The sequence below is a fragment of the Macaca fascicularis genome, chromosome 10 (genome assembly GCF_037993035.2).
Source record: "Macaca fascicularis isolate 582-1 chromosome 10, T2T-MFA8v1.1".
Lineage (NCBI taxonomy): Eukaryota > Metazoa > Chordata > Mammalia > Primates > Cercopithecidae > Macaca > Macaca fascicularis.
In genome coordinates, this window is record NC_088384.1 from 86,815,051 (window position 1) to 86,931,951 (window position 116,901).

The 116,901-nt window shown below is 43.1% G+C and overlaps 1 protein-coding gene and 1 non-coding gene across 5 annotated transcripts; both read left to right on the forward strand.

The window, feature by feature from the left end:
- Positions 1-3,338: 3,338 nt before the first annotated feature.
- LOC123567345 (U7 small nuclear RNA) lies at positions 3,339-3,400 on the forward strand. Its single transcript, XR_006690261.1, has one exon. It is a non-coding gene; the product is annotated as a U7 small nuclear RNA (small nuclear RNA).
- Positions 3,401-36,687: 33,287 nt separating this feature from the next.
- On the forward strand, positions 36,688-112,964 carry CSNK2A1 (casein kinase 2 alpha 1). Of its 4 annotated transcripts, XM_005568590.3 has the most exons (14): positions 48,631-48,749; positions 65,378-65,494; positions 86,808-87,017; positions 89,593-89,704; positions 94,828-94,929; positions 95,456-95,506; positions 97,297-97,356; positions 99,257-99,340; positions 103,035-103,145; positions 105,314-105,415; positions 106,409-106,509; positions 107,666-107,814; positions 108,779-108,865; positions 111,571-112,964. In XM_005568590.3, the coding sequence occupies exons 3-14, from the start codon at positions 86,917-86,919 to the stop codon at positions 111,684-111,686; spliced, it is 1,176 nt and encodes a 391-aa protein (XP_005568647.1). In that variant the 5' UTR covers positions 48,631-48,749; positions 65,378-65,494; positions 86,808-86,916; the 3' UTR covers positions 111,687-112,964. The 4 variants fall into 4 exon arrangements, with proteins under 4 accessions (XP_045218621.1, XP_005568647.1, XP_005568646.1 ...); XM_045362686.2 differs by lacking the exons at positions 48,631-48,749; positions 65,378-65,494 and adding an exon at positions 36,688-37,055; XM_005568589.4 differs by lacking the exon at positions 65,378-65,494.
- Positions 112,965-116,901: the final 3,937 nt, after the last annotated feature.

The window sequence follows — 116,901 nt, forward strand, 5'->3', positions numbered from 1 at the left end:
TGAAAAACCATATATAATATGTGATAAAGTATACATCTGGGTTGATATCCAGAATATATAAAGAATTCCTAAAACTCTACAGCAAAAAACACCCCACCAACCCAATTCAAAAATGACTTGAGTAGATATTTCTCCAAAAAAGATGTACAAATGGCCACTAAGTATACGAAAAGATGTTCAACATCACTAATCATTAGGGAAATGCAGTCAAAACTATAATGAGATACCACCTCAAACCCATTAGGATGGCTACTATTAAGAAAAAAAAAAGAAAAGAATAAGGTTTGCAAGGATGTGGAGAAATTGGAGCCCTGTCCACTGTTGGTGAGAATGTAAAATGATACAGCCTCTTGGAAAAAAGTGTGGTGGTTCCTAAAAATAACTAAACATAAAACTACCCTATGAGCCAGCAGTTTTACTTCTGGGTATGTATCCAAAAGAAATGGAAACATTGTCTCAAAAAGATATTTGTATATCCATGTTCATATCACCATTACTCACAGTAGCTAAAACGTGGAAGCAAGGCCAGTGGCTGCGGTGGCTCCCGCCTGGAATCCTAGAACTTTGGGAGGCTGAAGCGGGCAGATCCCTTGAAGTCAGAAGTTCAAGACCAGCCTGGTCAACACAGTGAAACCCCGTCTCTACTAAAAATACAAAAATTAGTGTGGCGTGGTGGCGCACACCTGTCATCTCAGCTACTTGGGAGGCTGAGGCATGAGAATCGCTTGAACCCAAGAGGTAGAGGTTGCAGTGAGCCGAGATCATGCCGCTGCACTCCTGTCTGGGCAACAGAGCGAGACTCCATCTCAAAACAAATACAAAAACAAAAAATCAAGGCATAAGTAACCCAAGTGTCCATCAACAGATAAATGAAAAAGCAAAATGTGGTGTATACATGCACTGTCATATTATTCAGCCTTTAAAAAGAAATTCTAACACATACTACAACGTGGATGAACCATGAGAATGTTAAGTGAAATAAGCCAGTCACAAAAAGACAAATATTGTCCGATGTCACTTATATGAGGTACCTAGAATAGTCAAAGTTGAAGAGATAGAAAACAGAGGTACCTAGAATAGTCAAAGTTGTAGAGATAGAAAACAGAATGGTGGTTGCCAGGCACTGGGAGGAGAGAGGAATGCGGAGTTATTGACGAACGGGTATAGAGCTTCAATTGTACAAGAAGAAATGAGTTCTGAAAATGGATGGTAGCGATGATTGTACAACATTATGACTGTACTTAATACCACTGAACTTTACACTTTAAAATGGTTAAGATGGCGTTGGCACATGTCTGTAGTCCCAACTACTCAGGAGACTGAAGCAGGAGGATCACTTGATCCCGGGAGGTTGAGGTCGCCGTGAGCCATGACTGCGCCACTGCACTCCAGCCTGGGTGACATAGCAAGACCCTACCTCAAGAAAAAAAAAATCTAAAAAATAAAATAAAATGGTTTAGACGGTAAATTTTATGTTATGTGTATTTCACAATAACAAAAAATAGAAAAAAAATGAAAAAGGGAATGCAACTCTGACCCACTTTAAATATAAATGAGCTTTGAAGACATTATGCTAAGTGCAGTAAGCCAGTCACAAAAGGTCAAATACTGTGTGATTCCACTTATATGAGATACCTAGAGTGGTCAAGGTCACAAAGACAGAATGTAGAATGGTGGTTGCCAGGGGTGAAGGGGGAGGAATGGGGAGTTATTGTTTAATAGGTATGGAGTTTCAGAATGGGAGGATGGAAATTTCTGGAGATGAATGGTGCAATGGCTGTACAACAATGTGAATGCATGTATATTTTAGCACAATTTTTTTTTTTTTTTTTTTGACACAGGGTCTCACTCCCGTTGCCCAGGCTGGAGTGCAGGAGCATAATCATGGCTCACTGCAGTCTCTACCTCCTGGGCTCAAATGATCCTCCCACCTCAGTCTCCTAAGTAGCTGGGACCACAGGCACACCACCAAGTCTTGATATTTTTGTATTGTTTGTAGAAACAGGATCTCTCTATGTTGCTCAGGCTGATCTTGAACTCTCGGGCTCAAGCAATCCTCCCACCTCAGCCTCCCACAGTGCCAGGATTATGGGCCATGCAATGTCATGGTTTAAAGTGCCACATTTACGTTGATGAATCCCAAGTGTACTCCTCCAGTCTCAACCTCTCCCACTGAGCTCCAACTGCCTTGTTGACATTTGCACTTGGATATCTAATTGGCACCTCCAACTTGGCATGTGAGTAGAGTGATTCTGAGTTCACTCTCCCTCACTTTCACGTCTTGTCACTCACTCACTCTTTCTGTCTCAGTAAACAGCACCACCACTCACTCAGCTCCTGCCAGAAACCTTGGAGTCATCCTCGATCCTTCCTTTGACAACTGTGCTCAAACAATTGAAAGGTTCTATCAGTGGACCCTAAAAAATGCCTCTCAAGGCCAACCATGTCTCTCCATCTCCAGTGCCATCTTTCACAGTGACCATCATCTTTTGTGCAAATTACTACAATAACCTCATTACTATAACCCACATATTTTGTTCTCCTCAAAGTCACAGCAGCCATTTTAAAGTTAATACCTAATAAAGTCACTCCACAGTTTAAAATCCTACAGTAAGTTTCTGATGCTCTTAGAATAAAATCCAAACTCCTTACCGGGACCCACGAGATCTTGCATGACCCAGTTCCTGCCAACATTGCTGATCTCATACTCTCCTTGATTCGCTGTGCTTCAGCCACTGGCCCCCTTACTGTTTCTCAGATACACCAAACTCTTCTCTGATTCAGGGACTTTGACCAGCCTATCCTTTCTGCATGGAAAGCCAGCTTCTTTTCATTCTTCACGTTTTATCTTAAACATCATGTCCTCAGGAAGGCCTTGCTTGAGCTGGTGATATCAAGCAGGAATCAGCAAACAATGGCCCATGTTTCAAATCTGGCCCACCACCCGATTTTGTAAATAAAGTTTTACTGGGACATAGTCATACCCATTCGTTTACATATCGTCTATGGCCACTTTCCCACAACAGTGGCGGAACTGTGAGTTGTGACAGACAAGGGATGTCACACAGAGTTTAAAATATGTACTATCTGATCCTTTACAGAAGTTTGCTGACCCCTAATCTAAAGCAATTATTTCCTCTTCTTGAGTTGAACTCCATTGTATCACCACCCTTATTTCTTACACAGTGCTTACCACAATCTGTAATTATTTTGGTTGTTGTGTGTTTGTCATCACAAAAAAAGAAGAAAGAAAGGACAAAATAAGCATTTAAAAAACAAAAATTTACCAGGAAAGAAGTTTTTTCCTTTAGAATGATAAATCACCCAATGAAAAATACAAGTTTTATAGCTCTTTTAGAATTTGCCTAGCAGATTTTCCAGTTTTTATCAGAAAACCCTCATGGGAAAACAACAGATACTTCAAGGGAAAAAAATTACCAAGGAGTCAGTCTGTCCAAGGTAGAAAAAAACAGCAATTTTCTCATATGATCATTATAAAGGCAATCACATATTTTCAGACATAGTATATCACACAAGTAAGAAATAAAGTTGTTTTTGTTATGGAGTCTAACAGGAAAGGCTCCAATCTTCATTTATTTGCAGATTTGGAGTTCAACAGGTAGTGTTGTTTTTTCTGAGTACAAAGTGCTTTTATCATTTAATTATAGTCATGCATCCCATAAGGACATTTTGGTCAATGACCATCCATGTATATGACACTGGTCCCATAATATTATAATGAAGCTGAAAAATTCCTATCACCAAGTGACATTGCAGCTGTCCTAACATCATAGTGCAATGTATTATTCACATGTTTTGGGTGAGCCTGCTGTAGACAAACCTACTACACTGCAGTGGTATAAAAGTCTAGCACATACAATTATGTACATAGACAGGCACGGTGGCTCACGCCTGTAATCCCAGCACTTTGGGAAGCCGAGGCAAGTGGATCTCCAGAGGTCAGGAGTTCAAGACCAGCCTGGCCAACATGGCGAAACCCCATCTCTACTAAAAATACAAAAATCAGCTAGGCATGGTGACTCACGCCTGTAATACCAGCTACTCAGGAGGCTGAGGCAGGAGAATCACTTGAACACAGGAGGCAGAGGTTGCAGTGGGCCAAGACAGCGTCACTGCACTCCAGCCTGGGTGACAGAGCGAGATTCCATCTCAAAAAACAAACAACAACAACAACAACAACAACAAAAAAAACAGTTATGGGCCGAGCACGGTGGCTCACGCCTGTAACCCCAGCACTTTGGGAAACCGACTCGGGTGGATCACCTGAGGTCGGGGGTTCAAGACCAGCCTGACCAACGTGGAGAAACCCCATCTCGATTAAAAATACAAAATTAGTCTGGTGTGGTGGTGCATGCCTGTAATCCCAGCTACTCAGGAGGCTGAGGCAAGAGAATCGCTTGAACCCGGGAAACAGAAGTTGCAGTGAGCCAAGATTGTGCCATTGCATTCTAGCCTGGGCAACCAGAGCGAAACTCCATCTCAAAAAAAAAAAAAAAATATATGATACATAATGCTTGATAATGATAATAAACAACTTATTGATTTACATATTTACTATACTTTTTATTGTTATTTTAGAGTGTGCTCCTTCTACTTATTAACAAAAATAAGTTAACTGTAAAACAGCCTCAGATAGGTTTTCCAGGAGGTATTCAGAAGAAGGTATTGTTATCATAGGATATGATAGCCCCACATGTGTTATTGCCCTGAAAACCTTCCAGTGGAACAAGACATGGAGCTGGAAGACAGTGATATTGATGATCCTGACCTTCTGTAGGCTGAAGCTAATGTGTGTGTTTGTGTCTTAGTTTTTAACAACAAAAAAATTTAAGTAAAAAAAAAATAAATAAAAGTAGAAAAAAGCTTATAGAATAAGGATATAAAGACGGAAAATATTTTTACACAGCTGTACAACGTGTTCCTATTTTAAGCTAAGTGTTATTATGAAATAATACAAAAAAGTGTTTTTAAAATTTTTTTAAGTTTATAAAACAAAACAGTTACAGTAAGCTAAAGTTAACTATTGAAGAAAGAAACAAATTTTAAAAATAAATTTAGTATAGCCTAAGTGTATGGTGTTTATAAAGTCTACAGTACTGTACAGTAATGTCCTAGACTTTCACATCCACTCACCACTCCCTAACTCACCAAGAGTGACTTCCAGTCCTGCAAGATCCACTCACAGTAAAGACACAAGTGTGTCTTTTTTAAAAATAATCTTTTCTACATATTTTTTCTGTATCTTTTCTACATTTAGCTATGCTTAGATACAAAAATACTTACCATTGTGTTACGATTGCCTACAACGTTCAGTACAATAACATGAGGTACAAATTTGTAGCCCAGAAGAAATAGGTTATAGCATAGAGCCTAGGTGCATGGTAGGTTGTACCATCTAGAATTGTGCAAGTACATTCTATGATGTTTGCACAAGAATGAAATCACCTAATGACACATTTCTCAGAATGTATTCCTGTTGTTAATTAACATATGACTGTATAAAACAAAAATGGCAAAGACTCAGTTTGGCTTCCAAAAACTGTTCCCCAGCTCTCCACCCCAGTTAGAACATAAGGGAACACTGTGCTTGAGGGAGAAATTGTGTCTGTATGGTTTAGCTCTGTGTTATTAGTGTCTAGTACCGGTCTGACTCACATCAGGAAAAACTGTAAAATACTTTGAAGCTGAAAAAAAAAAAAAAAAGTCCACAAAGATTAATGGAAGTCCTCCAGAACGGTATGAATTGTCTTTACATCATTTCAGGTTAGCTGATTCTGTGGTGGCCGATGCATTTCGCATTTTTGAGCTAGTGTACACTTCCATACGTTGTAACAAGATTGATGATAATAAAAACAATTCTTGTCACAGAGATGCAGACACATTTCTTCTGCTCTAGATCCACTTGAGGCCAGATGTGGTGGCTCACCCCTGTAATCCCAGCACTTTGGGAGGCTGTGGCGGGACCACTTGAACCCAGGAGTTTGAGACCAGCCTGGGCAACATACAGAAACCCGTCTCTACAAAAAATTATTTAAAAATTAACTAGTGTGGTGTCACATATCACTCATCTACAGTCCCAGCTACTCAGGAGGCCGAGGTGGGAGGATCGCTTGAGCCCAGGAGGTTGAGGCTGCAGAGAGTCATGATCACACCACTGCAATCTAGCCCTTTGGCAACAGAGAGAGACCCTGTCTCAAAATAATAATTATTATTATTATAATTATAATAAGAAGATGTAATTCATTCCCCCAGTCCTCTTGGAAGAAAACAGTTTTGTATCTTCAGCAAATTAATGTAAGCATTCCTCATTACCTATATATGCCTCTTCTCTTTGGATTCTCCTTTGAAGTAGTTTTTAAGACCTTATTGGTTACCACATAAGTTAATGTGTTAAATAAATCTTTGACACATGTTCATTTTATATTTGAACAAGAGCATGATTTTATTCCTTTCTAAAAATTATCTCTAGCCTGGGCACAGTGGCTCATGTCTAAAATCCCAGCACTTTGGGAGGCCAAGATGGGTGGATCACGAGGTCAGGAGTTCAAGACCACCCTGGCCAAGATGCTGAAACTCTGTCTCTACTAAAAAAAACAAAAATTAGCCAGACATGGTGGCACACACCTGTAATCCCAGCTACTCGGGAGGTTGAGGCAGAAGAATCGCTTGAACCTGGGTGGCAGAGGTTGCAGTGAGCCGAGATCGTGCCATTGCACTCCAGCCTGGGTGACAGAGCAAGATTCCGTCTCAAAAAAAAAAAAAAAAGCAAATCTCTAATACATATAATTTGTTTTATTACATGTTTGTTTAATAAATACTGGAATACATAATGAGTGTGCTCTCACAGCATTCTGCACTTCTGCATAGCGCTAATCATTGGTCACATTTAACAGCTACATAGCTATTTGTGCATTTATTTGTGTAACTTCTGTCTCTCTTAAGCATAAGCTCCATGAGGGCAAGGATCTTGTCTGGTTTGCTCACCAGTGTGTTTCTCAGTAACTTTCAAAATACCTCCTGGCACATAGTAGGTGATTATACATATACACACACATATACATATATACACACATATATGTACATATACATATACACACATATACATACACACATATATACACTTCTTCTCTGGCCTTTCACCCACTCCAGTCTCCTTGCAAGTCACCTTCCTGCATCTCTCTCTACTGTTGCTGGCCGCCTCCCAGACACCTGGCCTCATCTTTTAGCCCTCTCCACTTTAGTCATCACATATGTGTATGTACATATACATACATGTATATGTATATGTGTATATCTGTACATACAGAGACATATATTCAGATATACATATATATGTATGTCTATGTGTGTATTTATGTTATATGTGTGTATATATGCACATACAGAGGAAGAAGAGGGAAATCAAGGAAGGAGGAAGGAAGGGAGAAAGGGAAGGAGAGAGGAAGGAACTGGAAAAGGAAGAAGGAAACCAGTGACAGTTCACTGGACAGGAATGGGCTGGTGGCACTCCAAAGCACCCTCCCACCTGCCACCTAACTTCAGGTACCGTCTATCCTCACCAGTGTGAAAACAGAGGCCAAGATGCTTTGTGAGCTCTTGAGCATTGTGTTGAGGGAAGAGCTGTGATTACTAAATTATCCCTTCCTTCCCCCAGCTCTGCTCGCCCTGCAACACTGCATCCTCCTTTCCAGACTCTTCTCTGACCTTTCATCCACTCCAGCCCCCTTGCAAGTCACTTTCCTGCGTCTCTCTCTACTGCTGCTGGCCGCCTCCCAGACGCCTGGCCTCTCCACTTTGGTCATCACCAGGCAAAAGGCCTCTAACCTACTTGCTCTGGTTCCATCAAATCATTAGACCTCTATCCGGGACTGAAAATGTCTTCTCCCTTAAGTCTGAGCTAGAAGCTTTCAGAGACACCAGGGTGGTTAATGTAGGCCCCTGCCCTCAGGGAGCCTGCTGTCTAATGGGAGAGATGATATGTGACCCTAGGAGTCTTCACATGATAGAGAATATTGGTGTCCATACATCTTCTTCTCATCTATGCCAGAGACCCCTACTTGCCCCTCATATCCATTTTCCACTTCTCCTATGGAAATAAAACCTCTCACTTTTACCTGAACACATAGCCTCTCAGAATAAAGACTACATTTCCCAGCCTCCCTTGCAGCTGATTATAGCCACACAACTAAATTCTGACCAGTGGTAGGTGAACAGAAGTGGAGAGAGCAATCTGCAAGTCATAGTTGCCCCATGCCTTTCCCACTGCCTACTGCCTGTGGTGTAGATATGTAGGTGACATCTGAGACCATGGGGACTAGGGCAACACCCTGGGGGTGGCAGAGCTACAAGACAGAAGAAGCCTGGAACCCAAACAACCTAGTCCTGGATTATTATAATTATTATTATTTTGAGATAGAATTTTCCTCTGTCATCCAGGCTAGAGTGCAGCAGCACAATCATAGCTCACTGCAACCTCAAACTCCTGAGCTCAAGCAATCCTCTCACCTCAGCCTCCTGTGTAGCTGAGACCACAGGCCTGAGCTACCATGCCCAGCCTACTCCCAGACCTGGGAGAAAAAAAAGTATATCTTTATGCTAGTAATACTTTGGATTTGGCCAGACACAGTGGCTCATATCTGTAATCCCAGCACTGTGGGAGGCCGAGGCAAGCAGATCACTTGAGATCAGAAGTTTGAGACCAGCCTGGCCAACATGGCGAAACCCCATCTCTACTAAAAATACAAAAAAAAAATAGCCGGCGTGGTGGCAGGCAGCTGTAATCCCAGCTACTTGGGAGGCTGAGGCAGGAGAATTGCTTGAACCTGGGAGGTAGAGGTTGCAGTGAGCCGAGATTGTGCCACTGCACTCCACACCTGGGAGAGTCTAGCTCAAAGCAAGACTCTATCTCAAAAAAAAAAAAAAAAAAAACAACTTTGGACTTGTGTCAGAAACCTGTATACCCTATATTCTAATTGGTCATCCATTTTCTTTGCAAGATAATGTAACAAGAAATAGAAGATATTTCTTTTTTTTTTTTTTTTTTTTTTGAGACAGAGTCTCGCTTTGTCGCCCAGGCTGGAGTGCAGTGGCCGGATCTCAGCTCACTGCAAGCTCCGCCTCCCAGGTTTACGCCATTCTCCTGCCTCAGCCTCCCGAGTAGCTGGGACTACAGGCGCCCGCCACCTCGCCCGGCTAGTTTTTTGTATTTTTTAGTAGAGACGGGGTTTCACTGGGTTAGCCAGGATGGTCTCGATCTGCTGACCTCGTGATCCACCTGTCTCAGCCTCCCAAAGTGCTGGGATTACAGGCTTGAGCCACCGCGCCCGGCCAGAAGATATTTCTTGATGGGTTGATGTTTGGCTTGTAAATGATAATTATGAAAATTCAACAAGTTTTTTCTTTCCTACTATGTCCACTGTTTCAGAGTCTGAAGATACAGAGAAAATCTCTAGTAAAATCATGCATATATCTTAGTAAATGCACATGTATGTCTGAGTCACCTATGATTCTCCTCTTCCTACTCCCCTCCTCCTTTCTCCTTGGTCCTCATGCCCAGTGACTAATGTAACCATATACCACACCCAAAGAATGATGAGAGAGGCAGCAGAGAGGAGTGGAAAGGACATGGAATTTGTAGTCACACAGACACATTTAAATCCTAGCTTAACTTCTCAGGAATTTACTTTCCTCATTCACAAAATGGGGACAAGAGGAGTAACTGCTCCTTGGGGCTGCTGAGGGTGAGGTATAAAATGGTACGACGCATGAAAAATTTATAGCACACTGTTCAGCACGTAGTCTGTGCTCAATAAAACACAGCTGCTAGAATAGTAACATTATTTTTTTTTTTTTTTTTGAGACGGAGTCTCGCTCTGTCGCCCAGGCTAGAGCACAATGGCACGATTTCGGCTCACTGCAACCTCTACCTCCCGGATTCAAGAGATTCTCCTGCCTCGCCTCCCAAGTAGCTGGGACTACAGGCATGTGCAACCGTGCCTGGCTAATTTGCAAAGTTTTATTTAGTAGAGACGGGGTTTCACCATGTTGGCCAGGCTGGTCTCAAACTCCTGACCTCAAATGATCCACCCACCTCGGCCTCCCAAAGTGCTGGGATTACAGGCATAAGCCACTGTGCCCAGCAGTAACAATATTATTATTAATTACCCGAGTAAAGGCCACAAGAAAATACTAGGTGGGGTTTTTAAAATTTTTTTTTTCCTTTTGAAGCAGGGGCTCGCTCTGTCACCCAGGCTGGAGTGCAGAGGCACAATCTTAGTTCACTGCAGCCAGCCTAAACTCCTGGGCTCAAGGGATCCTTCTGCCTCAGCTAGGACTACAGGCACATGCCACCACACCCGGTTAATCTTTTTTGGTAGAGATGGAGTTTCCCAGGCTGGTCTCCAAGTCGTGGCCTCAAGTGATCCTCCCACCTCGACCTCCCAAAGCACTGGGATTACAGGTGTGAACCCCACTGTGCCTGCCCTGTTTTTCTCCTCACCTCACTGTGCTCTGTCTCTCCTCCTCCTTCTTTCCTGCTCTTTGCCAAATCTTCCTGGGGCTTCTGCTGTTACCTCTCCCTGAATGAGAAGCTGAGGTCTAGGAAAATCCCCTTCTCCACCCCATCTACAACCAGATCCTAAAACAGCAGCCTTCTCCTGGTGCTTCGAGGCAGGTTTTCTTTGCTTACTGGTCTTCCCTTGAGTAACTTACTGTTTCCCACAAGAAGTGGAAACAGAACTAGTCTAGTAGGCTAGGGACTTGGTTACAGGTCTCTGTCCTGTTAATTAACTCTTACTATGAGTGTGCACAGTCACTTCCTCTCTTAGGACTCATTTCCCCCCATAAAAATACCAGGGGACCTTTGGGCTGGGCGCAGTGGCTCACTCATGCCTGTAATCCCAGCACTTTGGGAGGCCAAGTCGGGCAGATCACTTGAGGTCAGGAGCAGATCACTTAAGGTCAGGAGTTCAAGACCAGCCTGCCAACATGGTAAAACGCCGTCTCTACTAAAAATACAAAAAAATTAGCCAGGCATGGTGGCACGCACCTGTAGTCCTAGCTACTCAGGAGGCTGAGGCACGAGAATTGCTTGAATCTGGAAGGCAGAGGTTGCAGTGAGCCAAGATTGTGCCACTGCACTCCAGCCTGGGAGACAGAGTGAGACTCTGTCTCATTAAAAAAAATAAATAGGCTGGGCGTGGTGGCTCACGCCTGTAATCCCAGCACTTTGGGAGGCCGAGGCGGGCGGATCACAAGGTCAAGAGATTGAGACCATCCTGGCTAACACAGTGAAACCCCGGCTCTACTAAAAATACAAAAAATTAGCCGGGCACTGTGGCGGGCGCCTGTAGTCCCAGCTACTCAGGAGGCTGAGGCAGGAGAATGGCATGAACCCGGAAGGCAGAGCTTGCAGTGAGCCGAGATCATGCCACTGCACTCCAGCCTGGGCGACAGAGCGAGACTCCGTCTCAAATAAATAAATAAGTAAATAATTAAAAAATAAACCAGTGGACCTTCTAATCATTCTTCAAGACCCAGTTTAATGAACTGCCACCTCCTTTTTGAGTCCTTCCTCAGTTCCCTCAGAGTCTGTGGCTCTCTCCTGTGTGATCTCCCCTGGGGTGCTTGGTATAGTCATTCCTCTGGTACAGCAGCTATCTTGTGCTTATTTATCTTTCTCCACTAGACTCTGAACAACTTGAGGACAGGTTGTAGCTTATTTAGTCTGTATCTCTGGTGTATATTACCTGACAGGCAATATGGAAGATGAAACATAAATGAATGAATGACTGGATAAACATATACAGATGGATGATTAAATTATATAGATCATAGGTGGTTATGTTGATGGAAGATGCATAGATGATGATAGGCATGGCTAATAGATGACAGATATTTAGTGAAAGAGTGAATGAAGGATGGATGATGCATGAAAGAGGAATGGAGGAAGAGTAAATTGGTGGGTTGATGTTTGGCTTGTAAATGATAGCTATGAAGAAATGAATGAAGGATAGATTTTGGATGAATATTTCATGCATGAAAAATGGTGGATGGATAAATGATGAATAAAATAATAGAGGGATGGATCAGTGAGTGATAGATAGATGCATGAAGAATGGATAGTTGAGGAAAAAATAAATTCATGAGAGATGGCGATGGCTAATGAATGGCAGATGGATAGATGGATGATGGATAAATGATAAATGGATAGACAGATGGAAGAATGATGGCTGCTTGAGTAGTTGGCTGAATGGGTGTATGGCTACGAAATAGATTGATGAGGGATGAATATAAAATGGATGATAAGTAGACAGATGGTGGGTTGCTGATGAATGCATGATGATGGATAAGGATAGATGGTGAGTGAAGGATGAATGGACTTTTGGCTAGATGAATGAAGAATGGGTGATGAATGAATTGTTGGTGTTTGAATGGATATATGAAAAATGCTAAGTGATAGCTGTATAGATTGATGAATGATGTGTGAACAGCTCATGAATAAATGTGTATGTTACCATAGAAAGGCTCTGAGGGTCACTCTAGCCCTGATATTTTGTCTTTGTTCATTTATTTTTGTTTTGGGGGGATTTTTAAAAATATATATTTATTTTTTAATTTTGGGGGTACATATTAGGTGCATGTATTTATGGGGTACATGGATGTTCTGATGTAGGTATGCAATGTGACATAATCACATCATGGAGAATGAGGTATCCATTCCCTCAAATATTTATCCCTTGTGTTACTAGCCCTGACATTTTGTGAGTGCCCTCTCTTGGGAAAGGAATGAAACTAGTATTTGACAACTTACATGAGCCAGGCATCTTAATGGGAGCTTGACTTCTAACATCTCAATAATCACTCCAACAACATTGCAAGGCAGATATTGCTACACTCACTTTACAAAGTGAAAAATAAGGCTCAGGAAGAGGAAGCAATTTTCTCAAGCCTGGCTCTACTTCGCTTCTGTGTCTATTTTCCCCTTCTCCTAAAAGGGTGTTTCATCCCCTCTGGTCACGCTTTTACACATACCTGCACTGTTCATGTTCTGCCTTCTCCAAGAGCCTCCCCACACCCTGGCCTTCATGGATCTTCCTAGTCCATACTCAAGACCTCCCAGCTCTGTCCTTCTCCACCTTTCACTTGGTTCTCACCATGACTCACAATCCTCATCAAAATAACCACCATTTATTGAGTACCCATAATGTGCCTGGCATGATCTTGGAGCTGTACATAAATTATTTTTTTACATGAAAGCCCTAAATATAGGCATTATCATCCTCCTTTTAAATGGGAGAAACCCAAGACTCAGAGAAATAAAGTGACTTATCCAAGGTCACCAGCTAGTTAGTGATGAAGATGGGGTTGTTAACTCTGGTCTGTTTGACTTCAAAGCCTGTATTCTAAACCTTAATGCTACATATCTTCTTGGCTACCAGGATGTTTGGTTAATCACATTTGCGTGTGTGTGTATGTGTGTGTATACGTATGTGCCCATGTGACTGTGTCTTGTCCCTCTATGAACTGAAATAGAGTTTATCACACTTTTCCTGAACTCCCCTCAGTGCCAGACCCAGAGAAAAACCACAGGACATCAGTGCAAAAAGAGCCACCTTAAGCATCCTGGAGTTCAACCCCTTTATGTTCCCAGTGAGATCACCAAGGCTCAGAAAAGAGAAGTAACATGCTCAAGGCCACTCAGCAAGTAGGGAGCTGGACTGGGACCTGAGCCTGGGCCTTGGTGCTCAGCAAAAATTTATCGATAAACCAGCCTCCATTCAGGTTCCTGTTAATTGCTGGGCTGGGATCCAGAAATAATAATACAATAATAATAAAATGGGATGCAGATACAACTCTCAGCTCACACCCAAAATAAATAGCCTCTATTCCACTAGGTGGGAGAAACTTAATCTTGGTCGATTTTGGGTGTCTTCTTTTGCTTTTTCCCCTCAGTTCACCTCCATTCCCCCACTTCTGTGTGTTCAGAAGTGTCCTGCTCCAGGTGCCTGCACACACACTCAGGCAGTTAGGTTCATGGCTTCCTTGGGTTCTACCCAGAGTTGAGGCTCTGGGCCCAGATCTTAGACCCCTCAAGACCACACGAAGTTTCTATTCTTTTTTCAGGGTTACACCAGAGTCTATGCACACTAATTTTCTATACTTCTTTTCTCTCTCTCTCTCTTTTTTTTTTTTTTTTTTTTTTTTTGAGACAGAGCCTTGCTCTGTTCCCCATGCTGGAGTGCAGTGGCACGATCTCAGCTCACTGCAACCTCTGCCTCTGGGGTTCAAGCAATTGTCCAGCCTCAGCCTCCTGAGTAGCTGGGACTACAGGCACATGTGCTACCATGCCGCCGCTAGTTTTTGTATTTTTAGTACAGACGGGGTTTCACCAGGTTGGCCAGGCTGGTCTCGAAACCTGACCTCAAGTGATCTGCCCAACTCAGCCTCCCAAAGTGCTGGGATTACAGGCATGAGCCACAACAACAGGCTAATTTCCTATATTTCTGACCCTCTGTATTACTTGGGATGCTAACTCAGCTATTGATTTCTCTCTCACTAACCAGTAGGGGGCAAGCAGTCTAGGCTGCTATGAGTCCCATGACGTCAGACACCTGGGATCCTTCCATTTTGTTGTTCTGACATCCTCAACGTGTGGCTTCAGTCTTGTGGTCTAAGACGGCTGCTACTGCTCCTGCCACCATGCCAAATTCTAGTTGGCAGGAAGGGAAGAAGAGGTGTGGGAAGAGGATGCCCCTTTTTTTCTTTCAATGCATGACCCAGAATTTGCACACACCATTTGGTTCACATATCCTTTGCCAGAGCCTGGTCACGTGGCCATGCCTAACTGCAAGGGAGATGGCGAAATGTAGTGTAGATACATGGCCATCTGCAGCTATAGAAGAAGGGGAAGTCAGATAATTGCATGACAGCTGGACATCTCTGCTACACTTCCCTTCTCCCCACCTCCAGATAATCTTTATCTCGTTTCCTAAAGAGGAAAACCAATTTGACTCATCTATTCTTCTCAATCTATTATTTATGGCATAAATTGTACACTCTCAAATTACTCAGGGCTTTGACTAAATTTGCGTGACTCTTGTAAACCAAAAGCCTTGGCCTTTGAGACATGAATCTCTAAGGTGATGGAGGCCACTAATAAATAGGGGAAAGTAAAATGTATGAAAAAATGGAGGAGATGCCTTCAATATAACAAAATGTTTTACAGTTACCGGCTGAGCGTGGTGGCTCACACCTCTAATCCTAATGCTTTGGCAGGCCAAGGTGGGCATATCGCTTGAGCTCAGGAGTTCGAGACAGGCCCGGGCAACATGGTGAAACCCTATCTCTACAAAAAATGCAAAAAAGTTAACGGGGCATGGTGGCATGTGCCTAGAATCCCAGCTACTTGGGGGGCTGAGGAAGGAGATCGCTTGAGCCCCATAGGTTGAGGCTGCAGTGAGCCAAAATTGCCCCAGTGCCCTCTGGCCTGTGTGACAAAGTGAGACCCTGTCTCCAAAAAATAAAATAAAATAAAATAAAAAAAGAGAAAAAAGAAAATGTTTTACAGTTACAGATATAATCAGACATGTCTTTCTTGCTAAACCTTTCTGTGGCTTCCCCTGACTTTAGACTTTGGCTCCAATGACAACTCTTCCAAGAGGCTTTCTCTGCCCGCCCTGTTGGGTTCCTTCATAACGGACATCACAATATGGAAGTTGAAAATATTTATACATTATTTGGCTTGTAAATGACTTGAGGAAAGGAACCTGTCTTTTCATATTTTCATCTTTGTGGCCTCAGTGCCTGGCTCAATGCCAGCACGTGCTAGATACTCAGCAAATACATTTGATTGAATGATGAGTTTGTATACAGGGCCCTGTGAGGTGTAAAAAGTGACCACATCTTTTCAGATGACTGAATGGAGTGGACGCGACTCTTATAGTGTATGGCCCAGGAGGAGAAAGTTATGCTTCTTTGATCCTAGAAGTCAAAGCATCGACATGGGCGGGGCATTTCCAGTGAATGCCAAGGGGGCAGGAGCATGCCGGAGAGCCAGATGGGTTGGTATAGCTTGAGAAATACCAGTCACAGACCCGTTCTTCCCTCAACCAACGCCAAGATGCCCCCTCCCTTCCAGGACTTAAATCAATCCGGGAAAAAAGGGATGCCAGGGAAAGCTTGATTCACCCAACTGAGTTCAAATCTGAAATAACTGGTTTTTATCTAGATTTTTTTGAAGTTTGCATTTTCTGGCATCGGAAGAAAAATAGGAGCTCAAGAGGAGCAAAATTCAGTTGTACAAAATGGAGCATTCCAGTTCTGATAGGTGTATCTCAGCCACATTAGAATGACATCATTCTGAAATCACAGTTGGGTTTACTTATGAAAACTTATCATCACAGAGTTAAAGTCATCGGATATTAGAATCACCTAAGTTTAGAATCATAAGCTGTTTGGAAAGAATGTTAGAGATTGTTTTAGTTTGGGTTCCCCTGAAAGCGGAGCCTGAGACAAGGATTTGGGAGCCAGTAGCCCAGGAAGCCAGAGGGATCTATCTGGGAGAGTGAGAGTGAAGAGAGGAACGGTATAAAAAGTGAGTTATTGAGCCGGTTTCCAGTATGGGCAACCGGTGCCCCATCTCACTGCAAACCTTTGAGTGACCAGGGACCTCCAATGGATAAAAGGATAGGGCATTTACCCACTAACTCCCATTCCCCATTGACTGAGGGGTACCCCTACTGGCATCAACTCCTCCCAGGTCCCTGAGGGAGTTCCCAAGTCTTCAGAGAAGCCAAATGACTGCTGGGTGTTTGAAAAGGGATGCTGTCAGTGTGCTGGAAACTGACCACCACAGCTACAGCTAAAGCCATAGGGGCAGACACCAGTAACTATTGATCCAATTTCACCCCAGAACAAGAATTCCTTTCTAAAGGTCTAGGTTGGGGTTCCGCAGTCTACATCAGGCTGGAGGAGTCATTTGTTTGATTAGCAACATGTTAAAATAAAATTGGAATCTAAAAGCCTTCCTTCCTGGCTCAGGATAGTTTTCATTTAGCTATGTCCCCGAGCACTCAGCATTGCTAGCAGGCCTGCAGATTTCTGTCACCTGTCTGGCCCCCAAAGCATTTGACTTTGAGGCCCTGCCCAGCATCTCTTCTAGGCTACAGGGTCTTTAAGGACAAGACCCTTGTCTAGCATCTGTGCCTCCAGCTGCCTGACATGTAGCCTGGGCTGGGAGAGGGCCTAGTAAATAGGTGCTGTGAATGTAGCTTCTGCTTGCATATTTCCCGGTCAGAGAGCTCACTCACTTCAAGGCTGCCTGTTGTATTGTCTGCTACCTGCCCCCACTCCTCCTGCCCTCCCCACAGGCATTCCCTGGGTGGGGGCTGGGGGTGAAACTCCCTGCTTGGGGTGAGCAGCAGGTTAATTTCCTCCTGGAGCTTCCCTCAGCAAACAATGAGACAATGGCGAGCCGGAGGTGGCCTGCGTAAGACAGCCGAGGAGGGGAAGTTGTAATCTGTGCGTGAAGCCAGCGGGCAGGCAAAGGGGCGAGAAAAGCAGCCCAGCCAGACCAGGCCCTCCACCCAGCAGGCCCCTGGGACCCAGGAGGCCCCAACCTGAAGGTCACCTGAGTTGCCCTTGAAGAAAACAGCCACAAACCACTATTGGAGTGGAGAAAACAAGGATGGGTGGGGCTTGCCCCCACAACCCTCCCTTATCCAGATGGTCCTAGCTCTGCTCTGCATAACCCCATCTGCCCACCTTCTAAGCCTGGTTTGCAGGGAAACATTCCCAGACAGACACCATCTGATTCTGGCTGTGTGACCTTGGGGCATGTTACTTAATCTCTCTGTACCTTTGGTTCCTTATCTGGAAAAGGGGGGCACCTTCTTCTTCTGATTGTCAAAATGATTTCACCCCTCCATTTATCCAGAAAGCATTTATTAAGCATCTGCTATTTGCTGTTACTGGTGGGGACATGGCTGTGATCGAGAAAATGTCCCTGCCCTCCTGGAACACACAGTCCTAATGTGGGGATGGTCAGCAACCTAATGTGGGGAGAATCAACAACCGGCAATGTGGACAATTGCAGCAACACATGTGATATTACAACAGTGACAGGTGTTACCAGGAGAGGAGGCAGCACCGTTAAGATGCTGCAATGTGAGACTCAGCCTAGTCTACAGGACAGGGTGGGCTTCCTCCAGGAAGAGATAGTTAAACTGAGCTGAGCAGGGAGCGAGAGTTTACTAGGGCAAGAGGAAGGAATGCAGGGAGTAACAATGTCTCAGAGGCCAGAACAAGGTGGGCATTAAGGAGGGAGATTCAGGAGGCCTGTGAACCTGGATACAGAAAGCCAGGAGGATGCGAGTTGAGGTTTATAAGGTATGCAGAGTTAGCCCCCAGCTCCCACCTCCCATGGAACCTCTGTAGGAGAGCAAAGAGAAGCCACAGAAAGTTCCAGTGAAGTGATATCATCCTGTCCACTTTCACCTAATGCACAGAAGTTCAGCACAGTGCCTGGGTAGGTGGGCTCCCTCTTCCTTAAGGGCAGGGTCCTGTCCAACCACATCATGCATGACAAATCACTCCTTCCCCAAACTTTCTTATCACTGCCAGGATTAGGACTTCTCGTGCCCACCTCACAGATGAGAAAACCGAGACCGAGGGCAAGGGAGAGAGGGACGCGTCCAGCCCTCTCTAGGTATGGGAGAGTGGTTGACAGGGCATTCTGCAACCTCAGAGAACCTCTGAATCCCCGGCCACCTCCCATCTCACAGATCTCAGGGGCAGCACCTAGCCCTTCTTCCCTTGCCCGAGGGTTCCCTAAATCCAGCCATGTACCCATAATGGGAAAAGGGCTGCAGACAACTCAGGGATATCCCCTCCCCAGATCATGACGCTACATGTCCCCCAAATCTGAGCAGCCACTGCTCTACCCGGGCTCAGAACCAGCCTTTGGCTCTGTCCCCGAGCCTGCCCCTAAGCAAGTGGCTCCAATCCTCAAAGGCTCATAGAAAAAAACAGCTCCCACTTATGGAGAGCTGTAGCTTACACGCAAGGGTGTAGACACAGGCAAAGTGATGGCAAAGGGTCAGTGATGACCCTTCCTCTTAGTCATCAGAGCTCCGTGAGCCCACTCTACTGAGGAGGAAAATGAGGCTCAAGGAGAAGTATCCTGCCCACGCTCACAGAGCCAGGGAGGAGCTGCAGCCAGGACCCTAGCTGCTTGGCCTCCCAGCCACTGCTCCACGTGCACGCCTCCTATACAGCCCCTGTGGGTCCTTTACAGACTGTGTCACTGCAGGATCGAAGCCCTACGTAGCTTCTCATGTATCGAGCCAAAGTCCTTGCCTCACCCAGAAGTCCCCACAGCCCTCTCTGCTTTCTCCCCCACTCCACACAAACCTTGCCTTCTCTTCCCTTCCTTGCTTGCTTCCACCTCAGAGCCTTCAGCACCCTCTGGTCCCTCTGCCTGGACTCACGTGGTGCCCCAGCACAGTGGCCCTCTCCAGCACCCTGAGAAACTCTATCCCCGCATCCTGCTTCATTTTTTCTTAGAGCACTCACCTGCACCTGCCCCTACAGGAGGCATTTACTTGTCTCTTCATTGTGAACCCCGAGAGGCACAATGGTAACTGTCTGACACACATTTGTCTCATGAATGAATGAAGGAAAGAAGGATGGAAATTCTCTGGTTCCACCCCTGCTGCCCCAAATGCAGCCCCCAAACCTGCAACCCCAGATGCTCCCAACACCTCACTTATTGTTCTCTGTTTGGAAAGGGACCATGTACAGCCATCGCCTCACTGGACTGTCCCACCAGCTGTGGCAGATCCTGATCACATCCTCAGTTCTAAGGAGCAAGGAAACCCAAGCTCAGAGAGAGTGCCCAGCTTGCCCAAGATCACAGAGCCGCGGTTCCCTAGAGGCGTCTCACTATCCCCGAGGCAGCAGCCCACTCGCTGCAGCTGCAGGTGCCACTGCTCAAAGGGCGCAGTGCAAAGGGAATATTGAGGCTCCGCTCACCCTCTTTCTCCAGGGAGGCCCAGTTATGTTGGGGGGATGCCCTGCTGCCAACAGCTTCCCTCCTCCCAGCGCTGATACTCCAGCTCCACGTGTTCCAGGAAATCCAGGCCACATTTCCCTCCCGGAGCCGCCAAGAGGGACCCTCTGGGGAAAGACACAGCATTTTTGAGGAAAAGGAGTGGGAGGGGTGTGGGAGAAAAAGTCACCGCCAAAAACAAAAAAAAAGAAGAAGAAGAAGAGGAAAACAGTGGCTGGGCCAGGAATGTGCCGGAGTGAGCCAGAGCCAAGCCTCCTGTCACATCCACAGCTGGCCGGCCAGGGTGGGGCGAGGGCGGGGCGGGGCTGGGTCACTCTCAGGACAGGACGCCAGCTGCTCCTGGCGAGCAGGGAGGTGGGGCCGAGGGGGGTCCCTGCCACCCGCCTGGTATGGGAGGAGCTGGAAAATAACCTGGGCCACGAATCAGGACGCTGGATTCTGCTATCCCCACAGGGCAGAATGACCCAAGTTTGTTCTCCAGCCTGGGCCTCAGTTTACCCAACTGTGTAAGGATGAGATTTGAAGAAATGCTGAGATGGGGTGACTTTTCAATAACAGACTGATTGAATCAAGTGAGGGACAGCCACACTTTTTAGCAGGGGTTCTTAACCTGGTCTAGAACTCAGAAACTTCATGAACTTGGGTGGGAAAATATAACTTTATATTCACTAACCTCTAATTGAAATGCAGCATTTCCTTCAAGTATGAATGTGGATCAAGAAGCATGGTAGGGTTAGCAGTGACTGTTACAACAGAAGTCAAAGGTACTTTCATTTGGTATCACAGTGGTTGCAGATAACATTACATATTGTTTACACTCATGGTGACCTGCAACCTGCTTCCCCATCTTGTTTTTTAACGTACTAATAAAGAAGTTTACCTCATCACTGCATCACAAATGCTTGTTGATATTGCAGTAACATCATTTCAGTATAATTGGTTTCCTTTGTAATATCATGCATTTTATTTTATGCATTTATAAAACATTAAAAAAAAAAAAAAGCCAGGTGCAGTAGCTCATGCCTGTAATCCCTGCTCTCTGGGAGGCCAAGGCAGGAGGATCACTTGAGCCCAGGAGTTGGAGACCAGGCTAAGCAGCACAGTCAGACTCCACCTCTATTGGAAAAAAAAAAAAAAAGACTAATTTTAAAAAAAAACACATTTTGAGAAGGGGTCCATCACACTTCACCATATGCCAAAGAGGTCTACAGAACAAAAGCTAAAAATCCTACTTTTAATGTAGCCATTTAGTTTATTTTATTTATTTATTTATTTATTTATTTATTTATTTATTTATTTATTTTTGAGATGGAGTCTTGCTCTGTCACCTAGGCTGGAGTGCAGTGCTGTGATCTCAGCTTACTGCAACCTCCACCTCCTGGATTCAAGAGACTCTCTCACCTCAGCCTCCAGAGTAGCTGGGATTACAGGCACCTGCCACCACACCTGGCTAATTTTTTTGTATTTTTAGTAGAGACAAGGTTTCACCATGTTGGCCAGGCTGGTCTCGAACTCCTGACCTCAAATGATCCGCCCCCCTCAGCCTCCCAAAGTGCTGGGATTACAGGCATGAGCCACCACACCCAGTCCAATGTAGCCATTTTTAAGTGGGGATGTACACTCTCTGTGTAAGAATTAGACCAGATACCTAAGTTTGCTTGATACACATAAAATATAAGAAGGGAGCCTCGGGCTGGGCGTGGTGGCTTACACCTGTAATCCCAGCACTTTGGGAGGCCAAGGTGGGCAGATCACAAGGTCAGGGGTTCGAGACCAGCCTGGCCAACATGGTGAAACACCATCTCTACTAAAAATACAAAAATTAGCCAGGAGTAGTGGTATGCGCCTGTAATCCCAGCTACTCAGGAGGTTTAGGCAGAATAATTCCTTGAACCCGGGAGGCAGAGTTTGCAGTGAGCCAAGATCATGCCACTGCACTACAGCCTGAGAGATAGAGCAAGACCCTGTCTCAAAAGAAAGAAAGAAAGAGAGAGAGAGAGAGAGAGAGAGAGAGAGAGAGAGAGAGAGAGAGAGAGAGAGAGAAGAAAGAAAGAAAGAAAGAAAGAAAGAAAGAAAGAAAGAAAAAGAAAGAAAGAAAGAAAGAAAGAAAGAAAGAAAGAAAGAAAGAAAGAAAGAAAGAAAAAGAAAGAAGCCCCAACTAAGTAACCGTGGTCATTTCCAAGGGTCTGAGAGAAACCTGTCACTGAATACACTTGAGTGCTGATTTTTTTTTTTTTTTCATGTAAAAATGTATTTAGAAAGAGTCAAGATTTGGGAAGATGGGTATGTCTGCAGTGGAAAACTCAGCTTTTGAATCTTTCTAAATCCCCACATAAAAATTGTCAAAGCAATTAGGTAGCAAAACCAAAACCCCATGGACAAGATTTACGACAAAACTGGGTCACAAAGTGACCCCACAAATCCCAAAACACAAGCAATAGAGACAAGTCTGCTTGCCTCTATTTGTACTGTATTTGTACTGTATTTGTTTTTGGGGGGATACATGGATTAATAATAAAGTCTCAGTCCCTGTTCTAGGGCCCAGGATTAATGGAAGACAGGTAATTACATAGACATATATCAAATTGCAGGCCGGGTGCAGTGGCTCACACCTGTAATCCCAGCGCCTTGGGAGGCCAAGGTGGATGGATCACCTGAGGTCAGGAGTTCAAGACCAGCCTGGCCAACATGGTGAAACCCTGTCTCTACTAAAAATACAAAAATTAGCCGGGCATCGTGGTGCGTGCCTGTAATCCCAGCTACTTGGAAGGCTGAAGCAGGAGAATCGCTTGAACCTGGGAGGCGAAGGTTGCAGTGAGTGAGCCAAGATCAGGCCACTGCACTCTAACCTGGGTGACAGAGCGAGACTCTGTCTCAAAAAATAAACAGACAAATAAATAAAATAAAAATTTTAAAAAATTGCAACTGTAACAAAAGTAATTCTAAGAGTTCAAGATTTTGAATGTATATGAAAGACCCATATTTGAAATATTCCAAAGGTTTCAAAAAAAGGACAAAGGAACAACAACAAAAAAGAGCCTGGTAGACAAAAAGACAGACACATGCCAGTATCTCCTTTGCAGGGCCCAACCTAATGGCTGCAGGTGGCATCTGAGGACAGCTGCCCATCTGCATGGGCTCAAGGGAACTACCCAGCCCCCAGCTGAGACTTCCATGCCCACCGCCCAGCATCTTCCTTCACCATGAATCATGTGTTTGTAGATGAAAAGTCAGGGTTATCCCAGTCAGGAAGTCCTTGGAGTCATCAGCATGGAGGCAGCCCCTTGAAGCGGAAAAAACAGTCTTCAGAGGCTGCAGACACAGGTTCAAGTCCCAGCCTGGCTGCATACTTCACGTGTGAGCTCACGGATGCCAGACAGCAGGCACCTACCCAGGCTCACACAGCAGAGCTGCGGACACTTTTGGATTTCCAAGTGGTCTCTTCCAGCTCCTCTGTTTAGGGGGACTTGGAAGTCCTTGGCAATCATTCAAGGCAGATTGAGGATGAAGGCGTGTGTTATGCCATCTGTCCTCCAGGTTCTCAAGCCTCCCAGGCAGCACCAAACCACAGGCAGGACAAGAACGCAGTGCGCTAGTGACTCACCCAGCTTCTGTTCATTGTCAAGAGCAACCTTAGCAGGTAGGTAGCCTTACCCCATTTTAAAGATGAGGAAATTGAGGCTCAGAGAGGAGAAAAAGGGGCCTAAGTTCGCACAGTCCTAACGTGTTTTGACCCCGGTCTCTTAGCGGAGCCACCTCAGTCCCCAGGGCCCCTCTGTCTTGGCAACCCCAACCCGACACTGAGCCTGGGGCCCCGCTCAGGGGTGGGGCCGTCTCCCTGTGAACAAGTCTATTTTTAGTGTCGGCAGCAGGGGCTAGGGGCCGAAGCCAGGAGTGACAATGGGGGGAAGGGGGTGGGGCTGCTGGCGGCCGCCCCCGCACCCAGCAGCCGCCCCATTTCCTCGAGGAACCAGGCAGCGCACAATACAAGGAAAGCCGAATGGGGAGCGGCTGGGGGCTCCTGTAGGGGGGCTGACCTGGCCCATCAGGGCAGCTGGGGGCCTGGAGGAGGTCTCCGGGCCGGGGGGGGGCGGGGGGGGGGAAATGGACGATTAGTCCAGCTGCCTAGCCCAAATAGAGTGATGGTTCATGCTCTGCACGTGCGCGTACACAGGCACACATTCACCTTAAGGTGAATCACTTGGGGTCAGGAGTTCGAGACCAGCCTGGCCAACATAGCAAAACCCGGTCTCTACACACAGAGGTCTTTTAGTCACTCCTCAGCCAGGATACGGTCTCACCTTTAGCCTCAGAGGCAGAGAACTGGGCCCTGGTGACTCAACGAGGTCAGAGCCTGCAGAGGCCAAGCACAAATTGATTTGGGGGACCAGGTGAGAGGCGCTGCCATGAGCACCCCAGACATTCCGCCAAAGTCTTGGCCCCCTGGGGAAGGCTGCCTCTGTTGGGGAAGGTCCTGGCCTGAGGCTTGGGCTTCCAATCAAGGGGGACTTCATGACAAGAGCAGGAAGGTGGTTCCCCACAGCTTTCTCTGCGCCTCTACAAAGTCGAGGTGGAGCTGTCCAGTTTTGCCTGGGCAAGTGCCCTGGACTAAATTTGATGCCTGAGATTCTCCTGTGTTCTCCTGAGGCTGAGAGTAAAACATCGCTTCTCCCTCTGCTCCTCTCTGCACTGCCAGCTGCCAGGGACAGAGCTCTGGGGCGTCCTGCCTCACCATGCCACCTCCACACCCTAGTTTATGCTGTGCCGCTGCTGGGGGTACCCTCCCTTACCTTCCCATTCCCATTCCACAACCAGAGCTCTGAGAACAAAGACAGTGACACTCTAGTCTGCCATCCCACTCCCAGAACCAAGTGCAGTACCTGCAGAATGAAATCCCTGCCTCCTCCTGGGGGTCTCTCCTCCACTCTCTCACCATGGATGAAGTTATCCTGTTGGACCTTCTTGACTGCCCAGCGAGACAGACTCTTTCACCTCCACTTTAAGCAAAAGAAAACTGCGACTCGGAGAGAGGTTGTGGCCTGCTGAAGATTACTCAATGGACAGCAGCCCAGGCAGACTCAGATCTAGACCCGGGGCTCCCTGACTGTATCTCCACAAGCCCATGTACACCCCCGACCATCAGCTCTCAAGTCCGAAACTGACATTCATGAGGTGTCTCCCTGCCATAGAGGTGCAGCTGAAGGATGAAGGGCTGGGAAGGGTTGGGAAGATGGGATGGGACCTGGATGTATATTAGCAATGGAGCCAACAAGACTGGTAGATAAACCCAAAGCAAGGGATGGACAAAATGGGTGCTTTTGATTTTTATGTAAATTATATCCTGGATTTTGATTGTATGTGATTTTTTAAAATGGGTATCAGGGACGGGTGCGGTGGCTCACATCTATAATCCCAGCATTTTGGGAGGCCAAGGGGGACAGATCACTTGAGGTCAGCAGTTCGAGACCAGCCTGGCCAACATAGTAAAACCCTGTCTCCACTAAAAATACAAAAATTAGCCAGGCGTGGTGGTGGGTGCCTGTAATACCAGCTACTGGGGAGGCTGAGCCAGGAGAATCGCTTGAACCTGGGAGGTGGAGATTGCAGTGAGCCAAGATCGTGCCACTGCACTTCTACCTGGGCCACAGAGTGAGACTTTCTCTAAAAAAAAAATAATAATAATAGTAATAATAAATAAATAAAAATGGGTACTATCCTCCCAATCTTGACATTTTTATGACTACGTTTTTTCTGGTAATGGAGGTGTCTTGTCCCAGATGTTTTACGAGGCCCAACACTGAGATTGCATTTAGGTACCTGCTTGACTTATTTCCAGGAGTGGAGAGTGCAGGAAAGAGAATGCAGGCCGCTGTTCATTGAGCAAATACTATGGGCAGCGCTGAGCTCTACTAATGGGAAATTCACTTTCCCCCAACACTGATGAGATTGGTGCTCTTATTATCCCAACTTCACAACATGGAAAAAAGGTGGGAGAAGGGAATTGAACTCAACAGCCTGGCTCCAGAGTCCCCATTCTCCTCTGTGTGCCATCCTGAGAGAGGGTACTGGGGCCACTGTTCGGCCTTCCCAGTGGTTTCTGGAGCACAGTGGCGTGATCTTGGCTCACCGAAACCTCCGCCACCTCCCTGATTCAAGTTCAAGTGATTCTCCTTCCTCAGCCTCCCGAGTAGCTGGGATTACAGGCATACAACGCCCAGTTAATTTTGTATTTTTAGTAGAGACGGGTTTCTCCATGTTGGTCAGGCTGGTCTCAAACTCACGACCTCAGGTGATCCACCCGCTTCGGCCTCCCAAAATGCTGTGATTACAGGTGTGAGCCACCATGCCCGACTGACATGCCCTTCTTAAAATGCAGTTTGGGCTGGGCGTGGTGGCTCACGCTTGTAATCCCAGCACTTTGGCAGGCAGAGGCTGGCAGATCACCTGAGGTCAGGAGTGGTGGATCACCTGAGGTCAGGAGTTCAAGACCAGCCTGACCAACATAATGAAACCCTGTCTTTACTAAATACAAAAAATTAGCCAGGCATGGTGGCACATGCCTGTAATCCCAGCTACTTGGGAGACTGAGGCAGGAGAATCGCTTGAACCCGGGAGGCGGAGGTTGCAGTGAGCCAAGATTGCACCATTGCACTGCAGCCTGGGCAACAGGAGCAAAATTCCGTCTCAAAATAAATAAATAAATAAAAATAAATAAAAGGCAGTTTGGTGCTGTTACCTGGGGATCCCCAAAGGGGCCTCCAGGGCATCCTGGGCAGCTTGTCAACATGTTCCTCCCAACACCTGTGGCCAGCTTGTTCCATTTCCTGGCTGTGTGACCTGGGGCACATGACTCTGCTTGTCCATGCCTCTGCTTGTTCATCTGTAAAATGAGGATAAAAATATCATCTATCTTTGATGGGTACAAAGTTTCCTTGGGTGGGGGGTGTTGAAATATTTTGGAACTAGATAAAAGCGTGGTTGGACAATATCGTGAATGTACTAAAGGCCATACTTTCAAATGGTTGATTTATATTATGTGAATTTCATCTCAATAATAAAAAATAAAAAATAAATCTGTCCAGATACAAATAGATGTAAATGTACAAAAATATGATCTACCTAAAATCTGTACTGAAGATGAAAAGCATTAAATGTCAAGCAAGCACTTAGAATAGTGTGTGACCCACAGAAAGCATGCGATAAATATTTCTGTTTCTGTTGATATTTAGCACCCCAGATCGTTGACCAAACTGCTATGCTCATTGACCAGCCTCCTCACTGGGCTCCCTGCATCAGCCCTTGCCTGCTCCACCCTCCAGTCTTCTTCAGTGGCCACCAGAACATCTCTCGGGGGATCCTGGTAAAACCTGAGTCAGGTCACACCACAATCCTCTACTCAAAACCTTCCAATGTAAGCAGTGGCTTACACCTGTAGTCCCAGCACTTTGGGAGGCGGAGGCAGGTGGATCACTTGAGGTCAGGAGTTCAAGACCAGCTTGGCTAACATGGCGAAACCCTGTGTCTACTAAAAATACAAAAATTAGCCAGGCATAGTGGTACACACCTGTAATCCCAGCTACTTGGGAGGCTGAGGCAAGAGAATCATTTGAATGTGGGAGGTGGAGGTTGCAGTGAGCCGAGATGTGCCACTGCACTGCAGCCTGGGTGACAGAGTGAGAATCCCTCTCAAAAACAAACAAACAAACAAACACAAAAACCCTTCAATGTCCATGTCACATGAGATGCATCTAAAATCCATACAGTGGACTTTGAGGCTCTATGTGATCTGCCCCCATGAACTCTGCCCTCATCTTCCTTCACTCTCTTATCTCTCACCAGCAGCCACACTGGCCTCCTTGCTTGGTACCCTCCTTCCAGCATCCTCTTGCCTCAGGGCCTTTCCCCTGGTCTTTGCGCTTGCCTGAAATGCTCTTCCCCCAGATTCATAGTTACTGCCTCATCTCATTCAGGCCTCTGTTCAGATGTCACCTTCTCAGAGGGGCCCTCCCTGACCACCATCACAAAATAGGTAGGCTCCAATCCATTCATTTTCCCCTGACCACCTTTACAGCCAAAAGTGATACTGGACACCAATTCATTTTCTGCTTTTTGTCCATCTCTTCTATGAGATTGGAGGCTCCTTAACGAAGGTGTTATTCTCTCTTCGGAGGGACCTTGTTTCCTGCTGGGAGCCCAGCCTGGCCCGTGGTAAGTCCTCCATAGATATTTGTTGAAGGAAGGAAGTCAGGCCTGGAACAGTGTCCTATGGCTTATTCTGTCATTCAGCTGGACTCAAGTGTGTGAACCTCGAAGGCTGAATCCTGGGCTCACCTCAGTGGCCCCAACCTCTCATAACACAGGAATGATAGGGTATCTACTGAAGGAAACCCTCTATCCAGTTCAGGATCCTGTTACCTGCTAAAATTAGGACCCAGGACCCCAGCCCAAGGGCCTAGCCCACCCCATCCCATCCCTGGCCTTCTCTCTTGGAACTGGGCTTCCTCCCCAGGTAGTTGTTCCCTCTAGCTCCTGAGCTCTTCTCTTCCTCCTTGTCTTGGCCCCAGCTACATCTCCTCATGCCTTTATCTCTCCCCTCAGCTGCTCTAGGGGAAGGGGCATTTCCGTCCCTCCCCTCCTTCTCTGCCTTCCTGGCATGAGTCCTAAAGCCTCCCTTCAGGCTCAGCACCCCTCCCGGCCTCTCCTTCTCACTTCCAGCCACTTCCAGGTGGGATTGGAGGAATCAGAGCCAAGCGAGAGTGGCTAGGGGAGCCTCAGGTCCCTCCAAGGCCCTCTCAGCCTCTGACTTGCTGTGCAACCCTTGGGAAGAGGCGCTCTGTGTTCCAGCTGCGTAGCCTTAGGCAAGTCACTTGACCTCTCTATGGCTCCCATTTCCTAGGTTGAAGAATGGGGGTCAAGGCAACACCTACTTCAAAGTGTTTTGGAAGAATGAAATAAGGCCTGTCAAGCACTTAGCAGAGTGCTTAATGCTGGGAGAATTTGTCTTAACACAGGATGCAGTGCAATGCTGTGGAAGGACTTTGTAAGTTGCAAGGCCCTAAATCACCGTTGGCTGTGTTTGCGCCATGTTTCTGATCCAAAGAACCTAGAACTGTGAGGGAGAACTTCCCAGTGGCCTCTAATCCACGACAGATGTTATCTGCCATCACTGTTATTAACGTTACGTGATCGTTAACATTCTCGGGTTTCAGAAAGGCCACAGTCAAAGGCCCATCTCCTATGAGACTGGGGTTAAGGTCCCAGAGAACACTTTAGAATGTCATCCTCCAGCTGAGCCCACTGTTCCCCAGGGTCCTCTCAATAATCCAAAACAGGGAAGAGTCATTACTGTTCCACTTTACAGATCTGGGAGCTGGAACCCAGAGAGCTTCAAGCTGCCTGACCCCAAAGCCCAGGCTCTATCCCTGTTCTTGATTGGCAGACTGGAGTCCCTGTCCAGCTGTCCACACCTATGCCTACCTGGACACCCTGTGGGGACTCCTGTGAGCTCCCTCACACCTCTGCTAAGCAAGCTCCCTCCCCAGTCTTTGCCAGGTACTGCCTATCCTTCCAGGATCCTTCTGATCCCAGCCGGGCTGGGGATGGCCAATGCCAGGTTAATCACTTTCCCTCCTGATTCCAGAACAAAAGAGGTTGGTGTCACTGTAAGCCTAAGAGGCCCCAGGCCTAGATTTGTGCATAAATATTACCAACAGCTACCAAGCAGGAGGGGCTCTTATTCCCATCTTAAACTGTGGCTCAGAGAAATTAGGTGAGCAAAGCTAAGCAGAGTGTGAGCTCGAGTTGAAATTCAGGTCTCTCTGACTCCAAAATGCATGATGTCAGCCTTAGAATAGCTCCGTGACATTGAGTGACTTATTTCTCAGTTCTAGTCCTCAGTTTTCTCATCTCTAAAATGGAGACATTAAGGTTTCATGGGATTTGTTCAGTTGTAATGATTAAATTGGATGAGTTTTTAAAATTCCCACAGCAGCACTGCGCACATGGGTGTGACATCCCTGAAGGATTGGGGGCCCTGAAGTCAGGCAGACATGGGGCCGAGTGCCAGTTTTATCACTTTTGCTCTTGGAGATAATGATTCCTCCTCTCTCAGCCTCACTAGACCTATCTGGAAAACAGGAATGATCGGTCCCTCTCACAAAGATAATGCTAAGGCCAAAGTTTTGTTTGTAAAAGCTAAAAACATGGCTGTCAGGCCGGGCGTGGTGGCTCACACCCGTAATCCAGTGCTGTGGAAGGTTGGGGCTGAAGGATCGATCGCCTGAGGCCAGGAGCAGTCCGTGTTTTAGCAAGCCCTCCAGGAATCAAGAATCTGCAAGTTAGAAGCACGACCCAGAGTCGTCACCTGGTGGCAATTCATGGGAACTACAGCATGGCAGACACTCACAAAGCCTTTGACTCCAAGGAGAACAGTACGCTTTCTGCTCAAAGTGTCCCAGACCACGGTCATGGGAAATAGAGTTGGCTTTAGAGTGTGCTTGTCGCCTTTTCTCACCTGCAAGGGCACACAACACAGGAAGCCTTCCCTAGTAAATAACTCTTCAAGTTTTCTCCCTGCTGCACTTGGGATAAACCCCCAATTCCTTACACAGTCTAGCTTCTCCAGATCTCTCTGTCCTCACTTCCTCTTCCCTCTTCCTCACTCCCCACCAGCCTCACTGGCCTGCTTGCTGTTTCTCGAACTCACCAAGCATATTCCCACCTCGAGGTTTTGATGTTTGCTGTTGCCTCTTCCCCCTGAGACTGTGAAGGAATGGCTCGTGGCTCGTTCCTTCACTTCATTCCCAGCCCTGTTCAAACGCCACCTCCTCTGGGAAGCCATCCAGGACGACACTTACCAAGGATCCCTTGCCCTACCCTCTTTCCATCTGTGACTCCGCCTTACTTTTATTTATCACTGACATTATCTCGTGTATTTGTTTGATTTTTGTGTGTCCCCGTCACGAGACCATGAGCTCCAGTAAGACAGAGATGTTTGTTCTGCTCGCTGTTGAATCCTCAGTACAGACAGTAGGTGTTCAATACCTATTTACTGAATTAATGAATATACCCTAGTATGGCAGTTGTTATCAAATCACCCTTCTCCCATCAATGAGGAAACTGAGGCTCAATAAACTGATGTGACTCATTCAAGTCCACGTAATGAGGGAGTGCTGGGATCTGGAGTTGAAGCAGGATTTCTGGAAGCTGAAATGTGGGAGCTGTGTCCACAGTGGCACCTTGAGGTTCCTAAGGCTGGGGAGACCTTTCAATCAGACATCACCCAAGGTCAGCAAGTCAGCAGCTGTGGGTTCTAAAGGAGAGGGAGCAAAGATCCAGTGCAGAGATCCTCAGGGGGGCAGTGTCACCAAGAATGTTGGACAGTTCCCAGTGACCAGGGGGTGCCCCGGCCATACACAAGGGGAGCAAGGGTGCAGACATCCTGTAGTGCGTCTCAAGTCGTGATTTTCAAATCTCCCCTTGGTAGTTAGCATAGGTAAAAACCTTGTTTTTAATTATCTGAGCCAAGGACTGAATTCTATTTTACGTATAAACACAATGTGTGGGGGGTTTCAATTTGTTTTTCGTGTTTTATAGATTACTTTTTTAGAGAAGTTTTAGGCTTAGAGAAAAACTGCAGAGACTGGGCACACTGTCTCATGCCTGTAATCCCAGTGCTTTGGGAGGCCGAAATGGGAGGATTGCTTGAGGCCAAGAGTTTGAGACCAGCCTGAGCAACATAGCAAGACCCTGTCTCCACAATTTTTTTTTTTTATTTCCCAGGCATGGTGGCACATGCATGTGGTCCTAGCTACTCGGGAGGCTGAGGCTAAAGGATTGCTTGAACCCAGGAGTTTGAGGCTGCAGTGGATTCTAATCGTGCCACTGCACTTTAGCCTGGAGAACAGAGCAAGACCCTCTCTCAAAAAAGAAAAAGAAAAATGACACAGAAATCATAGACAGTTCCCTTGTACTCCTTCTCCAAACATGCAGTTTCTCCTGTTATTAACATTTTACATTAGTATGGTGCATTTGTTATAACTGATGAACCAATTTTGGCACAGAATTATTAACTGAAATCCACAGTTTACCTTACAGTTCACTCTTTGTGTTGCACAGTTCTACCATGCTGGGTTTTGTTTGTTTGTTTGTTTTTTGTTTTTGAGACAGTCTCGCTCTGTCACTCAGGCTGGAGGGCAGTGGCATGATCTTGGCTCACTGCACCCTCCACCTCCTGGGTTCAAGCAATTCTCCTGCATCAGCCTCCTGAGTAGCTGGGACTACAGGCACACGCCGCCATGCCTGGCTAATTTTTTGTATTTTTTAGTAGAGACGGGGTTTCACCATGTTGCCCAGGCTGGTTGCAAACTCCTGAGCTCAGGCAATCTGCCCATCTCGGCCTCCCAAAATGCTGGGATTACAGGCGTGAGCCACCATGCCTGGCCCACGCTAGGTTTTGACAAGTGCATAATATCCTTTATCTACCATTACAGTGTCATATGGAAGAAGTTCCCTGCCCTAAAAATGCCCTGTGCTCCACCTATGCATCCCTCTCTCCCCTCCCCTGAGCCCTGGCAACCACTAATCTTTTTATTGTCTCTATAGTTTTGCCTTTTTCAGCACAGTGTGTGTTTGCTTGGTTTTAATACACAGTGACTCTGCCAGGAAAGCAACCTCCACATAAATCGGTGTCTTAGTCAGTTCAGGCCACTGTACCAAATTACCACAGACTGGTGGCTTATAAGCAACAGAAATTTATTTCTTATGGATCCAAAGCCTGGCAAGTCCAACATTCAGGAGCTGGCAGATTCCATGTCTGGTGAGGGCCGCTTCCTGGTTCAAAGATGGCTTCTCACTGTGTCCTCACATGGTAGAAGGGGCAGCAGAGCTCTCTGGAGCCTCTTTTATAGGGGCACTAATCCCATTCATGAGTACTCTGCACTCATAACCTAATCACCTCCAAAAGGCCCCAGCTCCTAATACCACCACGTTGGGGATTAGGCTTTGACGTAAGAGTTTGGAGGAGACAAATATTTAGTCTGCAGCGATTGGGAACAGAATGGATTGTGTTTGGTTCAGAACTTTACCTAGAACTGCTCACATTTCAGACTATCACAGCCATGCAGTCACGGTGCATGTGCTGCCAGTGCGGCGTTACCAAATCAGCCTGCAGATTCTCAATGATTCCACCCAGAGCAGCGCCCACCCAACTACTTTGTGATGTTTTCTACACATTGCCCTGGAACATTTACATATTAATTTATTCTAGATTATTTTCATTTTATTTTCTTTTAAATTACAAATAGGACATTTATGTTTAAAACTATGTATGGTTGGGTGTGGTAGCTCACACCTGTAATCCCAGCACTTTGGGACGCCAGGGCAGAAGGATCATGAGGTCAAGAGATTGAGACCATCCTGGCCAATATGGTGAAACCCTGTCTCTACTAAAAATGCAAAAATTAGCTGGGTATGGTGGCGCACACCTGTAGCCTCACCTGCTCGGGAGGCTGAGGCAGGAGAATCACTTGAACCCGGGAGGCGGAGGTTGCAGTGAGCCAAGATTGCACCACTGCACTCCAACCTGGATGACAGAAGAACACTCAGTCTCAAAAAAAAAAAAAAAAAAAAACTATGTGTGTCAGCAGGTTATGTTACTCATGTATTTTATTTTAGAAAAGAAGCATTATAACTACTGTCGAAGGGAGCCTTGGGCCTGTAGGTTTCAAGCCATAGTCCAATGGCATGATAATCACAGCAACAGCAAACAATGATGGGTGCCAGCCGCTCCAAAGGCTTGTAAATGACTCACCTGCACAAATCATTACATCTGTACAGTTCCCCTACCAGGTGGTTACAAGGGTGTGCACTGTTAGTCCCATTTTGCAGAGGAGAAAACCAAGGTGCAGACAGAATAAGGCCCCTTGGTGGGGCTGGAAATTGAATTCAAGCCGTCCATACCCCTAACCACTGAACTAACTAGTCCTGGATTCCCTGTGCTTGAAATACAATGTTGGGTGAGTTAAGCATCCCCAGGACTGAAGAGCCCAGGAAAGATATGGGAGGAAAATGATGATGCAGAAAGGTCAACAGCACAGCACAGCACAGGCTCCGGCCTGGATGCTAGTCTTGGCTGTGTCATTTATTCGTGTATGACCCTAAAGAGCCACTTCCTTTCACGGCAGCTCCGTTGTCTCATCTGTTTTCTTTTGGAGTTTTGTTTGTTTTGGGGGGGTTTTTTAAGACAAAGTCTCACTCTGCCAGGCTGGAGTGTAGTGGTAGATCTCAGCTCACTGTAACCTCCACCTCCCAGGCTCAAGTGATCCTCCTACCTCAGCCTCCCAAGTAGCTGGGACTACAGGCGTGTGCCACCACACCACACACACAGCTAATTTTTGTATTTTCTGTAGAGACAGAATTTTTCCATGTTGCCCAGGCTGGTCTCAAATGCATGGGCTCAAGCGATCTGCCTGCCTCAGCCTCCCACAGTGCTAGGATTACAGGCATAAGCCACTGTATGTGGCCTAGTTTTCTCATCTGTAAGATGGGAATGATGTCGCCAAAGTGGATACTGCTGTCCCTCTTCATGTTACAAGTGTGAGAACTATGGCTCAGAGAGCAGAAGCGACCTGTCTAGGGTTACGTGGGGATGATGGGATGATCCTCTAAGGACATGCTCCACCTGCCCAGCAAGGTACCCGTGGCTCCTTCAAAGCCCAGTCCAAGACTCACGCTTCACCAGACAAAAGTCAGAGGTCACCTGTCCTGGCCACTCATCCCCCAGTGCAACCACCTGCATGTGACCCCACAGTGCAGAAGTATCAAAAAGCCTCCATTGGGCTGGGAGAGCTGGAGAGCTACCCTTGGAAGCACTAGGCCTCAGTTTCCCTGGGGTGAACTCCAGCTCCAAAATATGTCCCAACTCAACCCATCTCTCTTTATCTGCACTGCTTCCATCTTAGCCCGTGCCACATCATTTCTCTCCTGGCCCACCCACTGCCTACCCTCCTCCCACACCTCCACTCCTCTCCTGCCTCCCCTCCTCCCACACCTCTACTCCTCTCCCTGCCTCCCATCCTCCCTGCTCCTGGCCCAGCAGCCAAAGAGATCTTTTATAAATGTAAAATAATTTTTTGTTGTTGTTGAGACAGGATCTCACTTTGTCACTGAGGCTAGAGTGCAGGCTCATTGCAGCCTGAACTCCTTGGGTTCATGAAATCCTCCTGACTCAGACCCACAAGTAGCTGGGAATACAGGTACATGCCGCCACGCCCAGCTAATTTGTGTGTGTGTGTGTGTATACATATATATGTATATGTATATATGTATACGTATATATGTGTGTGTATGTGTGTGTGTGTGTGTGTATATATATATTTTTTGTTGTTGTTGTTGTTGTTGAGATGGAGTCTTGCTCTGTCGCCCAGGCTGGAGTACTGTGGCTGGATCTCAGCTCACTGCAAGCTCCGCCTCCCAGGTTTTACGCCATTCTCCTGCCTCAGCCTCCCAAGTAGCTGGGACTACAGGCGCCTGTCACCTCGCCCGGCTAGTTTTTTGTATTTTTTTAGTAGAGACAGGGTTTCACTGTGTTCGCCAGTATGGTCTCGATCTCCTGACCTAGTGATCCGCCCGTCTCGGCCTCCCAAAGTGCTGGGATCACAGGCTTGAGCCACTGCGCCCAGCCTTTTTTTTTTTTTTTTTTTTGAGAGGAATCTTGCTCTGTCGCCCCAGGCTGGAGTGCAGTGGCATGATCTCGGCTCTCATTGCAAGCTCCGCCTCCCAGTTCACACCATTCTCCTGCCTCAGCCTCCTGAGTAACTGGGACTACAGGCGCCCGCCACCACGCCCGGCTTTTTTTTTTTTTTTTTTTGTATTTTTAGTAGAGACAGGGTTTCACCATGTTAGCCGGGATGGTCTCGATTTCCTGACCTCGTGATCCGCCCGCCTTGGCCTCCCAAAGTGCTGGGATTACAGGCGTGAGCCACTGCACCCAGTCTAATTTTTGTATATTTTTTAGAGATGGGATTTCCCCATGTTGAACTCCTGAGCTCAAGCCATCTGCCCATCTCGGCCTCCCAAAGTGCTGGGACTACAGGCGTGGGCCACCGCACCCGGCTGTTAAATGTAAAACCTTACAAAATCATTCCCTGCTTAAACCCTATTGTTCTTAAATCAAATTCCTCTACAGGGTGTACTGGACCCTGCCAATCTCTCCCATCTCATTTCCCACAGTGTTCCCTCCCACTCTCCACCCTCTCCATGTACGTCTGGACCACGATGGCCTCCTTGATATGCCATTAACAGGCATGTTCCTATCTTAGGACCTTTGCCCATGCTGTTTCTCCTCTTTGGTCAGCCCCACGGACCACCCCCTCCTGGCCTTCCTTGGGTAAACTCTTCTTCCCTCCCTCCACTAGGTCAGCTTTACTCTCATGCACTCTCATACCCCGCCCGCTTGTCTCTCCTGGCAATAATCCCAGTTTGCAATGCTAGATTTGTCTGCTTATCTTCTCCCCACTTGACTGAGCTCCACCAGGTCAGGAACACTGACGTGTTTCCTGCTGTGTACTGAGAACCTGAGGAAGTGTCTGTCCCAGAGTATGTGCTGAGAATGACCTGCTGAAAGCCAGACTGCAGGCATGAACCAGTGGCCACCCAAAGGAGACTGATGGTCCATCTCCTTCATCATGCGTGCTAAGACACAAAAAGAGCTTGAAGGGAAGGAAGAAGCTAGGGTTTTTTTGGTTTTGTTCTGTTTGTTTGTTTATTTTAGTATTCTTCAGAGGCATAGAATGAAAGGCAGAGAGAACCCCAGGTACAATTTAATTCACTTGTTAGCAGAGGCTACATGTGCCAGATGCCATGCTACATGCTGGAGACAGCCTACGCATGCTGGGCTGGTGAGAGAATAAGCTATGAGCCACAGTGCCTGCCTGCAGAGACCAACTCACTAGCTGTGCAAGCTTGGGTAAGTCACTAACCTTTCTGAACCTTAGTGTTTCCCTGTCCTTCCTTCCTTCCTCGAGGATTACAGACATGGTATAACTTTATCCCCATTGTGCTGCATACTCCCAAGATCTCCCTGCCCCTCTCTGGCTAAACACCTGTTAGTTGGTGCCAACTCCATATCCCTTTGTGTTTGTGCCCCTGCAGTGGAATGTGGCTGGAGAAAAACACACCACCATGTAGACTGGCCTCACTTTACTTGAATGATGATAGCTTCAGTGGAGTCTTTTGCTCTGCCTGACAATCACAGTAGATCCATTCACTTTCCCTAAGCACTTCCTTCCTATCTTCTCAAACTTCCATCACCTTCTTCCCCATTCTCACTCTTAGCCGAGGACCTTGCTTACTATTTCACAGGGAAAACGGTAGCAATCAGAAAGCATTTCCACACATTTCCTCTGCACAGCTACCTACCTACCAATCTGGTACCCAAATACTCTCCCCTCCCTTCTGTGACCATGGATGAGCCATCTGTGCTCCAAGATCAAGGCCATCCTTCCCTCTCTTCAGAGACACCATTCTAGCCACTCTCTTCTCTCTCTTTCTGTCTCTCTCTCTCTCTCTCTGCATTATTACTTTTTTCCAGTCTACTGAATCTCTCTCATCAGCATAAAAACATGCTACAATTTCTGCCTTTGAACAACTTATCTTGACCCCATTTTGCTCTCCACCTGCCACCTGTCCTCAGTCCTATAGCAAAACTCCTCAAAAAGTTGCCTGGACTCACTGCCTCCGTATCTCTACTTCCTTTCCTTCTATTCTCTCTTTTTAGAATTTATTTTGACATAATGTCACTTACAGAAAAGTTACAAAGTAGTACAAAGAACACTCAAATATCACCAGGCACAATGGCTAACACCTGAAATCCCAGTATTTTGGGAGGCTGCGATGGGAGGATTGCTTGAGCCTATGAATTTGCGACCAGCCTGGGCAACACAGGCAGACCCCATCTCTACAAAATATTTAAAAATTAATCAGGTGTGGTGGTGCACAACTGTGGTCCCAGCTACTCAGGAGGTTGAAGTGGGAGCATTGTTTGAGCCTGGGAGGTTGAGGCTGCAGTGAGCTATTATTCCACCACTGCACTCCAGCTGGGGTAACAGAGTGAGACCCTGTTTCAAAAACAAAAACAGAATAGCCAAATACCCATTACCCAGATTTTACCATCTTTGCTTTATCATTTATTTCTCTTTCCTCCAACCCTGAACTCTTTCATGGTAAGTTACAGGCCTAAAAACCAGTGCACATTTCCTAAAAGAAAGGACATTCTCTTATAATAACCAAAATCGGAACGTTTTACATTGATGCAAAACCATTATCTAATCTACAGATCTTATTCAGATTTCACCACTTGTCTAGTTAATATATATTGTAGTAAATGAAAATGATTTTTTCTTAATCTAGGATCTCACATGGCATTCAATAGTTGTAATTACATTATTCTCCTTCATCTAAAACTATTCCTCAGTCTTTCTTTGTCTTCTATCACTTCAACATTTTTAAAGAGTAAGGCCTGTTATTTTGCAAAGATATCCCTCACTTTGGGCTTTTTTTTTTTTTTTTTTTGACAGAGTCTTGCTGTGTTGCCCAGGCTAGAGTGCAGTGGTGCAATCTGGGCTCACTGCAACCTCTGCATCCTGAGTTCAAGCGATTTTCTTGCCTCAGCCTCCTGAGTAGTTGGGATTACAGGCACACGCCACCATGGCCAGCTAATTTTTGTTTGTTTGTTTGTTTGTTTGTTTTGAGACGGAGTCTCGCTCTGTCGCCCAGGCTGGGGTGCAGTGGCTGGATCTCAGCTCACTGCAAGTTCCGCCTCCCGAGTTTACGCCATTCTCCTGCCTCAGCCTCCCAAGTAGCTGGGACTACAGGCGCCCGCCACCTCGCCCAGCTAGTTTTTTGTATTTTTAGTAGAGACAGGTTTTCACCATGTTAGTCAGGCTGGTCTCAAACTCCCGACCTCGTGATCCGCACGCCTCGGCCTCCCAAAGTGCTGGGATTACAGGTGTGAGTCACCGCGCCTGGCCACTTTGGGCTTCTGTAATGTTTCCTCATGAGTCAATTATGCCTCTTTGGCAGAAATATCACCGAAGTGACGCTACGTCCTACTCAGTGCCTCATCTCGGAAGTCACGTGACGTCAATTTGCCCTGCTACTGGTGATGTTCACTTTATCACTTGGTTGAGTGGTGTCTGCTGGGTTTCTCCACTGTAAAGTTACTATTTTACCCTTTGTAATTAATAAGTATCTTGGACGGAGATATTCTAAGACCGCGCAAATGCCCTATTTCTCATCAAACTTTAATCCACTAACACGGTGTCCATTAATGATTCTCTCCTATGGCGGTTGCCAACTCCTGTTCTTCTACATTTAGTCATTGGCTTTCTACTCTTTTTTTTTTTTTTTTGAGATGTAGTTTCACTTTTATTGCTCAGGCTGGAATGCAATGGCACTATCTCAGCTCACTGCAACCTCCGCCTCCCAGGTTCAAGTGATTCTCCTGCCTCAGCCTCCTGAGGAGCTGGGATTACAGGTGTGTGCCACCACACCTGGCTAACTTTGTATATTTCTAGTAGAGATGGGTTTTCACCATGTTGACCAGGCTGGTCTCGAACTCCTGACCTCAGGTGATCTGCCTGCCTCGGCCTCCCAAAGTGCTGGGATTACAGGCATGAGCCACCACGCCTGGCCAAGCTTTCTACTCTTAAAAAGAGCTCTCCAGGCCAGGTGCAGTGGCTCATACCTCTAATCCCAGCACTTTGGAAGGCCGAGGCAAGCAGATCACCTGAGGTCAGGAGTTCGAGACCAGCCTGGCCAATATGGTGAAACCCCATTGATACTAAAAATACAAAAATTAGCCAGATGTGGTGGCACGCACCTGTAATCCCAGCTACTCGAGAGGCTGAGGCAGGAGAATCGCTTCAACCTGGAAGGCAGAGGTTGCAGTGAGCCAAGATCACACCACTGCACTCCGGCCTGGGCGACAGAGTGAGACTCCATCTCAAAAAGAAAAAAAAAGAGCCCGCCTGCCTGCCTGCCTGCCTTCCTTCCTTCCCTTCCTTCCTTACTTTTTTCCTTCCTTTCTATGTCTATATTTATATTTTCTCCTATTCTCTCTTAATCCCACTCCAATCAGACTTTTGTTCCCACCAATCTACCTACACTCTCTCCTGTCAAAACAATGCCCTCCACTTTGTAAATCAGCTCTTTGTTCTTTTCTTTTCTGACCCCTCAGCAGCATCTGACACAGGGGATCAGGGGATCAGCACTCCCTCCACGAAATACTTTTTTTACTTGGTCCCCAGGACACTTACCCCACTGGCTCCTCCTTCTCAGGCTCCTTTTTAGTTCCTTGTCTCTTACTGTTGGATGCCCCACAGCTCAGTCCTTGGTCTTCCTTCTCTGTCTACATTCATTCCCTTGGCAATTTCACCCAGCCTTATGGCTATTTATTTATTTATGAAACAGTTTCACTCTTGTTGCCCAGGCTGGAGTGCAGTGGCTCGATCTCAGCTCACTGCAACCTCTGCCTCCCGCTTTCAAGCAATTCTCCTGCATCAGCCTCCTGAGTAGCAGGGATTATAGGCTGGGATTATGCCACCACACACGACTAATTTTTGTATTTTTAATAGAGACGGAGTTTCACCATGTTGGCCAGGCTGGTCTCAGACTCCTGACTTCAAGTGATCTGCCTGCCTCAGCCTCCCAAAGTGCTGGGATTACAGGTGTGAGCCACCACGGCTGGCCTGTTACGACTTTAAAAACCGTTTCTCTGTTGATGACTCAGTAGTAGTCTGCTCGAACTACCGTAAAAAAATACCACAGACTGAGAGGATTAAACAACAGAAATTTATTTTCTCACAGTTGAGCCTCTCACTGAGAGGCTGGAAATCTGAGATCAAGGTGCTGTCAGGGAGGGTTTCTGGTGAAGGCTCTCTGCCAGCTTATAAACGGCTGCCTTCTTGCTGTGTCCTCACACAGCCTTTCCTCTGAGCACCGGCATGGGGAGAGAATGACCTCTGATATCTCTTCATCTTCCTGTAAGGACAACAGTCCTGTTGAATTAGGGCCCACTCTACGATCTCTTTTAACCTCCTTAAAGGTCCTATCTCCAAATAGTGTCACACTGGGTGTTAGGGTTTCAATATATAAATTTGGGGAGGACACAGTTTAGTACATAGTTACTCCCCAAAATTACATCTCCAGCCTGGACCTCTCTCCTGGGCTCAGATTCATACATCTAACTTCTGATTAGTCATCTGCACTTGGAAGTCTCATAGCTTACTTAAATTTAACAAGTCCCAAATGGAACTGCTAATTCCTCCTCTATTTCTCCACCTGCCCCCAGAAGTTCTCTTCTACAGCCTTCTTCATCTCAGTTACTGGCAAATTCTTTCTTTCAGTTCCTCAGACCAGAAGCCTTGAAGTCATCCTCAATTTTTTTTTTTTTTTCCTCAAACACCCCATACCAAATCTATCAGTAAATTCTTTTGATTTTACTTTGAAAAGAACCTTGGAGTCCAACTTTGGTTCAAACCATCACCATCTCTTGCCTGGTTTGTGTCAGTAGCTTCTTATCTTTTCTCCCTGCTTCAGCCCTTATTTCTGGTCCATTTAGTCCACACTTAGCAGCTGGACAAATCCTATAAAAATGCACAGCAGAGCCTGACCTCCATCTGCTCAAAACTCTCCCGTAGCTCCCCACCTCATTCAGAGCAGAAGCAAGTCCTCACAATAGCCCTACATGGCTGTGCACAATCCAGCCCCTTGTGAACCTCTGAGATATTGTCTTCCCTTCTGTACAAACCCCCGGAATCAAACAGGTTCATCCCAGAAGAATAAAAGACACATGTAGTTGACCTGAATTTGAGTCAACCCCAGCAGAGCCTAGCCAAGATCAGCCACTCATTTGGCTCAGCTGCCCTATCTACTGACCATTCCTGAAATTCACCAGGCATGAGCCCACTTCACGGTCTTTGCTTTATTTTCCTCCATAACACTCACCACCAGCCGCCATTCCATATATCTCTCCACATACATAAGATTCATGAGAACAGGGGCTTTGTTTTGTTCACAGTTGCACCCCCAATAAGAGTAGTTCACATGGATTACACCCTTGCTATGTGCCAGTCTATTTTTAAGGTGTTTCCTGTATTCATTTATTTAACCCTGAAAAAAAGCCCTATGATGTGAATCTTTTAGTTGGCTATTCCTATAATAATGTTGCATATCAAACTACCCCAAGACTCTGTGCTGATAGAAGCAAACATTGATTTCTCCCTCTCTCATATGTAGTCATTTGGGTTTGGCTGATCTTGGCTGGGCTCTGCTGGGGTTGACTCAATTTCAGAACTACTATGTGTGTCTTTTATTCTTCTAGGACTAGCCTGTTTGATGTTGGAGGTTTGGATAGAAGCTACTGTTTTCCTAAATTGAGACAGAACATTCTCTTCCCACCTCTTTAGTTTCCTCTCATTCAAAAATATGGAGTTCATGAAAAACGATAAATTATAATTTAATCAATACAAACTAAAACTAAAGACTAAAAAACTATTCTTATCTCAGACTTGCCTACCACAACCTTGATTGGAAGTCTGTTTCAAAAGATGTAAGGCACCAATGACAGCTCACCCTTCAAGGCAGAGGTGAAAATTCTAAGACAGCCAGTTGAAAACAAGAGAGACCTCTTAAGGCCTAGGCTAGAATTTGCACATTTTCACTGATATGTATATTCCACTGGCCAAAGCAAACCATATGGCCAAGCCTAATATTAATGGGGCAGGAAAGTATCAATTGCCCCTGGCTGGGGGAGGAAGTGAACAGTCACTGAACAGTAATCTAATTTGCCACAAAATATGTAATGCTATATCCTTTTCTTTCCTTCCTTCTTTCTTTCCTTCCTTCCTTCCTTCCTTCCTCCCTTCCTCCCTCCCCCTCCCTCCCTTTCTCTTTCTTTCTTTCTTTTCTTTCCTTCTTTCCTTTGAGACAGAGTTTTGCTCTGTCACCTAGGCTGGAGTGCAGTGGCACAATCTCGACTCACTGCAACTTCCGCCTCCCAGGTTCAAGCAATTCTCTCTGCCTCAGCCCCTGGGTAGCTGGGGTTACAGGCATGTGCCACCACGCCCGGCTAATTTTTGTACTTTTAGTAGAGACAAGGTTTTGCCATGTTGGCCAGGCTGGTCTCGAACTCCTGACCTCAGGTGATCCACCCACCTCGGCCTCCCAAAGTGCTGGAACTACAGGCATGAGCCACCGTGTCCAGTCTTTCATTTTTTAAAAAAAGATGTGGAAATCGAGGCTCAGAGAGATCTAATAACTTGTTCACATTTATACTGCTAGCAAGTGACAGAGCTGGAATCCAACCAAGTTGGAGTCAAACTTCAAACACCCAATACACTAGGCCAAAGAGTTTGGACTGTCTGTGCAGGCAATGCAATACCATTGAAAACTCTTAGACAAAAATGGAACATGATGGTTAATCAACTGTCCCCCTGCAGCAAGCGGGATGCACTGCAGAGGGAGAGAGGAAGGGCCCTCAGGGTAGCCACAAAACTTCGGGCCAGAATTGATAAGGGGTTGGACTGGGGTGGTATCAAAAAAGAAAACAAAAAAACAATAAAAATAAAACCAAATAGGAAAAGACATAGGTGAGAGCCAAACTGAAGGACATTTTAAAAACATTTTCTTCTTTATAAGGTACTGAAATAAAAATTTATGATTGCTGTAAAAAAATTCAAAGAAGACCAGGCTTTGTGCCCACTGTAATTCCAGCCCTTTGGGAGGCCAAGGCGGGAGGATCACTTGAACCCAGGAGTTTGTGACCAGCATGGCCAATATGGGGAGACCCTATCTCCACAAAATATAAAAATAAATTAGCCAGGCATGGTGGCACACACCTGTGGCCTCAACTACTTGGGAGACTGAGGTGCAAGGACGACTTGAGCCCTGGAGGTTGAGGCTGCAGTAAGCTGTGACTGTTGCCACGCCACTTCAGCCTGGGCAACAGAGCAAGACCCTCTCTCTCAAAAAAAAAAAATTCAAGCAATACAAACAGAGGTGTTTAAATAAAAGTTTTCTCCTTTTCTTCTCTTCAAAGATAAGCTCCATTAATAGTTTGCAGTAAATTCTTCCTGAATTTATCTAAAACTATAAGACATATACATCTACTAATTTTTATAAGACATGTAAAAATTTTTATTCTACTAATTTTTATAAGACATACATCTCCACCCGGGCACAGTGGCTCACACCTGTAATCCCAGCACTTTGGGAGGCCAAGACAGGCGATCACCTGAGGTCAGGAGTTCAAGACCAGTCTGGCCAACATGGTGAAATCCCATCTGTACCAAAAATACAAAAATTAGCTGGGCGTGGTGGGCACCTGTAATCCCAGCTACTTGGGAGATTGAGGCAGGAGAATCGCTTGAACCTGGAAGGCGGAGGTTGCAGTGAGCCAAGATCGCACCATTGCACTCCATCCTGGGCAACAAGAGTGAAACTCCACCTCAAAAAAACAAAACAAACCACACACATCTAATATTTTAAATGTGCTTTTTAAATGTTTTCTGACCAAACTACTGTTTGTCTCTTGTTTTGTATTGTATAACAGAATGTCAGGGCCAGATTTCTATGTCAGGACATAATACTGTCCTCATTCTTTTCAATGGCTTTGTCACTTGCTGTTCGATGTTGGACTAGTTGTTTAACCTCTCTGAGACTTGGTGTACTTAATCTCTAAAATGGGGATTAAAAATGTACTGGTCACAGAGAGCTGTTGTGAGAATTAAATGAGTTAATAGATGTAAAGCATCTTGTACAGTGACACATATTAAGTGCTCAAAAATGTTAGCTCTCATTGCTGTGAATAGCTCCATGTCTGACTGTACCATAATTTCTTTAACCAGTTCCATGCCTATGGTTACTTATGTGATATAATGTTTGCAAAGGTGGCCACAACAATTCCACCATCCTTATACACATGACTTCTTGCGCAGTATGATTTGATGTTTTTCTCATGAAGAAATGGAATCTATTTCTACTTTCCTTGAATCTGAGCTGGCCATGTGACTGCCTTTGATCAATATAATACAGGGAAAATAACACTATATTATTTCTAAGCCTAGGTCTGAAGATATCTCGCTGCTTTTGTTTTCTTTCTTTTGGAGGCCATCATGTAAGGAAGCCTGAGTTAGCTTACTGAAGAAGCAATATGGAGGAGAACCAAGGTACTCAAGCCAACAACCCCAACCAGCTGTCAGACATGTGAATGAGGCCATAGAGTTCTAACCAGTTTGCTGACCTGCTCACTGACAGCAAATGTAAGAGTAAGCCAGGAAAGACCACTTGGAGCAGAAAAGAGCTGTCCCGGCTGAGACATGTCCAAACTGCCAATCCACACAAACATAAAATAAACTATTGTTGTTTTAAGCCACTATATTTTGGGGTGATTTTGTTAAGCAGCAATAGAAAGCTAATACACTTAGGTTCTTAGTGCATGATTAAAACTTTTGCCTGAAATCCTAGCACTTTGGGAGGCCAAGGCAGGAGAATTGCTTGAGCCTAGGAGTTCAAGACCAGCCCTGACAACATAGCAAGACCCCATCTACAATAATAATAATAGTAATAAAAATACTACTAAATTAAAAATGAGCCAGGCATGGTGGTGCATGCCTGTAGTCCTAGCTACTCAGGAGGCTAAGGTGGGAGGATCGCTTAATCACAGGAGTTCAAGGTTATAATGAGCTATGATCATGCCACTGCACTCCAGCCTGGACAACAGAGCAAGACCCTGTCTCAAAAGAAAGAGAGAGCGAGAAAGAGAGAGAGACTCACTCTAATAGCCCAGGTTGAAATTCAAGCTCCATCTCCAGCATGTGACCTTGGGCATGGCCTATGATATCTGTGAACCTGAGTCTCCTCATCTGTACAGCGAGATACTTTTGGTTTCTGCCTCATCAGGCTGACATGAGGATTAAGTGAGATGATGAACATTCAGTGTGTGGCACAGTGCAATTACTCTCAACATCTTAACTGTTGCTCCTGCTGCTGTTGTTTGCAGAAAGACTAGCCTGAGAGGTGTGATGTGGGGGATCAGGGAGAGTAAGAGTTAAGGATAAATGTTAAGTCCACAACTAGGTGAACACTCGGGATGGTAAGCCTCTTGAGACGGGAGACCTATATGAGGTTGGCCTGGTAGATGGCAGGAGTTGGGTTTCAATTATGTCCTGCATGAGTATTAGGGTTGTATATGTGTGCCCAGTTGAGCCCTCTGAATGAAGTCACAGATAGAGGCCAGAACTAGGAAGAAGAATGAAGAACTAATGCTGTGAGAGAGGCTGAGATCAGAAAGGCAAGAAGGCTAAGCAATGGGAAATATCTTCATTACACTCAGATGAAAACCCAGCTTATCATTACCTGAATGCCCTGCCCACCTCTCCCACCATATTTCTTCCTCTTCTTCCCTTTATTTGCAGTGCTTCAGCCACCATGGCTTCCTTCTTCAAACTTGTGATGCTCTTTCCTGCCTTGGGATGTTTGCACTTACTGTTTCCTTCTCAAAGGGACCTTCTGAACCACTCAAGCTAAAGTTCTATACTTCACAGCTACTTATCTTTTCCTTTCATAGCACTTATTGCTACCTGAAATTACTTTGTTTATGCATTTGTTTACCTGTGCATTACTTGCTTCTCACTTTAAAAGGTGAGCTCCACCAGTAAGCACCTGGTGTATGTCTTGCTCATAACACATCCCTAGTACCTAGCACAGTGTCTGGCTCATAGCAAATGATGAATTGTTGTGAGTTAAACAAATGTGAATACAGTTGGGAAAAACAAAGCCACGAGAGCCAAAAAGATACGTTCAAGAGGTAGGTAGAAGGGTATCATTTCCTGAAAGATGACTTCCCAGAAACTTTGGGATTATCTTGTATAACCTCCTCAGTCCACAAGTGGGGAAATTGAGGCCCAGAGGTGAGGAATCACCAGTTACAGGATACTGAGAGAAAAACTGTTATGGGTTCCCAGGCAATTGGGATCAGATGTCACAAGCTGCCTAGCAGATGAGGTCCAGAGAAGGCCACAGCCACCTCCCTGAGGCCATCACGATAAGTCTGCAGCCACCACCGGCCCTAACCCCACGTGGGCAGGAGATGCCTCTTTGGGAGCAGAGGTGCTAGTCAGCTGACAAACTGTGACAGGAGGGCTGTGGAGTGTGGAGAGGCCTATTCCTGAGACAACCAGCTATTCTGAGACAGCTAGGGATAATGGTTGGTACTGAAATAACCTGGCCTCCTCACCCTCATTCCAGTGCTCACACCTCTGTCCCATCAGAGGTGAGACTAACACTTGAACTCCTTTCAGCAACTCCTAGACGCTTCAGCTTTTAGCAGGGCCTGCAAAGGAGAGGTTGATCATCAGATGGAGCTCTGTCCACTAGGGGCTCACAGTCTGATGGAGGAGACAGACTGAGGTCCTCAGGTTACTAACTGATAGTGCCTGGGTTTGAGGGAGTTCAACAGAGAGAAGACCCCAAGAGGAAAGGATCCCTGAATTAGTTCAATCAGCATACGGAAATTATCCAGTCCATGAGGTGACAGTAAGAGAAGTAACTGCCAGTGCAAAGCGAGGGAGGCAACACAGCTAAGTTCCAGGAATTGTTTGCAGTTTTAGTGGGTGGAAGCTTCCGGAATTTGAGATGAGAGTGGCAAAATAGGAGGCTGGAAAAGAGGGTTTGGCCAAATTATGGAGGACTTTGAATGTCAAGTGAAGAGTTTGGGCTATCTTTGGTGCACAAAGAGGTCCATGGGAGATTTTTGATCATGAGGAGACCATGATGAACTTTGCATGGTAGAAGGTGCTCTGTGACTGTTTTGGGGAGGTAGCTCGGGAAAGGAGAGCGGGGGTGGGAGGCAGATAGAAGGGGAAAAAACACTCTATTTTGAACGCAGAGCTCTAGGCAAGACTTCTGTAGGAGGAAGGAATTGGGCCTTGGTCTCTTGAGACCTAGTATCCTCACTTCCCAGACTCCTGCTCCATGCCCTTTCTAGGGTCCAACTTTCATTCACTTCTTCCGAACTCCAAGTGTGAATAGAAAGTGTTGCTGAAACCCTAATTTTAAACGAGGGAGTCAGAGCAAAAGGGACTTCAGCTCCCAGAATGCTTGGCTCTACAGCTCTGCAGGTCGCGCATGGTTCTTTTCAGGAAAGGAGGGGCCAGCTGGCTGAAGTGCGGGAAACCTGGGTACCGCCATATTAACTTGGATCAAACCAACTGTTCACCTAGTGGGAGGTTCGTATTCTTTCTGTTGTCATTTGTTAACACTATTGAAATAAAATGCGCGTAACTATTGCAAGTCTCCTTATTCTGCTTTGCGTTGGGAATTCCTTCCATTTTGCACCCTAGCCCAGAACTGAATCCCTAAGGCTACAATAGGACAGCCCAGCATGGCCGCACTCAGCTAGATTCCTCTGGGGGCGGAGTCGGAAGCTGTCTCGCCCCGCCTCCTGGTAGGAGGGGGTTTCCGCTTCCGGCAGCCGCGGCTGCAGCCTCGCTCTGGTCCCTGCGGCTGGCGGCCGAGCCGTGTGTCTCCTCCTCCACCGCCGCCATATTGTCTGTGTGAGCAGAGGGGAGAGCGGCCACTGCCGCTGCCGCTTCCACCACAGGTACCTTGGGAGTCGCCAGGCGAGGTCGTTGGAGGGTGGGGTGGGCGCAGGATAGGGCAGCGGAGCGCGGCCGCCACTCACGCTTCCAGCAGACTCCCGAGCGGCCCGTCGCCTTCCCCTGCCCCCACCTTCACACATACACCAACCGAGGCCCCTGCAGCCCATCTGGGAGGCCCAGGGCCACCCCCCAGGGCGGAGGGCGAGGTTTGGGGGCAGAGGCCAATGTGAGGGTGGGAATCGGCTGCCGGAGTCCAGCTTATTGCATAGGAAAGGGCCGGACTGGGTGGGGACTAGGGGACAACTTGGAGGAGGGGGTCGTCAGAGGGGGAAGGGAACTTGAGGGGTGGGGCCGCAGTGGGGTGCTGGGGGAGGGTGCGGAGGGAGTGGTGCCTGCTGGGTAGTGTGCGGTGAACCCTGCGGCGGAACTAGGCAGCTGGAGTAGGGGCCTTCTTAGGGTCCATCTGGGCGGGGCTGAGCTTCCCACCTGCAGAGTGGGTGCGAGGTGGAGAGAACCCCAGGCGGAGTTGCTGGGGAGAAAGTGGGAAGGGACCAAGACGTGGGGCAGAACGTCTAGAGTTGGAGTTAAGGACTAGTTAGGAGCCTGGATAGAAAAAGAGGTATGGAGAGAAAGCTTGGCTAAGAGTATACATATGTTGGTGACCTTTTGAAAGAGTAGGACTTTTCAATTTTGTTTTTCGTTGTGTGTTTTTGCAGTGTTGGAACACTTCTAGATTAAGCAGGTGATGGGTGGAGCTTCTGTAGTTTGTTTTGGGGAAGCAGAGTCAGGGTCAGGAGAAGTTGCATCTTGACTATTGCTTTGTGTGGAGGAAAGAGTTCTGAAAAAGAGATGGCAAATTATTGGGGAAGACTTGATTACTTTTCAACTGTTTAATTCTACGAGAATGGGATGTGAGGAGAGGAAATGAAAACTAAAAAGGGAGTCTGGGCGTGGTGGCTCACGCCTGTAATCCCAACACTTGGGAGGCCGAAGCGGGTGGATCACGAGGTCAAGAGTTCGAGACCAGCCTGACCAACACGGTGAAACCTCGTCTTTACTAAAAATACAAAAATCAGCCGGGCTTGGTGGCGGTCGCCTGTAATCCCAGCTACTCAGGAGGCTGAAGCAGGAGAATCGCTTGAACCTGGGAGGCGGAGGTGGCAGTGAGCTGAGATTTGCCAGTGCACTCCAGCCTGGGCGACAGAGCGAGACTCCGTCTCAAAAAAAAAAAAAAAGAAAAGAAAAGAAAACTAAGAAGGGAAGATTTTTCCAAGAATTGGAGACTTTATGCCATCTAAGGAGTGCAGTATAGGCCCAGTGATTAAAAACCACACTGCCTAGGTTGTCAGATATCAGGGCCATTGCGACTTAGTTGTGACCTAAACTCTCTAAGCCTGTTTTCCCGTCTGTAAAAGGGGGATGATGGTATTTTCTAGCTTGTGAGTTTATGGAGAGGAGTAAATAAGACAATTTGTGTCAAGTGCTTACTACAGTGTCTGGCAGGTAGTAAGTGTAGTAAGTAGCTTTTACCTGTCACTGTAAAGGGACTAGCTGGTATATTGGGGGCTCTTCTGTTCTAGGTAAAATTTATAGTCAAGAATTTGACTGTAGACAGGGCTTTAGAATATTACCTTTGTAGTTGTAGGTTTTTGTTGTAAGTATTTGGCTTTACTGGCTTGGTGAACGTGGGGCTGAAAGTCCAGTACCAATACTAGTTCTCCTCTGTGGTATTCTCAAAAGTTCACCTGCAGTCTTAGCAGGGCATGTTTTTGTCCTTCTGTGACTTTGAAATTTTTGGCTTTGGTTTGCTATTGGGGGAGGGTGTATGACTTGAATGAAAGATTGGAAATTTGCTTAGATTGATTAATCAATTCATTACAAAGTTAGGTCCCCCTGAGGTGACTTTTCTTTAAAAACAAAACAATGCTTAGTTATGTACTTTTTTGTGGAATACAGAGAAGAGAAATACACATTTAAGGAGGAGCGTGGGTTAGTTTCTAAGTAGTTATGGGTGAAATGCCTTGCAGTTTGAGGATGAAACAGGTGGCAACTCCTTTTCCATACTGCGCATTTAGTTCCTTTGCCTACTCACTCATCCAGAGTGAGTCCTTGTTTTTACTATTGTCTCTATCTCTGAACATAAATCTTTGTGTCACATAAGTAAAGACATATGTATGCATGTATGTATATATACTTTACTTCACGTAAGTAAAATTTGTACACCTTTACTTCACACTCTTAAAGAAAGGGATGATTTTCTTTAGGAAGTGAGTTTAATCCCTTCTATAGGGACCGGGCACGGTGGCTCACGCCTGTAATCCCAGCACTTTGAGAGGCCTAGGGGGGCGGACCACGAGGTCAGGAGATCAAGACCATCCTGGCTAACATGGTGAAACCCCGTCTCTACTGAAAATACAAAAGAGTAGCCGGGCATGGTGGCGGGTGCCTGTAGTCCCAGCTACTTGAGAGGCTGAGGCAGGAGAATGGTGTGAACCTGGGAGGCGGAGCTTGCAATGAGCTGAGATCACACAACTGCACTCCAGCCTGGGCAACATAGCAAGACTGCATCTTAAGAAAAAAAAAACCCTTCCATAGGAGTTGGATTTGTAGTAGGCAGAATTACATCTCCCTCTTCCCAAGTTGTCCATACCTTAATCCCCAGAATCTGTAACTACCCTATGTTACATGGCAAAAGGAACTTAGCAGGTGTAATTAAGTTTAAGAATCTTAAAATAGAAAAATTATCCTGGATTTTCTGGGTGGGCCCAATCTAATCACATGAGTCCTTAAAAGCAGAGAACTTTCTCCAGCTGGGGTCAGAGAAATTGGCAGAAAAGGAAATCAGATTTGAAGCTTGAGAAGGACTCCATTTGCTTTTGCTAGAGAGGACCACATGAAAAGTTATCAGAAGGAATGTGGGCAGCCTCTAGTGGCAAAGACCAGTCCCTGGCTGGCAACCAGCAAGAAATGGGGACCTCAGTCCTGCAACCAGAAGGAACCTGAATTTGACCAACAACCTGATTGAGCTTGAAAGTGAATTTCCCAGAGTTTCCATCAAGGAATGCAACCTTGAGACACCTTGATTTTTTGGCCTCATGAGACCCTAAGCAGAAGACCTAGCTAGCCAAGTCCACCCAACTTCTGACCTAAGTAACTGTGAAATAATAAATTTGTGTCATTTTTAGCCACTACATTTGTAGTAATTTGTTATAGCAGCAGTCGAATACTAGTATAGATTTTGGTACCAGGAGTGGGGTACTATTACCTAAAAATGGAAGTGGCAGTAGATAAAGGTTAGAATAATTTTAAGGGGCATGATAGAAAAGGCGTAGAACACAGGAGGATCACTTAAGCCCAGGAAGTCGAGGCTGCAGGGAGTGGTAATGGCACCACTGCACTCCAGCCTGGGTGGCAGAGTGAGACCCTGTCAAAAAAGAAAAAAGAAAGGGCCTAGGACAGACTTTTAATAGCAATATGGATGTTAGTGACTCTGCTAATGAGGGCCCAGACAGAAGTGAGGTCTTTCTTATTGGAAACGGGCAGAAAGGGGACCCTTGTTACGTAGCAGCAACTAAGTTTAGCAGAATTTTATCCTATGGTTATATGGAAAGCCAAATTTGTAAGTGATGAACTTGTATATTTAGCTGAGATTTCCAAGCAAAGTATTAAATGTGCAGCCTGGTTTATTTGTGAATGTGAACTTTAATGGAGTGAACCCCTGTGGAATACTTCCACAGCCTGTTAGGTTCTTGAGAATTTTATGCCAACATAAACAATTCTCTTTTGGATTGAAAGAGACAGAAAGTAATAGGGCTGTTGGACCCCCCAAATTCTACTGATAGGAAGCAGGCTGATAAAACTACTCACATGTGAATGTGTTGCTTTTCGTAAAAAAAGAAGGGTGACTCAGACGGAGATAGGAGAGGCCAGAGGGGTGGAGCTAAAAGCTGGAGAGGATTTTTTCCCAGGCTTTGAAGTGGAATAGAGATTCCCTAGATTTTGAAACTACTTTGGACCCGTGGCTCTGTTTTCTTTTACATTTTGCCCGTTTGAACTGGAATGTTTATAACTCTTATTCTTTATCTGTCTCACAATAGTATTTTGGGAGCAGAGAACTTGTTTTCTTAGGAATTGTGCCCTAGGAGTTGGACTTACTGTTTTATCCCCAGAACCTCATCCACACCTGAATAGATGAATGAGATTTGGGACTTTTGAAATAAGCTTTAGATGGGAAACCTTTGGGACCTTGGGATGGGATGGATGTGTTTTGCATTTGGGAGAGAGATGAATCCTTGGAAACCAGAAGGCAGACTGTTGTAAGCATAATGGCTCCCCTATGATTTCCATACTATAAACCCTGGAACCTGAGTATGTTATGTAGATTTAATTAAAGTTAAGTATCTTAGGTAGATTATCTTGGATTTTCTGCGTGGGTTTATTCTACTCACATAAGCACTTAAAAGCAGAGAACTTTTTCTGGCTGGTGTCAGAGATGAGGCAGAAGGGGAAGTCCGAGATTTGAAGCATGAGAACGACTTAGCCTGCCATTACTGGAGGGGACCAGATTGAAAGCATGAGAGGGGGAATGCAGGCAGCCTCTAGTAGGAAAGGCCAGTCCCAGCTGAAAACCAGCAAGGAAGTGGGAACCTCAGTCCTACAGCTGCAAGGAACTAAATTCAGCCAATATGAATGAATGTGGAAGCAGATTTTCTCCAGAGTTTCCAGCAGGGAACTAGTCCGCTGGATACCCTCATTTAGCCCTTGTGAGACCCAGTCAAGCCCGCTGACTTCTGTAAGATAATCGATTTGTGTTGTTTTGTGATAATTTGTTATGTCACAATGGGAAACAAATACAGGAGTTTTGCTGGTTTTATTTCAGAGTCTTTGGGATATTATTTTCTAGAGAACAAAGATAGCAAAGATTCTATAAAATGACTTAGTCCTCCTGGAAGACTCCACGGAATAATGGTGTTGAGTGGAACCTGTACCTCTTTCTTGATGTTTGAATATTATTATTGTCCTTAGATGCAGTTTGAAGGGGCTTGATGACCAGCTTAGTGAAATGTAGTTTCTGAAGATCCAGGACATTAATAGGATTCCTGTAAATAGGTGGTTTTTCCATATTTTGGATAAATGACATAATTTCTTCATTAGTTTTTATTGGCTTAATAATGGTTTATATGACAACCTTTTAAGGCTTATTTCATATTTTTTAGAGGAAATGGAAATGGATGATATATTTTTGTGAATTTGTAACTATCTTTCTGTTCTCTCACACCTCCCACCCCACCCCAGCTCAGCTCAAAGTTGTAAGATCTTTTCTCCCTGTCATTGTCTGTTGAGGTTGTTGAGTTTAAGAGTCAGATCTGGGAATCATCACTACAGAATGGAGTTTCTAGCTTTCAAGAAAAGTCTTTTGTTTTTGTTCTTTAACAGTGTCCTATTGGTTGGATTCATAAAATATGGATTAACTAAATTTTAGTCAGATGATGAAGGAAATGAGACCATTTCTTTTGAGTTATTACCTGAATAGAAATATGATTACAAGATTAGCATTTGAGGGCATGAAAGACTTTAGAGATTATGTTTGACTTTGGGTTTAGAGTAAGGGAAATTGGGCCACATGAATAGTTAACTGATCTACTAAGATATCTCAGCCCTAGAGCTAGTCTAGAATCCTGGTCCAGCCAACAGTCAATGACTTTCGAACTATATTCCCTGAGTACCCTTTTCTACTGTTGGCCGGGCTTGGTGGCTCACACCTGTAATCCCAGCTCTTTGAGAGGCCGAGGTGGGTGGATCACTTGAGGTCAGGAGTTCAAGGCCAGCCTGGCCAACATGGTAAAACCCTGTCTCTACTAAAATTAGCTGAGTGTGGTGGTGCATGCCTGTGGTCCCAGCTACTCAGGAGGTTGAGAATCACTTGAACCTGGGAGATGGAGGTTGGTTGCAGTGAGCCGAGGTCATGCACTCCAGCCTGGGGGACAGAGTGAGACTCCGTCTCAAAAAAAAAAAAAAAAAAGAGAGAGATGTTAACTGTCTATAATATTCAACTGTATGACAGCTTTTGCATAAATATTTCAGTATGATTTGTACAAGTTAAGAAACTGAAAACCAGTATGATTTGCCATTGAATTAGGTAAGGGCTTAGTATTTTAAGGTAATAAATAATGTGATACTTGATTTGAAATGAGAAACTGGACTTTGATCTGTCACAATTCATGGGTAACCTGGATAAGGTTTGTTTCGTGAGAGTATTAATGTGTTCTTATACCTAAATTTCTTTGAACTTCTGAGATGGATAATTTCAAAAGTAGCATGTCATTTAGTTTATAGAGAAATCTAGGCCAGCCAGCTTTTCAAATGAAGAAATTCCTCTAGGATTATTAAGGAAAAGTAACTGCTGTCATTGTAACAAAGGATGTATTTTCATTGGGTTATAGACAATTGGTAGTTTTCTTACACTGAGTGCTCCCAGATGTACCTTTTTTTTAAAAAAAAAAAAAAAAAAAACATGTAGAAGTCAAAGATTGAGTCTTTTAAAAAGTTTAAGGTGAAAGCACTCACAGTATCACAAGATACTGCTAGGAGTGGCATTTTAACTGGTTTCTACAAATTCTGTCTTTCAGTCTTAGATATTAAAAAACCGTTCTTAGCAACAGTTGCTATGGTGGGCAAGCTTTACATTCATGGTGATAATGTTTTCTTGCATGGAAAATATTGTGTTATCTGAGGTGACAGTTTTAGGGTTAAATACCAAGGTACAAGTTAGGTTAATGTTTTATAATTTTTTATGTGTGACATCTTAAATGCTCTTATATTGGCTCCTCTTTTCTTTTTATACTTTCTTGTCTTGTGGGTTTTTCTGACAGGTTTTATTAGCTGAAACATTTTAATTTGCTTGGAAAAGTGAACACTTGGAATTTTCCTGAAGTTATGACTAATGCTTTAATGGGCATTTCTCAATTTAGCTATCTCATCAATGTTCTATAAATTTTAAGAAAGCTACCCTGTTTAAAATGAATGGATAAATTATTTTCCAAAAAATGGTATCATGTCATATCCAGAAGTACAAGATAGTCATTTTGGGTTATTGAATTCATAACCACTCAAAAGATGTTGTTCATTCAGCAGATCCTGAGTACCTGCTACATTTCTGGCAGGTATTGTGCTGAAGATCTCCAAACTGTCACTGCCCTCCAAGCTTAAAATTGATTGACATTTTCTAATAATAGGCATATCATAGCACAACTTAGTATCTTTTGGAGGTGTTTTCTTTTTTTTTTTTTTTTTTTTTGAGACGGAGTCTCGCTCTGTAGCCCAGGCTGGAGTGCAGTGGCCGGATCTCAGCTCACTGCAAGCTCCGCCTCCCGGGTTCACGCCAGTCTCCGGCCTCAGCCTCCCGAGTAGCTGGGACTACAGGCGCCCGCCACCTCGCCCGGCTAGTTTTTTGTATTTCTTAGTAGAGACGGGGTTTCACCGTGTTATCCAGGATGGTCTCGATCTCCTGACCTCGTGATCCACCCGTCTCGGCCTCCCAAAGTGCTGGGATTACAGGCTTGAGCCACCGCGCCCAGCCTGGAGGTGTTTTCTTATGATAACTCCTATTTGCTTTGTGTCTTAGGTATAGTTTCTGAAACAGCTACAGAAATGAGAAGGGGGTAGAATAGATAATTAATTGAGATTGCTGGTAGGGAGGGGAAGGCAGCCGGATAGTGGGAAAGAACTCCCACTTTGAGTTTGGGGAAGTTTACTTAACTTCTTCAAGTCTGGGAGTTCTTGTCTCTACACAGTTGGGATAACAACTACCTTGGGCAACTTACTAACCTTCAGTTTCTTCATCTGTAACATGGGAATTAGTAGTACCTACCTCAGGATTTTTGTGAGGATTAATAACTAGAGTACCAGCTAGTATTATCATCTCAGGATTACTGAGGATTAAAGGAGAAAATTTATAAAATGTCTGGCATATAGGTGCCCAACATTAGTTCTTTCCCTTCCCTTTCAGAGAAAACAATGTGTTTATTGCCAGTGCTGTCATTCTTCATTCTTTATTTTCATTTTCAGCTGCCAAGAGTTCTTATTTTTTTAATTAGACTTTTGACCTGTACTTCCTGTTTCGAATGTAGCCTGTTGGGTGGGTGAGGTATGAATTGCTGCCTAGGGGTGGATCAGTATGTAACTCACGCCCAGTGTAGATTACCTCAATTACTCGTGTACAGTGTCTATTAGCTAGTCTTGGTGAGTCTAGGGTTCTTTTGCTTCTAGATAGAGAAGGTAATCTTCCCATCTCAGACACAGGAAAAGGTCTACTTTTGCTCACCTATAGACTTGTGAATATAGATCAGAGGTCTTATTCCCAGTGGTTCTTTTATCACAGTTTGGGAATTACTTGAATAGTGTGTGTTAGGGATGTGTTTGGAGAAGGCCACCTCCCTGCATTAACATCTTCTCTGTGTCTTGTTCTCTCAGGTAATCCACTAACTTGGCTTTCTTGTTTGCTTTGTATTATTAAGTAATAACTGTAGGCAGACCAGGAACTTGTATTTATCGGCACTTTAAAACTTTTTTTTTTTTTTTGAGATGGAGTCTCGCTCCGTTGCCCAAGCTGGAGTGTAGTAGCGCAATCTCTGCCTCCTGGGTTCAAGTGGTTCTCCTCTGTCAGACTCCCAAGTAACTGGAATTACAGGAGCTTGCCAACCTAACCAGCTAATTTTTGTATTTTTAGTAGAAGTGGGGTTTCGCCGTGTTGGCCACGCTGGTCTCGAAATCCTGACCTCAGGTGATCTACCCACCTCAGCCTCTCAGAGTGCTGGGGTTACAGGCGTGAGCCACTGGCCAGTGTTTTGTGTATTCATGATTATATAGAATGGCTACAAATGGCCATCTGCTTTGGAGTTGTCTACCTTTTGTAAAAAAATGAAAATAGGCCGGGTGCAGTGGCTCATACCTGTAATCCCAGCACCTTGGGAGGCCGAGGCAGGCGGACTGGTCTGAGGTCGGGAGTTCGAGACCAGCCTGACCAACATGGAGAAACCCCATCTCTACTAAAAATACAAAATTAGCCAGGCGTGGTGGCGCATGCCTGTAACCCCAACTACTACGGAGACTGAGGCAGGAGAATCGCTTGAACCTGGGAGGCGGAATTTGCAGTGAGCCAAAATCTGCGCCATTGCGCTCCAGCCTGTGCAACAAGAGCGAAACTCCGTCTCAAAAAAAAATGAAAATAGACTATTGCCTAGCAATTAAAAGTATTCAAACATGTATTTTGCTACATAATTTATTGTAAGAAGGTTATCAATGGTAAATAAAATGTTTTCATTATTTGCTTCTATTTGTCTGTCTTCCTGACCAGTTCATTTTTCCTTCCAGTGAAGCTATCTTGACCTAGGGTTTTCTTTGTGGGTAGTTTTTGAATTTTTTTGTAGAGACAACGTCTCACCATGTTGCCCAGGCTGGTCTCAAACTCCTGGGCTCAAGCAGTCCTCTTGCCTCAGCCTCCCGAAGTGCTGAGATTACAGTCATGAGCCACCGCACTGGTCTGAAGATTTTTTTTTTTTTTTTTTGGAAGACAGCGTCTCACTCTGTTGCCAGGCTGGAGTGCAGTGGCACAACCTTAGATCACTGCAACCTCCACCTCCCGGGTTCAAGCAATTCTCCTGCCTCAGCCTTCCAAGTAGCTGGGACTACAGGCGCACACCGCCATGCCTGGCTAATTTTTTTTTTTTTGTATTTTAGTAGAGATGGGGTTTCACCATGTTGCCAAGGCTGGTCTCGAACACCTGAGCTCAGGCAATCCACCCATTTCGGCCTCCCGGAGTGCTGGGATTCCAGGCATGAGCACCCAGCCTGGTCTGAAGAATTTTTAAACACCACAGCTAAGGACCTGAACGTTCATCTGCAGCTACCTATATGCTCTTGTTACATACAGTTGTTATCCTAGTGGGTTTTTCACAGCCATCTTTTATGACTGTTTTTGGAAAACATCACATTGACCTTCATACATATTCAAAACTTTAGGCTTTGTTGCATCTGGAGCCCAACACTGAGGCCCACAGATGTCACCAACCCCCAGCCAGCATGGTGGGGCATGTCTCAGTTGTCTTCTTTTCTCCCTTCAGCAGCCACACAGAAAAGCTTTTTCATCATTTAAAATCTGATTTTTATACAATTTGTGGCCTGGTGGCCAGCCTATTCAGGTAAGAAAATAATGAAGAACCCTGACTATTGAAACTCAGTGTCCCACCCCCTCCTTGCCTCCAAATTTAAAGCAGTTCATTTTATTATAGTATTTTGGATAGGCTATAATGAATCAGTTTGGAGAATTAAGGAAATAGTATTAAATTTAGTGAAAAGAACCCGTTTAGGCTTTGAATTCTAAACAGATCTGGCTTCCACCACTTAGTAATCCTGTTGTTTTTGGCAGATTATTTAACCTCTGAGTTTGTTTATTTCTAAAATCAGAATATGCATCTGATACTGTGTTTGGTTTATAAGAGGTATTCAAATGGTAGCAGCAGTTATTAAATTCATAAATGCTGAATTTTTCTTTAGATTACTGTATATCCCAAATGAAGTTTTCCATCTTTTGGTTCCAGAGGGTTATAGCCAGTGGAATAAAGTTTCACATTGTGACTTTATTTTGCTTGTGTGGCATGGTAAAAAGGTGTAGAGATGATGACTTCTGTCCATTTGTTATATTCCATATTATAGGAGACAGTACTGGAGTTCAAATTTCTCTTAGGTGTTTGGGGTAGAACTGTTAATCCAAATCAAACTGCTTGGATTTTCTTCTAATACCTCCCTTCATTGGAAGATCTCACACTGTTGCTATGTCATTTATGTCACATTGACACTCGGATCCCTTTTCTGGGTTGAAGGTAGAGAAATGTAATTCACACAAAAGGCCCAAATGCTAATATTTTATGTTTTACTGTACTTCCTGGTTTGTTTTATGGAAGTAATACTTACGTGTATTGCTTTATTTTTTTTTTGTATGTATGTATTTATTTATTTTGAGACAGAATCTCTCTCTGTTACGCAGGCTGGAGTGCAGTGGCACGATCTCATCTCACTGCAACCTCTGCTTCCTGGGTTCAAGTGATGCTCCTGCCTCAGCCTCCCAAGTAGCTGGGACTACAGGTGTGCGCCACCACACCTGGCTAATTTTTGTATTTTTAGTAGAGATGGGGTTGTGCCATACTGGCCAGACTGGTCTTGAACTCCTGACCTCAGGTGATCCACCCTCCTTGGCCTCCCAAAGTGCTGGGATTATAGGCGTGAGCCACTGCACCTGGCCTGTGTGCATTGTTTTTAAAAACAAAAATGTTGAATGTTTTGTAAGTAGGAATAAAAGCAGAAGGCCCCCAGGGGCATGTTAGGATTTATAATCTCCTAAAGTTAAGTATCCTGCAAGTTTACACAAGCAGTAACTTAATGAATTACCAAGTATTACTGAGAATATTTGTGTTCCAAATTCAGAGCCTCAATCAAACCAGAAAAAAACATTCTGTTGGGTTTGAACAGGTAGTTTTCTTATTTATTATGTACTTAGAACCTTGGGACTTGAAGGTCAGAGAGTCAAGGGAACTGCCAAGGAGTTAGTTGCTAGATATTTTTTTGGTTTTTTTTTTGAGCTATATATATTTCCCCACTTGAAAAAACAAAAACACTACTACTTATTTGGCATTAGTGTGATAGGTGAGAGAGAATGTTGTTGGCCATGGTTACCACCTTAAATTGACATGGGAAAAGATAAATCAATATGAAGTGGAGGAAAAAACAATAACTTCATTTAATCATACATTTTTACCATTAACCTGTTTTCTTTTGGCTTATCTTTCTGAGCTAAGGTAAGGAGGCTTGGTTTGTCTTTGTTGTTTTTGTTTTTTTGTGTCAGTGATCTCCAAATAGATGATCTTCCAGATGAAATAGTTGCCTGTTAGTACATCTGGACTGTAATTGAAGGCTGCAAAAGATGATTGCGTATCCCTTGAAATAAGGGGAATTGTGAAATAGTTTTCTCAACCTGCTGCATGGATTTTGACTCTTCAGGTTGTGATCTCCACAAGTTATTCAAACTAGAATTTCTCAACCAGTGTATTGTGTCAGGGTGTGTTACAGATGTGTTGAGATACTGGTCCCCTCACACCTCTGGCCATTCATGCAGAATGTAGCTTGGATACAGCATCCAAACCAGTTACCTCAGATCCAGAGCAGTCTTGATCATTTACCCCATTGTGCCATACAAATATTATTTTCTTTCTGTCTTGACTTTTAAAAAGACTGGGCCAGGCGGGTGGATCACAAGGTTAGGAATTCGAGACCATCCTGGCCAACATAGTGAAACCCTGTCTCTACTAAAATACAAAAAAAAAAATTAGCCGGGCATGGTGGTGCTTGCCTGTAGTCCAGCTACTCGGCAGGCTGAGGCAGGGGAATCACTTGAACCCGGGAAGTGGAGGTTGCAGTGAGCTGAGGTAGTGCCACTGCACTCCAGGCCTGGTGACAGAGCGAGACTCCGTCTCAAAAAAAAAAAAAAAAAACTGGGAACACTAATTTAGAAAGCTCAGTAATTAGATAGCTTAACAGTTTTAAGATTCAAGGCGGTAAGCAATCTTAAAATAATCTTGGCTTTAAGTTTTTAAAGCCATTTTAAGGTACCTCTCTGACCCCCAAGTAATTCTCTTTGGACATGTGATTCAAAGGGTATGCTTTAAAATACAAGATTGTAAATGATTTAAGGTTGGACAGTAGTGAAGAAATTCAGTTCTTATTTTCTAAGCAATAATGTGAGGCAGAAGTAAAGTTCCCTTTTGTAAAACTGTTATCTCTACCTGACTAACTCTGAATGCCACTGTATTTTTTCTGAGGCTGACATTTTGTTAATCATTCATCAAGCTTGGGTCTCATACTCTGAAGCCTAGGATACATTGTCTTCTTGTCTTCCTTCAGGAAAGAATGGCGTATACTTAGTTTGAGCAGTTTAATTTTTTAATATTTATGTAAATCACCAAGTTAGCCTTCTTAGATGTGTTTCTGTTTGTCTAACTCAGGAATTACTAATTTTGCTGAAGTTTACAGATTTCCTGAGCCTGTAATAGTTTTTTTCTTAAAAAAAAAAGTACGTGTACATACTACTCCATATACATTTACCAGATAGTTGTTCATGGCCACTGATGTCATTGTTGAACTGCATTTTCAGTTCCATAATTTTTGTAGTCTTAAGTAAGAGTTTCCCCTGTCTTATTATTTGTTTATAAATTTATGTATTTAGTATAGACCAGGGATTGATAGCTCAAATGCCTTCAGGAGTCGAGCCAATAAGGTAAAGGAAGAGTTGTCCAGGTTTACGTGTGGTATCTCCATTGGGTGTCTTTTAAAAGAGCCAGTTGTTGAACAGTCACAGCTTAGCATACCCAGGTGGTTTTTGTCAGTGCAGGAAGGAAGAACCGTTGTTACCAGACAGAGAGACCTACCTGCCCTCCCTCCTCCTTTATTTCTTTTAAGAAATAGAAAGTTAAATTTTTTTTTAGTGTTGGTAACTATCACTTTGAAAAATATTAATTATGAACAATGTTAATACATAATTCAACTTAATACTTTTTTTTTTTTTTTTGAGACGGAATTTCGCTCTTGTCGTCCAGACTGGAGTGCGATGGCGCAGTCTCAGCTCACTGTAACCTCCACCTCCCAGGTTCAAGTGATTCTCCTGTCTCAGGCTCCCAAGTAGCTGGGATTACAGGTGCCCACCACCACCACGCCTGGCTAATTTTGTATTTTTAGTAGAGATGGGGTTTCACCATGTTGGCCAAGGCTGTCACGAACTCCTGACCTCAGGTGATCCGCCTGCCTCGGCCTCCCAAACTGGTGGGATTACAGGTGTGAGCCACTACGCCTGGCCCCGATTCACTTTGTAAAAACAGTGTGAAGGCTGGGCACTGTGGCTTATGCTGTAGTCCCAACACTTTAGAAGGCTGAGATGGGATAATCGCTTGAATCCAGGAGTTTAAGACCAGCCTGGGCAACATATCAAAACCCCGTCTCTACTAAAAATACAGAAAATTAGCTGGGCGTGGTGGCACACACCCATAGTCCCAGCTACTTGGGAGGCTAAGGTAGGATGCTCACTTAAGCTCAGGAGTGTGAGGCTGCAGTGAAATGAGCTATGATCATGCCACTTGCACTCCAGCCTGGGTGACAGAGCAAGGTCCTGACTCTAAAAAAAGAAAAAGAAAAAAAAAGTGAAAAACTTGTACACAAATGCACCTAGCAACATTGTTCATAGTAGCCAAAAAGTGGAGACAGTCCAAATATCCGTCAATCAATGAATGGATAACCAAAATGTGGTATATTTATACAGTGAATTCAGCCACAAAGGGAAATTAACTACTGATACTTGCAACAATGTGGATAACCTTGTAGACATTTTGCTAAGTGAAAGAGGCCACATATTGCATGATTCCATTTATGTGAAATGTCCATAATAGGCAAATACATGGAGACAGAAAGCAGATTTTTGGTTGCCAGAGGACTGTAGGAAGAGGCTGTCAGGAGTTACTCCTGTGAGGTACTGAGTTTCTTTTTGGGGCGATGACGTGTTCTGGAATCAGTTAGTAGTGATGGTTCCACAACATTGTGAATATACTAAAACACACCATTTTAGGGTACCAGTTGTACCCTAAATGGATTTTATCTCAATTTTTAAAAAGTAATATGTGAGCCAGATAGGAGACACACACACAGAGTAGTCCTGTTCCCAGCCATCTGTGGGAAATATATTCCAAGATCCCCAGTGGATTCCTGAAACCACAGATAATACCAAACCTGATTGTCATCAAGTTGGAACACAGTTTTCTGTTCATGTCTTCTACCCACAAATTTAATGCCTTTTCCTTCTTAACTAAGCATTTATCACATACTGCGGTTATAACTTTTGCAGTTTGAGGTATGACAGCAAAACAACTGTGAATTTATTTTTCCCTCTTCACATTATCACTGATAGAAGATTTGTTCTTACTATAGATCTTAGCAATTTCCGCATACAATTTTTTTTCCATATTAAGTCAAGAACTTTCACCTTTTTACTTAAAGGAAGCACTTTACAGCTTCACATTGGCATTTCCAGATTCTCAGCATTGCTACTCTTGCACTTTGGGGAATTTCTTAAGTAAAATAAGGGTAACTTGAAGATAAGCACTGCAATACTGCAACATTCAAGTAACCAAGAAGGCTACCAAGTGACTTAATGAGCAGGTGGCATATACAGCTGGACAAAGGGATGATTCACATCCAGGGCGGGATGGTACTAGATGGTGCAAGATTTCATCACATTACTCAGAACCATGTACAATTTAAAACATGGCTGGGTGCAATGGCTCATGCCTGTAATCCCAGCACTTTGGGAGGGTAAGGTGGGAGGATTGCTTGAGCCCAGGAGTTCAAGACCAGCCCGGACAACATAGTGAGAAACCTTCTTTACAAAAAAAAAAAAAAAAGCCGGGAGTGGTGGTATATGCCCATGGTCCCAACTACAAGGGAGGCAGAGATGGGAGGTAGAGGCTGCTACAGTGAGCCACGGTTGCACCACTGCACTCCAGCCTGGGTGACTGACTGAAGCCCCATCTCTAAAAACAAACAAAAATAAAACTTACAAATTGTTTATTTCTGGAATTTTCCATTTAATATTTTCAGACTGCAGTTGACTGCGGGTAACTGAAACCATGGGTATGGGGGTTAGCTGTGTTTGTGGTCCCAGTTTACAGTCCCTTGCTGTAGAACAGAAGAATAGGCTGTGAATCTAGACAAATGTTTTGCAATCACTATCTCTGACATTGGGAAGGTTATGCAGTTTTACCTTCTATAAAATGAGAAAGACATTACTTAGGTCATGGACTTGCTGGTTTAACAGTGATAAATCTGGCTGGGCATAGTGTCTCATGCCTGTAATCCCGGCATCTTGGGAGGCCAAGGTAGGAGGATTGCTTGAGCTTAGGACTTCCAGACCAGCCTGGGTAGCATAACAAAACCTCATCTCAGCAAAAAAGAAAAAGAGAAAGAAAAAAAGAAAAAAATTTAATTAGCAGGGGACAGTAGTGTATGCCTATGGTCCCAGCTACTAAAGAAGCTGAGGGAGGAGGATTGCTTGAGCCTGGGAGGTCAAGGCTGCAGTGAGCTATGATCGTACCACTGCATTCCAGCCTGGGTAACAGAGCAAGACCCTGTCACACACACAAAAAAGATATATCCCAAGAATCGGTGACTGACATAGGCATTCACATAATATCTTCAGAATTGAAAGGCAACCAGTTTTACTGCCCTTGCTTCCAGCCTATTCTACTTTTGTCAGTTTTAGGACAACCTACCTTATTAACTGTTGGTTATTGATCACCTACAGAGATGATGGTTGTCTCCTATGTAACCTACCTTCATGTCAGTGAAGAAGGGAGTGGGAGAAGGGTGATAATCCTTATATTCTGCAGTTTTCTCACTTTAATCAGGTAGGTTAAATCACATATCCAACATCAGATGTAGGTGTTAGTGGTTCTAGTGTACTTATCCTTCTGCAACCTCATGATGTCTTTTAAATCCAAGATCCATTCAGTAACGGAGTGCTGAACTGTTTTTGTAGCTCTGTCAAGGCTTGTCAAGCAGTGTGCTCATCACATGGTAAATCATGCAGCCTGGAACCTCATAAAAGCTCCAAGAAACATCATTCACCCATACTGACTAGTTTCACATCTCTTTGGTAAGTGATAGTAGGAAACCTTTTTTCTCTGATTTAAAAAGGATGGATGCAATAACATTTATAGGTAAGACTGAGGAGCATTTTAAAAATCAACCACAGGCAGGGCACAGTGGCTCGTGCCTGTAACCCTAGTACTTTGGGAGGCTGAAGCGGTTGGATCACCTGAGTTCAGGAGTTTGAGACCAGCCTGGGCAATGGGGTGAACCACGGGGCATACACCAAGAGAAATAAAGTCCAAAGTACTTGAATTCTTAATCTGAGGAGAGAGGTGTATGTAAACAAAATACATTCAGTGTGACAATGTCAGAGAGTATATGGGGTTGCTGTGGCCCTGTAGAAGAGGTACTTGGCTCATTTTGGAGAGAGATGGGAATGCTTCATAGCGGATGTAAAGTTTGCTGATTCTTGAAGGGCGAGTAGGATTTCTCTTAGCAAGCAGTATTGGAAGGCATAATCAATGTATAAAAGCAGAGAGACCTGGAGAGGAGTGGGAAGCAAGTTCAGTTTAAACAAATGTTTTGAAAAAATGTTAAGCTGTGCAGTACAAAGACATTAGGATAGAACAGGTTGAAACAATACTGATTGAATTTATTGGTTATGGGACCATTTATGGTTTTCATTTTTTGTGTCAGTTTTTGTTTTTTCTTCCTGAGAATCAGACTGGCATCTTGTATCAGTTTTGATAAATTATTTTTCTTCTGGGAATTTCAAGTTTATGGGCAAAAGTTGTTCATGATATTGTCTTTTTACCATCTGTAGGATCTGTAGTGATGTATCATTTCCATTCATTATACTGGACGTTTACCCTAATTCATCCCTCACTGCCTCATTTCCATTCTTGATATTGGACATTTACCCTAATTCTCCCTCCCTCCCTCCTTCCCTCTCTCTCTTTCTCTCTGTCTTTCTTTCTTTTTTTGAGATAGAGTCTCACTGTGTCACCAGGCTGGAGTGCAGTGGTGCCATCTCAGCTCACTGCAAGCTCCGCCTCCCAGGTTCACACCATTCTCCTGCCTCAGCCTCCTGAGTAGCTGGGACTACAGGCGCCCACCACCATGCCCAGCTAATTTTTGTATTTTTAGTAGAGACAGGGTTTCACCCTGTTAGCCAGGATGGTCTCGATCTCCTGACCTTGTGATCCACCTGCCTCGGCCTCCCAAAGTGCTGGGATTACAGGTGTGAGCCACTGCGCCCAGCTGATTTTTTTAATTTTTATTTTTGTAGAGGCAAGGTCTTGCCATGTTGCCCAGGATGGTCTTGAACTCCTAGGTTCAAGTGATCCACTCATCTCAGCCTCCCAAAGTGCTGGGATTACAGGCATGAGCAACTGCGCCTGGCCTAAGTTTATACATTTCTAAGTCCTGCTTTAATTGTATCCCACATGTTTTGAAATACTGGATTTTTATGAACAAACTATGTGTAGCCTATGTTTTATTTTATTTAAAATTTATTGATTAATTGATTTTGAGGCAGGGTCTCTGTCAGCCAGGTTGGAGTGCAGCATTGTGATCATAACTCACTGAAGCCTTGAACTCCTGGGTTCACATGATCTCCTACTTCAGCCTTCTGAGTAGCTAGGATCACTGGTGCGTGTGCCATACTTAGCTAGCTTTTAAATTTTTCTGTAGAGATGGTAGACTTGCTGTGTTGCCCGGGCTGGTCACGAACTCAGCCTCAAACCATCTTTCCTCTTCAGTCTCCCAAAGTGCAGGGATCCCTGAGCTCTGCCCAGCTCTTAATTTCTAATTGATATATAATCGTACATATTTATGGGATATATTGTGATGTATTGTGATGTTTCAATACATGTATACATCGTGTGTATATATCCCATGTTTTAAATGTATTATTTATTTATTTATTTATTTTGTGATGGAGTCTCTGTCAGCCATGCTGGAGTGCTCACTGCAACCTCCACCTCCTGGGTTCAAGCAGTTCTCCAGCCTCAGCCTCCCAAGTAGCTGGGATTATAGGCACCTGCCACCACACCCAGCTAAGTTTTGTGTTTTGTTGTTGTTGTTGTTGTTGTTGTTGTTGTTGTTGTTTTTAAGTAGAGATGAGGTTTCGCTATGTTGGCCAGGCTGATCTCAAACTGCTGACCTCAAGTGATGCACCCACCTTGGCCTCCCAAAGTGCTGGGATTACAGATGTGAGCCACCACACCTGACCTAGATGTATCTCTTTTACTTATTTGTTTATTAATTTTTTTTTTTTTTTTACAAGAAGGAGTCTCACTATGCCTCCCAGGCTGTAGTGCAATGGTGCTATCTCGCTACAACCTTCACCTCCCTGGTTCAAGCGATTCCCCTGCCTCAGCCTCTAAGAGTAGCTGGGACTACAGGCATGCATCACCACACCCAGCTCATTTTTGTGTTTTTAGTAGAGATGGGTGTCACTGTTTTGGCCAGGGTGGTCTTGAGCTCCTGACCTCAGGTGATCTGCCCACCTCGGCCTCCCAAAGTGCTGGGATTACAGGCGTGAGCAGCCGTGCCCAGCCTAGGTGTATCTCTTTTAGACAGCATGTGATAGAATTTTTTTCCTTTTTTTAAATTTTATTTTTCCAATTAATATACAGTAAAATTGACTCCTTTTTGTGTATACTGTTTTATGAATTTTAATATATACATAGATTCAAGTAACTACCATCACAACTGGGACATAGAACAGTTATATCACCTTCTGCATGTTACCCTTGGTAACATACCCAGCCTCCCACCCCTAATCTCTAGCAACCACTGTTTCTGTTCTGAGTTAGTACAGTTTTTTGGTTTTGTTTTTGTTTTGTTTTTTTTTTGAGACAGAGTCTCGCTCTCTCACCCAGGCTGGAGTGCATTGGCGCATCGGCTCACTGCAAGCTCCACCTCCCAGGTTCATGCCATTCTCCTGCCTCAGCCTCCCGAGTAGCTGGGACTACAGGCACCCGCCACCATGCCCGGCTAATCTTTTGTATTTTTAGTAGAGACTAGATTTCACTATGTTAACTAGGATGGTCTTGCTCTCCTGACCTAGTGATCCGTCCGCTTCAACCTCCCTAAGTGCTGGGATTACAGGTGTGAGCCACCGTGCCCAGCCTCACTACAGTTTTATCTTTTCATAAATGTTCATATAAATGAAATCAAACATTATGTAATATTTTGAGACTGGCTTATTTCATTCAGCATACTGCCTCTGAGATTCATCAAATTTATTGTGTGTGTAAATGGTTAGTTCCTTTTTATTAGTAGTATTCCGTTTATGGATAGATTATAGTTATTTTTATCCATTCACTCCTTGAAGGACATTTTGGTTTTCATTCTTTGTTGATTATGAATAGAGCTGCTGTGAACATAACATTATAGGCTTTTGTGGACATAAGTTTTCATTTTTCTAGGGTAAATAACTTTGAGTTGGATTGCTGGGTCATATGAAAAATGTACATTTAACTTCTTTGTAAAGAAGTTGCCAAACTGTTTTCTAGAATGGCTGTACAGTACTATTTTGCATTCACACTAGAAATGTATGAGTTTCAGTTTTTCCTCATCTTCTCTAGCATCTCATCCTCTTTAGCATTTCAAGTTAAATATTGGCAGTATTTAACTTGTAACATTGAAAATTTTAGATTTACAGGAGTTACAGATAGAATCTCCATATATGCTTCCCTCAGTATCTCCTAATGTTCACATCTTGCCATAGCGGTGATATGTCATCAACACTAAGAAATTGGGCCAGGCGTGGTGGCTCACACCTGTTACCCTGGTAACTGGACGCCGTGGTGGGGAGGATTGCTTGGGGCCAGGAGTTTGAGAACAACGTGGGCAACATGGCAAGACCCCATCTCTACAAAAAATTAAAGTTAGGTGGGCATGGTGACATGTGCCTGTAGTCCTAGCTACTTAGGAGGCTGAGGCAGGAGGATCGCTTGAGCCCATGAGTTCGAGGCTGCTATGAACTGGGAGAGCTAGGATCACGCCACTGGACTCCTGCCTGGGTAACAAAGTGAGACCCCATCTCTAAAAAAAAAAAAATGAATAATATAAATAATAAAATAATTAAGAAATTAACATCGGTATAATAGTATTAACCCAACTACAAGCCTTATTTGGATTTTACCAGTTATATCCTTTTTCTGTTCAAGGAGCCAGTCCAGGATACCACATTAATTTAGTCATCATGTCTCCTTAGTATCCTCCAGTCTGTGAAGCTTCTTAGTCTGTCTTTAATTTTCATTACTTGGAAACTTTTGAAGAAGACTGGTGATGTATTTTATAGAATGTCCTTCAATACAGGTTTGATATTTTCTCAAGATTAAATTGTGGTTATGGATTTTTGAGAAGACTACCACAGAGGTGAAGTGCCCTTCTCATCACATTGTATCAGGGGCATATGATGTCAAAGTGACTTAGCACTAGTGATACTTCAGTAAAGTCTGCCAGGTTTTTCTACTGTAGAGTTGCTATTTCTCCGTTTCCAAGCTCATTGGACTTAGGAATGTCCTTGTGATTAATAAGCATGGAAAGGGAGAAATTTAGGCTCCCTTTCCATGCTTATTTCCTTTTCTAAAAGGAGGAAGATTGAGCTCCACCTCCTCAAGAATCTAGTGCCTGATGATAACAGATCATCAGGCGTTAGAGTCTCATAAGGAGCACGAAACCTAGATCCCTCACATGCGCAGTTCACAGTAGGGTTCTCCTATGAGAATCTAATGTTGCTGATCGAACAGGAGGCAGAGCTCAGGCAGTAATGCGAGTGACTCCCGCTGCTCACCTCCTGCTGTGTAGCCTGGTTCCTAACAGGCCACAAACTGGTACAGGCCCATGGCCCGGAGACTGGGGACCCCTGATATAAATGGAAGTATACAATATGTAGGCTTTTGTTTCTGGCTTCTTCACTTTAAGATTCACCATATTGTTCAGGTGTAGCAGCTCACACCTGTAATCCTGCCACTTTGGGAGGCTGAAGCCAAAGGATTGCTTGAGGCCAGGCGTTTGAGACCAGCCTGGGCAACAAAGCGAGACCCTGTCTCTACTAAAAAAAGAAAAACGATTCACCCATTTTGTTGCACAAATCAGTCATCTGTTCCTTTTCATTGCTAAGCATCCCATGGCAAGCCATTTGTTTATTCATGTAACTGTTGGACACCTTGGTTGTTACTGTTTTTTCACAATTATAGATAAAGCTGCCTTAAATGTTTGTGTGTAGGTTTTTGTGTAGATACAGGTTTCCATTTCTCTTGAGTAAATACCTAGGAGTGGGAATGCTGGTTGTATAGTTAAGTACATGTTTAACTCTATAAGAAACTGCCAAACTGTTTTCCAAAACCATTTTCTTTCCCACCAGGAATGAATTAGTTACTGTTACTCTGCATCCATGCCAGCTTTTGGTATAGTCAGTTTTGTTTTCTGTTTTTTTTAAATTTTAGCTGTTTTAATAGATCTGTAGTGGTAGTGGTATGATTTAATTTCATTTTCTCTGCTGTCTGGAAGTGTTGTGTATCTTTTCACATACTTATCTGTATATCTTCTTTTGTGGTGTGTATGTTCATGTCTTTTGCCCATTTTTTTTTTTTTTTTTTTTGAGACGGAGTCTCACTCTGTCCCCCTTGCTGGAGTGCAGTGGCCGGATCTCAGCTCACTGCAAGCTCCGCCTCCCGGGTTCAGGCCATTCTCCTGCCTCAGCCTCCCGAGTAGCTGGGACTACAGGCGCCCGCCACCTCGCCCGGCTAGATTTTTGTATTTTTTAGTAGAGACGGGGTTTCACCATGTTAGCCAGGATGGTCTCGATCTCCTGACCTCGTGATCCACCCGTCTCGGCCTCCCAAAGTGCTGGGATTACAGGCTTGAGCCACCGCACCCGGCCTTTTGCCCATTTTTAAATTGAGTTTTCTTATTGTTGAGTTTTTTATATGTTACAGATACAAGTTCTTTATTCAGATTTGTGATTTGCAAATACATTCTTCTTGTGTCTGGCTTATTTTCTAAATAGTGACTTTCACAGAGCAGAAATATTTTAATGTTGATGAAGTTCAGTTTATGAATTTTACAGTCCATGTCTTTAATGTCATGTCTTCAAACTCTGCCTAACCCCTGGATGCAAGAAGGTTTGATAATTTCACATTTATATGTTGTTGGTTTTTTTCCCAGAGGTAGAGTCTTGCCTTGTCACCCAGGCTGGGATTATACAGTCATGAGCTACCGCATCTGGCCCAAGTTTTACGTTTATATCTATGATTCATTATGGATTATCGTTTATATAAAGTGTGAGATTTAGATTGAAGTTTATGATTTTTTGCATACTGATCTCCAAGTCTTCCACAACAGTTTATAGAAAAGATTATTATGCCTGTAATCCCAGCACTTTGGGAGGCCAAAGTGGGTGGGTCAGTTGAGCTCAGAAATTTGAGACCAGGCTGGGCTTGGTGGCTCATGCCTGTAATCCCAGCACTTTGGGAGGCCCAGGCAGGCAGATCATGAGGTCAGGAGATCGAGACCATCTTGACTAACATGGTGAAACCCCGTCTCTACCAAAAATACAAAAAATTAGCCAGGCGTGGTGGTGGATGCCTGTAGTCCCAGCTACTCAAGAGGCTGAGGCAGGAGAATGGTGCGAACCCGGCAGGTGGAGCTTGCAGTGAGCCGAGATCGCGCCACTGCACTCCAGCCTGGGCGACAGAGCAAGACTCCATCTCAAAAAAAAAAGGAAAATTGAGACCAGCCTGGGCAATATGGTAAAACCCTGTCTCTACTAAAAATACAAAAATTAGCAGGGCATTGTGATGCACACCTGTGGTTGTAGCTACTTGGGAGGCTGAGGCAGGAGAATCACTTGCACCCAGTAGGCGAAAGTTGCAGTGAGCTAAGATCATGCCCCTGCATTCCAACCTGGACACTAGAGGCAGACTGTGGTGTTCGGGGAAAAAAAAAAAAAATATATATATATATATATATATATGTCCTTTCTCCATTGAACTGCCTTTGTACGTTTGTCAAAAATTAATTGGCCTTATTTGTGTGGGTGTATTTCTGTACTCTTTATTCTGTTCCCTTGATCTATGTTTTATCCTTTTGCCAATACACTGTTTTGACAACTATAGCCTTGTAATAAGTTTAAAATCAGATAGCATAATTCTTCCAGCTTTATGATTTTTCAGAATTGTTTGGGTTATTCTGGTTCATTTGGATTTCTTTTTTAATTTGGTCTGACATGATAGTCTTTGTCTTTTACCTGGATAATTTATTCCACTTATATTTGATATAATTAATCATATTCCAATTTAACTTTTTTTCCCTATGTTTCTTATGTTCTAGATTTTGTTCTTCTCCCTTCTTAACATTCTTTTGGATTCTTTTTATGATTTTACTTTTCCCCCTTTCTGGTTTGGAAATACGTGTTATTTTTATTCTGTAATTAGTTGTCGTCATACATGTTGTGACTTGCAGCTATAACTTAACAAAGCCTGGTATTGTAATTTTATCTTTTTTTCATATAATAAAAGAACTTTAGAAAGAATACTTTGAAATCTCTTCGATACACTGTGTTTTTATTGTTATGTCTTCTATTTTTTAAAACTTCTCAAGGTATTGTTATTCTTTTGTATAATCAATGTTTGTTTGGAGCTGTCTGTAAATTTTCCTCTTTTTTGCTCTTTATTTTCTCCTTCAACTCAGACCTTCCAAAATGCGATTATTTTTCTTCTTTCTTTAGAGACATTTGCTTGATAACAGAATTTTAATTTGGCAGCTATTTTTTTTCAGCACACTGCAGGTATTAAACTATCTTGGCTTCATTGTTGGTTTTGAAAAATCAGCTGTTCTGATGTTGCTCTTTGAATATAATCTGCGTTTTTCTTTCTGTACTTGCTTTTTAGGTTTATCTTTGTCTTTAGTTTTTGTTTTTGTTTGAGACAAGGTCTTGCTGTTTTGCCCAGGCTGGCCTCCAACTCCTGGGCACAAGCAGTCATCCTGCATCAGCCTCCCAAATAGCTGGGGCTACAGGCCTGTGCCACTGCACCCAACTAATCTTTGTTTTTTTCCAGCTATTTTGTGATGATATGTTTGGTTTTGGATTTCTTTTTATTGATCTTGTTTGGACATTGTTTGCTTCTGGAATTTGATTGTGTCTAATTGCTTCTAGGATATTTTCAACTATCTTCAGTTACTACCTTTATCCCATTCTCTCCTTTTCTGCTAGTACCAATTAAAAGTATATCAAACTGGCTGGGCGTGGTGGCTCACACCTATAATCACAGCACTTTGGGAGGCCAAGATGGGCGGGTCACTTGAGGTCAGAAGTTCAAGACCAGCCTGGCCAACATGGCAAAACCCCCTCTCTACTGAAAATACAAAAATTAGCTGGGCATGGTGGTGTGCACCTACAGTCCCAGCTACTCTGGAGGCTGAAGCAGGAGAATCACTTGAACTTGGGAGACAGAGGTTGCAGTGAACTGAGATCATGCCACTGCCTTGGCGGCAGAACAAGACTTTGTCGCCAAAAAAAAAAAAAAAGTATATTAAATGATTTCACTATATTTTTCCTCTTGTTTTTTGAGATCTGCTAGGACATTGTATTTTAAAATAGATATTTGGCTGGTCGTGGTGGCTCATACCTGTAATCCCAGCACTTTGGGAGGCCGAGGCAGGCAGATCACGAGATCAGGAGATTGAGACCATCCTGGCTAACATGGTGAAACCTCGTCTCTAATTTTTAAAAAAAATGCAAAAAATTAACCGGGCATGGTGGCGGGTACCTGTAGCAGAGGCTGAGGCAGGAGAATGGTGTGAACCTGGGAGGCGGAGCTTGCAGTGAGCTGAGATCAGGCCTCTGTACTCCAGCCTGGGTGACAGAACGAGACTCTGTCTCAAAAAAATAAAAAAAAAATAAATAAATAAATCAAAATAAAAATAGATATTTGTAGTAATCATTTGAGGCCCACAGTAAGGTACTTTTCTCCATGGAGAGCTTGCTTATATCAGGTATGCAGGGGCACTAATCCAGAGACCACCTTAAAACAAGCTTAAGATATGATACTCCCTCCAGTAGGGCTTTAATTCCTCCCTGGATCTTCCACTCCCCAACCACTCTCACCGTTAGGATGTATCCCTCCAAAGTCCCACCTTATGAAGAGGGCCTCCTATTAGACTTTTTATCTTGTGAGAGCCCTGGGCTTTGGTTTATGTGAGAACAAAATTCTAATTTTCAGGATCAACAAAGGCTTTCTGGGCTTCCTTGCTTGCTTGTATCTCTGGGTTTGCATTTTCTATTCCCTTTTGGCTATAATTACTTCTCTGTCTTATTTAAAATTGAGTGGGCCAGGCATGGTGACACATGCCTGTAGCCTCAGTTACTTGGGAGGCTGAGGTGGGAGGATTACTTGAGCCCAGGAATTCAAGGTGGCAGCGAGCTATGATTGTGCCACTTCACTCTAGCCTGGGCGACAAAGAACTGAATAGTGTTGGAAGTAGAGAAAGAAAAAGAAAAAGAATTCCAAAGCTTGTTAATTAATGATATTTTTTGTTTTAAGCACAAATGGTAACAGTCGAGTAAACAGTCTCCAAATCAGATATAAAAAGGTTGCTGACCTGATGTGCTTTTTTTGCACATCAGTTGCTTGTTTAAACCTGATGCCATGTTGCATGTGGCATCCAATGATGCGTTTCTTATAGGAGATAAAAAAAAAAAGTGCCAGCCTTTGGTCATTTTAGGGTACAAAATTATAGGTCTTTAAAATTCCTAACTTGCTTTAAAGTGTTACGCTTTGCAATTTCTTATTTTAATGTTTTCCATCTGAATAATTCCTATATATACTTTAAGCATAGTTTTTTTTTTTCTTACAGTTTTTCCCCATTTTAGATACTCCATAAATATCGGTTGCATGAATGATGGGTTGGTGATGGTTTAAATACCTTTCAATGTCTGTAGACCACCATGACTTAATTCTTTCAAGCACTGATCACTTGAGATTGTAATGGTCTGTTTTCTTTGTCTGAGGGCAGAGATACTTTCTCTTTATTCTCCAGGGCCGAGAGAAAGGATGCCTTCCTGGCAGTCAGGCACACATTTCCTGGTATATAGTAAACATTCAGTAAATGCTTACTACATGAGCATTCTGCTCTTGATTTGAAAGGAAGAGAGAAATTAAGGGTAAGTGTGGACGTTTGAAATAAGTAATTCAGGTAACATTAGCTACTTGTGCTTTTTTTTTATTCATTTGACTTTCTCATCAGTGCCACTTTTGTAAAGGGAATGGACAAGTTTGACTGAATTTTTCTCTTTGCTTCTATAGCAAGGTAGAAAAGTATACATATTTAAGCTCTCCCTGAGTTTCACAAGTCTTGTTTATCTCTTACCAGTTTATGTTGCCTGATTGCTTAGAATAAGAGTTCATTCTCTGCAGCAGTGCATAAAAGGTGTTTTCCTATATAGCTGCTTTTCCTCTAAACAAGCAGTCCTAAATCATGCAGTCAGTGCAATCTAAGCACATTCCTCATTCTTTACTATAGAAATCTTTGTCCTGTCTGGATGATGATGAGATCTTGTTCATTTGCTATGGTTCATTTAGGGATGAGAGAGAGATTTTTTTTTTTTTCCTTTTAAGATGGAGACTGGTAAACATTAGGGTTAAAAAGAACTAATTGTATTACAGTTCAAAAATTGACTTAAAGTTCTAGAATGATCTTTTCCATTTCTAATACTAGGAAATTCATCAATAAAAATACATTAGCAGAAATGACTAAGCAAACTTGTTTGTATAATTTTCTGGTATTGGACTGTTACTAAGCCTCTAGTTTTCTTTTTAGTTGCCAGATTGAAAAATAACAACTGAACATAAGAGATTAAAAGGAGGGGCTAGCTAAGGGCAAGAGGAGTTTTTATTGAAATTAATTTGCTGTATTCAGTGTATATCAGTAAACTTATTATTTTGGCAATAGACAATTTTTCCTTATGGTTTAATGACATTTTCTTTTTATTTACTTATACTTTATTAAAGAATAAGTCATGCAGACCCGTGCAGTTGGCTTTGATGTGGTCTGACTTCAGTAGGGAAAAATTCATTGACGTGGTGCTTTTCTCATAACTGATTAATTGGCTTCTGTTAGGCTAAACATTGAGCATACACGACTTAGCCATGTCTTCAAAGTCATTCTGACGGCGTTAAGGTAGATGTAGTGGTCTGAAATAGTTAGCCACTAAAGTTATACCTCCTTTTATGCAATTACATGGGAACAGTAAGCACTAAGTAAGACAATTTAAAATGGAGCTTAATAAGAAAGGCAGTGCATTTTCTGTTAGATTGCCTTAAGATATACTAGTATTATGAACAGTGGAGAGGAGAATTGATCTTCCAAATATCTGGGACTCAGGCACTTTTTCCATTTTCCAAATAAGCTGCTATAAAAATTACTAAAATCAAGTTTCTTCAATATCCTCTTAATTTGAATTATCGAGGGGAAAAAGACAAATCCTAGTTGTAGTCCTGTTATTTAATAGAAGCTGTAGTATTGGGAAAGAGCGAGGGAAGGGAACAATTAGTCAAGAACCTTTGACTTGGTTTTCCAGTTCTCCTAGTTGTGTACCAAATTACCTGAAGTATTTAGGAACACCCTATACTTTGGATGCAACTTGATTTTCATTTCATTTTTAAAAAATAAGCCAAGATTAATTTGATCACCAAATAGTGTTTACTGAATGTGCTACAAAATGCAAAGCCTTAGGCTAGGTACTGTAAATTAAAAAGGTAAATTAAACATGGTTCTTAACTTTGTAGAACTTAGGGTCCAATTGAGAAATTAAGATGTGAAGACTGGTGTGTATGTGAATGTGCAGTAGAAAGTGATTATGTTCATGCCGGGCGCGGTGGCTCACGCCTGTAATCCCAGCACTTTGGGAGGCCGAGGCGGGCGGATCACAAGGTCAGGAGATCGAGACCACGGTGAAACCCCGTCTCTACTAAAAATACAAAAAATTAGCCGGGCGCGGTTGTGGGCGCCTGTAGTCCCAGCTACTCGGGAGGCTGAGGCAGGAGAATGGCGTGAACCCGGGAGGCGGAGCTTGCAGTGAGCCGAGATCGCGCCACTGCACTCCAGCCTGGGCGACAGAGCGAGACTCCGTCTCAAAAAAAAAAAAAAAAAAAAAAAAAAGAAAGTGATTATGTTCTGTAGGAGTGAGAAAACTTGGAGGCAACTCACTGTCTTTGAATACCAACTGTAACTGTATTGGATATTCTTGGTCAAGCTACTGAACTTAGGCTCTTCTTATTTGTAGATTAGAGAAACTAATGCTTGCCTCATAGAGTTGTTGGGAGAATTAGATACTTAAAGCTGAGAAACTGTTTTAGCTCCAGACTTGTAATATCTAACTGCCTATTCAGAATCTTCGTTTGAATGATACAAAGCCATTTTAACCTTAAGTCCAAAACCTATCTTGTGCACTCTTTTATCTCCGTGAATGGCACCAACAATCTGTCAAGCAAGAAATCCAAGAGTCACCTCCCACTTAATACAACATTTTCCAGTTGACTCAGAGCTATTGATTTTACACCATAAATTTTGTTTCTCATATTAGTCCACTGATCTCCACTGCCACCACCTTAGGTCATCATTTCTCACATGTGCTACTGTAACAGCCTTCTGTCTCCCTAAGTCCTGTTCCCCCACTCAGCCAGAGTAAAAATTTTAAAAACAATATGTATGGGTCACTTTTCTGCTTAAAACTTTTCAACGAATTTCTATTACCCTTAGTCCATAGGTAAAATCTATTTTTTAATTTTTTTATTATTATACTTTAAGTTCTACAGTACATGTGCACAGTGTACAGGTTTGTTACATATGTATGCATGTGCCATGTTGGTGTGCTGCACCCATTAACTCATCATTTACATTAGGCGTATCTCCAAATGCTATCCCTCCCCCCACCCCCTATCCTACAACAGGCCCTGGTGTGTGATGTTCCCCTTCCTGTGTCCAAGTGATCTCATTGTTCAATTCCCACCTATGAGTGAGAACATGCGGTGTTTGGTTTTCTGTCCTTGCGATAATTTGCTGAGAATGATGGTTTCCAGCTTCATCCATGTCCCTACAAAGGACATGAACTCATTCTTTTTTATGGCTGCATAGTATTCCATGGTGTATATGTGCCACATTTTCTTAATCTAGTCTGTCATTGATGGGCATTTGGGTTGGTTCCAAGTCTTTGCTATTGTGAATAGTGCCACAGTAAACATAAGTGTGCATGTGTCTTTATAGCAGCATGATTTACAATCCTTTGGGTATATACCCAGTAATGGGATGGCTGGGTCAAATGGTATTTCTAGTTCTAGATCCTTGAGGAATCACCACATTGTCTTCCACAATGGTTGAACTAGTTTACAGTCCCACCAACAGTGTAAAAGTGTTCCTATTTCTCCACATCCTCTCCAGCACCTGTTGTTTCCTGACTTTTTAATAATCACCATTGTAACTTGTGTGAGATGGTATCTCATTGTGGTTTTGATTTGCATTTCTCTGATGGCCAGTGATGATGAGCAGTTTTTCATGTGTCTGTTGGCTGCATAAATGTCTTCTTTTGAGAAGTGTCTGTTCATGTCCTTTGCCCACTTTTTGATGGGGTTGTTTGATTTTTTTTCTTGTAAATTTGTTTAGGTTCTTTGTAGATTCTGGATATTAGCACTTTGTCAGATGGTAGATTGCAAAAATATTCTCCCATTCTGTAGGTTTCCCGTTCACTCTGATGGTAGTTTCATTTGCTGTGCAGAAGCTCTTTAGTTTAATTAGATCCCATTTGTCAATTTTGGCTTTTGTTGCCATTGGTTTTGGTGTTTTAGACATGAAGTCCTTGCCCGTGCGTATGTCCTGAATGGTATTGCCTAGGTTTTCTTCTGGGATTTTTATGGTTTTAGGTCTGACATTTAAGTCTTTAATCCATCTTGAATTAATTTTTGTATAAGGTGTAAGGAAGGGATCCAATTTCAGCTTTCTACATATGGCTAGCCAGTTTTCCCAGCACCATTTATTAAATAGGGAATCCTTTCCCCATTTCTTGTTTTTGTCAGGTTTGTCAAAGATCAGATGGTTGTAGATGTGTGGTATGATTTCTGAGGGCTCTCTTCTGTTCCATTGGTCTATATCTCTGTTTTGGTACCAGTACCATGCTGTTTCGGTTACTGTAGCTTTGTAGTATAGCTTGCAGTCAGGTAGTGTGATGCCTCCAGCTTTGTTCTTTTGGCTTAGCATTGTCTTGTCAATACGGGCTTTTTTTTGGTTCCATATGAACTTTAAAGTAGTTTTTTCCAGTACTGTGAAGAAAGTCATTGGTGGCTTGATGGGGATGACATTGAATCTATAAATTGCATCCATAGGTAAAATCTTTAATGGCATACTTGTCTCACCCCTGTTCTGCCTTGTTCACTTATATTCCTAAGGCCTAGGACAGTACTTTTTCATAGTAGATGGTTATATATTTAAGGGGTAGACAAAATAAGGAATGTAGGGAAGAATCAAACCAAAAATTGAGAAATGTAGGCTGTGTGTTTTCTTCCTGTTGGGCTACATGTGAATATACATATGCATTTGCAGAGGTATAAGTGAAATACTATTTCTAAATAAGATAATGTTTATCTTGGTTGGGCACGGTGGCTCACACCTGTAATCTCAGCACTTTTGGGAGGCCAAGGCTGGTGGATCACTTGAGTCCAGGAGTTTGAGACCAGCCTGGGCATCATGATGAAACCTCGTCTCTACAGAAAATACAAATATTAGCTGGGCCTGATGGCCTACTGCTATAGTCCCAACTACTCGGGAGGCTGAGGTGCGAGGATTGCTCAAGCCCAGGAGGTCAGGTGGAGGTTTCAGTGAGCTGAGATTGCACCACTGCACTCCAGCCTGGGTGACAGAGCAAGACCCTATCTCCTGTCTCAAAAAAATAATAATGATAATATTTATCTTTGACCTCTCTTTTCTGTGTTTTCACATCCCCTCTTGTTTTTTTTTTGTTGTTGTTTGTTTGTTTGTTTTTGAGACAGGATCTTTCTCTGTCACCCACATTGGAGTGCAGTGGCGAGATCATGGCTTACTGCAACCTTGACCTCCCAGGCTCAAGTGATCCTCTCACCTCAGCCTACCGAGTACCTGGGACCACAGCTGTACTCCACTACACCCAGCTCATTTTTATGTTATTGGTAGAGAGGAGGTCTCGCTATGTTGCCCAGGGTGGTCTCAGACTCCTGGGCTCAAGTGATCCTCCCAAAGTGCTGGGATTGGCCGGGCGCGGTGGCTCAAGCCTGTAATCCCAGCACTTTGGGAGGCCGAGACGGGCGGATCACGAGGTCAGGAGATCGAGACCATCCTGGCTAACACGGTGAAACCCCGTCTCTACTAAAAAATACAAAAAAAAAAACTAGCCGGGCGAGGTGGCGGGCGCCTGTAGTCCCAGCTACTCGGGAGGCTGAGGCAGGAGAATGGCGTGAACCCGGGAGGCGGAGCTTGCAGTGAGCTGAGATCCGGCCACTGCACTCCAGCCTGGGCGACAGAGCGAGACTCCGTGTCAAAAAAAAAAAAAAAAAACAAAGTGCTGGGATTATAGGCATGAGCCACCACACTGGGCTCCACATCCCCTTTTTATCACCATCCCTTAACCCCAATCCCTTAGTACCCTTTTATCTATCTGAAGTTACAGAGTCATAGTTGAAGAACCCTCTGTTTTATTTTGCCATATAATTAATGAAGGCCAGCCATTTGAAATTCATGTGAATACCTTTCTTACTATAAGCAGATTATTTGGTATGTATGACAGTAAGGTGAAGCACCTCTTTAGGGGTACTGCAAAAACAGTTAGCTTGTTGTCTTCCCAGTGGAGAATCAGGTCTACTAGTTCATAAATTAGGTCCCAGTTGATGATCCCCAAAGCTTCAAGGGTCATTCACACAAGTACTCGAGAATCTCAAGAGTTTCGTTGGTAATTAGTCTTTTTCTACTCCTCACAGAGGATGCCAGGGCCTTGAGACAGCAGAAGACGACTGGGTGATAAGAATGTACATGGACTAGTAATAGGAGTTGGCTATTCTCCATATGTCAGATGATTTCCAGGGAAAAATTAGGACTCATTTTTTAATGTCATGTCTCCTTGTGAGTTAGCCCTCAGGGGTTAACTCAGGAGCTGGGAGTTAACCACAGCTACTATAATTTTTGTATTTTAAAGAATGAAGATTCCAGCCTGTAAAGATAGGTTTCTGCTTATTAGCTTTCACTAAGGAACTAGGGGATAGTAATTACTTAATACAAATTTACATGCATTTGGTGTTTCTAAGCCCTTTCTGGAAGATCATCTCACTTCATTTTCCCTTCAGTCTGCAAGCACAGTTAAGTTTTATAAGTGATGAACCAAAGCTGGGAAAAAGCCCAACAGAGAGATCACTTTTTAAGCTATAGGAAGAGGGGTTTTAGATCCTCTGATGAAGGCTGTCTTACAAGTATAAAATGTTAACCGGAAGAGTGAAGTGTAAAGGTATGTAGAGACTAAAGAGAAAGATACTGTTTCAGTCAGAGGAGAGGCTGAGAATTTAAAAGTTTAGTATATTAAAAGTCATAAATTTCTGGGGATAGTATTTCTGTTGGGTTCATGCTGTTGTTTATACTATTTTGGCCATATTCACACCCACAGCTTTATTTACTGTTTTCCTAGTATCTTTCATTGCTGTCAGTGCAGGCATAGTAGTCACAGAAAGTCATCCAATCCTGCAACATAGGTGACCTTGTTTCTTTGGGAAGAAGAAAAAATATAAGAAAACATCTGTTTTTTTTGCATGTTTGATGTGTTTGTGTGTGTGTGTGGTTACACTTTTAACTGATACTAAGTGAAGATAGATTAATGTCACCCAGGTTTTATAAAATCAAAGAAATAGAAATAATTTTAAAGACTTCTGGTACTTGAATGACTGTTGTTTTCTGGTCATTTAGTACATTTATGGAACCTCAGGAGGTTTGAGTTGAACAGAGGCAAGTTACAGGAGTTTTTTGGGTGGAAGAATTCATAAGTCAGCATGTGAATCTTTTGATCTCATGTATTTGGAGTGGAGTATCATTAATTGTGTTTGTCATGGTTAAGGAATACAGAATTAATCTCCATCCCAGTCTCTTGCTATTCTTCTGAAAGCCTTTAGCTGCTGACACCATGAGCATAAGGAGGTATGTCTTCTGGCTTCTCTCTGGGTATGGTAGCTAAGTTACAGCTTAAGTACAGCTTTGGAAAGATGAGCAGTTTGTAAGCAGCAAAAAAATAGTATAGATAACAAATGCATCGTCAACAAACAACTCAATCAAAAAATGGACAATGGCTTTGAATAGACTTTTCTCCAGAGCAAATATACAAATGGCCAATAAGCATGTGAAAAGATGCTCAACATTAATCATTAGGGAAATGCAAATTAAAATCACAGTCAATGAGATACGACTTCATACTCATTAGGAGGGCTGTTACTGGGGGGAAAAAAAAAGAAGAAGAAGAAAAACCAGAAATAGGCCAGGCACAGCCTGTTTTGAGAGCACTTTGGGAGGCCGAGGTGCAAGGATCCCTTGAGGGCCAGGAGCTCAAGACCAGCCTGGGCATAAGCAAGACCCCTGTCTCTATAAAAACAAGCAAAAAACAGAAAATAACAAATGTTAGTAAGGGTATAGAGAAGTTGTAGCTTTTGCCCTGTTCGTGGGAGTGTAAAATGATACAGTTGCTCTATAGGAGTGAGCTACCGTGCCCAGCTTGTTGCAACAATATGCTGGTTCCTCAAAAAATTAAACATAGAATTACTACATGGTTCAGCAATTCCACTTCTGGATATATACCTAAAAGATTTGAAAGCAAGGTCTCAGACAGATGTTTGTACACCTATGTCCATAGCAGCATTATTTACAATAGCCAAGCTGTGGAAGCAACAAGTGTCCATCAGCAGATAAATGGATAAGCAAAATGTAGTGTGTGTGTGTGTGTGTGTGTGTGTATACATAAGACAAATATATATATACATATATATACAGTGCAATATCATTCAGCCTTTAAAAGGATTGGAATTCCAACACATGCTACAACATGGATCAACCTTGAAGACATTATGCTAAATTAAATAAACAAAACAAAAGACAAATGTCTGATTCCACTTGTATGAGATTCCTAGAATAGCCAACTCAGACAGAAAATAGAATAGTGGTTGCGAAGAGTTAGAGGGAGGGAAAATTAGTGTTTAGTGGATACGTAGTTTTAATTTGGGATAGTAAAAATTTGTAGAAATGGATGATCTGGTGATAATTGCACAAGAATGTGAATATACTTAATGCAACTGAACTTTATGTTTAAATATAGATAAAATGGTAGTTTTTATTTTTTTTAGTTGGGGTCTGTCTCCTGTCACCCAGGCTGCAGTGCAGTAGTACAATCACAGTTCACTGTAGCCTCAACTTCCTGGGCTCCAGTGATTCTCCCACCTCAGCCTCCCAAGTAGCTGGGACTGCAGGCACACACCACCACACCTGGCTGATTTTTTGTATTTTCAGTAGAGACGGGGTTTTGCCATGTTGCCCAGACTGGGTGTGAACTCCTAGGTTCAAACGATCTACCCTCTTCAGCCTCCCATAGTGAGCCACTGTGCCTGGCCATAAAGTTTATGTTATGTATATTTTACCACAATTTTAAAAAGTGTTTCAACAAGCTGGGCACAGTGCCTCACTCCTATAATCACAGCACTTTGGGAGGCTGCGTGGAAGCATCACTTGAACCCAGGAGTTTGAGACCAGCCTGAGCAACATAGGGAGACCCCATCTTTACAGAAAAAAATTTTTTTTTAATTAGCCAGGTGTGGTAACCCACGCCTGTGGTCCCAACTACTTGGGAGGCGGAGGTGGGAGGATTGCTTGAGCCTGGGAGGTCAAGGCTGCGGTGAGCTGTTGATCAGACCACTGTACTCTAGCCTGGCCTACAGAGTGACACCTTGTTTCAAACAAAAAAGTTTCAACAAAAAGTAAATAGAAATCGTACAAAGGGCATCTCTATTCCCTTTACGCAAATTTACCTATTGTAATATTTTACCCAACTTGTTTTATCATTTGTGTGTGTGTGGTCATGTGTGCTCTATATATACACATGTAGACGTGTGGGCACACTTTTTTTCTAAATCATTTTAGGGTAGATTATATGCATCATGGCTGTTTACTTCTAATTCAGGAAAATTTCTTAAGAATAGACATATTCTTGCCGGGCGCGGTGGCTGAAGCCTGTAATCCCAGCACTTTGGGAGGCCAAGACAGGCGGATCACGAGGTCAGGAGATTGAGACCATCCTGGCTAACACAGTGAAACCCCGTCTCTACTAAAAAATACAAAAAAAACTAGCTGGGCGAGGTGGCGGGCACCTGTAGTCCCAGCTACTTGGGAGGCTGAGGCAGGAGAATGGCGTAAACCCGGGAGGCGGAACTTGCAGTAAGCTGAGATCCGGCCACTCCACTCCAGCCTGGGTGACTGAGCGAGACTCCGTCTCAAAAAAAAAAAAAGAATAGACATATTCTTGAGCTGCGCGCGGTGGCTCACGTCTGTAATCTTAGCACTTTGGGAGGCCGAGGCGGGTGGATCACCTGAGGTCGGGAGTTTGAGACCAGCCTAACCAACATGGAGAAACCCCGTCTCTACTAAAAATACAAAATTAGCCGGGCGTGGTGACGCATGCCTGTAATCCCAGCTACTGGGGAGGCTGAGGCAGGAGAATCGCATGAACCCGGAAGGCGGCAGAGGTTGCAGTGAGCTGAGATCACGCCATTGTACTCCAGCGTGAGCAACAAGAGGGAAACTCCGTCTCAAAAAAGAAGAATAGATATATTATCGTAACTGCTGTGATTATGTACCAACTTCACAAATTTACATTGATACAATAATTTAATACCCTCTGAATTCCAGTTCTGTCAATATTGTTTTTTATAGCGTCCCCACTTCCACCTGCTGCAGTATGGAATACAGTCTAGAATAGAGTATTGCATTTATGCAGTGTCTCTTTAGCCTCCATTTGTCTTTTATGATATGGACATGTTTTAGGAGTATAGTACCTCTTTCCCATTTTTAAATAGACACTTCCTCTTTTTCTGAATTGAAGTTATGGCTGAGTGCGGTGGCTCACACCTGTGATCTCAGCACTTTGGGAGGCTGAAGTGGGAGGATTGCTTGAGCCTAGGAGTTCAAGACCAGCCTGCGCAACATGTTGAAACACGGTCTCTACTGAAAATACAAAAAATTAGCTGAGGGTGGTGGCACATGCCTGTAGTCCCAGCTACCTGGGAGGCTGAGGTGGAAGAATCACCCAAGCCCAGGAAGTTGAGGCTTCAGTGAGCCATGATCACACCACTGCACTCCAGCCTGGGCAGTGGAATAAGACCCTGTCTTAAAATACATACATACATACACACATACAAATTGAAGTTATGCTCTCTCAGTCAGGAAACTGCATAAGTGTTGTATCCTTCTCAGTTATCACGTTTGGAAACTCAATACAATTTCATCTAAGTGCATAATGAGGGGAATCAGCAAATGCTGTAGGAGATAGGGAAGACATCATTGGAAAGGAACCTGATTTGATAGCATATTTCTAACATTTTACTTATTTTCCACCAGTGTCAAATTTTGCATAGTTCAGCTAGTCTGTATTACTGTTTTATGCCAGTTTTTAAGCTCCTGTATTAAATATAAAGAGAATATTACTGATTTCTGTTTTTAAATTTAATGAAATCAAGTGTGTCTTTCAAATGGTGATCAAGTTTCTACTGATTATTACCATAAGGTTCCCCCACAAGATTTGGATTGCTATAAGATGACATGGAACTTTGACATATGAGAACAAGTCTTTATTCTCTTCCTGGTTTCATCAAATATGAGTCAGACTGACAAGTTGTACTCTCGGCTTTGCCGCCATTCTAGAACCTTTTAGCTCCCCTACTTAAGTTACAGAAAGCTGCTGAAAGGAAAGTACTTTTCTTTCCAATACCTTTTGTAGAATATATAAATAGTGGTAATGCTGATGTATCTATCCTCAATGCCATTTTTCTCTTCCAGGCTGTCTTACAAAAATTATTCAAATTTTGCATGCATACGTAACAGGATACTTGGCAAAATATGATTAAAGCAAATATCAGTTTACTGTATTTCTTGGTATTTTTCTTCTCATAGGAAGCACTGGTTGACACAGTTGAGCTGTATTTATTGGCTATAAGTAGGAGAGCCAGAGGTATATTTCAAGCCGTTATTATTTGTAAGATTATTTCCTTCCCATATACCTTCTGCAAATGATTCCTTGGACTTTGTGCATTTTGTTTCTGCAGTTTGAAGAAAACAGGTCTGAAACAAGGTCTTACCCCCAGCTGCCTCTGAACACAGTGACTGCCAGATCTCCAAACATCAAGTCCAGCTTTGTCCGCCAACCTGTCTGACATGTCGGGACCCGTGCCAAGCAGGGCCAGAGTTTACACAGATGTTAATACACACAGACCTCGAGAATACTGGGATTACGAGTCACATGTGGTGGAATGGGGGTAATTGTTTTTGTTGACTTCATTATACTCACTCAAAGGGCTGAATCTTGTGGATCTGTTGAGTAGTTTTTGTCAGAAAACCTCCATGACTCTGTATGTGTATACCTCAAGATCAAAGCCCAATTTGTGTTTTCTTCTTTTGAGCTGAAAATTTGGTTTTGCAGTGAAGAAGCAGAGTTGCTTTGGCAAGTGAATTTTTAAATGGGCTTGCCATTTAAAAATCATTTTAGTTTCTTATCCTTTTCTCTGATTTATATGCAGTCATGCACCACATAACAACGTTTGAATTAATGACAGACCACATGTAGGACAGTACCATAAGATTATAAGAGAGCTGAAAAATTTCTGTGGCCTAATGATGTCATCGTAACATCAACAATGCATTCATTACCTTTTCTATATTTAGATACACAAATACCATTGTGTTACAATTGCCTGTTTATTACGGTACACATTTGTATCCTAGGAACCATAGGCTATACCCTGGGTATGTAGTATGCCATACCATGTAGGTTTGTGTAAACACTCTCGTGTTTAACACATTTCTCAGAATGTCATTAAATAACTCATGACAGTATTCTATACAGGCACCTGGCAACAAAAAGTTACCTATCAGCTTGCTTATCAAGCTAAGGGCATTGCAGATCAGTGAGAGTCGATACTTGAGAGATTTTGAAAACACCAAAATCTTACATAAAGTATTTTGAGGTAGAGAATGTTGTTTCATGTTGATACAGGAGGATGAAACAGTTCTCCAAAAAGGTAACTTCTTTCTGATGAGAAGCAGAATTAAATTCTTAAACATTTGCCCTCATCCTGAGACTAGGCATGTCTTAACATGGAATTCAGCCCAAATTCTATCTTGAACAGTTGTAATCTGCCTGAGCAGCCGTGTTTGCCCTCCTAATTCTCTGTACAGACTCATTTGGATGTTTGCATTTCCTGTCCCAGTGTGGTAGACATTTAATTGGTCAGATCATACTTGTGTGATAAAAGCATTTTGATATTCAAGTGCAAAAGAAAGCAATTTGAAAACCAAAGCTGCAGCTCTTGTATGCTGTATTTTATATCTGACTGCATGTGATTTCCATAACCTGTAAGTGGTTAGTGGATGCTTTCCTAAATTGTCATAGGGTGTATTTTTAATCTTGAGTATGTCATGATTTTTGTGTGTGTGTGTGTGGAGATGAGTCTTGCTCTGTCGCCCTGGCTGCAGTGCAGTGGCGTGATCTCAGCTCACTGTGACCTCCGCCTCCTGGGTTCACGCGATTCTCCCACCTCAGCCTCCGGAGTAGCTGGGATTACAGGCATCTGCCGCCCCACCCAGCTAACTTGAGTATGCCATGATTCTTAACATTGCTTCTGAATACAGAGACACTGTATGCTGTAAAGACACCATTAAGTGCCAGTGTGGTTTACTACCAATAAATGTTGTTACTACTGATAATCTAACAGTTTTCCGTTTATGTCACAGGCTTTGGACTCTAGGTAACACTGTTTACTATAGGAATTTCAACTGCTATCTTCAAATTGAGTGCTTTGCACTTGGTTCTGCCTAAATGGCACTAAAGAGCCCTTTTGGGCTTTTGACATGGTACTGTTCGTTTGCTCGCATTTGTTTTGTATACCCTCCCATAGGAAGAGAACTCAGACAGAAAGAAGTAGGAGCTTTCTTCCCCTAGACCTGCCGTGATTATAATGTTGTCCATTGTTTTTAGTACCTTTTGTCTTTTCATTCACTTTCTTTTTAGCTACTTGAGGAAAATGAATGGTTGATATGGTTGATTTGGTTCATATTGGATACTTAGTAGCTCCAGCAGGAGTAGATAGAATTTATGCCTTAATGGAACTGTGTTTGTCATTCTTCAGAGCAAAGCCCTCTACATTGAAAGCAGGCAGGGGCAGGAGGAAAATGTTGGCATTTCCCTTATTCTACCTCTGTTTATTACCTCTCATGTTGCTTATTGGTCACAGAATATGGGTGTAAGTAGAAGAGGGGACCACTGACTATAGTTTACAATCTATAGTGTGCTCTGTGAACTTGACTACACATGTACTATCCCCAGAGCTTGCCCTGGAGGGCAAATAGATTAAGCCTATACATTTGAAAGCCATTTACCTTCAAAGAGGCCTGTTAAAAATCAGCTGCTGCCAAAGTTAGCTAGATTGAAACAGTCTTGCAAAATGTTTTGAGTTCCTGCTAAGTGCCGACACTGGACCAAGCCCTAAGGGACAAGAATATATAAAAATTATTCTCTTGGGGAAAGCTGTCTCTTGTTGGAGACAAACATATTCAGAACAAACCTTAATACAAGCTAGCTCCATGTCATGTGCCAATAAAGATGTAAACAGTTTGGGATTTGAAAGAACAATTGAAAGGTGTAAGTTTTTCTAATTCTAGGATTTGGAACATGTATTTTTAAGTGGCCTAATTAAAAAAAATACAATGAAACCAATTTGGGAATTATTTGAAATACCTCTTATTTCTTTTACACCTGCTGGCAGTAGATTCCTGTAAGTTGAATTGATGCTTGATAATTTGACCATTTATAAGTCATTTTGTTTGTATCCACAGAAATCAAGATGACTACCAGCTGGTTCGAAAATTAGGCCGAGGTAAATACAGTGAAGTATTTGAAGCCATCAACATCACAAATAATGAAAAAGTTGTCGTTAAAATTCTCAAGGTGAGTACAAGAGATAATTTCAGAGGTATTTGGAATATAGATTTTTAAAAATAGTTGTGAAGATTGTGAAGACTTTTTTAAAACAGCATTTTAAAAGTTTTTGGTGCCAAAGCAAATAAATAAAATTTTGTTGTATACTGTGAACTCAATAGAACAAGTTCTGCTTATTTGACAGATCAGGAAACTGAAGCAAGAGAAGTGATTTGAGTTGACTTATATTGCTAGGTTGTGGCAGAGTAAGGGAGCAAAGGTACAGTCTCTTCTCTCCCAGTTCTTGCCTAATACTTATTTCCTATACTTTTCATTATATAATGAGGCTTTTATTTTCAATAAATAAATAATTGCCTCTACTTTGTAAGGATGAGGAGTCACAGGACTTAAGGGGGACAGACAGATGATATCAGTGCAGCTAGTCTGGTGTAATTGCCCATGCTTAGATGTGAGTGATAGGGACTGAAACAAACTGGGAAACACATGCCTCTTCAAAAGGAGTTAGCTGCTTCTCAGCTGAAGCTCATGATTGCCCTGCAGTAATGCAAGTCCATTGTTGCTTCATACTCTGTTTTGCAAAGAAAAGCCAGAAATTTATATTTGTATATGAATTCTCCTGACTTGTGTTGGCTCAAGATTTAAAAAGACAATGCACAGGCCAGATTTGGCCTCTGGGCTACCAATATACAACTTTTAATTTAGTTATAACTATGCTGTGCACTGTCTTATATTGGGAATTTAACATACAGTTCCTTATCACAGGAACTTTTTCATATTTGACACTGAAAAGTAGAAGTTTCCAAACTTTCTCAATTTATAACACTTATACTATCTTAGTAATTTTTCATGGTACTCGTAAGTCAAGAAATACCTCATCTGTGTATTAAGTAGCAAGGTCCAAATAACTAAGTTTTATTTATTTATTTATTTATTTATTTATTTTTTGTTTTTGTTTTTGTTTTGAGACAGAGTCTCGCTCTGTCACCCAGGCTGGAGTGCAGTGGCGAGATCTCAGCTCACTGCAACCTCCGCCTCCTGGGTTCAAGCAATTCTCCTGCCTCAGCCTCCCGAGTAGTTGGGACTACAGGTGCATGCCAGCATGCCTGCCTAATTTTTGTATTTTTAGTAGAGATGGGGTTTCACCATATTGGTCAGGCTGGTCTGACACTCCTGACCTCAGGTGATCCGCCCCCCTCGGCCTCTCAGTGTGCCAGGATTACAGGCATGAGCCACTGCACCTGGCCGCTAAGTATTTCTATTTTAACAACTTGGTAGCCATTTAAAAAGTTACTCACATAAATAAAAAGAAAAATAATAATTTTATTCTTAGTAACTATAATTTATTACCATCGGGTTATGTAGACCTGTTACTGCATAGCTTTTCAAATGTTGTAATCGGATTGGACACCACCACCCTCATATCCTGTCATTGATTTTTGCGCAGTACTTGCTTTTTATCACAGCAACTACTGCAAACCCAACTTCACAAAAAATATGCGCCCTCACAAGGAATATAATACAATCTAATGTTGAAACTACAAACTACCTCAAGCTGGTAGTGCACCCAGTGTCTGACAGATGCAATGATTGTTTGGTGTGTTTTCCTCAAAAAATTTAAAGTATTCCACAGTACTCCTGTGCATTGCTGGGGTGCCTCACATGCCATTTGAGAACCAAAGAGTTTAAGTATTTATATCTCTCTTGAAATATGTAGAAAGAGAACTAGGTTGGAAATCAAAACATTTGGGTGACTAGCCACAGTAGTCCTTTTAACCTAGGACATGTTTATCCATCTATTAAAAAGAATATTGGCTGAGTGTAGTGGCATGTGCCTTTAGTCGCAGCTTGTCGAGGGCCTAAAGTGGGAGGATCACTTGAGCCTGGAAGTTGAAGGTTGCACTGATCTGTGATGAAACCCACTGCACTCCAGCCTGGGCGATGGGAGTGAGACCCTGTGTCGAAAAACAAAAAGGATTAAATACAAAATTGTGTGCATATATACATGCCTTGGAGACTAGAGTTCTTTATGATTGTATGGTGATATTCATATGGAAAGGTATATGATAGAATGAGGTGATATATTATTATTTAGAGCCACAGGAAAAGCATGAATAGCGGGTCTACAGTTCAGAAGAGGGTAGTAGTTAGGAAAAGCTCCCTGGAGCTGTCTTCAGGCTAAATGGGAGGAGGATTTGGATAGGTGTTGGGTGGAAGTGGTGAAGGGAAGCAGGCTATAGAGTACACCAAGATAAGAAAAGAGGAAGAGGGAAAAGTGAGAGAAATATTTCGTGTGAAAGATGTTATGTGACCACATATAGGAGTTGAACTTGGAAAGAGAGATTAAGTTGATGAAGGCCTGGAAAAATCTCTGCATTTCCTTGCAGTCTTAAAATTCTGACTTGTCTCTTGTAGATAATTGTGAGCCCTTGATGGTTTTGAGTGAAGGGTGATTTAGAAAGATTTTTTTCAGCTCAGTTTTTCTAACTGTATTGTATATTTTACTGTAACTGTGGGTAGGTGCTGTAAGTATAGATGAAGTTCCTTCGTAAACCATATTTAAAATTTTTAATCTCCCCTATTTATTTAATAAGAAAAAGTGGCATTGATCACATTAAATTAGGGCCTGAGTCAGCTGCCTGGTCTGTCACAAACCAGCTTTTTAAGTTTATAGATTCGAAGGATTCTGTAGAATAGTTTTGTCAACCAGAAGCTTTTTTTCCCACTAAAAAATCCAGCAATTGGGTTAATGAAAAACAGTAGGTAAGTTGTTGGGTCAGTCTCTGCAGGGTAGAAAGATCTCCCAGCAGGAAGAGAAAACTTCTATTATCTTGTTTCTTAGGTAGATATTGTATTGGGTAAGAGGTTGTGGGTTGAATTCAATGTGGACTACGTGGAAGTCATCAGTAAAATAGCTTCTATTTATTGGGTACCCCTTTGCATTGGACCTGTTCTAACTGTGGTATGTAAATCACTGACGGGCAAGTATAGTCCCTTTCAGCAATGAGAAACATTTAAATGCTTTTCTGAACACTGCGCAACCACAAAGCCAGGTTTTGAGAACTGTCAAAATCTGCTTGCTTTCTGCTACCATGTGCTTGAGGCTTAAGACAAAGTTAAAAGAATTTATAGTATATTATTTAGTAGTTTCTGGACCTGGATCATCAGCCTGAAAAGTATCTAAAAATAAATACCCCGTTTCCCTCTCAAGATTCTGATTTAGTAAATCTTGGTAGGTTCTGTGAGTCTGTACGTTAAAAAAAATCCAGGTGATTGTTGGTCATCAAACTTTAGTAACTACCAGTCTTGTAAATGAAGAGATGAGATGTATTTAACTTCTAAGAGTTCTATGCAGGGCATCCAGTCTGAGGTGACCAACACTCTCGGAAAAGACCTGCACCGTCCAGTACAGCAGGCACACAGGCCGCATGAGGCTGTTAAGCACTTGAAATGTGGCTGGGCTGAATTGAGATACGCTGTAAGGGTAAAATATACTAGATTTCAAAGGTTTAATACAGAAAAAAGAAGGTAAAATAGATTAGTAATTTTTTACATTGATTTATATGTTAAAATAAGATTTTTAGATTAATAAAATACATTAATTTTGTCCTTTTTTTAAGTTTCTTGATGTGGCTACACAAGAAACACGTTTAAAATTACACATGTGGTTTGCATTGTATTTCCTTTGGTCCAAGACTGTTTTAGACTATTCAGGAGAAGGCTTTATAAGCCCAGGCACGGTGGCTCATGCTTGTAATCCCAGCACTTTAGAAAGCCAAGGCAGTTGGATCATGAGGTCAGGAGTTCGAGATCAGCCTGGCCAACATGGTAAAACCCATCTCTACTAAAAATACAAAAATTAGCCAGGCGTGGTGGCATGTGCCTGTAATCCCAGCCACTCCGGAGGCTGAGGCAGGAGAATTCCTTGAACCTGGGAGGTGGAAGTTGCAGTGAGCTGAGATCGTGCCACTGCACTCCAGCCTGGGCAACAGAGCAAGACTCCATCTCAAAAAAAGAAAAGAAAAGAAGGAGGAGGCTTTATAAAGGAGGTACAGTTGGACCAAGGCCCTCCTCAGAAAAAAAATGGAAAGGATTCCATACTAGAACAGATGTGGAAAGGATGGGTGAGGACAAAGGAATGTTTAAGATACACTCTGCAGAGTACTCTTTTTAGAATGCTACTTTAGAGGCCGAGGCAGGCAGATCACGAGGTCAGGAGATCGAGACCATCCTGCCTTACACGGTGAAACCCCATCTCTACTAAAAATACAAAAATTAGCTGGGCATGGTGATAGGTGCCTGTAGTCCCAGCTACTCGGGAGGCTGAGGCAGGAGAATGGCGTGAACCCGGGAGGTGGAGCTTGCAGTGAGCCGATATCATGCCACTGCGCTCCAGCCTGGGCGACAGAGCGAGACTCCACCTCAAAAAGAAAAAAAAAAGAGTATTGGCGATCAGGCTAGACAGTTATTATTATGTTATGTTCCAGCCATATTCCGAAGTCTTTCAAATACCTCATTTGATTCTTGGAACAATCTTATGAGATGGGTACTCTTGTTATTCATTTTACACTTAACGAAAGGCTTAGAGAGGTTATGTAGTTTGCCATTACAGCTAGCAGGTAGTAAAGGTAGGTTTCACATTGGGCATTATGACTCCAAGACCCACACTTTACCCTCAGGGTTATGCTACATAAAGATGTTTTGACCATCCTTGTTGTTGGCCCTGATGAGAGGAAGAAATGGAAAGGGACCATGTTTCATCCTAATTGATGAAAAGCTTTTCAAGATATTCTTTAGTATTACTAACCATTTAAATTGCTACTTTGTAAGGTTTTAAGACATTAACATGTTTAACATGTTTTAAAACATGAACATCAAGACTGATGATTGAAATACTAATTCTGCAGAAGTCTGGTCTTTGGAATAGAAATCTTTTTTTCTTTCAATTCAACGTTTGTAAGTACCTGCAGAATACCTGGCACAGTGCTAGGAGAAGGATTCAGAGATGAATGTGACATTTTCTTCCTTCAAGGTGCTCATAAGTAAGCCATTTATGTATTACACTACATGTTGAAATACTCTGAAAAAGAGTGTCTTTTTTTTTTTTTTTTGCTGATGTACTTTTCCCCTTTCAGCCAGTAAAAAAGAAGAAAATTAAGCGTGAAATAAAGATTTTGGAGAATTTGAGAGGAGGTCCCAACATCATCACACTGGCAGACATTGTAAAAGACCCTGTGGTGAGTATAGTAGGTGTTAGCAAGGCCCACCAGGGCTGAGATGGTGTTTGACCTGGAGCACAACTGGCCTCTTTTTGTTCCCTCCCCCAACCCTCATCATTAAGTCCTGCTTTGAAAGTGCTTAATCAGATATACCATTTAACTAGCTTGGGTCTTTCTTTCAAAGAGACCTCCACCCACAGACTATTTCTTATTCTTCTAGGCTAAGAGACTGATAGCACTGGAAACTGAAATGTGTTAATCCATTTTGCAAACTCAGGTCCGATGCCGATGGGCGATGGGCGCATTGTCGGGCTGCCTAGAGCCTGGTGAGACTTCAGCTCCATGTCTTCTGTTTGAAATCCATCCCAAAAATGACCTAAGTGTGGTGATAATCAGAGCGGGGAGGGCTTGTAGCAATAGAGGGTTTCTTACTACTGAGGCAAGGACTGCCAAATTCACCATGCAGCATCCGCAAACATTGTCCCCACTAAAGCTGTCAGGGCTATTGCTAATGTGTGTTTTTGTTTTTGTTCTTTTCCCCTAGTCACGAACCCCCGCCTTGGTTTTTGAACACGTAAACAACACAGACTTCAAGGTATAATCTATAACCAACTGTTTCGGGCTAGTGGGTTTTTAGACCACATAGCCTTTGGGGATGATGCTGTTAGAAGAGCTTGCTTCGAATTTGTTTTTAAAAAGATTTTCATCCTTACAGTGCAAATTAAGATAGAAGAACTCCTATACAAGCAGTGTCCACTTTCTGCATCTTGATATTTTGCCCATTTGTTTAATGTTCTTTTTAATGACCAATACATTTACTTCTCACTACTTAGTTGACAGTTTCTTTTTTTTTTTTTTTTTTTTTTTTTTGAGACGGAGTCTTGCTCTGCTGCCCAGGCTGGAGTGCAGTGGCCGGATCTCAGCTCACTGCAAGCTCCGCCTCCCGGGTTCCCGCCATTCTCCTGCCTCAGCCTCCCGAGTAGCTGGGACTACAGGCGCCGCCATATCGCCCGGCTAGTTTTTTGTATTTTTTTAGTAGAGACGGGGTTTCACCGTGTTAGCCAGGATGGTCTCGATTTCCTGACCTCGTGATCCGCCCGTCTCGGCCTCCCAAAGTGCTGGGATTACAGGCTTGAGCCACCGCGCCCGGCCTTTAGTTGACAGTTTCTGCTGATGTTCAACCTAATGAAGGCAGCAACCCGTGTTCACTTAGGATCTGGCCTTACGACATTCGCTTTAAACAATAGTGTTCTGGAAGAAATATATTGTATATATAAAAATAGGGACTGCTTATTTCTTAGGATTCCTCAGGAACTGTGGGCGATAGATCTTAAAAGGCAGGGATCGAGGAAGGGTAATGTCAAATTCTGCCATAACACAAACCTCTATAAGAGATATCTCAGAATTCCAATCTATCCAGTGGCCTACTTAATTTCATACAGTTCCAATTTTACAGAAGAATGTAGCTACTCTTTTGGAGTAAAAGTTGTAGAAGACCTTTGATTTGCCTTTCCACCACTCCAGTATACAGAATGTTATACATTAATAAATTAGTGAATTCTTTTGCAGAGATAGGGAAAAAGGAAGAGGAGCTGTTTTAGAGTCGGAATGATAATTTCAAGAAAAACTTTGTCAGAAGACATTGCTAACCATTTAAAGAGATGTACATGTGGCTGGGCATGGTGGCTTACGCCTGTAGTCCTAGCTACTGGGGAAGCTGAGGTAGGAGGATCGCTTGAGCCTAGGAGTTTGAGGTTGCTGTGAGTTATGATTGCAGCACGGCACTCCAGCTTGGGCAACAGAGTAAGACCCTGTCTCAAAAAAAAAAAAAAAAGACATGTCCATGTAAAAAACATTCTGCAACTCTTTGGAAACTGGAAAGGATACATAACAATTGTTCACAGAGTTTACTTTCCTATTGGAACAAGAATAGTTTTTTAAATTGACTTAACAGGTTTGGCATCATGCCATCTGCATACCCACTGGTGATCTGCAGGGCTAACTATATAAGCCAAAAATGAGTTAGTTCCCTAGTAAGGAGGCAGTATATTTGCCAAAATGTCTTTTTTGAGAAGGTCTGAAGATAAAAACAAACTAAATTATAGGTGTGTATCAGTGCATATTAATGTATCTAGATCGGTATGTTTCTAACAGTGGATTATAGCTTCTGCAATATATGTTTAAGTAATTCTTCACTTTTAAGAGTTGAAGACCCAGAGTATCTCTTTAAAATTAATGTAATGTTGGAGAAATAGAGAGCAGTGAATGGACAGATCTTGGAACAACGGTAAATGAGCGAAGTCTTGGTTTGAATTACTGTGGGTGAGGGTGAAAAATGCCTTTCTGTCAGCATTATTTCATGGCTCAAACATTTGTCTTTAACAGCAATTGTACCAGACGTTAACAGACTATGATATTCGATTTTACATGTATGAGATTCTGAAGGTAAGTGAACCTTGGATACTAAATATTTTTTAAATTGGTCTTCTCTTTGTTAAATAGTAAATTGATGGTAGAAAAGCCAGCAAATTAACTTTGTAAAGTATGTTGAAAGAAGGGACCTCTATATAAGTTTTTAATAAGTTAATAGTATCATACCTGTAATCCCAGCACTTTGGAAGGCTGAGGCAGGAGGATTGCTTGAGGCCAAGAAATCAAAAGACCGGCCTAGGTGACATAGTGAGACCCTTATCTCTTCAAAAAAAATTTTTTTAATTACCTGGGCATGGTGGTGTGCACCTGTAAGTCACAGCTACTTGGGAGGCCAAGGCAGGAGGATTGCTGGAGGCCAGCAGATCAAGACCAGCCTGGGCAACATAGTGAGACCCTGTCTCTACAAAAAAATTAAAAATTAGCTGGGCATGGTGGCTCATGCTTGTAATTCCAGCTACTTGGGAGGCTGTGACAGGAGGATCTCAGGAATTTGAGGCAGCAGTGAGCTATGATTGTTGCACAGGCTGGAGTGCAGTGGCACAGAGTGAGACTCTGTCTCTAAATACATAAATAAATAAAAATTAATAATAGGATCAGAACCCTTGTGCCAAGGGTTATGGAATGGGGTCTAGTAGGAGTATAATTTAGAACAATTTGAAAAAGGGTGTTTGTAAAATAGCTGGGACTGACCCCTTAACAAATATTTGTAATCTGTGTGTGCCCCTATGTAAGTTAAAATTAATTTTTCAAAACTCGTGAAAACACCTGATGTGCTAGCTTTTGGTATACTTTCACTGAAGATTCAACAAATAAAACAGTAAACTTCAACTCAGTTCTCAGAGGGTAATTGTCCTAAGGATTGTGTAAATTTCTGCTTACAGATTGCTAATTGAAAATTTACTTTCATTTCTAAAGTGGGGTCACCAAATATCTTGTTCCCAGTAGTCACAAAGTCAGCTTTCTAGATGAGAGAATTGCTAAAAGTTGGCTAAGGTTTCTTACTAAACAAGAGTTGACATAAAGTCTGCTGTTGGAGCCTTAGAAGTACCCTGAGGAGATTGTGCCAGCGGAGATACTTGATCTTTCCATTGGCTCATGCAGTGTGTGGCAAGCAAGGCTTTAGAAAGTTACAGATATGATTGCCTAGCCCTGGGAACTGTAGGAACACAAGTTGCCCTTCAGGAAGGACAAGAATTTGGCCAATAACATCGGTTGACTGAAAGGCTGGTATTAACAAACCCCGAAGATTATAGTACTCAGTTCCCTTTAGCTTGAGGTTGGAAACATTTCAGATTGGATTTGATCACCTAAATCAGGCATTGGCAAACTTCTTTAAAGGGCCAAATAGTAAATATTTTAGGCTTTGTGGGCCATGTAGTGTTCAGCTCTGCTGTTGTAGCACAAAAGCAACCATAGACAATGTGCAAACAAATAGGCATGGCTATGTTCCAATAAAACACTATTTACAAAAGCAGACATCAGGCCAAATTTGGCCTGTGGTTTGCCAACCTCTGTTATAGACTCTTAGTTGCTAAAGAATTACTGTTCTTTGAATAAGAGGTTTGTAGTAAAGATCTATTTTCTTTCTTTGAGGGGTCTGTGAAAATAATCTAGGATCTGTACAAGACGGAAAAATTTGAAGTGGTGCGATTTGGGTATACTTTGGGTCTTTTTAAGACAGAAAACATGTTGAAACAACTATATCAGAAAAAGATCTCTAAGCTCAGAGAACTGAGTTTGCTTGACTATGAGATCATGAACAAGTCTCTAAAGCATTGCTGTGGAAGTGACTGTCCTCAGCTTGAATCCCAGGGGTATTGTGAGGCTAAAAGGAAAATTAACATGGAGGGAAAAGTAAAGGACTCTTAACTATTATTCAGGCTAACTCCTTTCTTACCTGTTGCTCCCACAGGCCCTGGATTATTGTCACAGCATGGGAATTATGCACAGAGATGTGAAGCCCCATAATGTCATGATTGATCATGAGCACAGAAAGGTAAAGTGATAGACGGACAAGTGTTATTTATCTCCGTGATGTAGTTAATTGCCCATCTTCAACACTTTATCCCTTGTCACAGACCCTAGTACCTATTCGGCCCTTGATAAATGTTTGGTGAATGAATGAATTTACAAATCAATATGTTTGAACCATTATTTATATTCCTAAGAATGCTACCAAGAAGGAAACATTAGTATAGTGGGCAAAATGTTCATCTTCTAAGCCCAGAAACGTGGCTTCTAGTCTTATTTGTTGAATAACTAGTTTACTGAGACACTACTTTGTCTTCATTTGCCTTCTTTTTCTTTCTTGAACAGTGTGGGTAATAATTGCCCTGCAGGCAACTAGGTATTCATGAGAATTAAATGTGCACAGTTAAGTGGATGAAATATACAGAAAATGCTATTTCTGTTAGTAGGTTGGTCATGAGGCCCCTATTGTCTACAAATGTTTTTACATGAGAGCTGTAATGGCCACATACTGTAACATTTCAGTTTTTTAAGGTGACCAAGCTATGATGACTTATCTGTTGTGGTCTTTGAGGAGGTAGGTGATTTGTTTATGCAACTAAATTTTTTTAGGCACATAGTATGTCAAAGGCACCATTCTAGGGGCTAGGGATATATGAGTGAACTAAACATACAATAAATGCTTGTCTTTTAGGAGCTTACATTTAGGGAGGCTGGTGGGATAGAAAGTTATTTTGATGTAGAATCAAAAACAAGAATAGTGAATGGCAAGAGGGTATTTGCAGTTTTAAACCAGTTGTAAAGGAAGGTTTCACTGGAAAGGTGACATTTTAGAGAGCACTGGAAGGGACCCAGCCATGCAGTCTTACGAAGAAACATGTCCCAAGGCAGAGTAAATAGCAAGTACAAAATCCCTTGAGGTAAGGATGTGTTTGGCATGTTGGAAGAGCCTCAAGGATAAAGCTGGGACAGAATGAATGCAGGGAAAGAAGGAAATGAGATCAAAGAGGTGAAACCAAATCATGTAAAACCTTATTGGTCATTGTTAGGCCTTTTCTCTGAAGATAGAGAGCTTTTGCATATTCTTGCATATTCTTTTTTTTTTTTTTTTTTTTTTTGAGACAGAGTCTCGCTGTGTCGCCCAGGCTGGAGTGCAGTGACGTGATGTCGGCTCACTGCAAAGCTCCGCTTCCCGGGTTCGTACCATTTTCCTGCCTCAGCCTCCCGAGTAGCTGGGACTACAGGCGCCCACCATGGCGCCTGGCTAATTTTTTTGTATTTTTAGTAGAGACGGGGCTTTACCGTGTTAGCCAGGATGGTCTCGATCTCCTGACCTTGTGATCTGCCCACCTCAGCCTCCCAAAGTGCTGGGATTACAGGCGTGAGCCACCACGCCCGGCCAAGCTTTTGCACATTCTAAGCTTTGGCATGTTCTCACTTGAAATTTAACAGTTAACTACACATCTATTAGAACAGCTAAAATGAAAAATGGTGATGGTACCAAGTGCTAAAAAAAAGGTGAAGAAACTTGATCTCTCATACATTGCTGGTAGGAATGTAAAGTTCAGCATTTTGGAAAATGCTAAACTATTGTTTTATAGTTTGTTGGTTTCTTGAAAAGCTAAACGTATGCTTACCATACAATCCTGTAGTGGCATTTATCTCAGAGCAACAAAATCTTAGGTCCACACAAAAGCCTGTATATGAATGCAACTATATTTTTAATAGCTTAAAATTGAGGGAAAAAGCTGGGCACGGTGGCTTAGGCCTGTAATCCCAGCATTTTGGGAGGCCAAGGCCGGCAGGTCACGAGTTCAGGAGTTGGAGACCAGCCTGGCCAACATGGTGAAACCCCGTCTCTACTAAAAAAATACAAAAATTAGCCAAGTGTGGTGGCATGCACCTGTAATCCCAGCTGCTCAGGAGGCTGAGGCAGGAGAATTGCTCGAACCCAGGAGGTGGAAGTTGCAGTAAGCCGAGATCGTGCCACTGCGTTCCAGCCTGGGTGACAGAGCAAGACTGCATCTCAAAAAAAAAAAAGAGGGGTTGGGGGGGAAGTGCCCTTCAATGAGGGAATGGTTAAACAAACTGGCATGTCCATACCATATATTATTATTATGAAGTAGTATTTCTCAACAATAAAAAGGAAAGAACTATGATACCTGCAACAACTTGGGTGGATCTCATGCTTAGTGAAAAAAGGCAATCTCAAAAAGAGTTATATGCCAGTGACTCCATTTCTGTAGCATTCTCAAAATGGTAGAGATCAAGAACAGAGGGGTTGCCAGGGGTTGGGCTAACACACAAGACGTGTGTGGTGATGGAACAGTTCTATATCTTGTTGAGATTATATGAATTTACACATATGATAAAATTGCATAGAAACACACACACAAACATGCGCGTGCATGTAACACTGGTGAAACCTGAATAAGATCTTTCTGAATTGTACCAATGTCAGTTTCTTGGTTTTGATATTGTACTGTAGTTATGTAAGATGTTACTATTAGGGGAAACTGGGTAAAGGGTACAGAGAATCTCTACTACTTTTGCAATTTCCTGTGAATCTATAATCTCTCCATAGCAACCTGAACAATCCTTTTAAAAAGCTGTTTATGTTTATTTTAAAATATTTAATTATTTTTTAAATAACTATTAAACTATTTATTTAGTATTTATTAAACTGTTTAGAGGGCAAGAATGAAAGCAGTGAGACCAATTAGGAGAAGGGGCTATGGCAGTATATCAAACAAGACTTGGTGGTGGCTTGGATCAGGGCAGTGGCAGTGGAGGTGATGATAATGGTCAGAATATGGTAGAGGCTTCAGGATTTGTTGACAGATTAAATATGAGGTCTGAGGGAAACAAGAATCCAGGGTGAATCTTAAGTTTTGGCTTATATGACAGGATGAATATCACCTTTAACTGAGCAGGGGGAGACTATGAGTGGAGGTAGTCTTGCACGGAGTAATCAAAGGTTTAGTTTTGAGATGTAGGCAGTAAACTTAGTGCCCGAGGAGTCCGATGTTATTCCTCAGGGCCTACTGCTGGCACTTCAGATCATGGTCGTGCTGTGCACAGTGGGCAGATAAGCTTACCTCTTACCCCTTTTTCCATATTTAAGATGCGTTTTGGTAAAAGCTGTATTGTATGACTTTTCTGTTATTTCGTCTATCCAGCAAATATTTATTCATTTTTCTCCTGTATACCAGGCATTATGTTGAATTCTGAAAATTACAAAGGTGAATAAAACCCCCTAGGGCTTGTCATCCATATTGAAAAAGAAAGGTAGAAAACATGTAATAAAGAGTTTAGGTTCTGTTACAGAAATATATCTAAAATTCAGGGGGCTGAAGGCAATGATCAGTTCTATCTAGATAATTAGAGAAGACTTCATTGAGGAGCTAACTTAAATATCCCAAAAGTTAAGGAGATGCTTACCAATAGGATTATAGGCTGGGTCGTAGGGACATTTTAGTCATTGAGCAGTTTAAGAAATTTGTAAAAGCACAAATGAGATTGTGTCTTTTAGGAACAAAATCATGGAGAAAGTTGTATGTCAAGCTGAGAAGTTTTGTTTTCATCCTGAAGGCCATAAGTAGTTAGTGAAGGGGTTTCAGTACAGAGTGGCGTATGTGGTGTATTTTATCAAGAGTATGCTAATGGCACAATGTGGGTATCTTAGAGAAAGATAAAATTGCTCATGATTTTTTCTTTTTCAGCTACGACTAATAGACTGGGGTTTGGCTGAGTTTTATCATCCTGGCCAAGAATATAATGTCCGAGTTGCTTCCCGATACTTCAAAGGTCCTGAGCTACTTGTAGACTATCAGGTGAGAAGAGAAGGGCAGGCATAATTTTGGTCCTGTGTTTATTTCGCACATAATTTACAAAAAAAAAAAAAAGTATCATTTTGTGCGTTTAGGTGCTGGGATTACAGGCATGAACCACCGCGCCCGGCCTTTTGTTCGTTTTTTGAGGCAGGGTTTTCCTCTGTTGCCCAGGCTGGAGTACAATGCCATGATCATAGCTCACTGCAGCCCCAAACTTCTGGGCTCAAGTGATCCTCCCAGCTTAGCCTCCTGAGTAGCTGGGACTACAGGCATGCGCTACCACATCCAGCTAATTTTTAATTTTTTGTGTATAGAGAGAAAGTCTCACTATATTGCCCAGGCTGATCTCAAACTCCTGGGCACAACCCATCCCCCCACCTTGGCTCCCCAAAGTGCTGCGATAACAGGCATGAGCCACCATGCCCATCCTGTAACTAAGTTTAACCAATCTTCAGAGTAAATTCAAGAATGTTTTCTTGTTCTTCTGAATTGTATACTAAATATAAAGGTCTTCTCCCCAGCTCCCCCGAGAAGCCTTCTTTCTCCTCACAGAAAAAGGAGAAAGTAACCAAATTAATAATAGATTTGCCAAGTTTTAAAAATCTGAAGTTTTCTTGGGAGTATCTTTTATGCCAGTCTTTCCAAGTTATTACCAGTTGTTTTTAAAAGTTTCAGACTCTTTGTTCTTGTAGGAATTTCTTTCTTGGGATCTTAAGGCTATAGCCCTGAGCTCAAAAAGCATTTTATGCATAAAAATAGTTTGTACAGTATTACTAATAATTGTGAAAAACGGAACACTGTCCTGTTATAGGAAAATTAAAGATTAAATTCTGAAACATTTATGTAATAAAATACTAATGATACACATTAGATGGTCTCCATGGGCTAACAATTTGGAGGGGTTTTTTTTATGTAAGTGAAGAAAACAATTCAAAATACTATGTTTATTAGCTGAGCATAGTAATCCTACCTTCTCGAGGCCTAAGCCCAGGAGTTGGAGGTTACAGTGAGCTATGATCGTGCCACTACACTCCAGCCTGAGCAACAGAGCAAGACCCTGTGTCTTTAAAAAAAAAAAAAAAAAAAGCCAGGCACAGTGGCTCACGCCTGTAATCCCAGCACTTGGAAAGGCCAAGGCAGGTGGATCACGAGGTCAGGAGTTCAAGACCAGCCTGGCCAAGATGGTGAAACCCTGTCTCTACTAAAAATACAAAAAAATTAGCTGGACATGGTGGTGGGCATTTGTAATCCCAGCTGCTCGGGAGGCTGAGGCAGAGAATTGCTTGAACCTGGGAAGCTGAGGTTGCAATGAGCCAAGATCACACCCCTGCACTCCAGTCTGTGCGACAGAGCGACTCTGTCTCAAATAAAAAATTTTAAAAAGTAGGCCGGGCGCGGTGGCTCAAGCCTGTAATCCCAGCACTTTGGGAGGCCGAGACGGGCGGATCACGAGGTCAGGAGATCGAGACCATCCTGGCTAACCCGATGAAACCCCGTCTCTAGTAAAAAAAATACAAAAAAATAGCCGGGCGAGGTGGCGAGCGTCTGTAGTCCCAGCTACTCGGGAGGCTGAGGTAGGAGAATGGCGTAAACCCGGGAGGCGGAGCTTGCAGTGAGCCGAGATCCGACCACTGCACTCCAGGCTGGGCGACAGAGCGAGACTCCGTCTCAAAAAAAAAAAAAAGTAAAAATTATCTTAAAACCTAGTGAAAGATGCGTGAAAGAAAAAACTAGCCAGGCGCGGTGGCTCATGCCTGTGATCCTAGCACTTTGGGAGCCTAAGGCGAGTGGATCATGAGGTCAGGCGTTCAAGACCAGCCTGGCCAACATAGTGAAACCTCGCCTCTGCTAAAAATACAAAATTAGCTGGGCATGGTGGCACGCACCTGTAGTTCCAGCTACTCAGGAGGCTGAGGCAGGAGAATCGCTTGAACCCGGGAGGCGGAGGTTGTGGTGAGCCACGATTGTGCCACTGCATTGCAGCCTGGGCAGCAGAGTGAGACTCTGTCTCCAAAAAAAAAAAAAAAGGACTAAAATGAAATAGATGAAGATGTTATTAGTGTTTTGATTTTGAGTCAGTGGAGTGATTTTTTTTTTTTAAATCTTTTATTTTGAAGTGACAAGCCTGGGGATTCACAAATAATAACAGTGAGTTTACTTTTATGCAGATGTACGATTATAGTTTGGATATGTGGAGTTTGGGTTGTATGCTGGCAAGTATGATCTTTCGGAAGGAGCCATTTTTCCATGGACATGACAATTATGATCAGGTAATATATGTTATACCTATTGAAAAATTTACTAGTCTAATGCACTGATAGACGGGACTGCCTATAATTTTCAGTTCACTGTTTGTTCAGCCACCCTGATATTGATCCTTAGATTGATGTTTTGGGAGCTACCAGCTTAGCCTTTTGAAATCAGACTTTCCCTCTTAGTCCTTGTCGTTTGCATTGCTTGTTTTATTGTGAAGAATACATACAAATTGTCATCCAGATTTTTAAAATAGGACATTACCTTAGAATTCTCCTAATACAACGTTATTCTCCAATACGAAGTTTTCTCTAATATGTTAGCCTATTATTTCTGTGATCCTTTTGTCTCTTTATATGGGTTAAGTTATAGATGTTTCTTAAACTAACTCCACTTCCCCCTTGAAGATCAAAGGGCTCTTTCATTCACAAGAACCTGGAATGATTCTAGGACCTTGTGGAAGGTACCATTGCCTTGTTCCCTTTGAGTGCCATGTCCAATTTTAATGTATTTAAAGAATACAACCTGAATTCCATTAAAGTCAGTAACTCTGTATCAAGTCATGCAGTACTGAGGAATACAGAAAAAGAAAGAATAGTTCTTCCCTCGAGTAGTTCATAGTTGATCTTGTAAGGGAGTCAAACGTACAACAAAATAGATTATAGTCATAACTTCAGAGTAGAAGTGTGGACAAGGCACAAAAGGCAGTAGCGATGAGTGGTTTGAGTGTGCAATGGGAGCTTCCCAAAAGAAGTGACATCTTCAATTGGGTTTTGAGGGGAGAAAAATAAGAGTTCGCCAGGATGACATTTCAAGAGAAAGAAACCGGTTTATAAAGTAGTTTGCTTTTTCTAACACTATCCCATTGAGTTGAAGTCTAAAACTGTTAGGAGGCAGCATTCATACCTATAGACATGATGACCCCTTTGTGTTAATTCAGTCATTATTAATTGTTGATTTGATCATATAATATGCTTGTGGTATGGGTTTTTGTCTTTCTTTAATACTAGTTGGTGAGGATAGCCAAGGTTCTGGGGACAGAAGATTTATATGACTATATTGACAAATACAACATTGAATTAGATCCACGTTTCAATGATATCTTGGGCAGGTAAGTCATGAAACAAAATACCTGCGTCTGTGGCTTAAGCACTTTGGGTGTGAACTGGCACTTAGGATCTTCAAAACAGTTACATTCTCTTCGCCAACACTGTCAGAATGTCAGTGGTCCAGTGCCACAGGATGCTGCATTGAGCAGGCCTCTGATAAAGGCATTGCATTGAATGGCCCTTTATTCAAATTCACTTATAGGAGTCTGATGGAGGGATTATAGCTAGAGGATTCCTACAAAATGAATGAAGTATAGATTCTAGTAGAAGGGTTACAGTTGAGGCAAAAATCAAAATCTGTCTTCATTTACCTTGCTTCTTTAAGTGAAAAACCTCTCTCCAAGAGAAAGAAATTGAAATAGAAAATGCATGCTTTAAGACTGATGTGCAGGCTGGGCACAGTGACTTATATCTGTAATCCCAGAACTTTAGGAGGCCAAGGCAGGAGGATCACTTGAGCCCTGGAGTTGGAGACCAGCCAGGGCTACATAATGAGACCCTCGACTCCATGAAAAAATAAAAAGTCAGCCCTGGATGGTGATGTGTGCCAGTAGTCCAGACTACCAGGAAGCTGAGGCAGGAGCTTCCCTTGAGCCCAGGAGGGAGTGCTGCAGAGAGCCGTGAACATGTGGCTGCACTCCAGCCTGGGCAACAGTGAGACCCTATCTCACAAAAAAAAAAAAAAAAAAAAAAAGACTATATGCAGACAACCAACTCTAACAGTAGTGACTAGATACAGTACTTAAACACTTAACCATTTAACAGGAGGAGACGGACTTTCCTGATGCAAAGGCTTTTTCTGGCCAAGTGGCAGAGATGCCAGGAATATGTGTGGGGATGGGAAATAGGCCTGGTGAGCTCAGCCGTCTGACCCTCCTTGCTACACAGAAGCAGTCACGTCCTGTCAAGTAACCTGAATTATGTTTCTTAAAACTGAGAGGACTCAGATGTCTTTATTTACTCTACCTATGTTATTTCCAGTCTCCAGTTAGCTTTGTTGTCCCACTCAGTGGCACAGTGGTGCAAGATTACTCTCTTGAGTTTTGATCCCTCTTTGCTTTTGGCTGGGCTTTTAGCCACTAAGAAAAATGTAGAAATGAAATGTCGAACTTCTCTGCCCACGTGGCCCATTTCTCATTCCCTCTTTTGGTCCTGCAGACACTCTCGAAAGCGATGGGAACGCTTTGTCCACAGTGAAAATCAGCACCTTGTCAGCCCTGAGGCCTTGGATTTCCTGGACAAACTGCTGCGATATGACCACCAGTCACGGCTTACTGCAAGAGAGGCCATGGAACACCCCTATTTCTGTGAGTCCAGATATCTAGCCCACTGAGTTTGTGTAGGCCCAGAGTCCTATAGAACAGAGTCGCAATCCCAGCTCCTGTTGGCTTGCTGCAAAGTTAATTCACCCACACTGAGCCTCAGATTCTTTCAGTGGGGATAGTGATGGCAACTACATTGCAGAATTTTTGGAAGAATTCTTCTCTAATAGAATACATGACACAAGAGCATTCCTAAATACACTTCTTTCATACTATGAGGATGACACCTCAGTCTGGAATGGTTTGAATTAGAATACACAGCCCTGTATCTGTCCTTTCTCTAGTAATCACTCATTGGAAAGGGCTAATGAGGCTTACAAATCTTAATATTGTATGAACACCTTGACTTAGATTTGCGAATATAGCCACCTGTGCCTTTCTAAGTGAAAATACCACTTAGATCCACCCCATCCTTACTGTGATGTTAGCTACAACATTACATTTTTCCTTTGGTAATAGTGTAATGGTTTTCTAGTGAATCATTTATACTTTTGCCCAGTCTCCTGTACCTGAAGCAGACAGACAGGCTGATTGGGATAGAGAATGTGGTCATAGCCCTAACCTACATGGACCTATAGCTTTGTCCTACTTGGTACTGAGCTGTGAGCACACTGGTAATATATTACTGTCTTTGCCAAGTTACAGTGTCTTGTCTCCATTAAACCTCAACAGGACCAGCTTCATTTTAAATTAGCTCTACTATAAATAATTACCTCATCTTTCTACCATTTGGTTGAAGGGTTAGCTTTTACCACAGTTTGATAGAAAAGCTATTTCTATTTTTTACCACTTGTCTAATGGTGAAGGCAATTGCCACCTTAAGTTCTTTGGGGAATAATGTAGAGTATAAATAAAACGCAAAGAATGAAGCTGGCTGCTTTCAGGCTCCCAGACCATTAGTTTAATCTTTCAAGCAAAACAGAACCTAGCCTTTTTGTCTCTTTTTTAGACACTGTTGTGAAGGACCAGGCTCGAATGGGTTCATCTAGCATGCCAGGGGGCAGTACGCCCGTCAGCAGCGCCAATATGATGTCAGGTCAGTTCATTGGTAAATTTTCTTCAAAAAAATGTGGAAGTCAATTACTATTCTTAGCTTTGTGATCTGATTTCTTGTATACCTTTTCTCTCTGTACTGGTGGCCTTGTGACTTTTTTTTAACCAGGTTTCAGCATGCTTGACACTTGGTATACTTTAATAAAACTGTCTTGAGTAGGGTATCCCCTTCTAGGCTAGAATTCCAGCATTCCTAACTGAAAATTTCTGGCATAGGGGTTTGAAAATGCCAAGCCATGAAAAGGAAAAACACCATTTCATCTTATAGTTTGAAATGACAGTAGTTACGTGGTCCTTAGAAACAATGTTAAGAAATGGGTATAGAGGTGGGGTTTGTGCATAGGTGTGTATGTGTACAAGGACAGTTTTGTGTTATTTGCCACAGTAACTATAGAGTGCCTATCAGTTGTAAAAACATAAGTAAAATTGTTTTTCATTATTGAATCATTATGATGTATAGTGAATCTTTATAGAGGACCCAATTATTCCAAAGGAACTACAGGCACATAGCATGAGAATTAGACATGTAGGCAACATCCAAGTGGGTGCACTGTGGTAGTGAAGGCATTTACTTACATACCCTCAAATAATTGCTGTTCCCCTCCCCCTTTTTTTTAAAAAAAAGAACTAGCTGCCTTCTAGAATTTACCCCTTGAGTATCCTACCTCTGTACAGAGTAATGTATATCCAAACTTACTTGTAGCCTTATTTGTAATAACAAAACATTGAGAATAGCTATCAGTAGGAAACTGGTTAAATCAATTATGGTATATCCATTTAATGGACTATGATGCAGCCAGAGAAAAGAATGAATAAGTGTTTCATGTTCTGTTAGATCTCCAACTCCAATATAATAATGTGAAATTTAAAACGCAAGATGCAGGGCCAGGTGCAGTGGCTCATGCCTGTGATCACAGCACTTTGGGAGGCTGAGGCAGTTGGCTCACTTGAGGTCAGGAGTTCGAGACCAGCCTGGTCAGCATGGCAAAACCCTGTCTCTACTGGAAATACAAAAAATTAGCTGGGCATGGTGGCAGGCTCCTTTAATCCCTCCTTTAATCCCAGCTACTTGGAGGCTAAGGCAAGATAATCGCTTGAATCTAGGAGGCAGAGATTGCAGTGAGCCAAAATTGCACCCACCGCTGCGCTCCAGCCTGGGTGAGCGTGAGAGTCTGTCTCAAAAAAAGTGAGATGCAAAGCCAGGTCTAAGAGCAGGAGTGGAGAAGAATGTATAAATAGTGTTCTCATATATGATTTTTTTTTTTTTTTTTTTTTTTGAGACGGGGTCTTGCTCTGTCACCCAGGCTAGAGTGCAGTGGCACAGTTTGAGCCACTGCAGCCTCTGCCTCCTGGGTTCAAGTGATTCTCCCACCTCAGCCTCCTAGGTAGCTGGGACTGCAGGCACCTGCCATCATGCCCAGCTAATTTTTGTATTTTTAGTAGACATGGGGTTTCACCATGTTGACCAGGCTGGTCTCGAACTCCTGACCTCAAGTGATCCAGCCAGCTCATCCTCCCAAAGTGTTGGGATTATAGGCATGAACGACTGCACCTGGCCTATATATGATTCTTATATGCATATTCTTACAAAATTATATTCATGTACATGTGTTAAATATCTCTGGAAGGATATGCCCCCAAAAATGGTGCCATAAGTTGGCCAAGCAATAGGGTGTGGGAGATTTTTCACTGTATACTTTTTTGGGTTTTTTGTTTTGTCTCACTCTGTTTCCCAGGCTGGAGTGCAATGGTGCGATCTTGGCTCACTGCAACCTCCGCCTCCTGGGTTCAAGTGATTCTCCTGCCTCAGCTTCCCAAGTAGCTGGGATTACAGGCGTGTGCCACACCGCCCCGCTAATTTTTTTGTATTATTAGTAGAGATTGGGGGGGGTTCACCATGTTGGCCAGGCTGGTCTTGAACTCCTGACCTCAGGTGATCCACTCATGTCAGCCTCCCAAAGTGCTGACATTATAGGTGTGAGCCACTGCACCTGGCCTTTGTATACTTTTTTAACCTTTTGTATTTTGAACCATGTGAATATATTACCTGTGTGTGTACACACACACACACACGATTAGAGAGGTAGAAGAAATCAAATGGAAATAAATTCCAAAACACAATTTTAGCTTAGACAGAAAGTGCTCTTTCCCCATTCAAATTGACTTTTAGTAATTTTGAAAGCTGCCAGCTATCAAGACAGCATGGTGTAAGAGCACATGAGCTTTGACTGCAGTCCTGTGCTGTTCAGTATGGTAGTGACTAGCCATATGAGGCTATTTAATTGCAATTGAATAAAATTTAAAACGTAGTTCCTCAGTTGCACTAGCCGTATTTCAAGTGCTCAGCAGCCACATGTGGTTGGCTACTGGTCACCTGGTTGGACATCTCTGCCCTAGACAGGCCTGGGTTAGAATGCAAACCATGGTTGCCACTTGCTAATTGTGTACTTTGGACAAACTCCTTAAGCTGTCCAAGCCTAGATATCTTTACCTGCCTCTTAAATTGATTAGGACTTGCCACTTTAACTTGAATATTTGAGGATCAGACTTGAAGTTTAAGTAAAAATCTGGCTAAGAAGAAGTCTTCAATAAAGAATTACTGTGTTCCTTTTGCAGTGAGTGCTATGAGAAACTGGTAATATTGCCATGGTTGGTGTCTTTGGCTCACTGACAGCTGTTTTCTTTCAGGGATTTCTTCAGTGCCAACCCCTTCACCCCTTGGACCTCTGGCAGGCTCACCAGTGATTGCTGCTGCCAACCCCCTTGGGATGCCTGTTCCAGCTGCCGCTGGCGCTCAGCAGTAACGGCCCTATCTGTCTCCTGATGCCTGAGCAGAGGTGGGGGAGTCCACCCTCTCCTTGATGCAGCTTGCGCCTGGTGGGGAGGGGTGAAACACTTCAGAAGCACCGTGTCTGAACCGTTGCTTGTGGATTTATAGTAGTTCAGTCATAAAAAAAAAAATTATAATAGGCTGATTTTCTTTTTTCTTTTTTCTTTTTTTTTTTTTAAACTCGAACTTTTCATAACTCAGGGGATTCCCTGAAAAATTACCTGCAGGTGGAATATTTCATGGACAAATTTTTTTTCTCCCCTCCCAAATTTAGTTCCTCATCACAAAAGAGCAAAGATAAACCAGCCTCAATCCCGGCTGCTGCATTTGGGTGGAGATTTCTTCCCATTCCCACCATTGTCCTCCACCATCCCACACTTTAGGGGGTTGGTATCTCGTGCCCTTCTTCAGAGATTACAAAAATGTAGCTTCTCAGGGGAGGCGGGAAGAAAGGAGGCAGGAAGGAAAGAAGGAAGGGAGGACCCAATCTGTAGGAGCAGTGGACTGCTTGCTGGTCACTTACATCACTTTACTCCATAAGCGCTTCAGTGGGGTTATCCTAATGGCTCTCATGGAAGTGTGTCTTAGTTACATCGAGATGTTGAAAATCTACCCGAAATGCAGACAGATACTAAAAACTTCTGTTCAGTAAGAATCATGTCTTATTGATCTAACCCTAAATCCAACTCATTTATAATTTTAGTTTTAGTTCAGTTTAAAATTTTGATACCTTCCCTCCCAGGCTCCTTACCTTGGTGTTTTCCCTGTTCATCTCCCAATATGCTGTGCTCCATAGCTGGTAGGAGGGGGAAGGCAAAATCTTTCTCAGTTTTCTTTGTCTTGGCCATTTTGAATTCATTTAGTTACTGGGCATAACTTATTGCTTTTTACAAAAGAAACAAACATTGTCTATACAGGTTTCATGCTAGAGCTAATGGGAGATGTGGCCACACTGAGTTCCATTTTAAGCTTTCTACTTCTTTTCCTCTGACCTTCCCCTTCCCTCACATGCCATCCAGTGAGAAGACCTGCTCCTCAGTCTTGTAAATGTATCTTGAGAGATAGGAGCAAAGCCACTATCTCCATTGAAGCTGAAATGGTAGACCTGTAATTGTGGGAAAACTATAAACTCTCTTGTTACAGCCTTGCCACCCCTTGCTGTGTGTATATATATAATACTTTGTCCTTCATATGTGAAAGATCCAGTGTTGGAATTCTTTGGTGTAAATAAACGTTTGGTTTTATTTATCAAGGTTAGATTTAAGTTCCCTGTGTAAAGGTCTTGCTGGGTGGGTGTCTCATGTTCACATCTGAGGGGCCTGCAGCCCTGTACCGTGGAGGCTTCCCAAGGCCCCCACTTTTATACACCCCTCGTTCGACCCATGGTACCGGGCAGGGCAGAGAGGCCTTAAAAAAAAGCACCACAAGCCAAAGCGTCTCTGGGGATTAAGGATCCTTTGCCATAAAACTCATTTTGTGTCTCAGCAGTGCAGGGATTGGGGATGGAAAAAGTCGCCAGTTTTTGTGTGTTTGTGTGTGTGTGTGTAAAGTGGACTTTCCACTGTAATCCAACCACCTAAGTTTATCAGGTGCTTCACTGAGGAAGCCTAGTTTTTTAAGCACAATAGCAAAACCATCAGCTCTGTATTTTCTCCTGTTAATTCATTACAGTAGCTGCTTGTGGGAACTAGGAAAAATTCTTCCAACATACTTTAAGGCCTAAAATCTTAGTTCCCCATTCTCCTACCTTTATAGATTCACAGGCCTTTCTCACCTAGGCATCATAGGTAAACGTAATTGTTTGGGGAGTTGAATTTAATGAACTTATCTAACTTTGTAACCCATCTTGGCTTTAGTAACTTTATCAAGGTGGTGGCTTTAGTGAATTTAATGGTTAACTTTAGAGGACGCTAAAGCCTCCTTTCATAGCGCTTCTCAACGATAGGGAGAGTTGAAGGGAAAACATTCTGACTGTGTGGCAGGGTGATTTTCTTCCTTATGACCACTTACAGTGGATATTTATTGTACTTGACCCTTTTATGCCCTAGAATGCTGTGAGGGTTACCATGTTGAATTTGTGCAGAAGCTAAAAGCACCAGATGTGCCAGAGATGCAATTTGTGATTATGTTTGCACTGGATTGTGATTTGAACAGGACACTTATAACTAATGAGTTCTTTCTTTTGAGGTGGGGAGAGGGTTGTAAATCAAGACTTCACACCCGATCCTTGTAGCTCGGAAATTTAGGTGTAGCTTAGGCTGATGCGGAGAGCTGCAGACAGCTGGACCTCCTTACACCCATCAGACCTTGGAAGAAACCGAAGGTGAATGCAGAGGACTCTGAGGTGCCACCCAAGAGCCTTTTAAAATAAATAGAAGTTTTTAAAAATGCTACTTAGAGTCACTGCAGAAGCATGGAGAGAGAAAAACAAAAAAACAAAAGACCCAGTTGGGTGGGGGGTGGGGGGGGAGGCAAGGGTTTACAGAGTAACAACTTATGTGTTGTTGTAAATTACCTCATCTGTATACCTTGTATTGGGACACTTTATTTCTCAGCACTACCTGTGTCTGCATTGCTTAGATGGCAGGAGATGGAATGGCCGATATAAAAAGTTATGTTGGCAATTACTCTGAAAGATTTTTTAAAGTATTTTTAAACTTTGTTTGAAGTGGTCCCTCCCCTCTTCCTCTGCTTTTCTTTAAGTTTGAAGCCAGAAGTCCCTCCCCCACCTTGATTTATTGGTTGTAATTGTATTGTAATTGGTATAACTAAAACATAATTGTGCTGGGAAGAAGTTGTGCCATGAAGGTCTTTAATTTTTTTTTTTTTTAATAAAAACATTTAAATAAATGAAATGTCCCTGCAGCCTGAGCAATATGCTTCTCCAACCGACACCGTGTGTGATAGATGGCTCAGTTTTCACGTTTTGAATTCTGTTTCTTGTACTTGAAATGCCTGTCCAACTTACATGAGATAGATTAAATTGTTAGAGTGGGACTGGTCAGACAATATATTTTGTAAAGTAGATCCTCAGGGTATGGCTAATTACTATAGTCCTAAAGTAGCAGAGAAAATTAGAGATTGGTTGACAGATGTGGGCATTTTAATTTCTTCTCAGTTTTTAACTTTCATCTTTGCTTCGCCTTTTGACAAGTATGGTTATAATTAGAACTGACCATTTAAGTATCTCTTGAAAAACCTAATTTTGTCCCACCAGGAGATTCTCTCCCAAGATTGGAATTGGGTTTGCATAGTAGAGAGGCTGTCTTCCCACAGCCTTTTCCTAGTTAAAGAAACACTTAACCAAAAAGGCTATGTAGTAAGGTCATCCTCAGTTCCTTCCTCAAAAAATGAGTCTAAAATTTTTTTTACCTTGAGTCCTGCTTCCCCTACTGTCATCACTATCCTTGCCCTTCTTTTTCCTCAGAATACCTGAACTTTTGTTGTATTATTTTGTGTCTCCCCACTTGCATGTAAACTCCCTGGTGACCTTGCATGTCTTATGCAATCCTCATTAAAACCTTTTGTTTTGTTTTGTTTTGTTTTTTAAGTAGGTTCATTTTCCCTCAGGATCGAAGAGTATTGAATAGAATGGCACAAGAAAAATGCTCAACACCCCACTTGGCTTGTAATAATAGGTGCTTAATAAATTGTAGTTCCACTCTCCACTCCATTGCCATCCTCTTTACTCTCCCTACACACACACACACACACACACACACACACACACACAAAGTAAAAGAAAGTATTGTTGCATAAAGAGCATCTCAAAATCATAAGAACTTTGTCCTTGAGTTTGCAGCTGTAATTACAAGCCACAGGCCAGACTGAACTAACATGAGAAGTAAGTTTATTTAAGAGACCCTGATAAATAGGTATCTGAAGGCTAGTAGACTTAGATGCTTCAGTCTCCCTGCTTTTCCCTTGCTATATTACCTGTATGTAATATAGGTTGAATATCCCTTATCCAAAATGGTTCAGACCAGAAGTGTTTTGAATTTTTTTGGACTTTGGAATATTTGCAGAATATATACCAGTTGAATATTCCTAATCTGAAATTTGAAATATTCCAATGAGCATTTACTTTAGGCATCATGTTGATGCTCAAAAATTTTAAGATTTTTGAGGATTTTATATTTTCAAATTAGGAATGCTCAACCTGTAATAGAAAATTCAGACTATTCTCCAAGTAAAACAGATATGTAGAAGGTGTCACAAGATGTTCTGGACTCAATCCTAAGTAAATAAGTACTTCCTAGACTTTATAGCTCTCCTTTGATTCTGTGCTAAATTTAACCATCAGATAAGCAATGTAATGTTACTGCAAGTGGCCTACCTCTAATAGAGTTCTGTCTGGCAATGTGATTTTTTGGATCAGTTAACCTCGCTGAATCTTTTTTTCACAGGTGATTTAAATTGTTATTGTAGCCGGGCGCGGTGGCTTGCACCTGTAATCCCAGCACTTTGGGAGACCAAGGCGGGTGGATCATGAGGTCAGGAGATGGAGACCATCCTGGCTAACACGGTGAAACCCCGTCTCTACTAAAAATACAAAAAATTAGCCGGGCATAGTGGCGGGCGCCTGTAGTCCCAGCTACCCGGGAGGCTGAGGCAGGAGAATGGCATGAACCCGGGAGGCGGAGCTTGCAATGAGCCGAGATCGCGCCACTACACTCCAGCCTGGGCAACGGAGCAAGACTCCGTCTCAAAAAAAAAAAAAACTGTTACTGTAAAACATTCTAGGCATGTACCAAATTATAAAGAAAGCTGTAACATCCATAATCCTACCACCCAAGTTGAATTTCCATTACCAATATAGACCACGCCCCCCTTTTGCCCTTTTTTGCTGATACCCTCTTCCTCCCTTCCCCAGAGGTCCCAATATTTTCTCTCTGTTAAATTGGAGTATAAGTACTGATTTCATAGAGTGGTTGTTCAGGTTCGATGACAGATGTCTGGCATATGGTAGAGTTACACCAAATGTTAGTTTCTCTTCTGAATTGTACAGTTGTGCAGACTGTACAGTAAAAGGATGCTACGTTATAGGGAAGCCATAGATGTTTGCATTTGGAAAATTTCTGATGCTTTTCCAGCAGATGGCAGTAAAGTGTCTTTACTAGAAGAAAAAAAACCCAAGCCTTAAACGTGACAGGTTTTCAACGGGTACAAGTCAAGTTTCTGATTGCGTG

Bases quoted from the DNA above. Each gene is read 5' to 3' on its own strand.
- CSNK2A1 (XM_045362686.2), top strand. From the start codon at position 86,917: ATGTCGGGACCCGTGCCAAGCAGGGCCAGAGTTTACACAGATGTTAAT. The intron at 87,018-89,592 runs GTAATTGTTTTT...TTGTATCCACAG, and splicing joins TCACATGTGGTGGAATGGGG to AAATCAAGATGACTACCAGC. The intron at 94,930-95,455 runs GTGAGTATAGTA...CTTTTCCCCTAG, and splicing joins ACATTGTAAAAGACCCTGTG to TCACGAACCCCCGCCTTGGT.